The following is a 144,179-nucleotide window of genomic DNA, read 5'->3' as shown; positions in this document are numbered from 1 at the left end:
TATTGGTAATAATTATAGGCTTTGTCATCTTATTCCATGAAGCAGCACCAAGGTTGTTTGCATACTTTCACGTCTACTCATCCGTCAACAAGCGCTCAAAGATTGTCATCAACATACCAGCGAAGCAGGCTCGCTCACATGCAACGTCGCAAGAGTGCTCGAGGTGATGTTATCAAGTTCAAATACAAGTGGATTAGAGGAAGTCTAGAACAAACGTTTCATCTTAAACAACGTCTACTCACTTGTTTATCATGTGCTAATAGGAGAAGGGAACCATCATTTATTTATAACTTCTCCCAAAAAAAATAAATAATGCATTTCTGGTACAGTGAAATAAAGGAAAACTGTCATTCAGAATTTATTATTAAAAATTGTATTAAAAGTGTTAATGTTTTAATATTAAATTTCTGTATTATTGCTTAACCTTTGTGTTATCTCTGGATCAAGGTGACCTGGAGGCCGGAAAACAAGTGTTCGTGGTACCCCTTCTGTTGTCTCTGGGTCAAGGTGAACGACCTCCCTGGCTTCCAGAAATACATACGCATTGATGGAGGTCGTTCACCTTGACCCAGAGACAACACAAGGGTCAACACTTAGCCTGAGAGCAGCTGAAACTTTCACTGTTGCTAAAAACAAAGTAATGTAATGGACTTCACTTTGCCACAAATAGATAGATGGATACAACTTTATTGATCCCTCTGGAGGTCACATTTGGGAAATTGTTTAAATAATTGTTTTCTTACATTTCTGGCATTTAAGCAGTTTCTAATTCTGATGAATTTAGAGATTGTATTTCATGTTAAAGAACTAATGTACTCCCCTTTTTTATTATGATCAGATATCTCCCCAAAATCAATTAAAAATGACCATTAATAGTTAGAAAAAGCTCATTTTAAGCTATGTTGAAGAAGAAAGGAAACACCTACCCATGTGATGAAAGTGTCAGACATGCATCACTGATCTGTTGTTCCGCAAGAACTCCAGGCCCCTAATTCAAAGAGATAAACAGAATTATGAGTCAGACTTATGAAAAAACTATGAACATTTATAAATATACAGTTGATCTAAGATTTTTTTTTTTTCACAAATCCAACTATATCCAGACTGTTTACATGCCAAAGCAGAAATCTCTTATCACCGAAAACTAGATAACAAAAACATGGTGGGTCAGACATTATTTCGCAATTTCAGTTGTTCTTAGAAAGAAGTTACAAAAAAAACAAACAAACCTTTAGACATGGCCATATCTTATTCAAGGACACAAATCAAGAACTATGGGCTTATTACCCAACAATAAACGGAAGATGACACACCGGACTCATTATTTTAGTGAACCATAAGTTTCTATTTTGTCAAAATGTGTTGTCAAGAAAAGTGACTTGACATTAATAAATGCCTCTAGAGTAAACCAATATTGGAGTAGAGTTCATGAATGACATAAGCACATTGAGATTATGTTGTGTTTTTTTGCCAATGGCAGAAATATTTGACGACAACATTGCTGAAAAGGTAGTACACAAAGTATTACACTGTACGTTTGGTAGTAGATATCTGCCCATCCCCCAACGCCGGTGAATGAGAGGGACTACAGTTTGTAGCCCACATGTTGTTTTAACAGTAAGTCACCGCCTAGCACTTAATGTTTTTAAAAAAAGTGTTTTTAAACACGAACTACAAATACAATGGACTCGTTATTGGTTTCCAGGTAGTTGGTTAAAAAAATAGAAAAAAGTAACGTGTTACTACTGGGCTTAATTTGTGTATTAAGTAGTTTAACACGCATCATTGATCGCCTCAAAACTAATAAACATATATTGCGATCATTTTTGGTCATAAAGGTCACGATCACTGAACTATTTCGTGCACTCGGAGTTGCGTTGTTGCCACACATGTCAGTCATGCAAGGCGGTCTCAAGTTAAATCAATTGCGGGTCGCAGTTAGCAACACAACTCAATATTTCACAATTCACAATGCAACGCTTTTTAAGTAGTAAAATCACACGAGCGTCTGTTTTCCGCTACTTTGAATTAAAATGTATTTATAACGACATTCTAGCCCAGCTTTGAACATGTTAGCTAGCGTGCTAACGTTAGCATGCTAGGCTAATGACAGTGTTGTCATAATCTCATACATACTTGAAGTGAACCCTTTCCGAGGGGGTTTCTGTTTCAAGGCTCGTCTGGTTAAATCAGACCATGATGCCTCTTCGATCGGCGGGGACGCTGGCTCGATTAAAAGCCCAATATTAGCTCTCGTTAGGTTACAATATTAAAGTATAGCCAGGCGGTAAGAAGCCAGCAACGGCTTCAGACATTCGGCACAGTGGGGGCGACGTGACATGCAAAAATGAGCTGCCTGGAACTACAAAAAAAACGCATCCGAATTCCAGTTTAACACGGTTTCTTACTTCAAAAGTTACATTAATGCGTAGCTTTTGTACACGATGTGTGTATTTTCAAGCGATATATCTCATGTACAACCAGTCAACGTGTCGATCAATCCTTTGAAAATAATAATCCAGCGATTTACCTCTTCTTCGGTTAAAATATATATATAAGGAATGATTTAAACCCCCTGATCGCACAGATCAATACTAGGAGTAAAGGGGAACAGTGAGGCTTCACAGAGTTTGTCCCAGTCCCCGTCATAACAAAACCTCTGCCCATCCCCCAATATTGCTCATTTTCGCCTGCCCGGTCACCACTCGCCGTGGATTAATGACGCCCCGCCCCCATTCTTCACTCGACCATTCAGACTGGGAGAGTCAACAACACGCTTACGTCATCAACGCGTTTATAAAAATACACCGATCGTGCGGTTGATAAACGTGTTTGTCGTAATCTCCAGGTCGAAATACAAATTCGTAAAATACACATTCGCACGCAATGCTGAGAAGACTTCAATATTATCATACATCGAAAGATTAATTTCTTATTTTCCCTTCAGTTTTGTGACGTATTTAAACGGTCACCAGTTTGAGGTCTGGACCAATAGAACACGATCCTGGATATAAGCAGCGAAAATACCTTTTTCTCTGTAGATGTGTAACCAGATTTGTCGATAATTTGACCCAAAAAAAAACTACATAAATTAAAGTCAAATTAAATTACCTTACGTTTTAAATGCTATTTTTTTTTATTGATATGCCATTTTATGGAAATTAATTTTAATTTCATTTTAATTAATTAATATGTTATTAATCTCTGTTTATCTCAATAGTATTATTTCATTTTTATATTCTGTAAAGCCACTACAACAAATTCCAGAGTTGTGTTTATTACACTGGCAATACAAGTTTTCTGATTCAGATTCTAAAAAACATGTCTTTACAGACAGATAGTAAGTAAGTAAGTAAGTAAGTAATAGCGCTTTTCCAGACCAGGGTCACAAGGCTTAAACAATCAAAACAATACTCAGTAAAGTATATACTGTACTTTAAAGGGTTTGGGCGTTTATGAATTAGAGTTGGTTGGTAGCACCATCTTAGCACATTCCTCACAATGTGTGGTCCAGCATTCACCTGTTAGACTGTTGACTTCCTGCACAATTCTATACATGAAAACAGGGTCGTAGTAAATCAGGCCTTTTATGACATAAGCAGTGGGTTGTGTGAAATCTGATCAAGATCTCAGACTCACACTTAAAGATACAGTGAGAAACTCTGGGTACTAAATACATAGATAGATAAGATAAGATACACATCACTTGGAGACACAACTCTCATTTTCATTTATTTATGTGCTCTGTTTAACGAGGCCATTTATTTAAAAATACCTAAATGTATGAGGATGTATAAAAACTGCTGTTGAAAAATTTCACCAGTTTATTGTACTATGTACATGCTGGGAACTCCATAAGCACAAAACATTTACATTATCTTGTCCTTTTAGACAGATAGTCTTAGCTTGGGCGTCTATCAGACGTCTTTTAGACGTGACGGATAAGCTTAGATGTCTTTTAGACGTCTATTTAAAGGTTAAGCTTGGACTTTTTTTTAGACGTCTATTAGACGGCTAAGCTTGGACATCTTTTAGACGTCTATTTGAAGGTTAATTAAGCTTAGACGCATTTAAACGTCTATTTGACGACTAAGCGTAGACATCTTTTAGAAGTTTATTTGAAGGCTAAGCTTAGACGTCTTCTAGATGTATATTTGACAGCTAAGCTTAAACATCTTCTAGAATATATTTGATGGCTTAACTTAGACGTCTTCTAGATGTATATTTGACGGTTAGTCGTCTCAAAAGACGTCTAAGCTTAACCGTCAATTAGACGTTTAAAAGACGTCTAAGCCTAACCGTAGATGTCTATCAGATGGCCAGTAGATGCTTAATGTACGTAGATTTGTTGTAATGTCTAAATTTGGAGGTCTATAAATAAACATTCTTTAGCGGTTACGATTGATCTTTTAGAATTATTTTACACGGCTAGTCTAAGCCTAGGCATCTATTTTAGACGTCTATTTTAAGAGTAAATGCATACTGTTATTATACCACTGAATAAATACTATCTACCTGATACGCCCATCTTCAGTCAACAATATAAGCTAAAATACTGGGTCACCAATAATTACAGAATGATTTATGTTTAAATATACATGGTAAACAAATAAAAAATGGAAACCTAGTCTGTTTGTTTATGTTAATGCACTCTTCATTGTATTTATATTTTTACACAAGCTAGTATTATCCTCACTTCTTATAGTGAGGGTTTTAAGTTGTAACTTATGCCAAAGAAAAGGAAGCTAAGCTTGAGTCTTGGCACACGGTCTGTTCGGCAGCAGCAGCTATTTTTAGATTCACAGAAACAAAGGAAGCAGAATCGCCTTTCATCGCTGCTGTAACCGTGTCAAATAAATTGTCGACACTCTTGTGTTCCTTTGTGGCTATGTTTAGGCTTCACCTAACCTTGGTTCAAAATGAACGGTATTCCATCTGTCCTGTACTTTTTCTCACTCTATCGCAACTGTCCACACTTGTGTGTGTGCTGTTTTCTCGTAGCTATATATAGGCCGAAGGTATATAAAAAAAAAAGAAGGGAAAACTGAGAGGTTTGATGTCTGAAGTCTCACTTACTGCTGTAGATTGGAGTGAGTTTTATTCATCAGTGCTGACACAGATCCCATGACTCTTATTGCTGCTGCTGCTTTAAGTGAATCGAATAATAGACAAGCAAGAAGCATTATTAGTCAGGGTCTGCCTGGGAAACCCCCCTGGCCTCCACTTTCACTGAAAACTAAAAAAAACAAAAAAACACGTGATCATCTTTTAACCATTGAAGAATTAAAAACACTTGATAGAAACCATTGAATAAAAAGTAAATTACTTTGTTGATGTTCATAGAGTTTGGTTACAGCTGAGGACATTCTCCACTAAAACCAAGCAAATGACCTCCAAAAAAAAGGGAACCCCGCCTTAGTCACGTCCGTGTCTGGTGTTACAGAGACCTCTTGTGGTGAACCAGCAGCTCCTACATACTGCACCCTTGAAGCAATGTGTCCTGCTGGATTCTACTGTGGGTCACGCAGCATGTCACAAACATAGCACCCCAGAGGCATTTATTTTGAAGGCACAATAGAGTTTCCTGGTGCCTGAACCAATTCGACATTGTACAGGGAACTCATATTACTCACACAGGTATGGCAGGAATCCTGTACACTTGGAGTAAGCGTTTAAATAAGAGGGGCCCAGCTGTTGTCCCAAGAAGCCCAGAACATGCTGGACAGTCACTGGTAACAGTTGTAGTGAAAAGCCGGGATTATCGCAAGGAAGGTAGGAACCTAATATTGGATATTTACGATATTCCCACACATTTCCAGACTGATAAACTGCAATAGAATGCATGTAAAAGTATATACGTTTGAAACACTCTGCTTTTAAAATTTAATTTCTTGGTAATTTAAATTTGCTTGATAAAAAAAAAGATCATGTATTTGTGTTAAGATTGGAATAACGTGGAGCAAATGATGTGTTTTTAAGTATTGATTTTAAGATAGTTTTGCAAAGACAGCGTGTGACTAATGTGAACACATGACGTGGAAGCAATAATCACTTAAAGGACACGTCAAAAATATATACTGACACTTCTTCTAAAGAGCGTGTTGATAGCTCCCTGAGTCACGGATGCCAGAGCAGTAGTAAACACCTCATAAAATTGTGTTTGTTGTAACTGAGGCTATTTTTTTTTTTTTTTTTCAAAATTAACCAATGATACATCCATTAAAAAATATCCAGCGAGGATGTCTGTATGAGCCTCGGGCTGAGTATATATATCACTTCATTAAACTGATAATAGGAAACGGGAATAATAGGAAAGTCTGAAGGATGCGTTCCTGCTGGTCTAAGCAGTTTCACACAGAGGGCCTTTTAGTTAGACAGTCACTCTCCATCGCTTCATATGATGGCACTGCAGAGTCAGTAGGTTTTTAATAAGCAGTGAAAAGAACATATATGTAGTTAAATATGCATTTATAAATGTATTATGTTTACCTCCTGTATTCATTTTAACATGATCAGACTCTTAACTTAACACAAGAAGACACAAAACTTGTCAGAAATGTGTTAATGAATATTGGTATTTCAAGGTCAAAGAGGAAGATTTGTGTTGGTCAAGTAAATGACACGAGTTTCTCTGTGTGCGTAGGTGATACAGAACTATTTGCCATATGTTATCAGCGTTTACGAAACATGACCCTTTATAGCAACTCAGCCGACTTTACATTTATGAACAGTGTGTGACTCAGGCATGCAACGATGTTGGAGAATAAGAAGTGAAAGAGGCTCTGTTCGTGGAAGAGCTTGTGTCTCGCTCATATGGTGCAGCAGCCCCCCTTGTGACTGTGCAGCTGGGAAAGTGATACAACGAGGAAATTACTCATCTTAAAAGAACTTGTTTTCCTCCCGGCAATGTTTTTTTTATCAACCGCGGTATTAAGACAGACTGTTTATTTTGCTCACATGTCTTTTCATTCATTCGTCTTCCATGAAATAAACAAAAGGACAGAGTCATGAGGCACACTTGGCTGGTAGCACAGGATCAAATAATGATTAAGAATAAGAAGAAATCACAAGAAAATAATTTATGATTAATTTGGACTTGAAGCTTAAATATATTGAACGTTGTCTGGAGATTATTTAAGTGCAATATAAACTTATGAACCTGGGGTCAAATACACCCCATAAAGGTCAACTAATGTGAAAACCTAACTCTCCTGACTCACTCACATATTTCAAATGTTGAAGTCTTCCTCTCCAAGATGCAGTAAGTCTCTCAACATGACCATGTTTTCAACTTATTACTTTATAGTATAGTATAGTAAGTATGAAATCTCAGCGAAGGAGAGGTTACGAGAGCGGAGTCCATTACAACGTGATAATGGTCTTCGATCCTCACGCCAGCTGAAATCAAACCTTGCTTTGTTTATACAATGAGTCCCTCGGAGATGGAGACTTTCGGGGTGGATGAGGCACAGTTACAAACCTCGTTGTTTGACCAATCACAGCAGAGTGGGCGTGGCTGTAATCAACAAGATTTAATCTCCAGAAAAAAATGGTGTTTTCAGTTAAATGAGTACAAACAGAAACATACTGATGAGTACAATAGAGAACAAGATCTATTTAAGAGACACTTAAACCAACACATTATATTCCCCTTTAAGGAGTTTTAGCTACTTATGCAAGCTAGCGACCACTGTTATGCTACATTTGGTGGACTATAAAAAATATATTGAATCCGCTGAAAGAATTTTTTAGTGCTAAATAGATGAGTATACACAGTAACTGCCCATAGGAGTAATTTTCATTATTCACCAGATTGTTTCCGTCCTGATTGGTCCGTCAGTCTACTTTAGCAGCAATGACTTTGTGTTGACAGCTAAAGTGTCCATGAGCCAGCAGAGTGGTTGTTCACAGGCTCCTAATACGTATAAACACCCTTTATTTGGAGCTATCTGTCATCTTGTTTACCTTTTGCTGCCCTTTCTTTGTGTTTAAAATGTTTACCTGGCAGGCTGTGACCTGGAAAGTCCACTATATCTAGGTTGTTACCCGCCCCAGCGCATCATACCACGCCGAGAATTTTGTTGCTTGGTTGTTATCTAGAGACGCTGTTTGTTCATTTCAAAAGCATGCATCAAAGGTAATGTGTTTTTTAACTTCTTCTAACAGTCGTGAAACTTCTCGTGTATCTTTGCAGGTCTTTCCAGCCATCTTTCCGTTCATCCTCGGCGAGCGGTGGAGGAAGGAGATCATCAGGGAAGATGTTCTTTGTCGCAGGAACCAAAAATACATCAGTGAGAGGCAGCGGAAATGAAAGAAGGTAAAATGAACCTCATCCCCTGTTGTATGTGTGAGCATGTGCCATCCTGATATCCTCTCGTCTTATCTGCTCTCCCGCCGCACAGATCTATTTATCAGAAATTCCGTGAGGTAGATTTATTGAACAAGAAGAAGACAGTAACAGCCTTGAAGCCCGGGGAAGATCGGGCAATTCTCCTTGGACTTGGAATGATCTTCTCCTCGGTAATGATGTACTTCGTCCTGGGGATCACAATACTACGCTCCTATGCAGAAAGGTGAGGCCCCCGATAACATCTCAGCACTTGTGTGTTGCTCACTGAGACATGTTTTATTCATTGAAGGAAATTAGAATTCCACACGTGAAGGAGAAAAATACTGGACATGTAGACAAATGGCTTTTAGTAGTGTGTTTCACACAACATGTTTTTTATGCATGCATGAGTCTTAATGAGAAGGCGAGGTTGGGGGTAAACAATAAAAGACATTCTTAACAGCATTAACCGATCATTTTCTCCAACAACATTCATTATTGTCTTGTTTTACCCTTGAATTACACAATTGACCCCAATCTTAACGTTTTAAAACCATTTATTGATATTGAATACATTGTTGTAATATTGTAATTTCATATATTGTGGTTGTAACTCATTATTATTATTATTATATAGTTAATTAATTAATTCTATTTTGTATTTAGTTGTTGTTCAATTCACAAATGTATTGTATTGTGTATTGAAGCACTGCATAGATGCAATACTGAATGTCATTGTCTAATGTTGTACCTTAAAGTAAAACTAATTAATTATATTGTACATTTCTTTGTATTTAAAGATGAAATAATCTAAATTTGTAAAAATAGATAATTTGTTTTGTGTGAGTACAATAGAGTCCAACATCTATTTGAGACACTTTAGTTGCTCTTTAAGCGACCTATAGCCTTTTAAAAGTTGCAAGTCCTCCAACGTTTTTGGCCATCTTGTAGCAGCTTCGTCCAATCCGAAATATGACTCTACCTATTTTGTAGCATATAAAAATCTTGTAAATACATACATACATACAATAAAAGTGGTAGTTTATGTAAAAAATATTAATATTGATAAGGAAACTGTCTATGTACAAAGGAATATTTTTATTGTTTTTTGTTTTTGTGATGAGCTGATGAAGCTTCATGAAACAGTGTCATGTTGTTTAGAGGTCAGTAGGTGGCGCCATCAGTTTAAAAATGATCTGATTCTTCGTTACAACAGTTGTTCAAAACAAAGGAAAGTAGTGCAGAGACTGCCATCTAGTGGACTCTGAAAATAATGACACTGCTTCATGAAGCTTCGTCAGACCATCACTACTACTTTTTGTGCAAAGCGAAATTGTAGTTATTAGTTCCTTCTTATCTCCTAAAAAAATAAAACTGAAAAACAAAATGTGCTATTTCTATATTTTATATGTAAAACTAAAACTAATTAATTCTATTGTACATTTCTTTGTATTTAAAGATGAAATAATCTAAATTTGTAAAAAAAAAAAAGGAGATAATTTGTTTTGTACCAGCAAAGACGAACAAGACATTAAAAAAAAAAAAGAGATGTCTGTTAAATAAACAAAACTCTCTTGTCATTGTTGCTCTCAGTGTGTGGACAGAGGAAGGCGTTTGCGTCATCCTCAACTCCACGGTGACCGCAGACATGAATTGTTCCTATAACTGCGGGACAGAATGTTGGAGGGTCTCCAGATATCCCTGTCTGCAGGTTTACGTGAGCGTCAACAACACGGGGCGAGTCGGGCGGTTGTCTCAGAACGAAGAGACCCACGAGGCGAGCACAGAAGTGAGTACACATCCAGGGACAACATACTGGACATGACTGGACCGTTTAGAATGTTAGCACGTACGACAGGTGGTTGAATGGAGTCTTGTAAAAGGGGATTTATTTTTCTGTACGCCAGGATTTGAATAGTCTTGGAAAATTAAACTGGTTGCCAGGTAACCTCAGTTTTAATCCTATCATTGCAGTGTTTCTATGTACCCAGGTGCCAGAAAGACAGCGCCGCGATGTCCACCATGATCACGGTCATCGCCGAGCGCCTGAAGGTGAACCAGCAGGTGCCATGTTTCTATGACCCCAGCGAAGTGCAGGAGACCGTCCTGCTGACCAGGATGTACGACCACAGCGTGGTCTTCCACTCTCTGATGTGGCCGTCCTGCATGCTGGTGGGCGGGACCCTCATCGTCATGATGGTGAAGGTCAACCAGTACCTCTCTCGGGTTTGTGAAGAGGTCGGCAAGATCAAGAGGTGAAAGACGACATCGGCATTTAGTGGTGCCACTGAAAAGATACTTTTTCAAAAGGGATGACCTCGAGGTGACCTTTTGCGAGTGTTCCAAGATAAACAGGTCAAATGAATCAACTGTGAAATGCAACCACCGGTAACACATTGTAAAAAGACAATGGATTGAATAAAAAAAAGTGTTCAATTTAAGTCCGTTCGTAGACCTTAATTCAGTAAGTCTTGCATACATACTTGTTGCTTCATATTCTCCACGACTGAAACTTGTAATCTGGATTGAGACATCGTAGCCGGGATAAGACTTGACATCTATTCTTACGTAATCATAAGCCGTCGTTGGTCAGAGTGTGATATTAGAGAAAAGATATGTTGACAACGTTGGATTCTTGCTGCTTTGTGCAAGCGTGGTTGTAACATCCTGTTGCACGTGGTCCTGTGAGGACTGAAGATTAAAAAGAGCTACTGAATTACCTATGAGAGGAGTGTTTTCTATTCCATGTAAAGTAGTGACGATTTAATGATAAACTTCTTTGATGCAACAATAAAATAATTAAAAATATCTTACATGGCCTTTGCATTTTTCAATTAAAAATATTCTATTTTGTAGCTTATGAAAGTCTTGTAAATACATACAGACATAAAATAAAAGTGGTAATAAATGTAAAAAATATTAATATTAATTAAGGAAACTGTCTATGTAGAAAGGAATATTTTTATTGTTTGTTTTTTTCTTTCAGGCCAATATTACTTTCAAGTAATGATTTGATGAAGTTTCATGAAACAGTGTCATGTTGTTTAGAGGTCAGTAGGTGGCGCCATCAGTTTAAAAATGATCGTTACAACAGTTGATCAAAACAAAGGAAAATAGTGCAGAGACCGCCATCTAGTGGACTGAAAATAATGACACTGCTTCATGAAGCTTCATCAGACCATCACTACTACTTTTTGTGCGAAGCGAAATTGTAGTTATTAGTTCCTTCTTATCTCCTGAAAAAATTAAACTAATAAACAAAATGTGCTATTTCTATATTTCAAAAGAAAATATACGTATATTAAACCCTTTTTCCACATTTCCTACTGTTCACTTTTTCCATTGTGTGAGTAAAGTATATTTTTCGCACATAAAGAGATGCCCCACCAGAGTAGAAAGGCCCTAAAAGAAGGTGAATGGATACGCCCCCTTTTTTCAACTTTAATAAGTAATCATTGTATTTGAAGTTTTGAAATGAACAGACTCACAAAAGTTACATGTTCTTAACCACATCTGTCAAACTCAAGGCCGGGTTATGGTTGTGTCAAGATCTCAAAATCAAAGTAGATTAATGTTCATGTGGATATTGTTACATTCAGAGGTTAAAAATGTCCAAAACATACAGAGACTTCCATTAAAAGAATAATTGATGATGAATATTTTGTGAAGGAGGACAAACATACAGATAAGATATTTTGAGCCTTCAAAAAATAAATCACGTTTAGACTCTTCTTGTTACAGACAGTTTGTTAAATGTACATTTTGTTCGGCCTGTAGACTATTAAAAGATTGTAGACCCTGGTGTGGTTGAGTGACGCTCAAGATTGTTCTGATCTTATCCAAGTGTCCGACACAAAACAGTGACCATAATCCCAGGTTCTGAAAGATAAAAAAGTCAGATAATTAACCCACTTCTGGCAATGTCACTTCGTATCACTTATTCTGGAACATAAGCAAATGACTAGAAGAAAGTCTGGCGATGACATATGTATCAGAATACCAGGGCAACAAAAAAAATATATTGCGGTACTGTAGTAACAAGAATATATTTGTAGTATTGTCATTTGTCAAGTACTTGACTCTGGTGAAAATTGACAGACGACAGGACTATTGACAAAGTTGTAACTGCTTTCATTTGTTTTGAAACCAAAATATGTCCAAACATCAGCTTTAAAATCTGCTGGAGTCAACTGTATCCTCTCGTCCTCAGTCAACGCCGGGATCTCGTGGGATTGAATCGTTCCTTAAACTGCATGTGATGTAATGACTGCGGAAGTTTAATTGCAACACAAAACTGAACAAACAGTCAATATTTGCGTGTTAATTTAAAATAAATAAACAGAACTATTTTTATTTTACACAGACATTTATATACAATAAAACGTATAATGCGTAAGTTAATGTATATTAAATAACAGTATGACGATACTATGACTCTTCTCATGACAAGCGGTTTATCCAGCTGTTCGTGCGTGCGTGCGTGCGCGCGTCGAGGGCGGGCCGTCATGACGAGCATGCTAGCAGCGTTAGCCGCTCTCTGCTAGCATGCTAGCTACACCACTGTGCGGTTCATTTTCGGGGCGGCACAATGGAGAACGTCCAGACAAACGCCCGCTTTCTTCCACTATCAAACACTAACAACAGCGTCTGAAGACAGACGCGGGTTTTTCCTTCGTGGACTATAGGCTGTCTCGACCCCCGGTGTGAGCGTTTGGATGGACTAATATGGGACCTCCAGGATGGGATTTGCCCAGCTAGCCGCGGCTAATGGTTGTTGCTGCTCACTAGCTTTGCGGCGATAGCGCTTTTAAAACAGGTACTTGGTGCTGTTTGTTTATCTCCATTATAATGTGTTTTTTTTACTAGGTATTTCTCATCATCACGCAAGAACTCGTTGTTTTCCTATTATTGTCAATGACTTGTAGTCGAAACCGTCGATGGTTTCATATTGTGGATGACATTGATCAACTTGTATGACAACATTAAAACATAAAAATACAAGTAAAACAAACTGTATGTCGATTAAATTATAAATATTAGCAACGTTAGCGACGAGCTAATGTGTTGAAGTTGGTGCCTGCGAGCTGTTTGCGGCGCTTGTTTACATGACTAGTTCATTCGTCATCCCTTCACGTTGTTTTTCTTCTTCACTTCCAGCTACTATTGTAGTACGTGTTCACTAAATTAGGAACTTGCTGTATTTGTTTAGTGTGTTTATATTAGTAAAGTACTATTGAGTAGTTAACCCATTTGAATATATTTTACTATATATGAGCTGAAAGTGTCAGTGTCATCTCAATATGGAATGTTTGAATTGTAACTTGTGATCTCATTATGAAATATTGGTTTTAAAGCTAATATGAATTAGAAAATATGAAGATTTAATGAATGATTTCTACAGATATATTTTGGTATTCTAATTCCAATCATTAAATGACTTTTTAAGTTCAATGGAAACAGTGAAAAGTGCTCTTACTAGTATTGTTTATGCCTTTTCAGCGCCCCGAGTTCTTTACACTAAGTTATACATTCTCACACTGATGGGAGTAGGCTGCGAAGCGGGGCGACAGCTGGAGCAATAGGGATAAAGTGTCTTGCCACTGTCTCACCCATGATTAGGATTTGAACCCACAACTTCTCAGCCCACAAGCCATCAACTCTACCACCTGAGCTACGATCAATCTTCAGCCCTTAATGGAGCGCAGATGATCACGTGATGATGTACAAGTCATGTAGCTGTGTACTTTTTATGGTATTCTCTTGTGGCACTATTATAGCAACATTTTTATATTGAATTTAAAAGGCTACAAATGAAAAAATATTGAAATTAGAAAATGTATAATTCCATTATTGGAATAAGAATATCAAACTGTGTAAAATTAAATAAACTATTGAATTTCAAAATAAAATAGAATCTTTCAATAGAGAAATCATTGTATTAATTTATCCAGTAACATGCACTCAGATTATTCTTTCATAAAATAAACACTGTACCTAATTTAAAGGGCAATGTTAACTAGGGTAAAGTTTCGTTATTTAAAACAGGATGACCACCTCATCATAATCATCATCTATCGATAACAGATTATTGTCCTGACCTTTCATGTGTTTAAACAAGACCAACAAAGGGTCCATTTTCACAAATGCAATGGCTACAATGGGTTACTGTGTATCTATATTCGTTCAGCAATCTCTTCCGCTCTAACCACCCTTGAATCAATTATGTATAGCCACCATTTGGCACCTTTCTTTGTCTGAGGTCAGTGATTCTCGTTTAATGTCTGTTTTCTTCTCCCTCAGTTGCTTGTTGATCTAATTAGAAACCGTCTCTGAGAAGAGAGTTCCTGGCACAACCATGCCTCCCAGGCCATCCTCAGGAGAACTATGGGGGATGCACTTGATGCCCCCCAGCATCCTCGTGGACTGCCTTTTGCCCAACGGCATGATCCTAACTTTGGAGTGCCTTCGGGAGGCCACGCTCATCACGGTCAAGCATGAGCTCTTCAAAGAGGCGAGGAAGTATCCTCTTTATCATCTGCTCCAGGAAGAGAGCTCCTATATCTTCGTCAGCGTAACGCAGGAGGCCGAGCGGGAGGAGTTTTACGACGAGACGAGGAGGCTGTGTGACCTGAGACTTTTTCAGGCTTTCCTCAAGGTCATTGAGCCAGTAGGCAACAGAGAGGAGAAAATCCTAAACAGAGAAATAGGTCAGCATTTTTAAAAAATGTGACTCTACGGATACTCCTTATTGAAAAATGTAACTGGAACTGATTTGTTGTAGGTTTTGCGATTGGAATGCCAATTTGTGAATTCGAGTTGGTGAAAGATCCGGAGGTGCAGGACTTCAGAAGGAATATTTTGAATGTCTGCAAAGAGGCTGTCGACCTCAGGGATAGCAACGGACCCCACAGTCGAGCTTTGTACGTCTACCCCCCCAACGTTGAGTCGCAGTCTGAGCTTCCCAGGCACATCTACAACAAGCTAGATAAAGGTAAGATAATGCTAATATTCTGAGGAACATCAAGTCATACCAAGTCCATTTCTTTTATCTTCGCAGGTCAAATAATCGTGGTCATCTGGGTGATCGTATCCCCAAGTAACGACAAACAGAAGTACACTCTTAAGATAAACCATGACTATGTGCCTGAACAAGTGATTGCAGAAGCGATTAGAAAAAAGACACGCAGCATGTTGCTCTCTCAAGAGCAGCTGAAGATGTGTGTGCAGGAGTATCAAGGAAAGTACATACTCAAAGTGTGCGGGTGTGATGAGTACCTCCTGGAAAAGTACCCGCTGAGTCAGTACAAGGTAATCTTAATCTCATGGATTAGCTTTCTCTTGTCATGGTGTTTACATCTGTGCGTGAATATATAGGTCATACATTTATGTGAAATCATGTTTCAAAAACCTGTTTAATAAAATGATTGCAATGTGACTTTTCCCAACGTCAGTACGTGCGCAGCTGCATCATGCTAGGACGCATGCCCAACTTGATGCTAATGGCAAAAGACAGCCTGTATTCTCAGCTGCCCATCGACAACTTCACGATGCCGTCATACGCGAGGAGAATATCTACAGCTACGCCTTACATGAACGGAGAAACGGCCGTTAAATCACTGTGGAGCATCAGTGGAACTCTGAGGATCAGGGTTCTCTGTGCCACCTACGTCAACGTCAACATAAGAGACATTGACAAGGTAATGATTATAAAATATATATATAGTGTCTTATTGTTATTTATTCTTTTAAAAAATAATTATTGTCCTGTCAACTAGATCTACGTCAGGACGGGGATATATCACGGCGGTGAGCAGTTGTGTGACAACGTTAACACCCAACGTGTTCCCTGTTCCAACCCCAGGTATGATCCCACGGTTTGTTAATCGTTATGCATCACATGAACGTTTATCTCAATGTTTGTCTTTCAGGTGGAACGAGTGGCTGAACTATGACATGTTCATTCCAGAAATCCCCCGGGCTGCCCGACTATGCCTCTCCATTTGTTCTGTTAAGGGACGTAAAGGAGCCAAAGAGGTTGGAATTATGTTTTAGAGATTAGAGAGTTTTTTTAGAAGTATATTTGTGCCATGTAAATAATAAAGGTTGAATTAACATTTTTTAATTATGAAATTGTATTGATATTTTATTGACATACATTTTGCATTTTTTTTTACGATATTTAGATCTACATTGAAATTTTGAATTGTCTTCATTTTATTAATTTAATTGAAATTCTTACTTCAATAATTAAAAAATCATCGTTCTAAAAGCAGACGATCATGTGACGATGTAGAATCACTGTATCAAGTGGCTTCACATTCTTTTTGTATGTTTTTATATTGAATATAAAGGCTACAAATGAAGAAATATTGAATTTAGAACATGTTTTTTTTAATTATTCGAATTGGAAAATCAAACTCGATGAATAAATGAAATGCATAAATTAACAAAAGAAGATAAATTAATTATAAAACTGATTATTTAAAATATCTAATTCCAATAATTTAAAGAAAAACTAATTCAAGCTTCACTATAAATATTCAATAAAAACGAATTCATCATTTCTATATAGAAACTATCCAGTTCAATTGTTCAAAAATAATGGGAAAATAAACAAAATTAAATGGAAAAAATGTTAAATTCAACCATTCACTATTCTGTTGGCACTGATATACTTGAATAGAGTTGCATGTCATGTTTTCTAACATGATATTCTGTTCTATTTCGGTAAAGGAACATTGTCCGCTGGCCTGGGGCAACATCAACTTGTTTGACTACACACACACGCTAGTATCGGGGAAGATGGCTCTGAACTTGTGGCCTGTTCCACATGGTCTAGAAGACCTGCTCAATCCTATTGGTGTTACAGGATCGAACCCCAACAAGGTTAGTTCTCAGAAAAGTTGTTCCGGAATTTCAAAGCACACCCCGCCTTTGCGTCAGCGCTATTGTATTAGTCCTTTTGAATCAAACTATTTTTATCTGCAGGACAATATCGAGGATTATGATCATTACAATAACTAAGCCTCTTATCCCTTTATTATTAATAGAATTTGCAAAGGCACCTTGTTATTAGTCGCCACCATTATGACCCCGATCCATGGTCTCCATTTCAGGAAACTCCATGTCTGGAACTGGAGTTCGACCACTTTAGTTGCCCCGTCAAGTTCCCGGACATGACGAACATAGAGGACCACGCCAACTGGAACATCTCCAGGGAGCTTGGCTTTAATTACTGTCACACCAGTTTGGTAAGTTTTTATAATCTCAACGTACACCCTCGCCATCCGTTCTCCTCAGTATTGACTTCTCGAATTAATAGATCTGGTTCCTTTTGGCAACACTTTTTAAAAGTATATTGGCTTAAAACAAATATTAACTACATCTTCAATTGGAGGTTTTTATGTGGCCTCCTGAACATTACATCATAGAAACAATTTGTAGTTGTAAATACGTCTGCTCGCTACATCATTCTTGTAAAAAAAGAAATCCGCTAGTAAATGACAACATCCTTTTTAAAATGCATTTAATATCTTATGTGTAGTTGTGTTTTGACTTACAAATTCCCCTGTTACCAGAAATTAGTTGACAATGACTCCAGTGTTTTTTTTTTGTGTTTTTTTCACGGTGTTTCTTTTCCCCGGCAACAGAGCAACAGGGTGGCACGAGACAACCCCTTCACGGAAAGTGACAATGAGCAGCTACGTCAGGTGTGTAACAGAGACCCGCTGTCTGAAATCACTGAGCAGGAGAAAGACTTTCTATGGAGGCACAGGTAATGTCACATGCGATGCGAGGTCTTCTGTCAAACCAGAAGAGCGTAAAATATAACACGACTGTTTTTCTTCTTGTAGACATTATTGTGCCAGCATGCCGGAGATCCTCCCGAAGATCCTCCTGGCAGTGAAATGGAACTCCAAGGATGAGGTTGCACAGGTGAGCTCAGGTTACCACTGTTGACTTAGGTTTATATTCACCAGACTTTGTGCTAAGAAACGGACACCAGCCGGTCGTGCATCTGCCGTCGACCTCATCCCATGCATGAATCTTGTCTTTCCTTTCAACCGTAGATGTATTGCCTTCTGAAGGACTGGCCCGCTATCAGGCCGGAACAAGCCATGGAATTGCTCGACTGCAACTTCCCCGATCCTATGATAAGAAACTTTGCCGTGAAGTGCCTTGAGAAATTTCTCACTGACGACAAACTCTCCCAGTACCTCATTCAGCTGGTTCAGGTACATAGTGTTCATCAGTGCTTCTGTATTTCACGGATATAATGATTATTTGTAATCTATTTTTTTTATTTTTATTCTTTAATGCGCAGGTTCTGAAGTATGAGCAATATCTTGATAACCCACTTGCACGTTTCCTGCTGAAGAAGGCACTGACCAATCAGAGGATAGGACATTTCTTCTTTTGGCATTTAAAGTGAGTAAATTGTAGAGTGTAACTGGCGTTTTCACATATACAACTTCTTATCAATTTACCTACTAGAGCACATGCGTCAATCTGGAGGCTGTGGAGACAAATCAAGGCACTTTATGTGGCGTGTAGCAAGGTTTTGGTTAATATAAATACATTTTTACATTGATATAGTGACTTGTGAATATGCTATTGTTGATGTCAGAAATCATTAGAAAACTACCAAAAAAAATAATAATTTGAACATACAGGTGGATGTAATACAAGGTAACAAGTTGGCTAACATGGAAGCTACACAGATAGTTATGTGACATTTTGCATTTTATAATTGGATAATAATTATAAATTATAATTATAAGTTTATAATTATAAACTTGGACCTTGATTAATATTTTGGACCTTGTGTGATCGAGCTTGGCATCAGTTTGGCACCACTGTGCTACAGAATTGTTATATATATTATTAATAATAATAATTATAATTATACAGTTAAAACGTTTTGTTTTGTAGAATGTTGTAATAAATAATTACAATCTCTGCTCCAAAGGTTACTGTTTGATCATGGCATAAAGAAAAAATATGGGAAATGCACATATATTATATTTATTGCATCATCACTAGTTTTCAGTTAATATCTAGTTTTATTTATATATATATATATATATATATATATACTGTATTTATAGAAAAAAAATGAAATGGTCTTGCATGTTTTTTTAATTGTGCACCAAAGTAGCTGCACCGACTTTTTATTTACTCTTAAAATTTGCAAACTGTAAATACATACTAAGCAAGTTTTACGTCTTAGTTTACATCGTACTTGAAGATGACGTGCACAGAACCAAAATATTTGCTTTAGTAAAATGTGTGTCCTCGCTTGGTAGCTTAAGAAAGAATGTTGAACTGATGGAATTTTAAGTTTAGAAAATACAAGAATAGGCAAATGACCAAATAAACATGGAGATGAAAACTTCCATGCGGAGGAAAGGTTGCCTATAAAAATGTGTCGGGGGTTGATTTCATGATTAACAAAAAGATCTAGATGACAATGGACTGAAATAAACACTGATGTCTTCATCTTATTATCTCCACTCAACCGTAATTTTAAATGTCAACATGAAATGTCAACATCCCGTTGTTGATTTGTTGACCTTTTATTGCTGGATAAACACTTGATGAACTGTGCACTTTTATCTGTTGTAGGTCAGAGATGCACAACAAGACGGTCAGCCAGAGGTTCGGCCTTCTCCTGGAGTCGTACTGCCGCGCTTGTGGAATGTACCTGAAGCACTTGAGCAGACAGGTGGAGGCCATGGAGAAACTCATCAATCTCACAGAACTCCTCAAGCAGGAGAAGAAGGATGAGGCGCAGAAGGTGGGCCGACTGCTGGCAGCTGTTTATCCTCAACACTCGCTTTCTCATGGTGGTTTTTTTGGGGCGACATCGCAGCAGATTAATATCGTGTTAAATACACTGACGTCAAATTAAAACAACACTAAAAACGTTGTTGTAAACAAAAGAAAAAAGACATTGTTCAAAGAGGCGAAAATAAATGTTTGATTGCTGAACAGCAAACAAGCCAGTCTGTAGGGAGTTCCGCCTCATTAAAATCCTGTTAACAGATTTGCTTCTGATTTTATGTTCCATCCGAGATGTTTCTTTTAAATCCTAATTTTCACCCTGAAGGTTCAAATGAAGTTTTTGGTGGAGCAGATGAAAAGACCTGATTACATGGACGCGCTGCAGAGCTTCACCTCCCCGCTCAACCCTGCACATCAGCTGGGAAACCTTCGGTACGGACACACTGTTCACACTCCTATTCTTTAGTCACGTCTCTTATATGAGTCTAATGATGATGTTGCTCCTCGACTGTGTTAATGTGGCTCTCATGAGATGGTAGAATATTGGACTTATAATGTAGAAATGGGAGCTTATTTTTTAATTACTATTTTAATCCTTAACAATATTTATGTTCATTAGATTAATTACCTATTTTTACTGCTTTTCTTTTGTGATTCTTTGTATTTCTTCTCCCTCGCACATATTTAAAGCGGATTAAAAGAAGAAATAATGCAACTAAATATAATTAACAGTATAGTAGTTGGTCTGATAGCTGGTCAGGTCTGATAATACTGCATCAGTTTTAGATGCAGTATCATGATGCAGTGTCTTCATTTTAACGGCCACCAGATGGCACTCTCTGCTTTAGTCGTTGACTCTGATCTAACATTTTGATTTAACCTCATTTTCAAACTAAGAGTGCCATCTAGTGGCCTTTTTAAGTTAAGACTGTGTTATAAAGCCTCAAAAAACCCCAAGTATGGTAGTGGTTTTGGATTGTATTACATTTTTCTTTATACTTAATTTATAATGTCATTGTTTAATTAAAAAAATAATAATAATAAAACGATAAATAATAAAAAAAAAATTGTATTTTATAGCTTAATTCACAATTCCCTAACCTCCAATGTCTGTTGATTACTTCAGTTGATATTTTGTTGTTGTTCTATTTGTAAACGCAGAACTGCACATGATATCTGATCTCATGTGACTCAACTTCTGCTTCACTCTCTTCTCCTCACACGTCTTCTGCTTCAGCCTGGAGGAATGCCGGATGATGTCGTCAGCCAAGCGACCGCTCTGGCTTAATTGGGAAAACCCAGATATGATGTCAGAGCTGTTGTTCCAGAACAACGAAATCATCTTCAAAAACGGAGACGGTGAGTTTTCTCTCCTTTTTTTTCTAGACCATCTTCCTGCACTGCTGCAGGTTTGCGTACACAGACGAGATGGAAGACGTTGAGCCTTGAGGGGTGACATGAACAAGACCGTCTGTGCTCCGAAGAGACGACTTTGAAAGAAAAAGTCACATTGCTCTAATCACGCGTCACAAATGCGAACGCGCCGCCGTCACAAAAACGGCTTTGACGCCTTGAAATCCTATTGCGTGATGAGTTTGATCAAAGGGCAGCCGATATTCACCCCAGTGTTAACCCCCTCCTTGTCTCTTCGCTGCTCCGCAGATCTGAGGCAGGACATGCTGACACTGCAGATCATTAGGATAATGGAGAACATCTGGCAGAACCAAGGCCTTGATCTCAGGTACGCGCCTCACCTCGCCATGACGGCGATGATGCAGCCGCACGCAACAAGGGCTGCATGTCGTTCATGCCTGCATGCAGATGAGCTGCGACCCCAACTCACCCTCCCGGGTCATTAACTGGTTCAACACCGTTCTCCAAGGATCGCCATCGACGCCTGAAAGTAACTCTACGTCCATGTGTTTTCCCAGAATGCTTCCCTACGGCTGCCTGTCGATCGGCGACTGCGTCGGGTTGATCGAGGTCGTCAGGAACTCTCACACCATCATGCAGATTCAATGTAAAGGCGGCCTGAAGGGGGCGCTGCAGTTCAACAGCCACACACTGCATCAGTGGCTCAAGGACAAGAACAAAGGGGAGATGTGAGTGGTGGACTCGAGTCAATCGGTTCGAGCCCTCGACTCAAACGCTCTCATGTCCAGGTACGACCAGGCCATCGACCTGTTCACCCGCTCCTGTGCAGGCTACTGTGTAGCCACCTTCATCCTGGGCATCGGCGATCGACACAACAGCAACATCATGGTCAAAGATGACGGACAGGTAGAGTCGACCACAGAACCAGTGCCTTTTTTTATCTATTTTACAACTTGATCAATGGTTTCTGTCTTCACAGCTGTTCCACATCGACTTCGGACACTTCCTGGATCACAAGAAGAAGAAGTTCGGCTACAAGAGGGAGCGAGTTCCGTTCGTCCTCACGCAAGACTTCTTGATAGTGATTAGCAAAGGAACGCAGGAGTGCACCAAAACACGAGAGTTTGAAAGGTAACGCTGCCGCTTGATCATTTGTTTGAATCTTCGTAACACTATATTATTAATTCAATTCAATTTTATTTAAAGTGTCTTATCATAACAAAGTTATCTCAATACACTATAAAGTTGAAGTAAGACTATAGTTGAAAAACAGATCCCAGCAATTCAATTATTTTATTCAATACAATACAAAATGTATCAAGATAATGAATTTAAAAAAAAGGAATTGCAACTTTTTTGCAATCATCTTTTTGCATTGTCATCTTCTATAAAAACGTCAAATTAAAAAAAGAAATAAAATGGACCAGGATGCTTTGCTCATGGGTGACACACTGAGGAAGAATTACTGTGGTTGTCATTAAAATGCGATCTCCTTAACCTGCTGTTACTGCAGAAGGGTTAGCCAAAGGTTAGCATCAGCAGCATTGGTCAATCACGTGTATATGTATATGTACAATTATTGGAACTTTAAAGTATAGAAATGGAAAGTTAAGCAAGACATATTTCAGCCCTATTTTCAACCTTTTCACATTTAATTATCTATAATACAAAAGCGACATTTTTCTCTCTGCATGATTTCTGCTCATAATCATAAGCTCCACTGGCTCCGACGACAGTTTTCGATCTTGTATTTGCTCTAAAAAAATCCATAATTTGCTCTTTATTTCATCCGTTTTCCTTTCCTTCTCCACCCGCAGGTTCCAAGAGATGTGCTACAAAGCTTACCTGGCCATCCGGCAGCACGCCAACCTCTTCATCAACCTCTTCTCCATGATGCTGGGCTCGGGGATGCCGGAGCTGCAGTCCTTCGACGACATCGCCTACATCCGGAAGACCCTGGCGCTGGACAAGACGGAGCAGGAGGCCCTGGACTACTTCATGAAGCAGATGAACGACGCCCATCATGGCGGCTGGACGACCAAAATGGACTGGATCTTCCACACCATCCGCCAGCATGCCATGAATTAAAAAGGATCTCCGTCAGGATCTGCCAGCGCGGGATGAAAACAAGGGTGCTACAAAGAGACTCGACGAGTGTCTGACCCCCAACCCTCCCCCCCACCCCTTACTATTTGGACTAAATCCAAGTTGACTTGTAATCTTTATAAGAACTAAACCATTGAAAAGGACCTCGAGAATGATGCCCTTTTCCACCCCAAAACCCAGACACTTTATCCACATGGACTTCAGCCATCAGCATTTATTTTTGTGGTGAATCATCCTCACGTCCGGCTTTTAAAAAAGAAAAAAAAGAAATCACTTTTACTACCTATAAAGAATGTAGACTCAAGTGAGATAGATGAAGACTTGAGAAGTCTGGCAGAAGAAATCTCTTATTTAGCATTTACTACTTTTTTATATTTTGCTTGTTTTCCTAAGACTCTATTGTAGCGAAGTGGCATCCCTTTTTTTCTACATCGGTATCTCCATGGTTTCGTACGCACGGTGCACATATTCCTACCTTTTTTTTTTTTTTTTTTCTTTTGAGTATCTCTACTGAGCCAAAGTACTGGATGTGTAAGCCTTCCACTCACCAGTCTTATTGAAAAGAGAGAAAGGAAAAAAAAGAAAAAGAGACGCTGTTATTCCACATCCCATCGATCCGCAGCACTGATCTCTGCAGTATTTCCTTTTTTAAAAATGTTGTTCATCAGTATTATGTCGGATGCAGAGGCACAAGAACTCCTGGTGACTTGGGACGTCCTGCTTTAGACCCCGACATGAATCCGTCTCGCTTGAATGGGAAGAATCACATGATCTCTATGCAAGTTGTGATCTCATCTACACGGCAAGACGACGTCAGGAAAAAAAACGTCTCTGAGGACGAACTCTGGGCAGGGAGGCATGAAAGAGAAACCACAATGCTGCTCTAACTCTCTCCATACAAAAGGGACACGAGGGTCGAGGGGCTTCTGCGGATCACGGATTGGGCCAAGGAGGACTTTTCATACTTGTGTAATCCCGACTTGTGACATTTATTTTTTTTCCCTCCGATTGTTGCCCCCTCTTGTGCGAGAGAGAAGTCTATGCAGATCTGCTCGCTGCACACGTAGGAGGTCAGTTCTAGCATTAACCAAATGACACACGGGGAGGTTTCCTGGACACTCTTAAGTGCCGTATCTGTGTCTTCTGTTGTGTTTGTGTGTGTGTGTGTGGGGGGGGGTTGAAGGAGACGCTCATGTCGAAGTGCTTCTGTGCAGGATGCAGAGCAGTGGGCCGGACCCATTCAAACCGTTAAAACTCAACCCATATACACTAACTGCTACTTTTTCCCTGTTCTTGTCTCGGTTTTTTGTTTTTTTCTCACACTGCATTATGCATGAGGTCCTGGAATATTTTACTTTGTACTTTGACCTGATGTTGTTTACTTGAATTTCATGTATAGAAATCATCGTGTGTGTGTGTGTGCGTGCGCGAGTGTGTGAGTTACAACAAAGTAACAATGAAGGTAACAAATACCGCTACTACGTGTGCAGATTCTATCCTTGAATAACTACAGAGGTAATATATTTTTGTATTTTTAAATATGAGCAAACTGCTAACCAAAAGAGAAAAAAAAAAAAAAAGGAGGAACCATGGCTAACCATCCTCATGCAAACCTAGTAGACAGCTTCCAGTTGTTGAAACGATATGAATGACAGAAGCAGTGGTGGGATGAAGGACTTGGGAGTCTAAGCACAAGGAGGAAGACGCTACCCTGCATGTTTTGAAACAATCCATGTTAGTTACCTACCCATCTGTAAATAGATATATAAATATATATCATAAATACGTCTTCAAATACTTGTTTTAATCATTCTCATGTCTGATATTGAACTGTAAGCCTTCATTTAATGTACCGGTAATAAAACATTTCCCCAACTAATGTGTACTTAAGATGTGGAGACTTTTATTTTTGGAAGAACTAATGCAACGGCACTTATGTCACGTTATATGCTTCTTTTTTTTCAAGCCTTTGCTAGGAGTATATGTGTTGACAAGAATCTGGCTTTACAATATGTATCTCTATCGTGATACTGTAGTAACGAGCATATATTTGTAGTATTGTCGAGTACTTGAGTCTGGTTTTGCAGAATTTACAGACCAATTGACTTTTAGGTATGTAACTGCTTTCATTTGTTTTGCTGCCAAATTATGTCTAAACATCAGCTTTAAAAGCTGCTTGAGTTGACTGTATCCTCTTGTCCTCAGCCATTGCCGGGATTTCAATGTTCTTCCATAATTGAGTTCGTAATGACTGCTGCCATCTTGCGCCCGGAAGTTTACGTGTTAATTGTAAATAATAAATGAATTATTTGGATTTTAAACGCTTTATTGAAATATACAAACTCAAATAACTATGTTAAAAATAAATACAATTCATACAGTCCTGTTGAATATCAATACAATATTGTGAATATAAAGTAATATATCTGTCCATCAAAATCCATCTTTTTTTCCACACCCCTACTGTCAAGAGTAGAATAATCGTAAAAAAAGTTGTTTCGATAAATATTTTCTTATTTTTTGTGTATAAGGTAAATTTTAGTGTACTACTTTCTAGTCCACATATTAGTGACTCCCCCTACTGTTGGGATACTTGCAACTGAAAAAACTGTCTCCAATCCTAACTCCTGGTCCACATTTTTTATGTATTTATTGTTTACAAAACAGTAAAAAAGGCACTTGTTGGGTTGTTTTCCCCCATTTTCTTTTCCTGGGAGGACCTGTGTAAACAGTCTTGATAGAAATGAATGCAACCGCCGTCTCTAACTCCTTGTGTACGCCAATGAACGAATATATTTCTACTTCAGTAGCATTCTCCTAGTGTGTACTTTGACGCCGGCTCGCTGCACATCCTGGCGGACAGGTGAGCGAGACGCTGAGTCAGCTTGACCAGGCCCACCAGCAGCGCCCCCCCGCCCAGCATCAGGCCGGGCCACAGCAGCGCCCGCAGGCTCCTCCTCAAGGGGAAGGTCCTGTTCAAGATGGCGTGTCCAGGGGGTCTGCTGAGGTCCAGGTAGCAGGAAGAGGAAGTCCCCCGATGAGCGTCCAGGCTGCTCTTCACTTCCAGCACTTCCTGTTGAAGCTCCTCCGCACTCATCCGACATTTGGGAACGTAGAAACACTGGAAGAGAGAAATGTTCCCTTCTTTAATTCTTTCCTTCCTTCCTTTATTTATATGCTTCCTTTCTTCTCCGTTCTTTTTTCTATGCACCCTTTCAACCATTCTTCCTCCCCTCTTCCCTTCTTTCTCTACTCAACTAATCTATTACTTTTATTTTCTCCCTCTTTTCTGTTCTTCCATCCTACCCTTGTCCATTTCTTATATCCCTCCTTATACCATCCCTTCATTCCTTCCTACCATCCTAGCTTGCTTCTTATATTAACTCCTTCCGTCCTTTTTCCCATCCCTTCATTTCTTCCTTGTTTTCTTCCTTCCATTCCTCTGTCAATTCATCCTTTACTTTGTTTCTGCATATAATTGACTCTGCCTTCTGTTCCTTCCTTGCTTCCTCTTACATTCTTTCCTATCCTACTTCCTTTCCCCCTCCCCTCTTCCCTTCTTACCCTCCTATAATTCTTCCCTTTTCCCTTAATCTAGCCCTTCCTCTCTGTGACCGCATCTATTCTCTCCTTTGCTCCTTCTTTTCTGTCCTTCCTTCCTCTCTCCTTGTTCTTCCATCCCTTCTTTATTAATTGTCATTCTTCTTACCATCCTTCCTCTTTCTGGTTATTTCTTTCTTTTTTTTCTGCACCCAATCTGTTTGAGATACTGCTCATTCCTTTCTTCACAACTACCCTCATTCCTTCTATTCATCTTTTTTCTTGCCTGGCTTTTTTTCCCTTCATTAATCCTCCCTTCCTCTCATTTTCTCATCAGCATGTACACCCCTTTTCCTAGTTTACCGTCTTCTTTTAATCATGTATTCTTTATATATATATATATTCCCTGGTTTTCCTTCTTATCATTTTCTTCCTCTAAGCCATTTCATTTTACTTTCTTTACATCCTTCCTTCCATTGGGTCGTCTGTCTCTCTTATTTCTTTCCATTTTTTCATCCTTATTGCAATCAACCGTCCTTCCGTCCCTCCTTTCCTTCTTCCCCTCCTATATTCCTCCCTCTTATTGTCCGTCCTTATTTGCAATATGTCTTTCCTGTTTCCCCCTTATCATTCCTTCTTTACCTTTTCCTATTCTCCCTTTCATTTCAATCCTTACATCCTTTTTACCCTTCTTTCATCTGGTTTTCATCTCCATCTTGATATTGTTTTCTTCCTTTCTTCACTTCATCCCTTCCATTCGTCACTTGTTTCTTCTATATGTATTCATTCCATTCATCATCTGCTCCTTCCTTGCCTCCTTTTTCCTTCTTTTCTATCCTCCTCTATTCTGTCTCATACTTGTCATTTTCCTTCCATCCATTTCTCTCTTTCGTGAAAACATTTAAATGTAACTCCAGCAACATCTTGTATCAATAAGAAGCTGAGGAGAGATAGAGAAGTCAAGTGTCGACGGTGGATCATCTGTGATCACATCAGAGGTTGATGGAGTTTCTTCTGCTGCTCTTCCTTCTCTCCTCACAGTTATTTACACCCACAGCAGCTCCTCTCTGTCCCGTCTGCTGTCAGACCCCACACTTGAACCCTGACCCGCCACTGACCCCCCCAGCACTCGCTCACCTCGGCGCTCAGAGCCAGCGCCTCTTCGTCAAAATGCAGCAGAGCCCTGCGACCGGAGGCCGTGAGGTTGACCGTCGCCCTGAGGCAGGGGGCTCGGCTCACCCCCCGGCAGTCCAGACCCTCGTCCTGGAGGCCGGTGGACAGAAGCACACAGCCGCTGACCTTCTCCCACCTGCTGGAGACGGAGAAGGAAACACCTGGATCCTGTGGAGGGATGTTGCTTTGACATGACAGGTTGGATGTGATGGAAGATGCTGAGAATCTTTCTTTTTTTTTTTACCTTCACCTTTCTAGTCATATGATCGGTGTCTTGTTCTCCTCCAGTGAAGGACGGTCAGACAATTCAAACGAATCAGAGACGTTAGTGGAGAAGTTAATATTTTATTGCTGTAAAGTTCAAACAACACTTCTTTAAGTGTCTCGTGGTGAGTTCAGGCTCCAGTTCATGGAGTGATGATGTAAGATGATGGAACAGTTATACTTTTCTATTATTTGTTTTATTTCATCCTTTATATATCCTTCTTCTATCTTGATCTGGCTTATTTTTGCTCTTTCTTTCTTTATTGTTACAACCTTTTTTCTTGCCTTTTCTTCTCACTTCATTTATCCTTTCTTACACCCATTTAACCCATGTCCGCCTTTTCCTTTTTCCATTCTTTCTTGTCTTCCTTTTATCATGTCTTCTTTAAATGTAATAGTTTTTCTCTCTTTCTTCTGGTCTTCCTTTCTTCCTTCTCTTCTACCGTCATTTGCTTCCTCTAAAAAAATCCCATTTTACTTCTTTCATTATGGTCTTCAGTATTTCTTTCTTTCTTATGTCTCTTTTTGTACAGAAAATGTCTTTCTTTCGTTCTTATTTCCATCTCCCTTCTTCACTCCCTCCCTCCTTCCCTGCAACAGTTCCTTCCTTTCCTTCTTCCTCCCTCCCGATCTCCCCTCTGCCTGTCTTTTCTCTGCTTTTTTCTCCTCCTTTCGCCTGAGGTTCATTTTTTCTTTCTATCATCCTTTATCCATTTACATATCCCTCCTTTCTCTTACTTCCTTTATCACCTCCGTTCTTCCTGGTCATTTTCTCTACTTTTTTTATCATGCTTTTTCCTCCATGTTTTTTCAAATATTATCCTTATTTCAATTGTCCTTTACTGTCTTTCTTGCTTAATTCATTCTGCATTCCTTCCTTTCTACTTTTCTCCATCCTATTCTTTCCTGTGCCTGTCCATCCTTTTTTCAAGATCATTTTCTGTCTTCCGTCTCCTTTCTTCCTTTTCTTCTTAACATTTTCTTTTCTCCCTCCTTTTCATTTTTCCTTCCTTCATTATTTGTTATATATAAACATCCTTCCTCTCTCTTTCTCTTTCATTCCTTTACCTCAGTCCTTTATTATGGTCATTTATCTCTTTTTTTATTTCCCCTTCTCTCTATTTCTTTCTTTCTTTAACCTTTATTTCCTCCTTCCTTTCTTCTTTTCTCCTTTCCTTCCTCCCATTCTTCCATTTTCAAATACCTCCTCCCCCTCCATCTTTTTGTCTTCCTTAATCTTTATTACATACTTATTCTTCTCATCTTTTCTTATTTAAGTACTTTCTTTCTTTACCAAATACCCTCATTCTGTACTTTTCTTCACCATCGGCAAATGAAAGATCTATATTTCTCATGCTTTCTACTATAATTCCTATTTGTTATATTTTAGTCAAAGCAATATTTACATGTTATATAGCTGGATATATTTTCTTCAAAATAACCACCCGTTATGCCAGTAGTTCCACTCTGAAATACATACATTTAAATTTTAAATCCACCTCCTTCACCTTTCAACTCTGGGTGATTGAATCCTGCGCATGAGCGACCAAATGTATCATAAATATTCACATTTATATTCATCACTTTCTTATTTACCTGTTGACGTGCGGCTTGACCATGGTGATGGCCACCACGGAGAACATGAGCACGGAGAAGGCCATCATGCCGAAGCCCAGGAGGATGGCTCGATCCTCGCCGGAGCTGGGCGCCTGCGTCCGTGCCCTTTGCCCCGGCTGGCCTTGTTCTCCTCCTCTGCTCCGCTGCGACTCCAGAACCGCGGCGGCGTGAAGAAGCTCCTGACGCCTCTCATCAGCACCGGGACAGAGATCAACACATGTGGGTGTCTCATGCAAAAAATACTGTTTGCAATTGTCAAAATAATGATTAAATAAGATGTTTGATGATGATGATAAGGTGTTCGTAACGTGACGACATTTAATCGAACTATTAGTCAAACCCTTACCTTGTCTGTCTCCTCCGCGCCCCCTGCAGGTTGATGTTAACAGGGATGCTGAAGGACCTCCTCGGAGAAGTTTTATTCAAGAACATGACGACACAAATCAAAGCTTAAATCTGAACCTTGTTTGTCACAAGATGAAGGTCCGGACTCAGCAGCAGGGCTGGTGCAAGGATTGGATTGGAGTTCAATCTCAAGGGGAAACTGTGTTGTTCAACAAGGGCTCAAAGGTGAGAACCAAAACAACCTCCACCCTGGTGATGGTTTCCATGGCAACGGCAGGTGAGACAGGTAGGATGTGCCGCATTAGCCGTCAGGAAGAACAAAAGCATGTCTGCGTGGATCCTCCATGAATTATTGACTTGCATCACAGACTAAACAATAATTCAAGCTCCGGCGAAGAGCAGCTAATGAATCCTGCAGGTTCTGCTCACACAACACAGAGAAAAACAAACACACAGACAGATTTTATTTGGTGAAAGATCGATCGCCCAGACAAACACTGACTAGAGCATGATGTCAGCAACATCTACACAATGTACAATTTATTCTCATGTTTGTTTGTAACATCTGATTTAAGGAGCATTACATTTCCCATATTTACTATTAAGATAAAGAATAAATCAAAAGCCTAAAATGCATGTATTCATGGAAAATGAGGTTCAGGTAAATCATCCTCCTTTCATTTATCATTCCTTAAATTGGTTTAATGTTAAGATAATAACATAAAAAGAGTTGCAATGCAGGCCATTCATTCGTTACAGCAGGAATAGCAACATCGTGCTACAAGCTACATGCTAATAATAGGTAAAGGAAACAAGCTTGTTGAGTTGTCATTTTAGTTTCTTCGCCAGAAAATAGAATGTATTCTACATGATTGTGACGCGTAGTTGACTTTTGACTGAACTTTGGGTCAAGTTGAGTGTTTAAGACGAAGAAATATAATGTTTTATCGACCTAGCTAGCAATGCTAATGGTTGGCCGCCGCTGTTGTCACAATGGAAAGTTTTTGGATATAATTTTCTGATAATGGAGATGAAGGACTTTTGTAAAATACTAATGGAAGTATAATTTAATAGCTTTTTATACACACTTAACTCTCTGTACTAGCCATGTTTATTCATACTGACAATCTTTCTTTATTAGCTACTTACAGTGTTGTGTTATTTTAGTATACCAAACAAAGCAAAACTATACATACGTGTGAGTTTACTTGTAACTAGTAGTAACGAACAGTAATTCCTTCGACTTACCAGGAGAATATTACTTCTAAAGCAACTCAAGAAGCACTTTACTAGAGGGATGCATGCATCATCATCTACAGGCTGCCTCCACTTTAATAGTTCATTTTATTTGTTCCAAAAAAACACAACTTATCACCTCCAGGAAAGTCGATTCTCTATTTGGCTGTTTTCAAATGAAACTATTACTCGTGCTCCGGGCAGCTGAACCCATTAAAACTTGATTTAGGCACAAATAGGAGCCAGTATTGAAATGCACAGGAATTAAACAGCCTTGCAAAAGACTCTGAATGATCTCAGCTGCTGAGAGCCAGGGTTGGTGTTGGACTTTAACTTTGGGAAATTATACTTAACATCACTTATATTTGAGCCCAGAGGTTCGACACATGACGTTATCTTATTACATTTGGTTTGATTTGATCAAGTGTTGCCTCCAGGCATGTTTTTTCTCTTTAAAGATCTGCTTTTTGTCTGTTTTTTTTTTTTTCAGGCCTGGGACGTCTCTAACTTTTACCGTCCTCGCTGGGAAATCATGAGTTTTTCAGCCCACGAAAAAAGAAAAAAAACACGATTAAAAATGGATGAGGCGAAGTGTACTTTACTTCACCTAGTAACCGGAGACTTGAGGCTCCACCGTGAGGCTCTCAGCAGGGTGCCGACCGTGGGACGCGACTCAAAGAGAATTCGGTCTTCACCATGAATGTCTAATGCGGACGGACGATTGCAATCACGTTCGGAGGAGACTTTCTTCATTCCCAAGTCTGATTTGAAGAATCCTTCCTTTTTTTTTCTTCTCCTCCCCTGCTGAGGCTTCTCCAGCAAGAACCAGCCTCATATGATCTCCAGTGAAATGACCTTGTTCATGGATGAGACAAATTCCTGCCGTAATTGGACCAGACTCGTCTCTAGTTAGCCGATAATGCTGGACGCCGGCGAACAAACATGTGCAGGAAGCAGAAGTTAAAAAGGCAGCGAGACGTCAGGCGTGATGGATAATCAACAGAAGAGGAATCTAACTTTTCTCACCATCGGACTGATATTTATGCTGAGCGGCGTGGAGTACGGTGAGTTCATGATGACGCTTTTATAGACATGAAGACGGGGATAATGACCTCATTAGAGCAGAGACTGGAATAAGAATCAGTCGACGCTCGTTTGCTCTTCGCTCACATCCCTGTGACTACAAATCTAATTAATACCCACATTATCTGCTGCGAGTAAACCCGTCTCATTTTCCTCTCTCTGCCTTTGTCTTCTCAGCTGTCATTCTACCCACAATATGGCGGTATCTTCAGATCCTGGAGGCCCCCCCCTACTTCCTTGGACTTGGCCTGTCTGCCTTCAGTCTGAGCGCGTTGATCACAGGCCCAATATTCGGCTGCTGGTCCGACCGGGGAAAAACTACCAAGCACATTATTCTTTTCTCAAACATTTTTGAGATTGCTGGTGAGTCTCTGTTATGTTTATTTATGATCCATTCCAGGGCAGGGTTCTTAAAATATATAAGGTAGACTATCTTTATGTTTAATTCTGGGATTAGTGTCGGATGATACAAAAAATAGTGTTGACGAATGTGTCCACTAGATGGCGCTTAATCAAACGTATTAATTATTTTTACAAACGATAAAGACCAATTAAATTGATTTTTTGGCCTTTCCATTTTTTAACGTTTAACGCTTACATACATTAAATAAAATATTCATGTAAATTGAGGATGTATGATAATTTAATGGCTCATGAATTAAACTAAAAAATGGATTTATTTGGTGGTGCTTCACACCAAAATGTGAGCAACCACCAGTTTGGGTGTAACTAGCAAATTAATTAGCATTCTTTTATGACAGTTTATAAGAATATAAAATCAGAATATTAAACAAAATATTTAAGAACAATATGTGAATTTCACTGGAATGTAATACACCAATCATAATTAATAGATAACTCTATAATACACTTCAAAAATAAAGTTTTTAACTGTAAAATTAAGGAATAGTAACAAACATTGGCTTTTTTTTGCTTTGGTCATTAAGATAAATAAAATAATGTATTTTTAAATGTAACGTTTTATTCTGACCCCACACTCATGATAGACACATAGTTGTTTTAAACAAAACAAACATTTATTTTATTTAAAAATGACTAGAACAAAATTTGGTTTCAACTTGTTGGAGTTTGTCCCAGCTACCTCGGGCAATAGGGTAGACATGTTGCTAGTCCATCACATATTGACAAACCCAAAGACTAATATTGCAAATCTGGTTCAGGGGTTGGAGCCCCAGAATTTTATCATTCGCAGAATAAATAAGTAATAAGATAAAAAAGAGATTACTAAAATTAAATAAGATACATTAAATCATTACCATACATTGCACATAAATAAAAAATGAATAAAGTATACAAATGAAATACATTACATGTAATTAAACAATATTTGATAATATATATATATACTGTATATATACATGAAATGGAATTGATTAAAATGACAACAAACTCACAAATCTATCTAGAATAAACTGCCGGTGGATTCCTGTTGCGTTCCAAAGATAGAAGTGTTGGCAACCGTGTTCAAAAGAGCTTCAGACGACACAGCAAACACACAGCAAACACACACCGGCTCGTGTCATGAGAGATTAAAGATTCAAGAGAAGAGGAGGAAACGGTGCCTCAACATTCAATACAAATACATTTACTGTCTTCAATCTGCCAACGGTTTCTGATTAAATATGTATGTTGTTCATTAACTGAAGCACATTTTCACCCCTGGAGTCAAACAGCTTTTAGATAAACAACGTTAAACTACCGTTTATTTTGCAGGCAATCTCATGTACTTTGTTGGTTACTCAAAGTGGCTGTTGCTGTTGAGTCGTCTTGTGGCAGGTGAGCAGCAGTAGTGACACACACCTGGTCACGAGGTGAAGAGTTTTTGTCGTCCTCCTCCTACCCCCCCACCAGGTATCGGTGCTGGGGCGGGATCCTCCATCTTTGGCTTCCTGACCAGAAGCACCCGTCCAGAGGAGCGAGCCAGCATCTTCGCCGCCATCATGGCGGGACGACAAGTGGGCCTGCTCATCGGTTGGTTTCCAAAAATCATTCCCCTCGTCACTCATGTGCCGGGAGATGTTCTCCATCTAAGAGGAGGAGACGTTCAGTAGAATCTATACGGCAGCTTCTATTTCTTCACCTAATCACTTCCCCTCGTCTCCCTCCGCAGGCCCGGCGTTCAACCTCTTCCTGCGGCTGTGTGATTTCAAAGTGGGGCCGTTTGTTGTGAACAAGTACACGTCTCCTGGGGTAAAATCATTCCTTTAATTACTGAAATAAAACTTTGATATAAACCGACGTTTAACACCTGCAGCCGCTCTGATGGGGAGACTAGACTCTATAGCAACACAGCTCCTACAACGTAACCACATCTTCTTCCCTTGATATTCTCTCAATTGTATGTTTGGTGGTCGACACCTGGAGAATATAAATGATGGATGGATGGATGGATGGTTGAATGGATGGATGGGTGGATGGATGGATGGATGGATGGATGGATGGATGGTTGGATGGATGGATTGATGGAAGGATAGATGGATGGATGGATGGATGGATGGATGGATGGATGGATGGAAATGATCTCTTTACTAATTAAAAGGTTATATTTGGTTGTATTGATTAATTGAGTTTAGTTATTTGTATATCAATCTTCTTTGAATCTTAATTATTATTATTATTTTTTTTACAAAAACACACCCTGCAAAAAGATGGATTAGAAACTAAAAAACTCAACTCAACTAAAATGTATTTAATTGCGATTAAATATATGTATATATCAAAATAAATCAGACCATGTTACCTATAATAATAACCTATAACTAATCTTCTCCCTCCCAGCTCTTCATGTGTCTACTCTGGGTACTCCTCCAGTTCGTGGTCATGTCCATGTACTGGGACGTCGACGACTTCATCTCCTCGGACCAGAGCACGGCGTTGGTGGAGCTGAAGCCGAGCTGCGAGGACGAGGAGGCTCTTCTGATCCAGGCCGACGAGACCCACAGAGAACCCTACTGCTCCATCAACCACCCGGAGCCCTCGCCCCAGGAGCCCGAACCCCCCGAACCCTCCGTCCTCCAGAACCCCTTCAAGAACTTCAGCGCCAGCAGAGGTGAGTCTGCAGGTTTGATGAGTGACGACATGATTGACAGCTTCCATGTGTGGCTTTTTTTCTGAGGGATCAGATTTCCTGTGCATCGATCCGACGTGTGCGATGGTTAACCTCGTGTTGTGTGTGTGTGTGTGCACGTGAGAGTGTGCACGTGAGCGTGTGCACGACGTTAAATGTCCTGTTGCATTAGTGGCCTTCTAAATTCATACCGTTCTTTTTCTTCTATTCTGTCTTTGATTGTTGTGCTATTGATTCAGTTTTCCTCCGCCTCACTCATCCCTCCATCCCTGTGTCTCTCTGCTCGTGTGTGTCCGTGTGTGTGTGTGTGTGTGTGTCTGTGTGTGTGTGTGTGTGTGTGTGTGTCACTGTCAAACCTCACTATCGATTCTCTCGCTCTTTGAAGATGTGGCGGAGGGATGGATGCAGACTTCCTTTTTTGTTATTGACTGACTCGCTGTGGTTGACTTGAGGATGAAATGGAGACTGAATTGTTAATGTCGTCACATTCGTCCCATCGATCGGTGTTTGTTCTGTAAAGAAGGAGCAGCACATTTTGCTTCATCACAACAGGAGGCGCTCGGCTCCGTCTCACCGTCCGAGCCGGTTACAGTCAGCCTGCTGTTTTCATCGTCTACACTTTTTTTTTTTAAACTCTCTTTTATTCCGGTGGATGCGATCGTGTCCCACATCTCTGTGTAACACGCTCTGAGTTAAGAGGTGACGTCACTCGTTATGAATCCTGGACCAGATCAAATCTCTGCCAAAATACTGTAAACTTGTGACAAAAGCAAAACGACATTTATTCCTTTATATCCTTTACCTCCCCACTTAGGTCTCCAATCAAACATCGAACAAAAAGTCGCCCTGATGTAGCGCCCCCTACTTTAGTAACAGGGACAGCGAGACACAGAGAAGAAACCCTAAAATACCCCCTGAAAAGTGAGTGTATCTCAAATAATTCAGATGGTTTCTTAAAGTTATAAAAAAATACAGAAGTTGTTGAAAGTAAAAATGGCTAAAAACGTGCAGCTGCTGTGATGAGTTCACTCAGAGGGAGTGAGATAAGGAAAGCATGATGATCGAGAACAAATATTTCATTGGTTCTGGAAAGACCACCAGGCTGCTCTGTTTCTCACAAGCTTTGACTTTGACTTTTGAAAAACTATATATAGGAAGAAAAACTAAATATAATAGACCAGATGTGAAAGGATGTTGTTGAAAATGTTAATCATCTTAGTTTCTTTATCCATGACCTTTTAAAGGAGGGTCACAAATTCAACTGGTTGGGGGGCCACCAGAGGTCAAATCTCGTGGAGACATATTTAACAAATTTGATTTATATGTATAATATTTTATGGGTGTTTGTGGCTACAGGCTATTTTTGTCTCTATTTACGTGGTCTTTTATCTGATCTTAATGTCATGTCATGGGCCACAAATGGCACACAGGTTTATTTTAGAGTAATAACAATGTTATAAAGTTTAAAAAATCTAGTTGCTTTTACTTAAACTAAAACAGACAGATTTTAAAAAAGGTAATATATCTTGAAAAGGTACAACACAAGTAGCTTCATGTTCATCTGTTTTGGTTCACATGCTGTCATGAGAAGGAAAAGATGTATTTTATCTAATAATAATGAACATTTTGCCAGGAAATAAACTGTATAGGTGTTAAAAAAATACTTTTATTGCGTTAAAATTATTCAGCAGAAAAAGTCAGTGAGTCCTCGTGGAGTCTGGAACATCTGTTTTGATTTAACGATGGAGCCAAATTAGCTTCTGCTTTTTCAACTGATGAAAGGTGCTGAAGAACAATGTTTTCATGGAGTATAATGAGTTTAAAAACTGACTTACTTACTAAGTGAGTGTTTGTTTTAAGAGGGTCGTCCTTCAAGTCATTATTCAAGCTTAAGATAAAGGGTAAGAATGAATAAAAGTCAAAAGAAAAACAGACCATGGAATGCTTCATTTTCTTCATTGTTATTTTTCACCAGATATAATATGGATCATAAAAAACAATGACCGAAGATGGTCGGCTCAAAATCTAAGAAGATTATGTTCATGTTGATATGGTGAGCTATAAAGAAGCGTGTGTTTAAGATAAGATAATATTGGGAACATATTATAAGGACAAGAATTAGATGGCAGCGAAAATAAACACAGATATGATTTAGAAAGACTATAAATACCACGATCAGACTTTCTGTTTAATCCTTTTGGACACTTGACACTGTATAAAAATCAACTAAAATTGATGGTTAATGGTTACTTATGTAACACACAAATAAATGTATTTCGTTGAACAAATAGCCAGAGTATGTTTTGGGGGGAAAGAGACGAGAATAACTGAAAGAAATATGAAGGCAGCTCACATAGTCAGATATAATGGAACTGGCATAATATCAAATCGGTCATGCTGTCTCTGAACAGATTAAAGATTCACACTTTCTTACGTTTGACTGCCCGGAGAGGAAAATTGTGCAAAGATATACCTGATAAATGATGAAGAGATTGATTCTGCTCAGAGCTGATATCATCTTCTGAACCTGTACTGACTGGTGTGCGGGTGGAGGGATGTTTAGAAGTAGAATCAGGTGGAGACGACAAGTAAGATCATTAGAAAACATCCTTAGACTTGAACACAACCGATAATAAGCTCTAAATAGAAAAAAAAAGTGAGCCATGGAAGGTAAAAAAAATCAAGGATCAAACCATTTCTGCTGCCATCTGGCATGTAAGTCCAAATTTAGCTGCGAGCCCATTTCATATTTCTTCCCTCCAAGTCCACGAGGGATATTCTGTTCCAGGGAAAAGCTGGTATCAAAATTTGGAATCCGTTTTTTTTTCTGCGTGTAATTCAATTTTGGACATGACTGTGGAGCGGACTCTTTAATTCTACCGAACAAGCAGATCACCGGCCAAGATCTCGGCGTGCCAATCTTTAGATTAATATCACATGATTCTCTTTAGAGTCAGTGTTTGAAGTTTCTTGTTCCAGAAAGATTCTCTTTGATCGTCGCCTGTCGGTGTTTTATCCTGCAGAGTTCCTCCGAGAAGAGATGGTGGTTCTCCTCACCGCGCAGTTCATCACTCTCTTCAATCAGACGGCACTGGAGGTGAGACCGGTTGCTGGTGCAATTCCATACTTAAAAAAAAAGAAAAAGTTTGAACTTCATAAACTCTATCAAGTTTAATCCGGTTTTAGGTGGCTTCCCCCTATGGCAGGAGTGTGTGATTACATTTCAGTGATGAACAGACATGGCCTGACGTTAATTAAAACGCTTTAAACATGTATAAGCTCATATTATACTATTTTTCACACTTTATTTATTTATTTTAATAAGAAGGATACAAAATGAAGTCCTAAATTAAACAAGCCAGTCAGCATCATGTCATCTTGTTATTTTAAATTGCTTTTCAGCATAAATCAACACTATGTCCGGGGAAAAAACAAGCAAATCCTTTCAGTGTGAAGTTGTCGAACATTTTTTGTCAAAAACGGTCGTACCCACCAGATATCGAGGGGTGTGGATAGATCTTAAAATGAAAGAAAATAATATAAGTAAATTAATTGTTTTTTTTCGCCAGTTTGCTATTATATATAGAGATATAATTGTATCATTGATCACATCTAATTAAATCAGCTTTTAGAATCAATGTGTTCCATCTTTCAACGTTGCAATATGATTCAATTTAGTAATCAAATGCAAAATATAAATATAAACTGAATATTACATATTTAAACTTTTAGGAGACCAAACAAAGTGGTCCATAAGTCACCCTTTTTAGAATAGAAGAATAGTATAAAAGGCATCATTTTGAATTGAAATTGATTAGAGTTATAAAAAAAAAATAGTTGCTAATTATGTGGGTAAAAATGTGTCGAATAATATATTTACAATGACATTGAAATGTGCATTCATCAAACTTCAATCCCCAGTTTTGACCTCTGTAATACATTTTGACACATTTTTGAGAGCTAATAAAATGGATCATATCAATGTTTCATAGAATGACCCATTATGTGTTGACATGACGTATGGTTCGGTGAATAGGGAACGCTGACGGGGAATATGAATCCGTCCATTCATCTTCATAACAATGCCCCTCAACCTCCGCAGACGATGGTGACTCCTCTGACGCAGCGCTATTTCAACTTCGCAGAGCTGGGCAACAGCCTGATGTACAGCTTGTGCGGCGTGGAGGTCGTCCTGGGCTTCGTCTTCGTGCGCTGGCTGAGCAGGAAGGTGTCGGACCGCGCCATGCTGGCCGTGGGCCTGGTCATCTGCTGCACCGCCTGTGTGTGGTGTCTCATCTTCCTGAGTGACCTCAGAGGTGCTGGACACACACATGCAACACACACCTCAATCTTAAGATATTTATTTGAACTTTACTATTGTTTTCTTTTCCCCCTGCTAATAGCATCCCAAGCTAGCATGATACGACTTTTAATATCCTCTTTTCTTCTACTATCTTCTTATTTCACTCCTCTTTCCTCAGTGAACATTTCCTTATTGAGGTTAACAAGTCCTAACATTTGAGATCATTCTCAAAATTCAATGCCGAACAATATGTATGGAAGTATATCAGTGTCATCATTATATTGAATGGTTGAATTTAACATTTCAAACGTTGAAACGTGGAATTTTCTTATTGAAATGTTTAGTTTTTAATTAGTTTTGTCTAATTGTTGAATTAAATGACTTGTATATTGGTGTACATTTTTAAATAATAATATGTTTTATATATATATATATATATATAATTCGATTTTTCTTATAGATCGTAACTGTTTTTACTTGTTTTTAAACTCAAATATGTCCAAACATCAGCTTTAAATGCTGCTGAAGTCTACTGTATCCTCTTGTCCTCAGTCTTAGCCAGGATCATAGAGGATTTCATTGTTCCTTTAGCTTTGAAAGAAGTAATGAATACTGCCATCTAGTGATTGTGAGTGTCATTACAACACAGAAATGAAGAAACATTGTGAATATTTGCATGTTAATTGTACATTTAAAAAAATTGAATATTTTATTTTCCTTTTATACACACTTTATTGAAACATAACCCATGTAAACTATTATACAAAATTAATTATATATATATTTATATATATATATATAATTAAAGCTTTACAAATAACTATTGCTTGCTTACTTACTTATCTATATTTTTATTGATACAGTGCTAGGTATAGTTTGATCATTTAATTTCAATAATTTAAAACAAAACATTCTAAAATTCTATATTTTCGAATTCATAGCCTTTTAAATTCAATGTAAAAATGTTTGTATAGTATTGCTAAAAGAGTACTGATCAAAGAGTACCGATCGAACTTTAGGCCAATCATGTGAAGCACCGACAATCACATGACAACTAAGAAACACATGATCAAATAGCTTGGTACTTTTATTGTCTGATGGAACTATTTTATATATATATATGTACAGTATATACTGTACATATAACATTTATATTGGATTTAAAATCTATGAATTAAAATATATTTAAAAATATACATATTTTTTTATAATTTAATTGTATTGATATGTTAAATTCTTGAATAAAGTATTGAATATTCTGTGCCACTGATATACTTCTCTATAGATATGACCTTTAGATAATGATTCTATGTTGTGATTAAAGCTGTTCAACTTCAGCTTCCACTAGCAGGACAAGTTGGCACTTATTCGAACGATAAAAGGTTGCTGAATAAATTGATGTACAGCCAATCCGAGTTGGACCTGACGGGCCGGGCTCGGTACACGACAAGATTTCCAGCCAGCTGGAAGTCTCCCCCATTTCCAGCCTGTTGATGCTGTTTAATGGTGCGGTAGAAAAATGATAAAAATTGTCCATTTTGTGCTCACTCAAGCTCCTAACTTATCGAGACGCCGACAATATTTGTTAGTTATTTACCAACACGGTCTGATTTTAAAACCCTCGCGATGGTCGGACTAATTAGAAAAAAGTTCCGTCTGATCAAAGCACTGATAAAAAACAAATCTTGGATCACTCGAGCATGTTTGACTGGCGAAATTGAATTTTTGATTAAATGATTACAGGCTTTTATTCCGAGGCAGGAGCAGCCAACGTTGTGAGTGGGCAGACACTCACACTGCAGCCCAGAACAAAAATGGAATCGGTGCCAGCTTGGCAGCGGTTTTCATTTTAGGAACTATCCCCGGTGCTGCCAGAACATTTGTCAAAGGAAGGAGTGAGAGAAAGAAAAAAAAGGAATTCATTATCCTTTGTGATCGTAAATACAAATATTTTGCCAGTCGTTATATCCTGGAGAAGAGCTGAATAAAGAGCAGGAAAAGGGTAATTGTGATCCAAAGTTCACAAGGAGAAAAAATCGTGGAGGAAAAACAAAAGATTTATTTGGATGAAAGTGGCATGACTGAACAATTGGTGTTTGGAGTGAAACAATCCCAAGATTGATTATGTACACCAGTTCCCTGAGCCGGCCGTTTGTTGTTTATGTTAGCTCGTGTTTTTCCTTTTTTTTTTTATAAGTCTGCGTTCGCGGCCAGGTCAGGACAGGTATTCTTTATTCTCTGTGACAAATGGGAAGTGAGATGTGAGGCCAATGGAAGCTTCTCTAGGCTGGCCGGACGAGAGCAACATTTCAATGATCCTCCTCCCTGTGGGAGACGGAAGAAGGATTTCTGTGCGTTCACACCCATTGATATGCGACTCATTTACACGTAAAGTCAACGTCGAGGTGCTTCTAGGAATACTGAACTCTTGTACCGACGGGTTTGGATCAGGCGGGGTTGAAGCTAGAACACGCCACAGGCGATGTCTGTCATATAAAACAAATCTGGAACTTCTATGAGAGGTCGAGGAACATTAACCAATAAGCAACAAGGTAAACATCAAGGTAATACTCTTATCAAAAAGATCTTCTGAAAAATTAACTCAAGAGCTATAATTCTGCTATTTTTAACTTTCCACTGACTTTAGACCCCCATTTACTTTTATAGATTGCACGTTGTCATGGTAACCAACGTCGTGCTAGAAGAGCATCAAATGTTGCCCAAATAACGTTAAACATAAATCTATATTTTTCCCCCGATCTCTTAAGAAAAGAAGAATAGATTTGTTGTCAAAGTCTGGTAAAAGTGTTTTGAAGCCAGGATGCAGGGGCTTTATGGAAACAATGTGACAAATGGTTTAGAGGGTAGGATTGAGAGTTGAGGACAACCAAGCCCAGTTTATTGGTTTCATATGAAGGTATAACACGACTAGGGGTGTGTATTAACAATAATCTGTTGATATGATATGATTCATGATACAGGTACAACAATTTATCACGATACTGTAGTAACAAGGATATATTTGTAGTATTGTTCGAGTACTTGACTCTGGTGTTGCAGTATTTACAGACCACATGACTCTTGGCGAAGTCGTAACTTCTTACGTTTGTTTTGAAACTAAAATATGTCCAAACATCAACTTAAAAAGCTGGTGAAGTCGACTGTATCCTCTCATCCCCAGTCATCACCGGGATCTTATAGTTCAGCTTCGAAACAACTACTGACTGCTGCCATCTAGCAACCGGAAGTTTAATTGTTACACAAAAATAAACAAAGATTGGAAATATTTGCATTTCAATTGTACATTTAAAGAAAATAATAATTTGTATTTAATACACAGTTTATTAAAATTAAATAACTGTAATAGAAAATTAGATATCTTTTGAAAACATTTAATTATAATTAAAAGTATTTATGTTTCAATGCTGTGTTGTTGAAGTATTGTGAAAGAACAGATATTAAAGTGTATTGATATTTGCTTACTCACCTAAACTTGTAAACCTCCCAAAAAGTTTAATATAGAAATCTGTAATGATGAGCATAAGAATTCATGTTATTTTTCTTAGTTTGCTCCAGTAGTAGCGTCTGCTCACTTAAGGGACGATATCTCGCGGCTCTCTAGGCGCTATAAGGTAAATTGCCACGAATAACACATTTCTAAATAAGATTAGAGATTTTAATGGCCCACGGTGAACCCTGTTAGGACTGCTGAGGCCCCACTGCAGCTGTTGAAGCTGTAATAACACCTCAGGTTATTAATAAAGTAATAAAATGTCCCTCCACCAGGTGGGTACGCGTGGGAACTCGCAGCCTTCATCATCGGAGTCTTCTTGCAGCTGCTCGGTCTTCCCTTCGTGGCCGTGTCTCAGGTGTCGCTCTTCTCCAAAGTCACGTCGGAGAAAACACAAGGTTGGCACCACTCCCCCCATGCACCCCCCGACTCACCACCCATTGAAACACCAGGCAGTCGCTCTGAGTCCATGTTTGAAAGACAAACCAGCCTCTGGCACACGATGGAAAAAACGTTCTCATTGTTGTGATGTGTCGTCAAAAGGTTTCAGCCAAGGCGTCCGGCGCTCGGTGGGGGGTCTGGCCACCATCATGGGCCCCCTGTGGGCAGGCGGGCTGACCGATAATTTATACATTATGCTGGGGTTGATGCTGGCGCTGCTCCTCATGATCACAGTGAGTGAATCTTTACGTTGCTTATCTTATCATAAGGAGATTAATTTGATGCTTTAAAAATGAGGTAAATCTGCCTCTTCATTATCTTGGCGAGCTGCGGATCTATACAGCGTTCATGTTTGTACAGTAGCCAGACTAATCAATTAGCTGCGCATGAATTAAATAACTGCTACGCAGTGATTTAGTGCAGGCGCGACTGCTCCTTATCGGAAGGTCTTGGGTTCAAATCTCACCGAGGTCTTTTCAGTGCATTGACTTTATCATCAGTGCCATAATGGGATGCTCAACTACCAACTATTATACCGAAATGAGGAACGATTTTGGGTGAATTCTCAGGGTAAATATTCAACACTTACTCTACTCTAAGTGTTCTCTGGTTCTTAAAGGGACAGTTCACTTCAAACTCCCCTTCTTTTCTACAGGTCGATTTAGGGTTTGGTTTATTTTCAGAGTAATCTGATTTTATATCTTTCTCTAAGTTATAGACAAAAATGTATGTTCATTTTAAAGTAGGATTGATGCTCAATTTTAAAGGTAAATATCGCCGGCGCTCACGATATTTCCCTGGAGTACTTTCCTTGCGTTGTCTCCGGGTCAAGGTGAAAGTACTCTCTAGCTTCCAGAAATACATATGCAGTGGTGAAGGTCGCCACAAGTTTGTTTTGGGGAATCAGGGTCACCTTGACCCAGATATAACACAAGCGTTAAGGCATGTGATTTAATCATAGATGGTTTAGAATATGGACGTAGTATCTGTGATGTCACTCAAAATTATTTTATTGTGTTTGTGGCCATCTTGGAAATGTACTTTTTTTCCGATTTGACTAGACTATCAGAAGGCGAAATTCGGGCAATAGAGTGGACGATTAAGCCAAGTACATTTAGGTAAAGATAGGGCGGCCTATACATCCTCACTCAACTATAATGCATATTCACTAAAACAGATAAACTAAATGAATAGTTTTAAAAAGTGTTCTTAAAGGCGATAAGTTCTGCCAGCCTCAAGTGGACACTCAATGAACTGCGACTTTTTGAAAGTCTGCATTGGCTTCACATTTTAAAAACGGGCGTTGATTTAAGGGGAAAATGGGAAAGAAAATTGAAGTAAGTAAGTAATAGTTATTTGTAAAGTGTCTTTCTTAGACCAGGGTCACAAAGGTACATTTTCACATTGACCTCCAGATTAATAAAACATTGCTCCAGGTTTATTTTGAAAATGTTTCTCAAGTGAGAGAATAAATTTATAATTTAAATCACCGCAAAGTGTGGAACTGTGGTCACGTGGTGGTTCTAGTCTGACTGGATGCCGGGTGTGAGTGTCGGCTCGAAGCTTCCGGCGAAACCAACAAAAATCACGTCACACACTCACAGCTTCATCTGTTAGTTTATCTCCAACAGCATCTTTTTTCCCAAATGAAAAAAAACTAGAGGCCTCAGGGCGCAGCACCTCCTTGTAAAGTCCTTAACTCTGCACGCCTCCGATAGAGCAGACTCTCCTCCCGGCTGCTCTTCTAAAGCGATGTCCTGCTGTCTCCTCTCAGGTTATGACTGCACTGTCTTACGAGCGACTGACTGAGCCCAGAGTCGTGCAGAGTCCAGAGAGCTGTGACAGTGGAGGCTAGACCTGCAGTGAGTCTGCAGAGCTGGAGAGGTGAGAGACGAGCCTTCGCCTCGGAGAGGATCAATAAACCTCTCCTGCTGCAGAGGAGGGCGTAGATACAGTAGAGCTGGGGAAAAAAACAAACAAACAACCGTCTTTTTCTGCACTTTTTTTTTTTTTTCCATACAGCAATCCGTCAACTATCAATACCAAGTCGACGCAAGGGGGCAGTATTGTTCTCGCGGAGATTAACCCAGCAATCCAATCGAAGATGAAAGTCGATATATTTTTTAAAACTATTTTTAAAGCCTAATGTTGATGACAGGACTCGAGAATAAGAACCCGCTTCTGACCCAAAAAAAAGAAAATAAAATCATTTCATGTTCCTCTCTTTCAAAAGAGATGACAGCAGTGAAGTTGTCAAACAGTTGATGGGAGAAGAAGGTCAAAGAGAATGAAGACGATTTCTAAATATTTATTTTGCTTCGGCTTGACAGAGAGACGGAGAGAAAGAAAAACTTTAAATGGCGACGTTGTGTGCGAAATAAAAACATGGAAACATTTGTGGTTTCATTTTTTTTGTCACACCTCAAGTATCGCAAAGAGTCCGTATTGTTCGGCTGCGGTTCTGTATTGACAGTGAAGCCACATCAAGGCCCGCCACAGTCTCTTTGCAGCACTTATCCTGCGTTTGGACAATCTCTGTGTTTTTGCATAATTGCAGATAAGGCTCAGTAACCTTTCCAGTTCTCTACTCTCAGCATGTGATATTTGGCTTTCCAGAGGCTTTTCGCCTGAAATGGAAATTCTAATCTGTGCGACTCAAGGACACAATATTTATGAGTACTTTCATGCTCTGATCAACGTATTCAGGTACTTGACATTTTAAGGCAGATAACAGAGTGTATGGAATCAGGTCAGTTCGGAATTCACTCTCTTCCGCACACTTATTTTAGGGCTGCTCTGTTTATAACCAGAACACTTTACATTATATTATAATATTGTTGTTATCGTGCAAAAGACTAAACATGTGTAAGAGACCAGCCATTAGCAAATAAATGCTAACAAAGAGGGTTTTTTTATTAATAAAAACCCCTCAAAAAAAAAAAAGAGTATTGAGAAAGTTCAAGTGACAGCTCTCAACCACATCCGTACTTCTATAATAATACAAGTACCTAACTAACGATGTAGAAATAGCTCAGACAGCTAACTTAGAACCCACTTCATTTTAAACCTGGTTTAAATATGTTCTATTACATTTATATCATCTTCACTTCCCCTTATCTACAGAACACCATCGTCTGCATACAATCAAACATACATAGATGCAAATGCCTAAACATTTTGTCATAATTAGTCCAGAGCTGTGTCTCAAATCGTATACTAGAAGTTAGTATGCATCAGGATAGTGTACATACAAACTAGTTCGCAAATTCTCGACAGATAGTATGTCTCAAATCAAACACTGTTGTACGCACTAATCGGAAATGACGCAACAGCTTCTTCTTCTACTACTATTTAACGATGGTTTCAACTAGCTGTTTGAACGCTATCGACACCTGCTGGCAGCACGTTTTGCAAGTTTGTAAGAAGAAATAAAGAAAAAATATGAGAATCGAGCGAGATATTTAAGCTGGTATCAGCAGCGAAGACGTGTCATCCTTCTACTGCTGCTGAAAATGCACCTGTAAGTATATGAATATATATATACTGTATATATGCATATATATATATGAAGTAACTTCCGTTTACAACATCACTAAGATGGCAGCCATTTAGGGTAGATAGTGTCCATCGAACCATACTCAGTTTTGTGGGTGTTTTAGTACAACAATTTAGTGAGCATGGTGCACTAAATAAGAATTGACTAACTAACGCACCAAAATACTAACTTTGAGTACGCAAGTATGTGATTTGAGACACAGCACAGAGCTCTTGCTGATTCAGCATCATGGTGAGATGTTTTTTTAATGCACTTAATTTTTAAAATTTTGTAGCTCATGCTATTGTATTTTTACTTTTTTCTATTTGAACGTCGGTGCGCGACGGTAATACTGACATTCAACCGGTCCTTGGGGGATCCTGATCCGGGTAACAACAGTTTTTCTTATCTTATAAGCATAAATCCACTTTTAGATATTATATTCTAACCACTTCCAGTATTTTTTAAAGTTTCCCATCGTATGGAAGTTTAATTTTCTATGTATTTTGTCTTGATGGTCCCCTAAGGAGATGTAATAACTGTACACCATGGCCAAAAACTATCGCCAAAAATAGTTCCAGCACAACGTAACATCCTCTTGCCTCTGTCTCAAGTGAAAATAATTTAGTTTTTGTATTTTTGTTACTTTAATCTAGAGACATGTCATCTGACATCATTTTCTTCCTGAAGCTTATGATTTATGTTTATTTACCTGACTAAGTTTGATCGATCCCCGATCTGCTCAATGGTTGTTTGGTTTACTCCTAGTTATTGACTTATTAAGAGTGTTCAAAAGTAAAAATGTCCTGATCTATTATGCTTTAAGTGCTTCCTCTCTCCTTCCTGTTTCTCTCACATCGGAGTTGTCGTTGCCAATCAAGATGCATCCTGAGGCTCTTCTCAGCGAGACGAGAAACGCAAGTGACCTCAATCCCACCCCTCGCTTCTACACCAGACTTAAATGTGTCGCCTTAGCATTCACGCGCATGCTTAGACGTTGTCACTCCGGTATCTGGTGGCAAAGAGTGTTTTTGACGTGTAAAGCAGGAAAAACAGACAGCAGACTTCACCCCCCGGTCAGCCTTCATCTTGTCTCGCTCACTGATCTGTCGCCAAGAACTTGAGTCCGTCCTTCGTTTTCCTGGATGTTGATCCCACACTGACCTAGCTAACAATTCCCGCGCGATCTGACACAATATTTAATTTGGTAAAAACACGTTATTTTCCCTCTTTATTTTTCACAGCGTTAGCCTGTAGCTAACAATCTGTTTCACTTTGGCGAAGAGGTCTCGAGGAAATGACCATGAACTTAAGGTAAACACAATACGGCAGATTCTGTAGAAAGGACAGCAGACAAGGTCGGTTGCCAGGTTTTACTCAAGTTAACCACTTTGCACATATTATAGGTGTGTGTGTCTTCAAATATTGTGGCATGCTATTGGCTGACAGACAATGGTGAGTACAACAATTTTATTCATACATAAGTTGTACTTATAGAGGGTTTAAAATGTTCTTAATATATAAAATATTATAGTGTGGCTACTGTTTGGATTTTGATTTATTGCAGATGGTCCTTGGATCTAACACAAGCCTTGAACGAGGGAACACAGCCGTACAGTAATTCCAAGTTTGAGGCACGTGGGCTGAAACAAATCAGGTTGTGTTTCCAAGAATCGGTGCTGGAATGGCTGGTGTTTATAACCAGGACAAATTGGGGGTTTATATCACCTTGTTTACGAGTCATTAAGCCTGAAAGCTTCCTCTGTGACAGGAGTTGATCCCCAAAGACGGGGTTCGATGACGTATATTAATGCCAGACCTGTAGACAAGGCCTTATATGTCAAGACCAAGACAACACCAAGACGTGTCAAACCAAGATCAATAAACCAAGACTAGTTAACATTTTTCGGGGGTAAAAAAAGACCAAAACCATGATAGATACTGAAAAAAAATCTGCAGAAACACAACCAAAGGAAGTACATGAAAATGTTTTTTGATATGTTGTAAATACTGCTTTCATTAGAAGCACTTTGTTGATCTAAAACTACCGTATTTTTCAGACTATAAGTGCACTTTCAATGAGCAGGTCTATTTTCATCCATAAGGCATACTGGATTATAAGACACATTTGTTCTACTGCGTGACTGATAGCCTTGAGTTTAAAATCCGCTTTTATAAACATGCTTCTTAACAAGTGTCATTATATAATAATATTATGTTGAAGCACAGTAACGAAACTCTGTGAGGCTACCCAGTCGGTCAATAGAACAGAGACTCGCAATGAGACTTTGTAGCTCGCCAAAGTTGTACTTAAACATTCTGACAGATTTTTGAGCGCAGGTGTAAATACCATTTTGGTTCGCCCTATTATTTTAGTTATTCCCTTCCTACGTGATGATGTCACACAAGGCAAATATAAAAGCTTTTAAATGAGTGAACAAAACTTCAACCGAACAATTTGAGGTCACTTTTTGAAACATTTAATGGTTCATATTAACAAAATCACATCTTTGTCAATCGGATCATCTTTCAAGTGTCCGTCCATCTGTCACTTCCTGGTCTGAAAATACATGTGAATTAATTTATACATCGAAAAATGTTTAAATGAATGACTGCTCGTAAGATTAAAAAGTAGCATGGGAGCCCAGAAACACATTCCGTTGGGGTGAAAGTCACATGTGTCTTTTTGCTAATAAAACTGTTTCATGTGTGTTTGACAAAGTTTCTTCTAATCGCTCAGTTGAAGTTTTGTTCACTCATAAAAAAAAGCTTTTTATTAGACATTAGCGTTCGCGACGTGTGACTTCATCACTTAGGAAGTGCCTGGACCGAAACAATAACTGGTACTTACACCTCGTACCACGTAAAACTGGTTCGAGGTCAGTAAGTACAAGCAGAATTAATACATGAGGCTGATTTTTGAGATAAAGGCGCCTAATAGTCGAAAATACGGTAAGAGAAAATGAACCATAGACAGTCAAAAACACCTTTACTTTTCATTCAGTACTTATCTATGAGGGTATCTTGAAGGTCTTCCATCAAGTCCACTGTAAAGACTCTTGCTAGCAAGGTGAAGAATCGTGGCAACGACTAACCTCCTGAATCCTGCATGAATAAAAGATGAGTCCCATGAATATCAACAACATTTACCAGCTTGTTCAGGAGGCATCATGGGCTTTTTCATAAAAGTCAACGGCCTTGAGTGTTTCGTATGAAACACACCAGAGCTACAGCGTTTTTTTCAAAAGAAAAGCGTTTGATGCTGCCAAAAGATTCCGTTGAACCCTTCGCTGAAGTTTGGAGCCGGGATGTTGCAAGGCAAGTAAAAGCTAAACTAACATTATATAATTGGCGAGCGGGAACTCTTCGCATATTGTGACACAAATTCTCTCACTGTGTTTTCTGTACGCTTTGGGGGAAGAAACTCCGGCAGTTGCAGCTTCAGCAGAGTGAAATAATAACCACTATTCTAGTCTTTTCTGGAACAATGTGGCAGAAATAAGAGCAGCTCTCCCACACCTTGTGATGTACTTTCGAGTGTGATCTCATCCTCCTCAAACATGTTTTCACAGTCCAGGCAAATTGACGTATTTTAACAAAGATAATTGAGGTAATTGGTCTCGAAGAGGGAAAGGAAGTCACTTGGCTGGAGAAGATGTGTAACAATTATGTTAGCAGAAGCAGAGGAGCAGGGAGTCGCTCCCCTCACTGATGGTATTAGCCGGACTGAAGATGGCCGTTAATGGCTCGGAGATGATAGATGAGTTACGCCGGGGAAGGATACAAAAGGCCAGCTACAGGTCTTTTCATTCCATAATTCACTTTTTCCACAGCTATCCGGGCCCATTCTTACAAATCATTTAGTGTGCGGTTTAATTTCGTAGAAGCCTATTTGTCAAGGGAGTCATCTCGCTTCAACAGTTAAAGGGAGGAAAATAACATAATAAAAGTGACATGGAGACATCAGGGGTTTTACTCTCCATCCACGTCTGGGATGTGGCGGGGAGGATAAATCTGCAGGGTGTGGCAGGGATATGAGGAGTAGATTTTTTTTTTCACAACAATGGATGTGTCTCGTGGTGATTTTCTAATCTCTCCGATCCATTAGCCATCTATTACACCTGGTTGTCATTAGGTTTTATGACAAGTTACTGTCGCTCAGGCTGACACCTATGAGCTCACATCCTCTCCACGCTCTGAAGCGCTTGGATAATGTTAATTATGTGAATTTAGTTTCACACTATTCCCCCATCCATTCCAGGGGTAATACATTAAATGTAAACACATGCACAGCAAGATATGAGAACAAAGAATAGAAAGGCATATTATGAAGATGAAAATGCTTGAAAAAAGGGTGTCAACAGATTTAACTATGTAAATACATTTAATAAAATAGCTGTTTTATATCCACTTTACTTAAATATTCTCTCTAAAGGTCTGAATATTGTGATTATGTTGGCAAAAATTATGGTCTAATAGTTGAAATATGAATTGTGGGACAAAAACAATGGTAAAATTGATTTGCTTGCTTTTTTATCTTAAAATTTGTTCTTTTAATTTCTCACTTAAATGTGCAAATGCAACTCTGTTACCATTTGAGTGTATTTTAATAGCCATGGGGAGGACAGACACAAAATAGAAAACGTTTAATTTAAATATTCATAAAAATAAAAAAAAAGCCTTAAAATAAACACGTACTTAATTAAAGTCAGTGGATTTGTTTTGTCGTAAATATTCGACATTATTTATTTTATAATAGTGATATTCCACTTTATTTATTTAATGATCTCCTTATACTCGCTCCAGTCGCTCTGGTTTCCTCTCACGTCACTTCCTTCATCATACTTTTGCACATTTAACGTTTAAATGTGTTGTTTAACATTAGTCACGTTTCTACCTTTATTTTGAAAGACGAGACAGGAAGTCGTACTTTTCGATTACAGGTATATCGTTCTCAAAGTGAATGTCACGATAACGAGTCAGTTTTATAACATTTTTGCGACTTTTTATACATTAAATAACTTTTTAATTGGCTGAAAAACTCTCATGGATTCGTAGAAGAACCACGACGAAGGGAAAGGAAAGACATGGAAGTCCTTAACTCACCTGTTTGCTAACTTTAGCCAACAATAAACAAAATGGCTGCTCATTGAATATTGTTTACATCTTTAGCTGAATGTTGATAAAATGACATGTTGCTGCTAATTATGACGTCATCTCCATCGATATTGATCTTTATAGCAAACAAATGTAGACTTAATACGATTTGACAAGTTTAAAAATACAAATAAGTTATAAATACTGATAATACATGTATAATGTAATTGGCTACATATCTACAAATATAGTTTATTTAAAACTTTTTTTTTCGAGTATTTTGAGTGAATAAAAAAAATAGAAACCTAATGAAATACAAAGCAAAATGGAAGACGTCCTGTTTTTTCTTAAAATATTTTCAAGCATTACATACATTTATTAAATAAGAAATATCAAATGAATACTATACAACCACAGTTTATGTGTAAACATTGGATTTAACTTTGATAGCTTTTGAGTAACTTAATGAAATAGCAAAGTGACTTATTTTCTATATTCACTTATTTATGTGTGAGATCTGGTACAAATAAAAACAAATGAGTTCTGAATGTATTCGCCTGCTAAACATACTGAACTTATAGCGATTCTATGCGATTTTTAGTGAATCAGATGTGGATAATGAAATATGATATGCGTTATGATGGCTTTGTAAATAACATAAACTTTAACTTGTACCTGTTAACTGTTTTTGTACCGTAATTTGCCCCCCCACCCCCACCATAACCAGCCTGATATGTAACATGTTCACACCATCCCCAAGAACTTTGACAGTGAAAATAAAAATCACACAAAACACCTCAAGTCATGGTATATGATTCATTCAACTAGTTTCCAACTACCCAGAGCTGATTTAAGTTTTTTATATGTGGTATATTCGTGTTTTGCTGTCTTCTGCCTTTCCTTTTTTTTTCTGAATCGCCCATTGTTTCCGACGTAAATACTTGATATAAAATAATGACCAGAAGTGCGAGCGCTATCGTCTGAGCGAGCGAAGCATAATTTAAGAGTTTAAATCCTCAACTTGGAGCAAAAATAAAGATTGCTGCTAATGAGCTGATGGGAGAGAAGATGACTTGAAGGGACTCGTGACTGCATCCATGAATACAAATCACTATTTTCTTGCCTCTTTCTCATAAGATTTTCTGAGAAAACGGGGAGGGGGGGCTCGCTGGCGGGGTGCAAATGATTTGATTCATCACTTGTGACGCCGATGCTGGAGGTTATGCGTATGTGTGCGTCGCTCAGGTAACCTAACTGTGCATTTCTTCTGGTCGTGTTGCCAGATCCAGAGGGTTATGATACGATGACGCCTCCACCCTCTACAGCGCCCCCACACTATAGGAGCACTTAATGCCTCGGGGACATGCACAAGCAGCTTCGCCCATTGATTACAACTCATTGTTACAGTGATGGGAATATTTTCAGATAATAATGAAACTCATTTAAGGCTCGCTGGTGAGTGTTGCAGACACACAAGAGACACACACACACACACACGCACGCATGCAGACTAAATTTGCTCATCCACCAGTTTAGTTCCAGTGTGGCGGTAAAAATTACACCATATTTCACGGTCTGTCCCTCCGGAAGGTGGCTGTACTTCGGGGAGGGTCAACGTGCTGTAATGACAGAACGTAATGGCGTTCAAACACTTAGCTTCACGGGTGAATACACATCTTTCTGAATTTTGGGATGCGTGAATAATCAAAAAAACCTCCCTGTGTTGGTGTCGACAAACAACAGACGACGGCCTTGTTTGACTTTGGAAAAGATCGGTCAGGCTTGTCGGGCGTTAAGGTCAAAGTTGATGGAGCTGTTTGATCCCATTAACTGTATGTGTGAAGAGGAATATCTTGGCAGAGATGAAAACTTCATAGGAGGTCAGCGGAGGATCAATATTAAATCCTATCTGGCTCATAATCCCGCCGAGCAAAGAGGCCGCGCAGGGCTTAGCCGCTTTAAGGAGACGGCGTCCGACTATTTACTTTAATGCTCATCTGAATAAATGTAATGGAAGTGCTTCCAGATGAATATTTCATTGTCTGTTGTGAGGGCACTTAAGACGCTTGTCAACAAAATGCGCTATAAATACCTGTGCGGATGATGGAGAGCCTCTGCGCACGAGTATGATCAAGGACAGCATTGACATGACAGCGATAAGAAATTAAAATCAATTTCTCAAAATGCCTTCTGCTGGCTGATGTCAGCTATTTTTAAAGAGATTTGGTTGCTCTTATCTGTTATTTCCATCCTCTTAGACACAGCATCTCCAGATCAAAGATTAAGCTTCTCATTATTAATGCTTTCACGCACCCCCCCCCCCCTCTAACTTATGAGTCTGACCGGCTATGTTTGAGCAACTGATTTTGATGAAGCTCCAGCAGCCACAAGAGGATATAAAAAAAACCTCTTTTCGCCATTCTCCCAAATCTAGGAATGTAACCTCTGATTGTGCGAGCCAATTAAGCCGTGCAATTTGTTTGAAGTAGTAGATTGAAAGGGGAGCTTGTAGGCCGCGGTGAAGGAAGACCACGGGGGTCCAGGTTCCCAGAGCTTGCATGTGTAATCCACTTTAACATGCATGCAAATCTCAGCCGCGACCTGCACACAATGCTGGGGTCTGTGTGCAGGGGAGGGAGGGAGGAGAGAGTCTGGAAGCAAAAAAGCGTGTGTCCTGGTTGTTCGACGGAGAACAGACAGTCGAGAGTCTCGCGGCATCTTTTAGTTGGGCTTGATATTTAAACACCTGCATAATTAATCGAGTATCTTTGGAGAGGAAAACACGGCATCAATCCTGAAGATACGCGGCTGCTCTCCGGCTGCTTCCTCGTTTCAGCCGTTGCAAAAAAACAAAGGTTGGCGAACCGACTCCCACGGGAAATTAAAGTTATTTCCTTTACCAGCCAATTAAATTAATATTTTTGTTGGTTTTTTTATTCCGCTGGCATGAGAAGTCGGTGCCAATTTGGTTACCAAGTCCAGAAATTCAACAATTAAAATCAATCACGCTGATGCTGTTTCTTCTTCAACGTACAAATACTGGTTGAAGAATGTAGGTTCTTGTTAGGATTCTGCTGATCGTAAAAGTAGGACATACTCTCTTGGGACCTGAGCTTTTGCCTGTTTTTTTCCTCTGGGATTTTGCGAATGTTTGGAAAGAATGTTTCGACATCATTTGTTACCGGTATTTTTTCCACATCATTTCAAGACAAAAAAGAAAAAACTGTAAGATACAAAAAAAAATCTAACCTGTAAGAATACTTCTTCAAAAGAAATATAAATTATTATTATAGTAAAACATTAGTATACACATACAGATACACATTTCTGTTTATATATGCATACATTTATAGTAAAATAAAGACGTACATATAGTAGAATGATGTCATTAATTGAAATAAAAACTGAATCTATTCCTTAGATAATGCAGGATGAATAAATACATAAAAAATAAAATAAAAATAATAATAATAGTCCCTAAACATTGTAGTATTTCCTTGGCATTTCCATCATTCTTGTTTCCACTAAATTGGAGTTAATGTTGTTAGATATCTCTAACAATTGAAAAACGTATTTATACAGTAAAATAGTTCAAAATGTACAGTAATGTCTTTATATATTTATAAGTCGTGAGCCGTACAAAATGTTTATTTACCTGTCTTTACTAGGAAGTATGAATCTTATTGCAATATTGTGTATATTTTTTATTTGAGGTTCAATCTACTTTATTATCTCTGTGTTTGTCCTCCTTCACCAAACCAACATTTTCTTCCTTCGTCATCAGTTTTACTTGAGTTAAAAAAAACTATAATCCTTATCAAATCTCAATCACTGGGATCTTTATGAGTCAATAATGTGAACATCAGTCTTCCTTTATTTTGTGTTTGATTTAAACCACATTTAAAAAAAAAATATTAACATCACTGACAAAATATTCCTAAATGTAGGTTCTATAAAGCTGTTAAAAGCTTCCCTTTGTTTGACTCAAACAATCGTCAAATCATTTTAGTGGCTTTTTGTGACAAAATATGTACAAATACACCAAAGATGTGGAACTGCAAGTGTACACCGTGGGACAAAACTGTGTATATTTTTTATCAAACAAAATAGGAAAAAAACACGCCAAAAAGAAAAGAAAGTCGTTTTAGAACAGTTTCTTTTACTTAATTTTTGTGTATCTTTATTATAGTCTTCAAATAAATATATCCTGTCTGCACAAATGACCAATTATTAAAATGTTACTTTGAACAAAAGAAAAAAAGGCGTGTATTGTTAATACAAAGGTGTTTAAGAAAACATAGATTAAACAATGTATCGTGATGTTTTTATTCCCGATACTGTAGCGATATTCAGATGTATCGATGTTTAAAAAGAAAAAAAATGTTCTGGTTATATTTCAATAGTGTTATAGTTATTTTACAATTAACGCTCAAATATTCGCAGCGTTTATTCATTTGTGTGATGCAATGACACCTCTGGCCACTAGATGGCAACATTCGTCATTTAATCCATGCCAAAGTATCAACAAAACCAGCATAATGGCAGCAATGAGTGAGAAAGAAAGGATACACCAGACCTCAGATTTTAAAGCGGATCTTTGAACTTTTTTTGGCTTTAAAACAGAGTTTAAAGTATAAATAACTAAACGTTCACATTTGGTTATAGAATTTTATTTTTTATAAAAGCCAGACAAAGGGTTTCTTTAAAACTATATGTTGTTGTTACTACAGTATTGCAATGTATCGCAATATACGTATCGCACTAGTTAAAACAGTGTATAGTTGTGAATAAAGCTGTTTTTGATTTTGAAATAAGTCAAACAAATAAATAAATTTACGTTAAATCTCATTAAAGTTTTGTTTTTTTAAGCTGATTCAGTTCATATGGTAAAACAGCTAAACGGCAACACTTACTCTCATTATAAGACGTGTTATTTGTTGGTGTTCTTTAAATAAATGTGTCTCTTTAAGGCCACATAGAATGTTTTTGCTTTGAATAAAATGTTTAATTCCACATGGAAAGATTTAAGAACCACATTAGTCCAGTTCAAGGCGAATAAATAACTTGAATTTGAATGTTTGGGCAGCTGAACTCGACAGGTGCAACATGCTAGAATCTGGTCTTGGGGGTCGAAGGTGATGGGATTTTTTTTTTTCCTCCATAAAATTCAGACTTTCCATCTGTCTCAATCAGACCTATAGGATTAAGACGAATGCAGAGTGAGCGGTCAGCAGCACAGGCTCAACTCTTTCATGTGAAACATTGGATTAGATTTCCAGGCAGTCTTTTGTCAGCATGTGTGTGTCATGTCTCTGTAGTGCCGCTGCTTCTGTATGCACACCCCGCCTCCAACTATATCACAATTCAATAACTTCATACATGTCTCTGTCTTTACCCACAACCCCTTTCTCTTTGGGGACCAGGGTGTTGGGACCACAGCTCAGCAGGGGGCCTTCACTCCAATTTGCCATCGTTTGTCACCATTTGTTCGTCCCGACAAACAAATTGTTGCCCCTCATTCCGCCCCCCTCGGCTGCAGACCCGCTCGGGATCAGCTGCTCTCATTCAAGCGGATCTTTTGCCAAATATATTTCCACAGGACAGCACGCCCGGAAAGACTTATATATATCCACCCCTTCTAATTATTACCTCATTTCTCCTGTCGTCAATATTGTAGCAACTATTGCGACATGTTTGTCCTGGTGTGAGATTTTAATTAAAAGATAAACTCTATGATCTTCATCTGGAGTCAGCATCCTTTTCTTTTCTTCCCTTCCGCCCTTTGAGAATATCTTTATTACTCAGATCTTAGATTTCAAGGTAATTGCGCGATTTTCTTCAGAGCTCTATTCCACAACAAAAGCTTGACAGACGTCCACGCGGGCGAGACGAGAAGATAATGGTCTGGGCTCAGCAGACGCAGCAGACCTTCCCCACTGTTTGATATCTCGCACTGATTTTCAGCATCGTATCACTTTCGCCTTCCGCGGGCTGGTGTGACTGAGAAAGCAAAACATGTCAAACCAGCTCGCGAGCTCATGAAACAGTAGGACAGTTTTACAAACATTTAGGATTAAAAATTAAAGCCCTTTGAGGAGGCAGCGGCTCAGATGTTCAGGACAAAAAGATAGTCGGGACTGGCTAGAGATTTATTTTGGTTCTTCTGTGTGAGGATAATGACTGCATGAGTGTTTGGAAACTTGTTTAAATCAGTATGATTCTATGACAGAGTAAAACATGTTTATTTAGATTTCCCCTCAATTTTGATTAAATATTAAAAATGGAATGAATATTTATATGAATGTATATATATGATTATTGAATTTTCATATATTTAGTTGTTGTTTCTTTTCTCTAAATTGAATATGGATGAAAATGGAAGCATAAATATTCATGAGGATCAATATTCAACAGCACTGTATCAATATTAAAAGAATGTTTGGCTTCAAAATCCGTAAAGTAACCGGCTTTTTTACAATTATTATACATGTTTTAAGTCCGTAAAACCCCTAACCACACACTTTTATACACTTTTCTTAGACAGGCATTAACATTTTCTCACAGTTCTCTCTTATTTAAACACTCTCAAAAGGAGTAAGGGAATTTAACAGATTTAAAAAAATAGTAGTAAGAAAAGTAGTAAATTAGTAAATTAAACCAAAGATCAAAACCTGTTTTCAAGCCCAACAAATTTAATTTTAAATATCAATCTACAAGGTTTGACACATAAGAAATGAATACCAGTAACTCAAGCGTATTTCACAGTTCCTCTGACGGGAGCCTCTGCTGTATCGTTTTTTTTCCGACTGCAGAACATAGTTATTGGTAGTTGTTTATGGTAATCTGGCTACGCATTCTGTACTCCCTTAGCTTCAGGACGTGGAACACATATGCGGTTCTCCCTCTTAGCCAATCGCGACAACACAATGCACGTTCATACTGTACGCTGTAAAAAAGAAAAGCATGCAAAATTACACACAAAAAACCCTGCAAAACAGTGAAGCCGCGATAGGTGAACCGTGTTATAGCGACGGACCTCTGTATTTACAAATAATACAAAAACAGCGTTTTTTTTCTTTTCATTTTTGTGTTGCAATTCAGCTTCCGGGCCACCAGATGGCAGTAATTACGTTCTCTGCAGCTAAAGGAAATCCTGTGAGATCCCGGCGATGACTGAGTACGAGAGGATACATTTAACTGGAAGGGTCTGTAAATCGGCAATACTAGAGTAAGTAGGAGGAGAAATACATTCTTTTGCATATAACATCCACTTTGGAAGAATGTCAATGCTTTGCAATAAAGGCCTGTCAGTATTATCAGCTTGAAAGTACCTTTTTCTTTTATCAGTCAAATCTACCACATTAAATAATCAGGGCCACAAAAAGGGAATGTCGTACCCAAACCCCGTTTGGATTAAAACAGCCAAAACATCCATCCATTGTCTCCTTCGAGGTCGTGGGGGCAGCGACCTTTGCACAAAGTCTTCCATCTCCCCAGAAACCTGCTCCAGCCCGGCTGATCAAATATATGAGCGAGACAAGCTCTCTTAGATCGAAGACCAAAACTTCACTTTCAAACGTTCTCGATTATAGAATTAGTGATGAAATCTCTTTCTGCAGATTCAACATCTAGTACAGCTTCAGATTCAACCCTCTAGGACTGCGTGAACTCAGATATGAACTCAATATACTTCAATTATTACTCATGTTTTCCTACTGGCTGATGAAACATTTGATTGCAATTCTTTTTATTGGAATCATTATAAATAAGTACTACTTTCTAGATGCTATTTAGACTTTTTTGTGTCTCATGTCCTTCACTGATTATTGTCCTAAAATGAGTGAAATCAAAACTGTGACACATTTGTCCACAGTTCTTTAATGAAATATTGATGCATTGCAGAAAACTGTGGCGTCTACTTGTTCCAGAAAAATAACTGAGGGCTGTCGATGGAACATTGTGACACAACTTAATAACTAGCACGGAAAATGTAATATTTCAGCACTTTTTACATTTTCCTTAGGACTTTTCTAGTCAAATCAAAATGAATTTGTCTTGATTTGTAAACAAATGTGGATGTCATATGAGGCGACTGAGTTTTGACGACATCGCAGCAACACTTCTCTAGCAAGAGAGGGAGCCAGAAACAGTAGTTTCAATGTCACTTATTGCCGCTTTAAGAATTGCTTTAGCTCAAAAAACTGTGTCCAGGATTCAAACTAGCACCTCAAGAGGAAAAGCACATAGACCACATTGGTTGAGTGTTGAGTTCTTAAAGATATAGCGAAGTTCTAGCGATATTATTTAGCGAAACCAAACCATTATTAAATGGACGATATCAAAACATTTTGTCACCACTGTCACGTGATTTTGTTTTACTAACTTTAGCAACCGATGCCTGCGTTTAGGTCAAGTTTCCATTTAATTTATTCTTAATACAGTCAGATATACTTCTAAGATACGGACCGACGGATAAACAAATTGATCACATAACCTATTGGGTGTCGATGAATGTCCTTTACAAATGTCACAGTAAACACTTAATCAATACAGTTGTTTATACAGTACATGTAAATAACGGTTAAAACCTCCACAAAAGGTTAAAACTTTGCCCCGGAGGGTTCAATGGAATATCACCGTGTCGTTATTGTACTTTGAGCTAAACCTGCGTTTGTATCGACATTGTCTGGAGACTTGAGTCAAAAAGGTTTTTTAACACTCTCATTTGGATTTTCAACTCGACTGTGACATTTCACATTGGCCCTCGACTCGTATTTGTTGAGGTGTAAAGCAGTTTAATCAGGCATTATAATGGTGATTTGTGAGATCAGCGCCAGCATCCTTCTGTTAATCCTCCTCTGCAACCCAAATGCCGCTTTTTTTTCTTCCTTTTTTGTGTTGAAAATCGTCATGTGGTCAGTGGTTGAAAATGTTTTGTGGACGCTTTGCATAAAATGAGTCTGATGTGGAGTTTGGCAAAGTGTTTTTGTTGTGGATCGGTGCAGGGCGACGCCAAAAACGCCCAAACAACCGCCTGCAAGTGAATGGTCTTGTGAGTGTTTATGTGACAGAGGCCCATGTGCCAGGGTCACTGACAATAAACAGACAGAGGGAAGGACATTTTCCCACACTGAGGACCACTGGAGCAGATCGTTGTCTGCCTGCAGATGGGCACATATGGAAGTTTAGGTGGCTTTTGCAGTGGAGCGAATCCAGACAAGGATTTGTCGGGTCGACCGCCGATGTTCTGTGTCACAAGGATTTAGCCGTGCTTTTGAGAGATGAACCCGCAGATACCATTAGGATGAGTGTCTGGCTCTTTCACGGCCAATGAGGCCACGGTGGCAAACAAGTTGGCAAACAGAAAGGGAAGCGCCTCCTTGGCACAGGGACCGGAACTACTTCCCTTTGGCCCGAACCAAGTACCGGGAACAGATGTCTGGTTTGAAGCTCATCAGGCCGTTTTTGAATTGCGCCGGGAGCCATTTCATCTTTGGACGTCTTGTTCCAAATCATATGCATACCTTTATTCACATTTGAAGACTCTCATTATGTGAAATGAAGAGTGTCAGATATGAAGGAAACCATTAAAAAAGAGCAGCGAGCCCAGTGGTGTCGTAATTGGACACACGGAGCCGAGATGAGCTTTTATCATCAACTCCGGAGTAAATACTGACCTTGCTCTTTCTATGTTTGCTGCCCTCGGGGCGATTTGGTCTCTGCTTTTGAGTCCTTGAGTGGAAACAGTGATACATAAATTCAGCCTTATAAAAAAATAAAAAGTGTTTTCCAAAGAGTATATCGACGCTGGCTCTGAGGGAGCCAGTGATAAATGATGGAAGGTACAATCAAGAACCGAGGCGTACAGCTCGATCATCTGCCGCTAGTATACCTTCTAGCAAACTCTTTTCTTCCTCTCTTTAGAAAAATAAACTTGAATTCATGGGCTTAAAATATGGCTACGAACCAATATTGTGACTATGATGCATAGAATTTTTCCTGAATATTATTTGTTTATATTGGCCAGATTAACAAAGTAGCTCTTAAGTGCCATGATCTTCTTTGAAGAACGCTGAAGGATCGGTTTCACAGAGTCGCTTTTAGCTTAAGAAGATCTTTGACTAAGAAGGATTGATTCAGTTCCAGCACTACCATACTGGACAGCTCCCACCTAAAGCTTATTACGAAGCTTCTTTGGGTAAGTCTCAATGTTCTCTTAAGAAGGCAGTTAAGAACACTCCTGGGAAACACCTGTATCTTAGAGCTTAAAAGGGTTTTAATAAATTTAATACATTTTGATAAGGCAATAGAGATCATTGTATTTGTCCAAGATGCTATTTCCATTAAAAAAAAAATATATATATATATATATATATATGTATATATATATATTTCTTATAAGTTTCTCTTATATCGGTGTGTTTTGTCAAGAAGCTGGCGATATGATAAGTATCACGATACAGGGACGATATTGTGATACTGTAGGAACAAGTATATATTTGTAGTATTGTCGAGTACTTGACTCTGGTGTTGCAGAATTGACAAACCACGTGACTCTTGACGAAGTCGTAACTGCTTTCATTTGTTTAGAAACCAAAATATGTCCAAACATCAGCTTTAAAAGCTGCTGGAGTCGACTGTATCCTCTCATTCTCAGTCATTGATGGGATCTGGCAGTATTTCGTTTTTTTAATTGGGTGCGGAGGAAATCATGAACAAACGCTGTGAATATTTGCATGTTAATAGTATTGTCTTTACCTAACTTTCAGGTATTCACCAAGATTTGTTAGTCTTCAATAAAATGAACAATTTACTTGGAAGTATAAACGTTATAACAACCTTGACTCCGCTGAGTCCTGGACTTTTCTTTCAGTTTCATATTTGGAAACAAAACAGCCAAGATAAAAAAAAAAGGACTTCAGTACTTCAAGATTATTGTCTGAGGTGTTTTTAAGATCCGAACTGAAATAAAATCAGTCCAATGAGCCGGATAAGTGAGCTCACAAAACAAGATTCCCGTACTTAAAGAGATCAAAAGAGGCTAAAGGAACATCTGTGTATATGCTTGCATGCAAACTTCGGCAATTATATCTTACATCATGTATCCACAGGGCTCTCAGACCGAGACACAGCTGGAGAATTTGTTTAATGGCAACATGTCCAAGCTGTCTCGTTTTTTGTAATCTATCTACAATCACAGAGCTGTAAATACACAAGTTATTATTTACTACGATGCAAAAAAATGTTCATTAACTAAATGATTATCCACAATTTATTACGTATCCACTTATACATACTTTTTTTTTACATTTTCCTTTTGTACATTGAAATATAATCGATAAAGGAATTCCCATTTAATTAGAATGCAAATCAATATCAACCTCATCCACCGTTTCTTCTCAATTCTAATATATTTGAATCATCAGACCTGCGGGACAGGAAGTTGAAGTTCGGCGGAGGAAGGAAAGAGGATGATTTTCAACCAAAAAAATCCCCCTCTTATTAAATCAAGTGTGCCCTCCACGTCACTTATCTTCCATATCTCGCTTTGATTGTGCGCCGGCTGCTGATATCCTGTGTGGTACATTAGGAGAAAAACAGTCCCCAATTTAGGCTCTTCGGAATGAGATTAAACTCCGCTTCATGCTGTATTCATCAACATCCTTGAGTCGCTGGAGAAGAGAGCGTCTCACAGAGGGAAGGTTGCAGTGTCTGCGATCTTCTGCTGACAAGCGCAGGAATAAGACGTCGACTTCAAACACATACTTAATCACCGCATTTCAAAAAGACTTGAAAAAGAAGTTGATTAATCTTTTTTTTTACTGTTTTGTTTTTATGTCAAATCTCAGTGAAAGGCGGCTGACGAGAGGATAATGCATCATTACGGCGCCTGCAAGGAAGAATCCTGAGTTAAAGCGCTAGAAAAAGTACCTGAGATAAGTGTGGACCGGGGGCCATTTGCAGCCTTTTGACTCTATATATGTGGTCCTTACGAGTTCATGATCTGTTATGCTTTTCATGCAAATAACAGTTTTATTTAGTTAATTTTTATTATTCATTGTGTGTAAATGTTTTGATACATCAATACTATTACCGGTTAGCCTATTTATCTTTATTTAATAATGTCATTACGTAATTACAATTATTTATTTGAATTTTTGTGGTACAGGTTGCATGTGGAGCAGCGACCAATACTTAAATGCATTTATTTTGTATATCTTATTCTATCAGTCAATTATTTAAATATTTATTTATCAAAAGTTGCACTTATGTAACGGACGGATCAGACATAGTAAAGATTCTATTTTTTCTAAAGAAGGGCCATCAGAATATTGAATCGTTAAATTTAACAATTCAAATGTTGAACCTTTGAATTTTATTATTCAGATCTATTTTTGAGCAAAAATATTTGAATTCAATAATTTGCTATATTGAAAGATTGATTCTGTTATTATTGAATAATTAAATTATTACCACCAAACCAACATTTTATATTCAATTGACAAGGCTACCAATTCAAAATAAGTCATTTTGGAATTATTTTTTAACTTATGTTGAAAATGTAATATGTGTTGAAAAAAAAGTATAATTATTATTAATATGTAATTAAATTATATTTAAGTATATTTCAACTTTCAATATACAATGGTTAATTATATTATCCACTACAAACTATTTAAAACTTTCAACATAGAAATGATAGAATCCACTTATTCAAAATAGAAATAAATTGCTTAAAAAAACAACAGAATAATTCTACATTTCAACATGAAATGTTAAATTCCACCATGTAATATTCTGATGACACTGATATCCTTCCATATGTTGTGTCATCATGTCACATCACTGAAAACATATAAGAGCTCATTAGGTTTTTTATTCATGATCATATAAATACACTCTTAACCAGTAACCTCATGTGTACAGTCCGATCCAGCTGGTAGAACAAAAGTGTAGCAGCGGCCATTGTCTTGTTAGGTCGGACCATCAGCGAGACCTCAAAAGACCAATCAAAACACTCTGTGCTGCACTTATGGCCAGTTAACTCTGGGCCCAGCGTCCTCTCTAGAAAGTCTTTCCATGCGTCAAATTGCTCCTCGGCGAACTCCTCGTAAAAGGACGCTTTACTTCACTGTTCAGTGATGTGAGCGCCACCTGGCTACAATATCTGCCTTATAACATGAGCAGAAGACGGTAAAGTGGCAGTTGGATCCAGATCAACTCTCACATATAGCGACTGGCAAGTGTTGGTTCTGCTCCTCGTGTCCGAGGCTACGATGGTTCAGTGCGAGGAGAAGCCAGTCGTGAGTCGTTGTTTTGGATCAGTGCCCGGTTGAAGGTTCTACGTCTTCGATCCACCTCAGTGTTTGAAGACAGGATAGAGATTTGCAGAAGATGTTAACAAGCAATTAATGAAATAATCATAATTTAAACAACTCAAACTCAAGGACTGTGATTGGTTGGCTGGGCGGCAAAGCATTACGGGAGATGTCCAGGGTCACCGTTACTGCCCGTGGGCCAGAACCAGCCCTTCGGCTCTTTAAATATGTGGCCCCCTTCGAGGGATCATTATAAATCTGATCAATACGTTTATTTAGAGACTGCAAACCCAAGGCTGATGTGCAAAATCTAAACTAAACACGTCATTTTTAATTACCAGTAAAAGTTTGTAGGTATTTTAAAGGGATCCCTCGTCGTATCGGGGCGTAACAAAATGGTGAACTCCCATGATGCCTTGCTGATTAGTCGCTACAATGCTGTATTTAAATTCTAAATGTATATTGCTATGTTAAAATAGTTCCAACGCTATAATTGGTCGACTGGGCGGCAAAGCATTATAGGAGCTGTTCAGGTCAACGTTACTGAGATGGTTGCTGAGTTTGATGGCATTCTCGTAGGCAATGTTGAGGTTGAAAGTTCAAATAAATGTTATCAAAATGAAATGAAAAAGTGAAATCTTTTTATAAGCTATGGCATTACTTCAGGACCCATGAGTGTCACGGCTCTTACTTCCTGCTAAAGCATGTCAGTTATTGTTTGGCCCTTGACTAGCACTTGGCTGAATATTTTGGCCCCTGTTTTTTCAAGCGTGACATCTCCTCATTGTAAACAACGCTACCTTTACCGGTAAACTCCTCTCGGACTCTCACTGCAGCCTCTTGACAGGTCACCCTCGTGACAGAGGAGGACACTTTCCAAGTCCCTTTTAACCTGTTTTGCTCTACACCGAGTGCAGAAGTGCTCCAGAGAAATCTCTGCCAGCAGCAGCAAAAAAGAAGAAAAAAGAAAAACCTCCATCGTTACAACTTTGATGTTGAGCGAGGGCGCGAGCAACCGCACCACTTTAAATCAGGATCAATTATTAATGAGGAAACAGCAACAACATATGCTCAGACAGCGAGTCATGTTAGGTGAGTGTTTCCCTGACATCGGGGGCCACATCTTGTTTACCGTCGTCTGTTTATGGCGCCGGCGGGAGGAGAGGGGACACTTATGGCGGTCAGGAAAGGACGCGTTTTAGTCCTCGTACTTGTTGCATATTACATCGAAGGCACTTGAGGCGGTTGATGACTCAGGTGGTTTGAAAACCTTCTGTGTGAGCACTCTCCAGCCTGTGAGCCAGTCGTGGTGGGCCATCATCTCCCTGGATCGTCCCCTTTTAGTTTCCCTCCTTCTTTTACTCTGTGAGTTTAGCTTCTGTCAGCAGGTTCTAAACAGATTTTTAGAGAAGAAAACTTGACAGCACGCTTCTTCTGGATCCTCTTATCATGTCTCCCCGGTGTCTCGAGACAGCGAAGGGAATGTTTTTTCTTCCATGAAACAGATTACATTGTATCTGTTCTCAAAGGATTTTGGACTTGAAATTCAGGTCTTCACTTGGGTCACTTTGCCCAAAAAAAAAAAGAGTAAAAAAACAAAATGATGCAGCACAATCCATTTGTACACATGATCTAAGACAGTCGAAAAATGACAGAAAAATAAATAAACAAAGATCGATTTTATCCTTTTAATTGTCAATCAAGAGTCATTTGTCTCTACCATCCTGTAACAGACAAGCAGAACTATATAAGGGACATTTAAAAAAAAAAAAATGTTCTGTTATTAAAAAGTCAAACAAATAACTTAAGACTTTGTTTATTTTGAAGATTACAGTCTTATTTGTATCGCAAATAATTTTTTCTTATTTTATTTTTATGAATAATTGCTGTATTGCTGTGGCAAATTGGGAAAAAAAACAATTTCCCGATGGAGACCTCCTGAGGATCAATAAAGTTCTACCTAACCTAACCTAAAGTAGATTTCATCCCCTGAATGGCTGCAGCTAACTATGTTAGCAAGCTAAGCTAAGCTAAGCTAACTAGTCATTTAATTTCCTTTACAATTACATGTTATGGGGTGGTATAAAGGCTATCTAACTACCCCCAAAAGAGCAAATAAATCTAACTTAATAGTGAGGCAACTTGGCTGCTTAAGACCTTGGCTCTGGTAATGATTTTTGAGTAATGTCATCTGACGCCTGTCACTAAAAGAAACTTGGTAAAAGTGGTACTGTGTGGTTTTAAAATTGCTATACAAGCGTAGTCTATGAATCATAAGGAAATTGAAGAAATTTGTGTTAAATAAATTGAATTTGAAACATTTTAGGTGTAGAACTTTTCCGACAGGGAGAAAATGTAACGTTGTTGTGATTTTATTTTGATGTGGTCACAATCCTCCCTTCATATATGTGTTAAATTAATACAAATAATTGCTTCACTCAAACACAAATGGGTTGATATCCACTGGGAAAGTCAAGAGGTTTTTGATTCTGAAAAACCATCTGAAGACACGAGGTCCATCTTCAGTGCAATCTGTGTGACAACTCCGTTGCTCTGGGAGGGTTGCAGCGTTCCGATGATAGATCGCTCTATTCCTCTCTCATAAAATCCCAAATTGACTGAGGAGAGCCAGATGTCTCTGGTCAGAAGACCACATTTGCTCCTTTTTAAACGTGATTCCTTCTCCTTTGGCGATACGTCGAGCCCTGGCTGTCCAGATGGTACAAATGATTTTTGATTGATATCCTGCGTCTCAACAGATCACTGTTTTTAAACAATAATAGTCTTTGAAAAGTTACAATCTCCTCCACATACCTCCTCACCAGCAGATTCTTTTTGGGTCCCGACCCACTTCGATAGGATCCCAATTATGTCTCCGTCCACTGAATTCATTGCAATTAAAGTGATTGCTTTTTTAAATTGCAATAATCAAACTTTCTTTCTTTATCATGTGTGTGGTCAAGTCACATTTTCGTATAACTAAAAAATCTCATTTCAGAAGAAAGCTTTTAAAGAAATACTTTTTATCGATGTTTGCTGTCGCTCTCGGATTAATTGCGGGTGTTTGAGAAAACGAGTTTGGTTGTGATTGTCAGTAATAGCCTGTTTTCTGCTGTAATTAAGCTCCACGTAAAATAATGAAAGCGAGAGAGAAAACTAGGATTCAATTTGTTGAATTTGGCTCTGGCTGGTGAATGACTTCCACCGGAATAAAAATATGTGTCTCTCAAGACTTTGCTCCACTTGAGAAAGTTTCTGACTCCTGCAAACACCTCAAACATAACATCCAGGGACACTGTGTTCGGCTGGCTCATGTCAGACTCTCTTATTTTCTAGACGGATGTTCTTCAGGTGATGGCCAAGGACGAAGAAAAGATCAAGGTAGGATCGTTTTTCTATTCTTCACTGTACGATTTAACGGTAAATAAGGTTTCTACAAGTTCGGTGAGCAGAACATTCAATATTTAAGTAATTCAGTACGTTTTTTATTCGTTATTTCAGCGTTAACTTGGATTAAATTTGACATCTTGACAATCAGAGCGACTTATATATGATACACAATAGAATTAGCAAAATAAGTGGAAAAAATTGATTAATTTTCTATAAATCACTATCATGATAATTGAATTGGACCTATCTTGTGCCCTGTCAAACTTTCCAGGGTGTCCACACCTCTCGCTCCAACAAGCTAGATATTTTATGACAAGACATTAAGCACTACATGACATTTAAAATTGATTTTAAACCAGTTTACCCATTGATTTATGTCAAAAGATTTGTAGAGTAGGTAAAGTGTTCTAGTACTTTTGATTTCCTAGAATTACATTTTTGGACATAAAACAAAAAGCTATGGTTTTGTAAACAAATTTACATGCGGTGTGTGGCAACGGCGCTACAGGCGAGCTGAGACGTCATTTCTTGTTTTTCTGTCATTTATTTTTTCTATATAATTAGGTTTTTTAAGCATCTAAAATAATTAGGGAACAGGTGGGAATAGTTTTCAGGAACTTGCTTGCACAAAACACAATCACTTGACTGTGAAGATCAAATAAATAATCCAACAATACTTTTTTTAAAAGTCTGTTTTCCGTTTTGATGGCTGTCGCAAAAATAGGTTTGCCTCAGACATTAGCTTGCTTTTTCCACTTGACCAAAAAAATAAAAGTTTGTTTGGTTTCACACTACTGACAATACACATGATTCTGAAAAACAATTGTCGCTTTATTTCAAATAGAGTTTTTTACAAGTGTTTCCACAGTGCTTCCTGTGAGGACATTTTGAATTTTTAAGGAGGATAAAACAAGAAACTCTTGTTTTTTAAACAAATGTAAATGCAGTGTGTGGCAACCGCGCAACGGAAGAGAAATGTTATAATTAAAGCTACTTTAGAAGCAGACATTTCTTCCTGTTTCTGGAGTTGTCTGAATAAGGGAACTTCACATATTCTCTGTTAAACATAAATCAATTCAATAGTGTAGGTGAAGACGTAATGTGGACATCAATTCAGACAAGTTTGTCGGTTTACTTTTTCCTCTTTAAGAGATTGGTGATGGCGGTTCTTCTCTAGATGCTCGTGTGGAAAAATACACATACATTCTTTTCTACTCTGCTTCCACTTTACCTCCTGGCTTTGTAGTTCAACATTCTAAGAGTCGCATTAGCATACCAAAAAAGCTCATTACTTGTTTTAGTAACGTCAGCTTTCATGTTTGTAGTTCGTTCATTCCACTGATCTGCTGCCGAGTCAGCTGTTAACGCCCTCAAATCATATTTACCGAAGCTCTTCTAAGGAAACGTTGAATTGCATATGCTCCGGCTGAGCGTGTGATCTGGAACTCTTGTGGGGATTGGTAGTTGGCTTCTGCCCGTTATAATAGGAAGCAGATTTGATGAGCAAAGACCCGAACTTCATTGTTTACCGACAATTATCGGATCAGGATCCTCTCATCCATGTCTGAGGTGAGGTTGTTCTTAGGGTTCCTGCACAGAGGGAAACATTAATTAATATAATTTCAGTTTTATTTTGAAAAAAAGCACATTTTCAAGGCAATTGTTTCAGTCAAGTTTACACAAAAACAACAACGTGTTACCTAATAAATATTTGTGATGAACAACATCTATATGGGATCAGCTTGTTGCTAAGTCAGCGTGATGTTGACATGTATTTTTGATGGTCATGCTATTTTTGATCTGAAGGTTGGTTAAAAACAATACTAACAGTAACTGGTCTGTCTTGCAATAAAAGGTTGGATACTCCTAGGTTTAAATGATCTACAACTTCTGGTCCTGCTCCTCATTTCTTGCTGAAATACAAAGAGGCCAAAAAGTGTATTTTTTTTACTTCATAGTGGTGTCAGAAGTAGGATGGGCATTTAAAATAAAGATCTGACTGTGAAATAAAAGAAACCATCATAAAGAAAAAATGACTTTAAATTAGATTAAATTATATTTTATTGAAAGAGTCAAATCATAACAAAGTTATCTCAAGACACTTTACAGTTTAAGACTATATGGGAGAAAAGAAAACCACGTCTCAGCGAATAAACAATAAGTGAATCACAGAAAATGACTGTCCATGCATCTATTACCAAAAAATATATATTTTTAATTATTCATATCGAGTTTTAAAGATTGGAAGCAACATGTTTTTTTCTTAAAACAAACATATATATATCAATAGTGTTGCTTTTTAATTTTATCTAAATACAATTCTATACAATATTCATCTTTTATATTTATAATTATGCTCCAAAAATAGAATTGATAGAAATAATATGAATTGGGGGGCAGGACAAATAATGCTACTATTTGTATGTTAATTTTTTTGTTTTTTACAGTCTGTTTTGCTGTTTTATGTATTCCCTTCATTCGAAGGTATTTAAATGACCAACCAAAGTCCTTGAAAATCTGAATACTGTCAAGCAAGACTAAGGAGAAACATCTGCACACTGTGACAGTGTAGTTCACTATAAGTGGACCCGGACATTATAAGACCAGCGACAGGATCCAGCGTTGATGAAGAAGTTTTAAAGTCACCCATTTCCCCCAAAACTTTTTTATTATCCTGACAAATCTCCCAGTGTGCTAACAAGCCGCCACGCTCAGCCAGCGAACAGACGGAGCTCAGGGGGGGAAGAGGAGGATCAGAGCGATGTGAAGCTCTTGGGTTCCTGTGTGCTTAGAGATTCTCATCTTTTTCTTTTTTTTCCGCAACAGATACAGCTGGGGCTCAATTAGTGGCCATTTTTTCTAATTAAACACACTCCGTCTGAATCAGTGGTGCAAAAACCAACGTTTGTCAAATCCGACGCTGCATCCGGCGAGCATCTCCTCAGGCGTGCTGCAGGCCTTCCCACTGAACCTCGCTCCTCCTCCTTCTCACTCTTCCTGCCCGACTTCTGAGGGGAACTGAATTATTCCCAATGGCTTTTTCAGAGCGTTCTCTCCCGCCATGTTTACAGAAAATCCTTCTAAGCAGTTTTTAACAAATAAGGGAAAATCGTATGTCAATATTTAATTTGCGATGCAGCGATGAACCGGCACCTCGGTGCAGCTCGCAGGTTTCTCCAGTCGCGAGCGATTAAGAAAAGCCTTCGCGAAAAGGCTCTGGCGTCGGATTTATTTGCTTAATTCGCTAACAATGTGAACAGGAGACACTCGGCGCGGCAGATGAATCCTAAAGGAGTCGAAGAAGAGACGCGCAGTCACAGACATTTAAGGCGTGAAACTACTCTCGCCAGTGTTTGAAGTTAACACTTTGTAGTACCGTACGTGTTAAACTGCTCCCACAGAGACGACCGGGGGTCCGAGGGACTGTCAATCTCCGCACGCCATCTGCGTAGGGTATTCGTTTCCCAGACAAGACGACGGTCCTTCTGCAGAAGGGTCAGACTTCTCCAAAATGATCTGTCAACCCCTTAGTCCCTCTTCGCACTCTTATCAATGCTGCACACTTCCTCTCTCCTCTGTTGCCATGGCGACGCTTTGGCAGGGACGAGCACTATCCAAAGCGCCGCGGAGTTGAGCGAACACTCGTCTCCACACTTACCTCTGTTATGTTGCTCTAATCCCTTTCTTTTGATCTTCGTTTGATGGAGACATTAAACCTGGAGGAATCCAGGATGTAACTTACCAAAAAAAAAAAAAAAACCTCACGCCTGTTCGACTGGATCAGACGCCGCCTCCGTGGGCTTCGACGCTCCGGTCCGGCAGGACCCGCTCTCCTCCAGCTAGCGCCTCATTATCTGCAGTCCACAGATAGTCGACCCCAGTGTCGTCCCAGCTTTCTTCTTCTCCGCTCTTTGAAGCCGCTGCAAAGACAATGAACTTCAAAAACCAAGCTCTTAAAAATGCAGCTACTGCCAATTTAGGATTAGGAATGTTTGTTGCGAGATGAATACGCAGTCATCGTTTTTTATTGTGATCTTAAATATGCATGGACGCTCAAAGTAAGCAGCATATTCTACACTCGCAGTATGATCTACAGTATAAATCACAAAGAATCTGAAACATCCCTCCGAGTCCGAAAGACATTTCTGAACTTCTGCTGCTTTTTTTTCATTGAAGCATCGCAATTGATTCACTGGGGATCCTCCAAAGGTCTCGGTGTAACTGAGGGCGAACATCCTGTGAAGCAGCAACGCATGTTGACTTCTAAAGGTTGCATCATTCACGCTTCTACTTAGATATGGAACTAGCTAGTCTGGCAGCTCTAAGGCATGTTCGCAACAGTAAAGTCAACTATTACGTAAAGTTTTTCAATTCTCAGAACGACCATTGCAGATACTACCAAGACTCTTAGTGAAAAGATGGAATATCCCAAAAAACAGTGATGTTAACCGGAGATGTATTACTTTGGAAGTACCTTTTTCTTCAATTTGATTTGTTTAAATTCATTGGATTGGATGACAGGTGTTGTAAAGCAGAGTTCAATTTATAGTGTTCTATTTTGAAAGTATGTGTTTTAAGTTATATTTTGTCACCTGGCTATTTTTCAAATTATTTTTGGGGGCTTTAAAATTGATGCTACTTTTCATCCCCTGCTGAGATGCTGCTTGGCTGCCTCCTCACTCCGACACCTTTCTCCGCGCAAAAAAAGGATGAATCCAAAAACAATATATAATATAAATTACCTTCTTTAATCATCTTGTAAATGTGTGAACATCGAGTTGCTGGAAACACTGAATATAAATACTCATGTAATGATTAGCATTTCGCCCGTAAACTAACATGAGGTAAGGAGACTACACAGGTGCTGTTTTTGTTTCTGCAACGTAAATTTAATGGCGCCAATACTGTGTTAAAGAAGATAAAACAGATGCGTAGTTGACAGACAAGCAGCTCAGTAGTAGAGAAGAAAAGAAGTAGGCATTACATTTCCTAGGGGAACGAATACTGAGATAGACATGTCATCAAAAGAAGTCAGAAATGAATAACTAGTTAGGTGTATTGGGAGAATATATAGACAAAATATATAGAAAAGCATAAAATAGATCGATATTTACTTCATTGATCTACAAAAATAAATTAACCTTTTTAGCACCAATTACAGTCAAGAAAAATAAGAAAAAAAATGTTAATTTATAGTCCTATTAATCATTTTTAATTTAAACATATAAAATGGCAAGACTATAATAAAATAAACAATCTAAGAGTTTAAATATTAACAGTAAAAAAGAAAACTAAAAAAAATACTCCCAATATTATATATTTTTCAATTTGTTTTTTGAGGGATTACCAGTTAACCTCAAATGTAATTTGATTAATTTCAATGGTAAAGAAAATACAACTAAATTCCAAATGAAATAGGAACTTATAAGCAGTTGGTATTTTAGTAATATGCGAGAAAAAGGTCGTAAATCCGTTTTTTTACCTCATGAAAGCTGAGTAAATACAGGTTAAAAGACACTTTTATGTTTGACTTATTGATGCAGTTTTTCTTTGAGAATATCCGTAAAGGAACACTTGATCCTAAACCATACCGAACAAAAATACTATTGTACTTTCTGATTGAAAGATAAAACATGACAGATCAGCTTCAATCCAATCTCTTGTTCACATGCAGTCCCTGATCATTGCTGAGATGTTGTCTCCTCATCCGTCCTGACCTCTGTTGTCCCCTGTCCATGTGACAGACAATCTTGTTGGGTTAATGTACGAGTTGATTTATTCATGACGAGGAGGAGGTCAAGGTGAAGGACGTGGCACAAGTTCAGGACACACACCTAACACGAGAACAGACCAACAACAAAACCTTCTCTTGTCGTCGACAGGCTTTTCGCCGCTAACTTCTGCCCGGAAATAACAAGAATAACTTTACATTTTGATTGAGATTATCTGTTCTTGACATGCCAAACGAAACGCTGAATATTCATCCAGAAGTTTCCGCGAGTGGCGGATTTGATCTGCGTCTTAATGAATTCCCTTTCAACTGTCACATAAACGCTAACAAGTGACAATAATTGTGGGAGAATCTGCATGACACAAGATAAACACGCGCAAACACGCGCACACACCGGCGCGACACACTCCCATGATTTTTAAAATGCATCATCATGGGCGCCGACTTGCACTGTGTGGCAATTTGTCAGCGGCGGGAATAAAAAGTTGACTGTGTGACTTGTTGTGAATATGCCGGCGTTTATATGGGCTGCATGATGAATAGCTGGTGTCAGGTGTTACCATGGGGATGATTACTTGGGAGCAGCCGAGGCGCTATAAGCTTTCGGGGGATTTCTAGCCGACCCATCAATCGCTTGGCAGCCCATTTATTCCAAATATACAGGTAGTTTGCCGTGATAAGCATCTGCTTGTGTGCGTCTGTGGGGGCGAAGAAGGGATCAGACGGCATCATGGCTTCGCACTTTGATTGGGAGGATGTCAACATGGCCGCCGTTGACCCTGGTTTGCTGAGCTTGTCGGCCCCCGAGATGGAAAAAGCAAGTGTCTCGAGGTTCTTGTCTCCTCATCTGAGCGGCGAAACTGTAAATCCGTGCACATGTAGAGAGGGGGTTCCCAGAAGCCCGGCGTGTTTGTTGCCGACGCTCCCCGCGGGCCACAACAAAAGAGCCCGTGAAAGCGACCGCTCAGAGTCGTGACTGGCAGCCCGGGCCGCGCAGATACTTTGCAGATTTAGAGTGATCGGGAGTTAAGCTCAGGATCCGCCAATCCCTGTGGTCCTCTTTCCTTTTCATCGTCGAATTGGGACATCTGTTCTGGGAGCACAGCATCCTACCCCCCCGCCCCGCCCTCTTCTCCGTTTGCTCAAAAGCCTAAAGTCTGTCTCTTCCTGCTCCTCTGTATCCGTGGCCTTTCCCCTCCCTGCTAGGGATTTGTGATTCAAACGGAGACCCAGAGCCCTCCATCTCATCAGCAAACATACACATGCATAATCTTTTCTTTCTCTTCAGCCCATTCATATGCATGCTAATGATGCCGCCCCCCCCCTCCATCCCCCTTTTTTTCTCCTCTTCAACAGGGTGCTTTGAAAACAAACCCAGGCGGTCACATGTGCGCTTTCAGACGCTGCAACAGGCTCCATTTTGTTTTGTTCTTCCCATGACGGCGCCACCGTGTTTTCCACGTTTCCTCGTTAGCCGGCTGCCAATTAGAGTAAAGAGAAGAACCGACACGGTGGCTTTTCTTTTTTTTATTTGGAAGGATACCACGTTTTTTTTCTGATGTGTGGAGATGAGAAGCCGCTCTGGTCACTTTCCTCTTCAGGTCCCACGTCCAGATCGGAAGCTAAATACAAAAATAAAAGTCATTCATGGACGGGTCTCACTTGACTGATAGTGGTGACAAACTGCTATTATTGAAATGGTGCCCATGTTTTAAAAGGTGCCTGGAAAGGTGCCCAGAATGAAGCTCAAATATAGATAAAAGATTGCAGCCAAAATATATATTTTTTTATTATATACAACCTGTAATGTGTTTCCGTCGAAACAAACTGCTTTTTCTGAAAGTTCAATATCCAAACATACTCGTTAATTATTTATTTTTTATGTGTTATGTTACTTCTGCCAAGAGAGAGGTTATGTTTTTCCTCTGTTTTGTTGTTTGTTTGTCAACATAAACATTAATTGAATTGAATTGAATTGAATTAATTTCAATGCATGTTCAGGACTGGAAATGAAGTTAGAAGTCATTCAATTTAAGTGGTTTGCTGTCGTTCCATCCAATGTCACGAAGGTATCGCAGGCGTCGTTGTTTACTTGTATGGCTTCGAGGCGCTGCTGCTCGTGGAGTCGGTTCTGGTCAGAAAAAGCAAAAACTGGGAGAAGCATTTTTTTAATGTTGAGCTTACAATTATCACAAAATGTTACTGTGTTCTTAAGTTTATTGACAGGTTTCAGAAATGGAAGTTGCACTTGTAAGACAGTATAAAATGGTCGACCTTTCTACTTGATGGACACGATTAAGATGCTTTCAATTTGTTTGTTTATTTTATCATTCGTTTTCCTTCCAAATTCTCCAGACTCTCCCAATCAGCCTTTCGTACCTGCTCTCTCCATTCCCTCGTCTTGGTGAATCAGCGTTCCCGTGTTAATCCCGGGTGTCGGCCGGGATTTGCATCGTTTTAATTTAATCGGCTCAGATTTTCCAATTCTAATCTGGGGTTTCACAAACATCCATTATGATTCCATGACTAATTAGGAGGAACACACAACAAACACATCTCGGATTTGACGGCAAACTTCATCTTGTGTGAATCCATTCATAGTTTTTCGAAATCGTGTGTGTTATTTGTCGTGATTTTAAACTCGTGGTCTACAACAAGGAACCATACTTGGAGCGTTTCCATTTACGTCAGACACTCTGACTCCATACATGTGGCCAGCATGAGGTTAAAATAATAATATAAAACAAACCATTTAGAAATGTTTCCGATGTTTACCAAACCATTTTATTACTAGTTTAACCCACATATACCTTGTTAAAGATCTTTGTGTTAAGATTATTTCTCCTCTTTTCTTCTTCTTTATGAGTGTTGGTTTTATATTTTCCGATGTGCTTTTATAGCATTTTTTTTTTAAATTAAATGTATATACAAATATATATACAACACACTTTATTTTATGATATGATAACACTTTTTTCCATTTAATAAATTATATTTTAAATTGTAAAATACATGTATATAAAATATGTAATCAGAAACTTTTACTGCCAGTGTAACAAACATAGGAGTTTCGCTCTCCCTTTCAAATTTGATAACGGAACACATTTATAATTTAACCCACTACTGATTTCACATGAAAAATGAAAAAAATAAAATGCAAAGACAGCTTATAATTATAATTTAATGGCCATTAAAAATCACTTATAATTTCACGTATTAACATTACCTTACATCAGACGCATCTGTTAAGATTTTGTTAAGATAACTAACTAATAGGATATAGTCATGTATTCTTCATTCTTGAATAGAACATTCGATGAAAAGATTATAGTTGATCCTCTATGTAAGGAACTTATGAAAGGGTGGATCATAAATGAAGTTTGTCCCTGTTACTGAGAAAAATATTCGATACCTGATACAATTTTCAATACCACATAGATAAAAAATAATAGAGACAAACTCTATTGTACAGATTCGCCAAATTTAAAAGACAAAATTGAAGAGAAAAATTCTACCTCTGTTTCAACATTTAACAATACAAATAAATATACAGTAAATATTTATAGTATTAAACATGGGTACGAAATATAAAATAAACACTAACAACTATATGGTATCGATACCCACCATCTCATCAGAATACAAGTTTTAGTGTCAATACTTTTTTGAGTTGTGATACTTTTGACAACTCTACCATGAATATGAAGTCCCTCTTGCCCTAGGTTGCTGGGACACCCTGAGGAGCTCTGAGTGAAAATGTATAATACCTGTGGTGTCCCAAATCTCGCACTGCTGCACTAACACTTAATATTTTGAGTGCACAAGTACGTCCTGATGAGCAGTGTGCGAAAATGTAGTGCGCAATGAGCACTCAATTGAAGCACTCAAATTAGCAGAAAATTGAGTGCTGATCGGTGAAAACGTTCCACTGTTGACGGCCGCCATCTTAGTGATGAAGATGACGCTGAACTGAAGATGCATCTTCGGCGCAGATAACTGCGTAAATGTCTCGAGAAAACAATAATTTTACCACAAAACAACACAACAACAATCGTAACACAATGAAACACAACTTAATCACTTATTTCAATTGCTGAAAATCACTTTCAAGTGTCGATAATAGGGTTCCAACGGCTGGTTGCAATCAGAGTTAAAAGGTAGTAGAATTTTCGCACTGCGCAAGTAAGTACACTATCTTACAGTGTACTGTAAAGCAGTGCACTTAGAGAAGTGCACGATTTGAGACACAGCCCTGCTGAATCCTTTTATATCGCTAGATATGTGTGTGTCAGACGCTAGAACGTAGGTGAATAGTGCTAATGCTACACTTCTTTTCCTGCTCATTTATGCTACTTAATATTTGCTGTCTTGTCTTTGCCTTCTCTTCTTCCTTCCATAACGCGTTACTGCTCCACCTGGACCCTCCACCTCCTCCACACCTCCTCCACACCTACCCTGCATTGTTTAATGTCATCTTCCTGCCTCGCGCCGTTTTCTGCAACTTCAGTTTTCTCTTAATAAGTCTAAACCTCCACCGGGACTTCACCGGTTACAGCTCCCGATTGAACGCTGCATCATCTTCCTCCACTATTAGCATCAGAAATGAGACGCGGCTACATCCTCGCTGTGAGGGATAACAGACCTTCTGATGCATGTTTACTCATGGGATGGGAATAATTGCTTACACGCCGCTCGTTCATGTCCCAGTTTTATCTCCCTTGTACGACACAAAAAGCCCACGTAGTTGAAAACAAAATGCACTTGTGTGGTGGCAGCACACGAGCCAGAGCAGCCCACGGCTCGGCAGGAACCCCGCAGAACGAGTGCCCACTTTTTCGACGCTCACTCCTCCACCGACACCCCCCTCGGTTAATCAATGATCTTATAAACCCGGTTGATCAGACGCTGCAGCTGGAGGCGACGTTGAGATTTTTCAGCAACTGTGAGGAGCGTTCTTTCGGCACAGCGGCGACTGTTTATGTCCTTCTGCTCGCGTGTCGCCATTTTTAATTAAATATAAACAAACCATTTGAGGGGGAAATTGAAATCGTAATGAGATGATTTATTCTTCCCATCGTCTCCGACGCATCGATTCGCGAGAACGCCTGGAAATTCTTACGGAAAACACTTTGAGGTCCCGGGTTAAAGAGAGCGACGGATTATCTTTAACAAGATTACCATAATCTGATTAGGAGAAAGAGTCAATGTAATCCACTAATTTGGATTTTAAAAAAAGGGAGGAAATATCCATTTTTATTTGGCACTGGAGAGTCAATTATAAAATCATTGGAACTTAGCAAATTAAACGAAGATCTTCAATGTGAAAAGTCATTATTGCGTATAAATTATAGCGTCAGTGGTAATAATGGATTAGAAAACATTAATCCTCGCTGGTTAATTGGACTTGTGTGCCGTGTGGAAAGTGACTCTGAAGATGCTTCCCCTCCATTAAGCGTGCATATTTTTGCATACTAGGAACTAAATTCAGCGTAAAAGCAGGCCTCTTTAAAATACTTATTCAACCATCAGCACCCCCTCCTGATGCTCCCGTGATTCCATTCTCAATTCGAGGTTCACAATTTTAATCTTGTAAATACTGTCGCAAACAGAAGCCCTTCATCGTTCTTGAAGGACGGTTTATCATTCATCATGGTTAGCAGGAATCTAAGGCGATTTTATTTGAGACACTTGAGAAAGTTACAGACACTACTTGTATCAACTGCAGGCGAGACAGATCCTTCTTGCTTAGACATAAAAATAAACTGTTACAATAGTCTAAACGAAAAGACGCAAACGCATGGATTACAAGCTCCAGATCATGTTGCGACAACATTTTCCTAAGTTTCGAGATTTTTCTCAGTTGAAGGAAACAGTTTTGGTCAGTTTTCTGCAGTGTTGAACTAGAACCATCTCTTTGTCAAATACAACACCCAGGTTTCTCAGGCTCAGTTTGACAGACTGACCTAAGTCACCCAAGTACTGACTCAACCCTGGAACCTTATCATCATGAGCAATTACCAGAGTTTCAGTTTTGTCCAATTTTAGCTACAAAGTGTTTTCACTCAGACTTTTTTATTTGTTCAGGCTTTTCCCTGATTTTCTGGAACTCCTGTGTTGTTCTCAGTGTTATCTTAATCTATAAGTATATATTTTATTGAGTATTGTTTTGATTGTTTAAGCGCTTTATGACTCTGGTCTGGAAAAGCGCTCTATACATATTACTTACTTACTTACTTACTTAATTACCTAATTACTTACTTCCACGCCACTGGTATTTGAATCTGTTTTTTAAAGTGTCAGAAGTAGGATGGTCACTTGAGGCACCGGTTTAACCCATTTCTGTCTTGACCCAAGAGTTGGTGAACCATGAACATAAAGGGTTTGCTATTAGACTGTCAACCTTTTCACAGTTACTCACCTCTTGCCTGATTGTGCTTGGACAGCATATCATGATATCAACTGCTTAAGATACCTGGTTACACCTGTCACTCATGGTTGTGTCAAACGCCAGAACTTATTTCTGTAACACTCTTTGTTTCCTGCTCATTTAAAAAAAAAAAATCTCTTGCTGCTTTCCCTTTTCATTAATAGTTCTTAGTCCTTCATGTTTATTTGTATATTCACGCCTGAGTATTTTTAAAGTTATAGTTCACACAAAAATCAAACTTTACTCGTGTTTACTCACCCTCATGTTGACTAAATGTTGGAATTATTTTCAGAGTAATCTGTAACTTTTTTAGAATTACAGACACAAATCTATGTCCATTTTAACGTAGCGACTTAACATCCAAATACCTTCATACTGCTCGTCTGTAACATCTTCTTGTACTGAAGCCCGAAAATAAGGAATTGTTTTTGCAAAAATTAATAAAAAATATATACATATTTTAACCTGATTTTAGCCTACGCTGCTAGGCTAGCTGCAAGGCAGCTTCATCGTCCAAAAAGAGACACTTAAAAACATCCAAATACCTCAGTGGTGCTTATCTGTAATTTACATCTTGTGGATCCAATGGATGTGAAAGAACTAGACAAGTATATATTTTAAACTCAGTAGAGGCTTCTAGCAGCCCAAACACTTGCAGTATATTTCAATATTGCTAGCCTAGCAGTATCTGCTAAAACCAAACTGAAAATATACAGAATTATTTCAGTATTTTCGGAACAATTTCTCTTGTCGAGGCTTCAATACAAGATGGACGTTATAGACGAGAACCACTGAGGTATTTGGATGTTTTTAAGTTTGCCTTTTTGGATGAAGACTGAGCTCCAGTCGCTGATTAAAATGAACCAACATTTTTGCCTACAACTTTAAAAAGAAGAGATTACTCTGAAAACCGTTAGTCAAGATAACAGAACGACTTCTTCATTAAAAGTCTGATTTTATGTTATCATCTTTAAATGTGTAATTATCTTCTTTTTTTTTAGTTAATTGCTCTTTATTTCCCTGGGTCTCTTGACGTCACCCGCCCAGTGAATAAATGAAAGCACTGGCACGCTCACAAAGAAGCAGCGAGTGATGTTTCTTCTCGGGTAAATACACAAACGTACGTCTTCAAGTTGAATCCGAGGTCTGTGGAAAACACAAGTTCTATTTGAATACGAGTCTCACGGCTTAAATCGAGCGTCGAGTTCCTTCGGCTTTTTTCTCACGCGTGTGCAACGTTTCCTTCGTTTAGCTCGTCTCCAGCACGACGCTCCACTGTGCAGCTTTTTCAATTAAAACAGACGGTTTCACATGGAAATTATTGCTGAAGAGACTTTGATTTCCGTTTGTGCTTGCGGTGCAGAGATGCAGAAATTCTTTTAAGAAAAAAAAAAAAGGGGGCTGGCACAGAGTCATTAAAAAGTCTGGTATTTCTGTGTTTCTCTACAGTTTGGGCTTCTTGCTTTCAGGCTAAAGAGGGTATTTTTCCATTGATGAGCCGGCGCAGGCGGCCTCAGCACCTCCAGCAGCAAATCACTACTCTGTTAAAAGGCCCTGATGCGTTGCAAACTCGCCTGCCAAGCCTGCAAATCTGCCCGCTTGCAGACCCCCTGTAATTGGAGGCATTAAACTAGCCTTGGACAGGATGGCGAATGAGTGTTTTGAGCTCCGACGAGGGCTCACGAGTAGATGCTGCTAAATCTGACAGATCGCCACAGAGCCACGAGCCGGGGTTTCTTACACGAAAAAACCCCCCGTGTATCTGGAGTGACAGCCCGAGATGTTGGTAATCTCGCTCTAATCGTCGGGATGCAGGGATCTGACGTGGAACTGCGACGTGTCTGGTCGCTGACCGTCTACCAGCAGCCTCGGCATGAAAGGCTCGGTCACGTCGCCGTCTCGCCCCCTCGTCCCTCTCCAGCGAGATCGCTCATTAAAACCTCGGCCGGGAACCGTCTCCACTCGTTCCTCATCACTTAATGGCCTGTAATACGTTAATGAGGCAGCTGCAGGGGCGGGGCCAAGGTCAGGGGCCGGGGGGTTCTCTGGATGCTGAGGGCGATCAAAAATATGTACCTTCAAAAAGCAGACCTTCGATTGGAAAATTTTGCAACTGTGACTCATCAGCAGCGTCAAACCAAAGACAAATTAGTTTAATTGTATCTTTTAAATACCAAACAAAATGTTTAACACAAGGTCGAAAACAGATTTTGGACAAACAAAAACATATTGAGTATTTAACAGCACTATTGATTCATTTTTTAAATACTGAATTAAAAAAAACAACGTTTTTTTTGTCTTCCAAATATTTTTTTATTTTCATCAAATTTCTTTCATGGTTTATATTTCAATAAAAAAATCTATAAAATAAAATGTTTTATTTTTTGCATGTACAATTTACATACATGCGATTATTCTTTTAAAGCTGTAATTTCTTTCTCCGCTGGTAAAGGAACAATTCAATCCTACGAAATCCTGATGATGACTGAGGACGAGAGGATACAGTCGATTTAAAATAGGATATAGTTTGGTTTCAAAGCTACACAATTACATGGTAATATCGCCAGATTCTTGCCAGTACACACTACTACTAATGCAAGGTTAAACTGCTATGATGCTAATTGTTAAATGTTTATCCTAACAAATGCTTTGTATCCCTCAAATAATAATTAATTTTCAATAAAATGTTCATTAATTTGACAGAAATAATAGTTTTCTTATCTTATCTAGAGGTTTACACAGTATTAAAGCGTTATTAACTAGCTGAGCTGGCAAGTTGAGCATTCCCTAACAGTTCTATGTAAGGATCTATTTTGTGTTACAGGCTGGTACCTTTAGGCTTTTCAGACCATTTTCACTACCCCAAAAAGAAAATAAATCACATTAAAATCTTCCTACATTAGACCTTTGCTCCTGGCTTTCTGGGATGTCCCTGAAAGAGGCAGTGTGTTTGTAATAGCAAGAACATGTAAATAAAGTAAAGTAAATTGAAAGTTATTTGTAAAGCCCCTTTCTAGACCAGGATCACAAAGCGCTTTTACAAACAAAAACTATAGACAGTTAAAATATATACTTTAAAAGATCAAGACACATAAGACAAACACAGAAGTCCCAGAAAATCAGGGAAAAGCCTACAGAGATAAGAATGTCTTAAGATGTTTCTTGAAGGAGTCAGTAGATCCAAAACTGAGAGAGGAAGATCGTTCCAAAGCTTAGGAGCAACAGACCTCAGAGCCCAAGCTGGGGTCTAAGGCTGGATCAGATCAGTGATGTAAGGATTAGCAATGACCATGAATAGATCTGAAAGTAAGAACCAGAATTTTTAAGTTGATCCTGAAAGAAACTGGCAGCCTGTGAATAGTTTTAAGGATCGGGGAAATGTGAGTTCTTCTACTAGAACTCCTCAGAATTCTCGTTGCAGAGTTTTGTATTAACAAATTGTCCTTGTTGTTTAGACACGTAAATAAACTGTTACAATAGTCTAAACGAGAAAAAACAAACGCATGGATTATAATCTCTAGATCATGTTGTGACAACTTTTTCATAAATTTAGAAATTTTTTCAGTTTTCTGTTGAACTAGAGACAAGTTTTCGTCAAATACAACATCCATGTGAATGAATGAACCAAAAACATGTGAATGTTTCATGCTGGTTTGTAAACTGCACAATTTCTTGGTAAATAAGACGCATCAACAGTAACAAACCTCAGAATGTAACCAAAAGTGTCGCACATTTCTTTTTGGCTGCTTCTTTTGTGCTGCTCTTGACTCGAGAAGACGAGTCATTGTTGCCAGCAGGTGTGACCTCGGCCTGTTAGCAACACTTGACTGGTTGTTTTTTAGGCTGATGAAGAGGCAGTAGAGCTGTGACTGTATGTTCTGGGTGTGTGTAGACGACTATTTCAAAGTAAAAGGAAAACATATCTTGAATAAGAAAACATGTGATTATTTCCTTATTTATAATTATTAAACAGCAAAATATGTTATATATTAGGAATATAAAACAGGTGTTAAGCCGAGACACAACTGTTCACTGGACCCGATTTTAAACCATATTGTGTTCAAAATACCGTCAAACAAAAACTTCCAAGTCCAGTCTGAGCTAAAGCACTTTTTTAATTCAATTTTGATGAAGTATTTTGACAATTTCTTCAAATTTTTAGGAACATTTTAGTTTTTAGTTGCTTTTTAAAGAAGTCTACTGTATCACTGTAATTATGGGTTTGTAGTTTTTTCCCTTTTAAATTCGTTTTTTTAATGTATTTATTTATTGTATCTCTAGAAACATTTAAATTCGGCTTTTTAATCTTTTTTGTAAGGTGTCCTTGAGTGCTGCGAGACATGCCTTAAAATAATATATGTTAACCCTCGTGTTATCATAGGGTCAAGGTGACCCGAAGGCCAGAAAACAAATATATTTCAGAAACCCCTTTCGAGGTGTCAAGGGTCAAGATGAACGACCTCCATCACTGTATATGTATTCATGGTCCAGAGACAACACAAGGGATACTTCAAAGACATTTCCTCTCAGGCCTTTCGGGTCACCTTGACCCTTAGATAACAAGAGTTTAATATTATTTTGTAGATTTTAACCAATATTTCTCAAGTTTTCCCTCCCATTTTCTCTCTTCAGTCTCGGTCAGCATCGTCTCCCTCACTCTCTCTCGCCCACACATCAAACCTCTCTCTGCACACACTCGTCTAAAAAGTTCATTTGTCAAAACTGCACCTTTTTTCTTTTTTACACCCCTAATTGGTTTGAGGTCGTACAGACCCGTCGATCAAAGATGACCGACCGCCATCGAAGAGAGAGGAGCCCATTTTGAAAAAATAAAAAATAAAAGTTTAAAGAAATCCTTCTCTGGACTAAAACGCTCCGTGAACAGTCCAGTGGTCTCATTAAATGGCGTCCGGAGCGGCGCCGCCTTTGATTAATCTTAAGACTTAATGAGTCCGTCTTGAGCCGCTGTGATGTTCCCGACGAAGGAGGTGAAAAACTCGCTCGCTATTCCTTCTTTTCATCCGTCGGCCATGTGAGAGGAGACCTGTTCAGCCCACAGAAGACTGGGAGGAATCAAAGAGAATAGCGGAGACCTGTTTAATAATTTATTTGCATATGATTATCGTAAAAATACTGAAAGAGAAAATGCTTGTTTTTGTTCCGGAATTTTTGCCTTTTTTTCTTTTTTCCTTTGTACAATCTATCACACCTTTTTTTTTTATATATATATAATTGAACGGCTAAGCCCTCGCCGACCACTCCATTCGTTGTGACATTTAGTTTGACCTTTGACCCCCTCGCCCGTCAAAAACCAACGCGGGTGTAAACAAGGCTCGTGGACGCTGGCTAACGCTGATGACACATACACTGGTATATACAGTTCAAACAGCCGGCGTGCCGAGGAATATACATGTCGGGAAGAGATGAGGTTTCACATCAGTGTTTCTAGGTCGGGTCGCTAATAAGGTCGTAGCGCCGTCATCACACGGACGGTGACCTTTTTTTAATTCTCGCTGAGCCGTCACGGCCAGAGTGAGATACACGACACGGATCATGATGAACGGGTCAGTTCCACACATTCACGCTCAGAGGTTCCGAGCTTTCTACCCGTCACTCGCTCATGTCGGATCAGTCTGTCGTCTTTAAAACAAGTTAGCACCTGATGTCGCTAAAACGTCAAAACGTTCGCACGCATTAGCGCGACACGTGATGAAGTACAGTTGCCTAGTGATGCCGTTTTTATGGTTTGTACACGAGATTTATTAACTTTACAAACTTGAATCCTAAACTAATAGAAGTTTTGTTAGGAGGTGGAAAGAGTAGTCAAATAATTTGACTTAATCGGAGTACATTCTATTTCAATAAAGTGAGTAAAACTAACAAATGGTTAAAAAAAAAGTACTTTAAAATGATGTCATTTTAAATAAGCTTAATTATTTCACCAACACGTGTTAAAAGGCTCTTTATTTAGAAAAGATTCAATGCTAACCACTAATGCTAGCAAAATAAAACACGTCAACAGGATTCATTATTATCTCCATCGTCTTCTTCCCACGGTTCCCATTTTTTCAAGCTAATTTTGTACAATACTTTCCATCAAAAATTTCGGTAAAATGAAGTAACTTTTCCTCTTCGTAATGCTGCGGTGAGAAATGTAGTAAAACCAAAAACGGTATTACTTCCAATAGAAGTTTTGAACATCACAATGGTTACCATAGGTTTTTTGTTTTGAGAAAAACACTTCAGGTTTTGCACTATTGTGAATCTTTTAAACGTATAAAGTTTTTTTTGAATGTCTCTTTAAATCAACCATCGGCAACAAAGCTCGCAAAAATTCAAAATGGCCGACACAGTCATGGTGCTAACTTGTTTTCCGAAACATCAGATTGTCCTTTTTTTTATAAGTTGTAAAAACACAATATGGTAAAAAAAAACAAAACCAAAAAAAACACAGAGCCCCCTGTTAAAAAACCACAAACACCTTTTTACGCAGTAACAGGTCATAATCATTCAAAAAAGATGAAGCGTTTTAAAAAAGCCTGGACGTTAAAGTCCACTCAGCCGCTGAAGCAACAGTTGAGAAAATGGCCGACATGGTCGTCGCTGTCGTGAAGAAGCTTCCACTTTGGCATGCACACGTCCTAGCCCCCCTGTACCCCACCCGTACCCCCCACAGTGTCGGTCCCACCTCGAGATGACACGAAGACTTGGATGCTTTGTACAGAAGAAAATCGAAACACCTACATCTCCCCGACGACACCAGGAAGACTTCATTTCCGAGGAAGCAGATTTGTCATTGTCTTTTAGGAGGAGAAAAAAAAAAAGAAAAAAGAAAAAGAAAGTGGCCTGAAGGTTCTCCAGATGTTTGAAGGTCGTTGAAACTTGGCACTGTCGTAATCGTCCCGCACTTTATGGTCGTCTTTTTGGAGAGGAAGATTCCAAACGGGTTCGGGAAACACATGCAGACATGCAAACACAACCTGAGAGGGGCAAGAAGAAGTTTGGCTTCACCACGATGAACACACACACACACACACACACACACACACACACACTGCAATGAACTGTTCTCTTATTTTTACTGCCAGTCAATCTCCAGATATTTCTGGATGGATCCCCCGAAGTAGTCTTTTGTTTATTTTACATCTCTGGAGCAGAGTTTCTTAGGTAGTCGTATCTCCTTCACACTCTGATGGGGAGGGTTTGGCTCATCTGTTGCCGGACGATCTCCTGACTGCTGCTGTCCGGACTCTTCCTGTTGTGTCCCGGCAGCGTGCCCCCCAGCCGCAGCAGGTCCCTGCCAAACACAGCAGCACACGGGTCAGGTCCACAGCCTCCTTGAATGAAAACACAGCGCTCGTCATTACTCGGCACGGGTCTCTGCGGGATGTTATTGGTTTATAATCGATCTATTATTTATCGGTTATTTCTGGAGTGTTCCTCGAAGATAGTGGTTTTTCATATCCTCCCTCTCTCTCTCTCTCTCTCTCTCTCTCTCTCTCTCTCTCTTTCTCTGTGTTATCGGAGACGACATGTCGGGATCCGTGCTCCGACAAGTCGCCGACTCCTCCCTGAATCCATCCCATACACGCGGTGAATTAATGTGACACGCGTGTGCTGCAACAAACAACACGTTCACCTTCTTCTCCCCCCCGCCACCGCCGTCTCATCAACGACCTAATTAAACGCTTCTCTTCCGTCTCTCATCACTTCATCTCATCCCCTGCTTCTTTTTTTTTTCCCCGCATCAGCGGCTCTGTCCCGTCACCTACATTCCCCGCATCCGCAGCCGGGCATTGTGGGAATTTAAACCGAGGTCAGCCATTACATTTCCACACACAATTAGCTCCGATGAACCCACAATCCTGGCACCGGCGTCGCACCCCACGAAGGAGGGGGGGGGAGCGTCGGTGTGAAGCCGCCAGCCAAGGAGTTGGCAGCGGACCTGGATTGCCGTATGTTTGAGTTCCCGTCTTTTTTTGTGCCCGCCGGAAGAAGGACGGCGTGGTATCGTCAGATCTCTGGAGTGGAGGATGTTCGCTTGATTTATTATACATCAGCGCGGCGCCGAGAAACGACGGCATCTGAAGGAAGACGCTTCGTCTACAAACCTCGTGCCAAGCAAACAAAAAAGTTGAGACAAACACGTCGGCGACAGAAGCGTTCGGGAGCTGCAGGATGAATAAACATGAGGATGCACCTCTAAATAAGTCAACAAAGGCAGATGCCCCCGCGAGGGCAGGCCCGGGTCCAGGTTAAACATCAGGACACCACACGGTTCAGTGGGTCCGGATGAATGGAACGACCTCCTTCTTTTTCACCCTCTTATTCAACGGCTGTGAGGAAGACCAGCGACTCCAGACATCTGCTCGCTTCCTTAGCAGAAGCTCCTGATGTTGCATCTCTCAGATATGAATGTAGATCAGTGCCAGCAGAATGTTCACTGCTTCAATTAACATTTATTTGAATTATTTTTTCAATAGTTTTTTTTAAGCATCATGTTTTTTAGTAGTTCAATATAAAAAGGGTTGAATTTTTCTTTGTTTTCAAAATAATTTAATTTAAAATTTCAGGAATTTTCTAAACGAATATAGTTTGAATTAAAATAATTTAAAGTCACTAAATTCAATATTTTTCAATACATAGCCTTTTTATATAAATAAATATTACATTTAAAACATTTATATTGGAATTATAATCTTAATTTGTTTTAATAATAACAAATAAAATAAAATAATATTATATACAATATATATTGTATTGTATTATATTTCAATATATATTGTAAAATATATAATTCATGGTGGCCCTTTCATACTTACATTTATACAGTGGATTTAAAAACCTACAGATGAATATATATATATATATATATATATATATATATACTGTATATATATATACAGTATATAAACATTAGTTTATTTTTTACATATACAAATAATTAAATGTGATTATTCAATGGAAACAAGACAAAGGTATAATGTGTCTCCATCATCTTCAATTTGAGTTATAAAAGTATTTGTATTGTATAAATGATTGTATAATTTTTTTAAAAACAACAATAATAAGAGCTTAAAAAAGATTATTCATCAGAAAAAGTAAAGGTTTAACATTTAACAAGTTAAATGAATCAATAAAGTTCTACCTTACCTTACCATAAATCTAACCATCTAATATTATAATAGTACTGATAAACTTCTATATGCTTGTAGTATTAAAGAGTATGTATGGTTTTCTTTGTTATCGTGGTAAACAATTATAACTACATCCCAGAATGCATTGCGAGACATAACAGTTACAACGCATTCTATTCTTATTTTGGTAACTCATTGTAAAACTACTACTGTAATACTTGGTGACATCGTGTCTTCAGGTAAAGTCCCAGATGAAAATCACCTCCCAGAGAGGAAGGAACCAACATTGTTGTAATTATTGAGCAAACTATGCATATTTTAAAGCTGCACAAAGTTGTCCCGGGGCCTTTAAAGCCTTTAGTTTCATAATTAATTGTGTAGAAATGTGACAAAAGGTATTTTAAACTCTTCTATGAAACTGTAATTAAAAACTTTTAGTCATTTTCACCAACAACTATTTCTCCAGAAATGACTCCTTTGAATTAGCATCTATCATGGTTACGATATTTAATATTGTCATCATCAAAATAAAGCGAATTATACTTTACTGTATTGGTTTTATTCTACTCGCTAGTAACAGAATGAATTCAGTCAACAGGACGTGTCCAACAACAACATGATGGACATTGAATACAATCATAATAATAGATGCTACGAGGCCTCTTTTCATAAATAAGAGAGTTAAAAATAGTATTAAGAATCATTTATTATAACCTGTTTAATAAAATAAAATATTTATAAAACTGTCATCGTAGCTCCTAGCTACTCGGTTAGCTTCCGCTAGTTTACTTTATTTTGAAAAAAACACTTGAAACACAACAGCACTTAGTCTTTTGGTTTGTGTCAGAGACGACTGAATATGGGGAAGATTCTAATGATTCTACTGAACAGACTATCGGTTGAAAATGTTACTTGTTTAACTTATTCCAGGTTATTCAATAACTGCACATCATCTCAGAGGTTTGTGGCCGGAGTTAGCATCGTGTGCACGTTCTTTATGCTCGAGGGGGATTCATAAATCCGGCGCCCCCTGGCAGCGACATAAATCGGCACCTATGTGTCCAGGCTCGCACGGGGAAGTGTCAGCAGAAAAGAGTCAGATGTCTGTCTGGCCAGGCTCTCCGTGGGTTCACTGGAGTTCAGCCCAAAGCATAAAACACAACAGCAGAAAAGGCTTTGCTCAGAGCCGCCATATTTCCTCGCCGTGACATCTTATTCCAGCGAGCCCGGGGGCGGCCCACGTATACAAAAGACACTTTCACACTAGTTTGAGGAAAACAAATTGTATGTAAGATGTGACTAGTTTGCTCAAACTTTAACGGCTCTTGTCTTCGTCCAAATGACTTTAGGAAGAGTTGGCGGACTGAGAGCTTCTGAGCGAGGATGAGTGTAAATGAAGCTTTTCAAGGCGTTTCAAAGGAACCCGAGCGAGTAAACACAACAAATTTTGAATCTCAATCCTTCTTTTTACTTCAACATCACATCATCTGAACTTAAATGATTCCTGCCGAGCCTCATCTGAAGTTTAAAAACTGAGTATAACCAGCAAAACCCTTCTCAGATTACATCATCAGAACATGAACTTGAACTCGTCAGGTAGAATCTGAACTTGAGGAAGTGGCGACAAAATACTTTTCTTTTGGTTTATCTAGACATGTTAATAACTTTCTTCCGCTGCAGTGAGTTTCAAATGTGTGACACACTTTATGTTAATTCCATGTGAGCGCCCAAGGCTTGTGGACGATTCTTTGTAAAGTCAAAGAAGTCAACGGCTAAATATCAGAGTTGATTCCACCCTCTGTGAATGTTAATCTTACTTATTATGAATTCAGCATAAGATTTTATACAAACGGCTGCTTTTTCTGTCTCTTCTGCTGTCAGATATCTGGACGTGATTGTTTAAATGTCACTATTTAACACAGAGATGTCAAACTAAAGCTCACAAGGGGCCAAATATCTTTTCACAGTCTCGGTCAAGAGCCGATTTATCTTATTTATCTTATTATCATCCTTCACCAAACAAATCAAATCTAGTTACTTCCAACATTAGTTTTACTTTATAACAACTCTATGAATAATTGTTGAAAATGATCATCTGTTCCTTAAACACTGATATCTTAAAAGATACAATATCAACATATCGGCAATTAAATAACTTGGTGGATTTGGCCCCGGGGGCCAAACATTAGGTTTCTTTTATTCTTTAAAGTGCAACTAAATTCCCACTTTACTGCTGATCCTTTGTGCTGATCTTGTAGAAAACACTTCATGTATAAAATAGAGTCTCTTGAGGAAACAGTATCTTTGTAATAGCCAGATGAAGCTGAGGACGGGCAAGAAATTGTACTTTATTTTAAGGAAACATAATGATTAGTTTTAAAGAGTTTATTTAAATGTTGCAATCAAGAAGATTTGGTTAAATACTGTATATAATTATTTAGGGGAAGATTCTATGCTGGACTTGAAAAACGTGTTGGTGTCCTTTTCTTAAAAGTGTAGATTTGTGACACAAAAACCTACGATAAACCAAATCACAACACTTCAAAGAAGAGTTATGAACCATTTTTAAATATTTTCGGGCTCGTAAAATTTCCCAAACACAGGTTCTTGTTGTATGATTTGGCAAACACAAGTGAACTAACAACAACAACACAACAAAGCTCCAGTTTCACTCGGCACTCTGTTATCTTTGAGTTTTTACAGCATCAAAAACAGTCTTTGAATTTTAAAAACAAACTTCAAGCATTGTTGTTTTTCCCTCATCATTCATGTAAATCAATTACATTTTAAAAAACAATTTAAAAGAATTCAGTGAAAAGGTAAATGCCTGTGAAAATGATCTCGGACTCACCCTGAGTAGCTGCTGGTCACCATCTTGAGGCTGCCGGCGTTGCGCAGCAGCTTGTCCAGTGTGCTGACGATCCTTGAGAACTTGGGCCTCAGGTTCCTCTCCTTCATCCAGCACTCCAGCATCAGCTGGTGCAGCACCATGGGACAGTCCATGGGCGGGGGCAGCCGGTAGTCCTGTTCCACGGCCGTCATCACCTGAGACCGGACACAATCGGTCTTCAGCGTCCCGTTTGATGTTTTGTCACATATTCAAAGCTATCTTTCTGTTCCGCGAAACGTTCAAAAACCTTCCCTCGCTTGTCAGTTCGGAGCGGCTCTGATTGATGGGAGCGACAACAAGCGGAGGCTGGAAAACATTCACTCGTTCACTTGATTTCACATGAGCTCAGAGAGGATCCCAGCTCCCCACAATAATAAAGAATAAACGCCACTCGGGAGCAATAAAGCGCTTTTGTGTGCTGCTCCTGCTGAGCGTCCTTGTGATTCTGCTGTTTTTGTCCGAGACGCGCAGAAGCCGTGTTCCTATATTTGTTGACTTTGTTGCTTATTGAGCAGCGACGTTGCTACCAAAGCTGGCGGGAATAAACACTTTAATATTTTCATTATTGCATCTGGCTTTTGTTCTCCAGCTTAAACATACATTGCTTCATTTTCCTCTCTTTTCTTTCCTGCTATCTCCAGTTCTTCTGAAGATACGGATTCCTCAGAGAGCGACGCACGGCTTCGCTATTTTGCTCAGGAAAAGAGGAAGTGAGAGACTTTTCTTTTCTCTTTCAGTGGAGCTGCTGCTGTGTAGTGCAGATAGCCTACAGGTAACAAGCGCCGTGGAAAAAAAACACAAGTCTTTGAGTGTGTGTCTGCGACTGTGTCAGGAGGGAGTTGAGCGGTGAGGATGTGAACAGGGTGAGCCGGCAACTGTTGTAAATAAGGAGGTTATAAGTAGACGACAGGCTCTCGCTGGCGCCGGGAGAAGATTTCTCAACTCTTAACCTACGACAAACCGGATTGTCTCTGATGCATAAATCTACTTTGAGCGATCATTTTGTTGCACAAAAGGTGTACGTTTTATACCCAAAAACACTATAGACATTAAATAGACAAAATAGTATTATTTTAGACCAGGAGCTAAGTTATGAATACGAAAATATCCACATGTTGATACATCGTGATATTCTTTTGCGTGATAGTGAATTGATATTCAACACAACTGTATCGATTATTAAAAATTAAAATGGCAGCAGTTATTACGTCCTCCGCAGTTAAATGAACATTGAAATCCCTGCGATGACTGAGGACGAGAGGATACGGTCGACTTCAGCATCTTTTTAAGTTGATATTTGTACATATTTTGGTTTTAAAACAAATGATTGCAGTTACGACTTCATCAAGAGTCATGTGGTCTCTAAATTCTGCAACACCAGAGTTAAGTACTCGGACAATACTACGAATATTCTGTATATTTGTTCCTACAGTATCACAATATATCGTACTGTTGCCCCTGTATGTTCGTCAGATCGCCATATTCTTGTCAATACACAGCTCTCCCTCGGACCAGTTAAATGTAGCCATTATTTTCACACAACAGCCTTTAGATAAAAACAGCAAAAGTAAAACTGCATCACTGGCAGAAAAAACATAAAAAAAATAAACAGTAACGCAAATCAGCAGAATTAGCCTCATAAAGATTTCACACATTTTCACTAGCGTAAGTTTATGAGGAAACTTGATGAGACATCTTTACATGTCAAGACTTATGTTGTTTCCCTCTTATTTTTTCATAATATAATGTGTTATTTTCACTGTCCTCACATGTTGCACTGGCTGTTCTACACCGACTGTTTTTGCACAGTTTTGTATAGTATTACATTTTTATTGTTCATTTTGTCTCCTGTGTGAACGAAATGCAAATTCATTTAGGGTCAGTAACATAAATATTCTGTGTTTATATCAGTATATACTGGGGATTATAGCTGTTTCTGATACAGATTCTGTCAGACAGTAATAATCAATAGAAAAATATATATAACTATATAATATATAAATGTCATACGGTCATGTTTCTCAAACCTCTATTGACGTCTATGGTTCACTGGACAGTCTTTGACTCGCTGAGCTAACACTAAAACTGGTAAAGAATCAGTGGCTGGACTCACGTCCTGGTTGCTCATGTCCCAGTACGGCCTCTCTCCGTACGACACCACCTCCCACATGACGATGCCGTAGCTCCACACGTCGCTGGCGGACGTGAACTTGCGGAAGGCGATGGCCTCCGGGGCCGTCCATCGGATCGGGATCTTCCCGCCCTGAACACACAAGAGTGGTCTTCACTGAACATCACATTTGAAAATGAACCACTGATAAGATGAAGAAGAATTCTCAGTTGATATCATGGGTGATGGTGAGACGGTACATGGATGCAGAGATATATTAATCCAGCGTGTGCTTGACTTCTAGTGGCCAAAACAAGCGGTTACCAAGACAACCAGCAAACCTACCTTTTAACTTACGTAATAGTGGAATATAAAAAGTAACAAACACTTCAGTGAATACAGGGAACCAATGAGTTGGTGATTCTGATATGTGCTGGTAAAATAAATATAAGATGTTCATTTGTGTGTGGTGACCAGCAGCAGAGATTAAAATACATTATTTGATTTAATCTATTTTAATCTCACATAAAACAGCTTTTTGATCTGAATTCATGTTTGTGGCAGATCAAAGTATTGATATATAAGATACGAGTTTATTCTAAAGTAATTTATTGTTTTAAACATATGAGGTTCTTATCATTTACGTTCTAATATTGCAGTATCATTTTGTCCTAATTGACAATAAAATATAAGAAAATAAAATAAAACATCAGGTAATGATAAAGTGCTATAAATTAACACATTGGAAAAACAAGTTAAAAATTCACCAGATTAATTAATGTCTACTTATCAGTGTGACTGACCATCGTTCTTACACCAATAAATCAAACACAACAAGACCAAAACAAAAAATAATGTGATTAAAAAAGAACCTCTAATTATTCCATAATATTTAAAATACTTCCTCATTAATTAATGACATAATTTCACACCTAAATCAAAATAAAAAATGACATGTTTCTGTTTGTTAGTAGAAAGCGAGGCATGATGGGAAAACCACACATGAGCAGCCACACACACACACACGCGTGTGAAACAAGTCTAAGACAGATTAACAAGCTCAATTAAACAAGTGGAGCCTGTAAACACACGGCTGAGTGAACACACACACACACACACACACACACACACACACACACACACACACACTCACCAGTGAGCTGGTGTAAGTGGGGTCAGCAGACGTGTCGTCCAGGAAGCGGGACAGACCGAAGTCGGAGACCTTGCAGACCAGGTTGCTGTTGACCAGGATGTTCCGCGCGGCGAGGTCTCGGTGGACGTAGTTCATGTCCGACAGGTACTTCATCCCCGCGGCGATGCCGCGCAGCATCCCCACCAGCTGGGTCATGGTGAAGCGCCCGTCGTTCAGCTGTTTTGGAAAGAAGGGAGACTTTGTTAGCGACTGAGAAACGTGAAGGATGAACAGATGCCGGGAGAGGAGGGCGAGGAGACACCTGAGACTGCTGATCAATCACCGCGACCACGTGTACATGACACCTGTCAGAGGGCGTCATGTCGGGCAGTGACAGTCGCTGACACTTGACCTTTTGATCAAATATTAATGGCAAACTCATTGACAGTCTTGGGGAAAAAATAGAAGAACCTTCTTTGCTTTATTTTGTACAGCTTGTTAGTTGAATTTATCACTTAAATGTATTTTTTATTAGCATTTAAATATATAGATGTTTATATAAAAAGGTTGATTTAAAAAATAACAATAGTTATCGACATTTTAGAAACTCATTTTTTTACTAATAAATGTTTTAAATTCAATATTTATTAATTTGCGGCCTTTTAACACAAGTGTGAAAATGTTGGTAAAATGGTAAAAAGAGGAAAAGTATTAGTCATGTGATTGTCTGTGAGTCGCATGATTGGCTGAAAGTTCAGTCAGGTAGCTTGGTAATGTCTGGTGGCACTGATATGCCAACGTTTTATATTGAATTTTAAAGGCTACATTTTTAAAATTAACTTTAATATTTGAATATTTAAGATTTTTTTTCTTTAAATTAATTTAATGTACAGATTATATAACTAAAAAAATGTAATTAAAAAAGAAAATCTAAATCTATATAGTCATGATTAATTAAATAAACCTGCATAAATATGTTTTTTTTTAACTTCACATTTCCAACATCCAACTTCTTTTGTCTCCTCCTCAGACGAGAACTTTGAGTTCCTCTGAGTGAAGGAGTGTGAGAGTGACGAGGAGACAACAGGCTGACAGGCAGGAGTGAGGGATGAGGAGGAGGAGAGACGTTCAAGCTGGACACTCTTGTTTGTTTGCTTAAATCACCATGAAGCGATGAGTCCGGCGGAGACCGTCTACATGGCGTTCATCTGGACACTCTAATCATCTCTCACTCATCCGTCCGACATATTCATATCATCCATCCATTCCAATCATCTGTTATCAATCTATCTGTCCAAATGAATCCATCCATCTCTGGTTCCTCCATTCATCAGCCACTATTTATTAGTTTGTTCACACAATCGGTCTTTAACTACTCCTTTTTTCACCCGTTAAACCGCCATCTTTTCTTTTCTGCATCCATCTTTCCGTCCTTCCATCTGTCCATTCTTTATCTCCGTGCAACACTCGTCCATTAGTTTCAATTTGAATAGCTGGCAGACAAAACATGGAAATAAGTGGAAATAGGCTGCATGAATGTTTAACTAAGGACTTTCTGGGATGAATGAATTTTTAAATATTCTGATTTAAGTCGTTTTAATCTCCACGACTGTTGGGGGAAGGTGTAGCCACAGCATGATCCCGCTTCACTTTTCATTTCTTTCCAATTGACTCACTAAGCTCAGGGTGTTTCGGGGGTTAATGAGCGGCGGCGAGGAAAAAACAACCTTGTCGGACGACCTTGAGACGGAGCTGGGATTTCCTCGACATGTGAGGCCACTTGTTTCAAATCACCGAGCAGAACTGAATTTCCGAAAGGGCCGGTTTGGACATGAGATGGTAGTTTGATGATTCTTGTGTCCGGTGCTGGTCGACCATCTGCCTCATAAGCACATTATTACTGTGCACAAGATCGGATTTCTACTAATGAAATCAAGTCTGGAGGAATGTGGGCAGATAATGTGGGAATATACTGGAGATCCTCTGCAAACATTGACAATCTTTGGCTCTTTAATTCATATTTTGAATCTTGCCAATACTGGAGTCCATTCCAACCATAAAAAGACCGTCAAAACTGAGTTTTTAAAGAAATGATCCATCATTTTTCACTCCAAATTTGCCAAAGATATTTAAATGAGCCAAAAGTCGTCTCCATAATTTGACTTTTTAGGTTCATTGGTTTCGAATTTCAGTCACTAAATATTTGTATTTGTTTTTATATATTTTCAATTCTTCTCTTCTTTTAATTTCTACTAGTTAGTTAATAGATCATAACAAGTTTTTTGCTCAAGTCTGCAGGTTATTATCACCTCTGCCAAGGAGGTCATTGTTTTAGCTTTTTTCAATTTGTTTGATTGCAAACAGCAATCTGGAAAATTTTAGTTCCAAATATGTGATCGACTTGGTTAATGCTCTCCTCCCTTGTCTTCCTTTACCCCCCCTCGAAAAGAAACAAACACAAAGCGGAATGTTTATAAGATATTACAGTACAACTTGAAAGCTGCAAAATGTAGGAATAAACTTGAAAAATATAGGAAAGAACGATGGATATAAATCTGTGTTAATAACCATTATATATAAATCAAACGTGAACCTGCTAGCACATGAATATGATGTGAACAGGAACTCTACATCTTAAAATAATGTAAACAGTGGAAGAATAAAAGGTCAATGCAATTAAAAACACAAATAGCTTGTTATTTAAACCAAAGTTATAGATCAGTAACAATTAACCTGGTCCTCGCTTCTACAGATATGATACAAAGTTAGAAGTTACCACAGAAAACTACATTGATATGTGGGGTTCTGCAAGGTTCTATTTTAGGACCCATCTTGTTTTTCTTTCAACAACCAGGAGCATCACATGCGCTGGTGTGTCGAGATATCAAGATATAAAGAGTGTTCATGACACCTGGAATTAAGGATATGGATTACGAAACATATCTACGTGTATAATTCTTAATTCTCAAGTTTGAGTTGTATCTACAATCCAGTGGGTTTGTCCTGTGCCTGATATTCAAGACTGTAGGTAAACTCACACATATGTTTTCAATATGTCAGTACATGATCCGGGGAACTCTGCATGATCCTCATGTGGAGTCACATCTCATGTGCCACGTTTTTACTAATGATCGCTTTAATCGCCCTCAAAATCTCCTTCAGGAAATTTTGTCATGTTTCAACTGATTATACATTTGTAGAAAACATCCTGATTTTTTAGAGAAAAGAAAGTATATCATTGAGTCTCAAAACATCGAATTTATGAAAGATAAAAAGGAACATTTCTCAGATCGTATACCGACAGGGTATCGCTCTCTGGCCATAATGACGATGAGGCTAAAAAGTCTGAATCCCTGAGTGTGTTACATTTTTAAAACTCAACATAAACAAGCATTTAAACTCATCCACCATTATTCATGTTGTGTAGTTCTCCCTTGAAAATAGCTTTACTTTTACAATCACTGTAGTCTGTTTCACTGTTGTTTTTACCATCTGTAATGTGTGGTTTGAAAGGCACCTTATAATTAAAATGTTTATTATTACTACGAGAGGTTCTTTACAATAAAGTTTTGATTTGGCCGCTACATTCAATCCTATCACTGCTGAGTTTCTAACTTGTGAGAACAGCCGTCGCGGCTGCAAGGATGAGAAGAGTTTCATTGTACTGTGAGGAGCTGCTCGTGGTAAACAGGTCAGAGCTTAACCTGAAAACCCAGTTCGGTAATGAATTCTCTTGTCACGTCAGGACTCAAATATGACGACTCATCTGCGGCTTGTGACAGTTTCTCGACAGCGTTTTGCCGCGAACCTGTCAGGAGCATTTATTTATGTCAAGCGGCATCAGAACGCGAGTCTCTCGCTCTGGGCGTTACACCCGCACATTTAATCTCCACCACTCAAGAAAGCTTCCACCTCGGGGTGTTTTCGCGTGGAGTACAACGTTCTCGATAACCTGAGGTGTCATGGATGATTGTCAGGGTGTGTGTGTTCCCTTCATCCTTAACACGGAAAAAAGTCATCGCCGCCGACTCACCCGCAGGAAGGAATCCAGGGCTCCGTTCTCCATGAACTCCGTGATGATCAGCACCGGGCAGCTCCGGGTCAACACGCCCTCTAGCCGGATCACGTTGGGGTGGTCGAACTGGCCCATGATGGAGGCCTCGGCCAGGAAGTCCCGCCTCTGACGCTCCGTGTATCCGGCCTTCAGCGTCTTGATGGCCACCACCATCTCCCGGCGGCCGGGCTGCTTGAGCCGACCCCGGCATACCTCTCCGAACTCACCTGTGGGGGGGACACGGGGGGAGGGGGGCGGGGGGCAGGGGAAGGGGGTGAGGGTGACGGGAAAAGGAACGAGTGAGCATAGGAAAGTAGAGGAAGGGGTGACGAGGCGGTCGGCGAGAAGTGCGGGGGACGGGAATCTTGAATTGGTGGATCATCGGGGGGAAAGGAAGAAAAGTGGGGTTGAGGTCAAGGGTGACAGATTCTGGGGTGAGAGGGAGTGACTGGTATCGATCTGGCGTGAAACCTGGGAACAGAGTGCGGGGACAGAGGATGGGCGAAGTACTTGGGAGTTTTGCAAAGGGTGCCTGAGTAAAGTTTTGAGGTAAGAGGGGGGGGGAGGGGGTCGAACGAGCTCTGTCATTTGAGGTCAGGTCAGGACACAACATGCTAGTGGAGAGAGAGAGAGAGAGAGAGAGAATAGGCTGCCAGAAATGGGGGGCTTTAGACAAGAGATTTGTTTCAATCTGCACCTCCCGCTTCTCTCCATCACTCCCTGAATGCTAACCCCTCTCTCCTCAGAGGACCCCCAGGTGACGTCACTTCCACTGGATGGACAGGTGAAGATGGTTTACCTGCACCGATGACTTCCTCGATCTTCACGCAGGAGATGTCGATTTCTTTGGCGAACTCGTGGATGGCGTCGTTGGGGTCTTCGTAGGTGAAGGGGTCGATGTAAACTTTCACTCCCGGAGAAACTGAGACAAAGGCATTTTTTGTTTGTTAGCAACGTTGACGTAGCTGCGATGCTAGCTGTCTCTAAACTTTATGAGGTCAGAGTTGAAACTGAGAAAAAAAACGTTTATTTTCCGCCAGTTTATTTGGACGAATAATAAGCATCCGTGGGGTATATCATGTACTGGTCGGTACTTGATTGTTGTATTTAATCATCATTAAATATCATTAAAAATCATAATTTAGCATTGATAACAATATCGCTTATTATTCCTGTACTATTATGTTTTTTCTATTCATCATCCTGAGTTTTTTTTTAACTAACATTAATTTGTATTTTAGTTATTTATTTGATTCCTTCATATACACTGACATTTATTTTAGGTCAGTTGAGTGTAAAAATAATACTTAAAATTACATTAATTTATAAATAATGATCAATGTTCAACAATTGAAGATGTAAATATGACAGATTATAGCAACAATGTTAATTTCTGTCTGTAGTTCTTAGGAAAGTGAATAATAGAAATTTAACAGAAAAAAAACACTATGTGGACAGAAGCAAAGGCAACATAAACATTTAATAAAATAATATTTTTATTTATTGATGTATTACTTTATAATAATAACAGATAGTTAAAAAAAGACAATTCTATACAAATATATCCAGCTGCATAATAGAAATGACTTCCATTCTGCTGCGTATGTTTTTGTATCTTTTGTGTTTTGTTTGCCTCAGTATCTACTGACAGTTCATTTAACAAACGCTCCAAACGACTAATGTAATTTATCGGCCATATAAAGAAGAGCTTTGGTGAGCATCCTGCCAACATCAGGGCTCGGACTCTCCTCCGCACAAACACTCTAATGGCTTCCTGCCTCGCTCATGTGAACGACTAATTGATTAAATCAGCAGGTTAACTCCACTGGCATGACCAATAAAACCAGGGAGAGAAAAACACACAAACTTACTGTACTGCTGCAGCTTCTCTGTGTACTCCAGCTCTGACCCGCTGCGCTGCTTCCTGGAAACACAGCAGACATGAATCAAACCTCCAACTCGATCCGTCCCGAGTCCTCCCAGGTAAGAAAGTTACATCCGACCTAATGATGGCACACAGGGCCGGAGCACACACACACACACACACACACACACATCCGCTCGGTTTTTGTTTTTTATTTTTTATTCCCTAGGGCTCTTCTTTGAAGCGTCTGAGTAAGTGTACGCTCTCGGAAAACATGGGAGGGAATTTAACGAGCCTGTGTTCAGACTCTAATTAACAAAATGCTGCATGCGGTTCTGGCAGTCGGTAGAAAAAATCAAACACTCACTTAACGCAGACAACAGCGATTACGACCAAAGCAACGATGACCACCAGGCCCGCCGACGCCGAGCCCACGATGAGAGGGAGCTGGTCCTGCACCGACTTTTGAGGGTCACCTGGTAGAAAGAAAACACACGTTTTAGCGGCCAAGTAGCAGTTTGATGGATCCGAGCCGGTTCTGTTCGCCACGGTAATGACCGCCGATTAATGTAACTATAAGAGCAATTAAACCTCGGCCCTCATTAGAGGCGAGTGCGGCGGCGGATCATCAAGAACCGAAGGCGGCACACGTACTGTGGAGGCTGGTGCTGAAGTCCATGGGGTTGCTGTAGCGTCCGTATCCCGCCACGGTGCGGGCTCGGACCTGCACCACGTACGGGCTCGCCGCCTTCAGACCCTCCACCTTGGCTGAGCTGTGCTGGGAGGTCACGGTGTGAGACATGGCCTGACCCTGGGGGTGAAAGAAATCAATATTTTACTACAACGAAAAAATATTGAATATTTAAACATTTAGCTACACCAGTGTTTATTTATTTTTCATGAACACTTTTTTGCCTTTTTTATTAACTATCATAATGAATACTGTATGTACTGTATCTTGATTGTTATTCATTATTTTAAACTTTAAATCATTTAATAAATAGAAAGGGAATTTTAAACGTATCCACTATGATTGTTATTGTTGTGGTTATTTTTTACTAAGGACTATATGTGTGTAACAGATTACGTACATATTTTCAACTGACCATGCAATTAGACATACATATATTCATATATTTATATAACATTGTGTTCTTCTACGAAGTCTCATGATCTTCTGCACATTGCATGATTGGCTGAAAGTTTGATCAAGTAGCCCGGTAGTCTTATAGCATTTGTCTGATGGAACATTTATACCAACATTTTTATACTGAATTTAAAAGAAAACCGATACAAAAAATTGATTTTAATAAAATGTATTATTAAATTATTGGAATTAGGAATATCAAACTCTATGTTTAAAAATGCATTCATTTTTGAAAACATGAATATCTTTTCATCCAATTATTGAAAACAATTTACACATTTTAGAATCAAACTATTCAATTAAAACCAATTAAACATTTCAAGAAATAATTGAATTCATTAGTCAAGTAAAGTCACATTTATAATGTTATATTCAACCACTCAATAATCAGACTGATATACATATTCCATACATATAAAGGGTAGGGTTAGGTAGAACTTTATGGATTTTTGAAAAAAAAAAGTCCAATTGCCACAGCAAATACAGCAATTTTTCATTAAAAATAAATGAAAATAAAATAAGAACAAGAACAAAGAGAAATAAAGAGAAATAAATGTGCAGAAGTGTCTTTTTATGTAACTATTAAACTGTGTGAGCATGAAAGCTACACACTGTCAAACCCATAATTTTGTTTTCCAGACACTGAGCTGTTAAGATTCTAAATATGTACATTTTCTGATAGAAAGGATCATCATTAAGAGAATTTATTTCAGCGAAACCCATTTACACGTCGGAAGCTAATGAGGCGCTTAATTAATGCTAACTAGTAAACAACATGACGACGGTGACATTTTGGCTTCTCCGCTTCCTGCATTAAGTGTTAAACTGAAAGTGTCGTGCTCTCCCTGTTTCTTTGAAAGGTTATAAAATAAACATTATCTGACTGCAGGACATTGGATCGTCTGCTTGATTCAGCGCACCATCTGCTCTTCCTCAATTTCACCCGAATTTCATTTCAGTAGATGAAGCATCTCTGAGGCGCATGACTCGAGAATCTTATTTTCTCTCTCAGAAACAGCAGGTTTTTTTTTACAAACTTACCCTCTCATGGTATTTAATCTCGTAGTCCAGGATGACCCCGTTGGGTTTTTCGGGGGGCAGCCAGGAGAGGCTGAGCGTGTCCGAGGTGGAGCGCATCAGATGGACGGTCGGCACTGCGGACGGCGCTGCGGATAAAAAAATCGGATCACGTTTTACAAAAAGAGCAGATTTACAGAAACTCACCAGCCTCCACTAAAATCATTATTATTCAGAATCTCCCTGACTTAATGGTTTTTTTGAAGGAAAAAAAAAAGAAAAAGTTGAACGCTTCACCTTCACTGTTCTACACTTTATTGATTTGTGAGGCCTGGAAGTGATGGAATTGACAGCCATTGTGCCGGCTCCATAAACTGCAGCAAGGTTGGATGAAGTGCCGGTTAGCGGCGAGAGTAATTACCGTCTGTGAAAGGCGCCGAAGCAGTTTGGTGATGATGACGCAGCGAATATTAGGAGGAGATGTTGAAAGGTGACATTGTCAGTGATGTAATGTAAGAATCCGGCTTGACAGCCTGCTGACCGGAGAAATTTAAAGCACATTTTTTACTTTGTATTCTCCCACTTAGAGGAGGAGAGTGACGCTTTTGATGTTCGGAACTGGACCGGACAGAAAATAGACGGTGGTATTTGAAGAAAATGTACATTTAAAAATGGAAAATCAGTGAATGTTGTGTCATTCTACTCACTTAAGAGTAGATTTAATGTTTCCTGATGAAAACAACATACCTTTTTTTTTAATTATATTGATAACTTAAGCGCTATATAAATAAATATTACTTACTTACATTTTTAGAGTTAAATGGAATAAAGTAAACAATAAAACTGGATAGTAGTTTAATAAGGAAATGAAAGACAAAAATCAAATGGACAAATATCATAAGATAATAATAATAAGATACATGAGGTTGCACATATATACAGTATCGTCATTGATTTATGAATATTATCATTAACCAGTTTTACAAAATAATAAAGTTTTTCTATATTTTGGTTTGAAAGTTGAGCTATCACAGTCTTAGATTAGAATATTTTTATTTTTAGGGGCAGCTCTTTCCTCTCCTCAGAAACCTCTACTTTCTTGGAGTCTCTCCAAAGCATCCTAGCCCAGGGCCACCTCCTCGTTGGACATGTCCAAAACATCTCATCAGGAAAGTGTCCTGAAGGCTTCTCTCTATGTGGCGGAGCAGCTATTTACTAGTCTTTCCTGGATGCTTAAAGTGATAGTTCACCCTTAATTCACTCATTTTCTACTCATCCTCACGTCGACTAAGGGTTGGAATTATTTTAAGAGTGATCTGTTACTTTTTAGAGTTATAGACGAAAATGTTTGTTCATTTTAATGTAGCGACTGATCAGTTTTTTTTTACCACTTAGGATGTTGGCCTAGCAGCTAAGCTAGCAGCTAGCGTGGCAGCATCCACTAAAAACAATCTTAAAATATAGACTTAAACTTAAAACTCTTGGCTTCCAGTTTCTTTCAGGATCAACTTTAAAATTCTGGTTCTTACTTTCAGATCTATTCATGGTCAGGCTCCTCCTTACATCACTGGTCTGATCCAGCCTTACACCCCAGCTCGGGCTCTGAGGTCTGTGGATCAGAATCTACTGATGGTTCCTCGCACACGGTTCAGGATCAGAGGAGAGAAATCTTTTCAGACTGTTGCTCCTAAGCTTTGGAACGATCTTCCTCTCGTGTTTGATGATCTACTGACTCCTTCAAGAAACATCTTAAGACGTTTTTATTTGTTCAGGCTTTTCCTTGATTTTCTGGAACTCCTGTGTTGTTCTCAGTATTATCTTGATCTTTAAAGTATATACTTTTTTGAGTATTGTTTTGATTGTTTAAGCGCTTTGTGACTCTGGTCTCGAACAGCGCTATATAAATAAATATTACTTACTTACTTACTTGTTTAACTTTTTCTGGAACAGTTCCTCTTTGTTCAGGCTTTGATACAAGATGGACGTTACAGACGAGCATTACCGAATTATTTGAATGTTTTCAACTGTGTCAATTTTCGAAGACAACTAGTCACTACATTAAAATGGACGTACATTTCTGCCTATAACTAAAAAGAATTAGTCGACTTGAATTTGAACAAACCTTTTAAGCTTTAAGCTTCACACTAAGCAATGTTGCAACCAAGTGGTTAGTATTTCCAACGACAAAAACTACCGAAACGAGGTCTAAAAAGGGAACTGCTCGGGGGTCTAAAGTTAGTGGAAAATCAAAATGGCGAACCAAAGGGTCAGAATTGTAGTATGATAACAGAAAAACGTTGCTAGGAAAGCTAGCTAGCTCCAACCCTGTCTTATAAACTCATGCTGTTGTATTTCCACTGTTGCATTTTCCTCCTTTACGTCGACTTAAGAAGTAGATTGAAGGTGAAGTCTACAGCGACGACCGATCCTTCCGTCGACCTCTCGCTCCGCATTTCCTTCTCACCTGAACGATTCCTTGAAGTTTTCAATCTGTAGCTGTGTTTATTTGTATCTGGCTCAGTTTCAACATCAAAGTCTCCTCAGATAAAAAGTTCTATTTTTTCTCTTCTTGTCTATTTTGGTACGTCGTCAGGTTTGTTTACAAGTGTCTTTGTTTATTACAACCTCGCTCAATCACACCGTAGCTCATTTGAACCTCAATCGCTAATGTTGCGGCGCCGCCTGATGCTAACAGCTATTGATCCAAACCACAACATGAATTAACTAGTGGGCTGACGGATGACTAACCTGCTTGGTTGGTGGTGATGTTGACCGTGGAGTATCTGGGCGTGGCCGGGTTCTTTCCGGAGACCCCGTTGACGGCCTGCACCTCGAAGCTGTAGCGGGTGTGAGCCTGCAGGTTCCTCACCACCACCTTCTTCTGCCGGAGCCCCAGTTTGCGAGGCGCGATGTCCACGTTGTCGTCGCAGCGCGTGCACGGACTCCGGTCCCTCAGGCATTTCTTGCAGACCACGTTGTAGACCAGGTCGCTCCTCCCGCCCGTGTCCTCGGGTTCGTCCCACTCCAAGGACAGCGACGTCTCGTTGACGCTGGATATCACGTTGCGAGGACCGGAAGGAATCGCTGCCAAAACAAACAAGGGAAGGTTTTTTCAACCTGACGGAGAGCTGGAGTGAAGAATTCCACAAGGACCTGGACCGTGGACAGATCCCTCAGTCTGACAGCACAGAGGGTGAAATAAGACTTTACTGCTGATCTCATCATATGTTGTACATAAATAAACACATTTAAATACATTTACTTTATACATTTAACCCTCACTATATCGTGGTCTAAAAGTCTATGTTTCTATTTTGAAAGTGATCGACAGCTGGGATTGGTTGGCTGGGCGGCAAAGCACTGAAAAGGTTTTTGAGAGCAATAGCAGCTGTAATGTTGGTTTTGCAAGTCAAATGTAATTAAATAAATATTTTAAAGATTAAGATGAAAATCTAACTACTTTGCAGATTGTGTTTGATTCAGGGAGGGAGGGGTTTGTTCAGCATGTAAACCCTGCAATAAAGAGGTACTAATGTAATCTTATATTTCAATAAATATGTTTATTTGTCAATATAAGTTGATCTTTTTCACCGTTACTTTCCTCCTTTTTTATCTGAAATTTACTAAATTAGTAAGTAAGTAAGTCATTTTTTTATTTGTATAGCGCTTTTCCAGACCAGGGTCACAAAGCTCTTAAACAATCAAAACAATATTCAATAAAGTATATACTTTAAAGGGCAAGAAAATGTAGATTATCTTTAATATTTTTGTGCCATTTAATATGCAATGTTGCATTTGTAATTTCAAATTAATGTTGTTAAATACACTATTAAAATAAATTAATTTATATTCTATAATAAATTGTATAATTATATTACAAAATACTACAATTTAGATTACACAATAAGATAATACAGTTTAGATTTTTCACCATATATTTTCTCTGTTATTATCCGTAAATGTTAGTTTAACTTGTAGGAAACATGGAAATAACAACACAAATGAAAATAATCTTTTTTCATAATAATTCGTAAGAATTTTCAATACATTCAATATATAAAAAAATATATTATATTAATTGTAAATGTTTTTTGATGATGATGGATTGGTTTTTTGATGCCTAGTTTTTTAAAACTAGTGTTATTATAAAATGAATTTCGATCCGTAAAAAATACTTTCCTTTTCCATTGTTATGCAAATAAATGTTTCAAGTATTAGTATAGTTGACTTTAGGCCAACTGTACATAGTTTAAGATCTTGTTGGCCAGATGAATTAGTGAAGCCTGGTTTAACAAAACCACAAGCTTTTATTTGAACATACATTTGTATTGTATTCTAATATTTGTATATTTTTTAAAGTAAAAAATGTATCATGGATGGATCATCAACACATTTCGTGACTATTTATAGTATAAGGTCACAAACGTTGTTGTTCAAAAACATTTTAAAAAAAAAGCTTGTATGGATCATCCCCCACTCCAGTCCGATCTCCTCACCATTACTATGCATGACCCTGCCAGTGCAGACAATCCTCTGCGGCACAAATTCTTGTTCTGTATCAGTTGAACCCGGGGGCCACGCTTCTCAATAGGCATCTCTGTGTCGTGAGTGACGGCGCATGATAATCGTGGGAGAAGGTTGCCCAGGTGATTTTCTTCCAGGAACAGATGAATTCAAGCGTGTGTCCTCGCCGCTCTCGAGTCCACTCGCTCTGAGCGCTGTCCTTTCTAATTAGGCAGACGGTTCAGAGCCCCGGCTCTTCTAATTGGACGCTCGTCCGAATCGCACGCTGAGCCCAAGCTGCCCGCCGTCCACTGGCTGACCGGCGCTTCTGCACCAGAGCTTTGCTGGCACCGGCGCCGACAGACCGCGGGGACGGAACTGTCGGAGTGTTTAGTCGGAGGTGGCGTGTGAGTCCCCGCCTGCCCGTTAGCATGTGTGTCTGTGTGTGTGTGTGTGTGTGTGTGTGTGTGTGTGTGTGTGTGTGTGTGTGTGTGTGTGTGTGTGTGTGTGTGTGTGTGTGTGTGTGTGTGTGTGTGTGTGTGTGTGCTGGTCAATGTCAGAGTCCACAATGTTCTTGTGATGAGAGTGAGGGGGAGACAGTGGCGGGCCTGGTGTGTCACATTAACGTGGCGAAAGGCCCCCCTGGGGTGATTTTGCACGGTCAAGTCATCACACTTGGCTCTCCACCGGCAAGAGCGCTTGCTGTGGTCTGTCCTTGTAAGAGCAGCTGTGTATGGAAGCACATCCTGACATCTGCTGAGGAGGAACTTCATTACCGACCGACGCTTCCTCTGCTGGAGAACATTTTTCTTCACTTTATATTCCTTAAAGAGCAACTAATGTGTTCATTAAGTGTGTCTTAAATATGTGTTGGACTCTACTGTACTCATCAGTCTGTGTCTGTATGTACAAAACTCTATTTTAATTGAAATATTTATACTAGAAAATGTGATTAAGCACCATCTTGTTTACCATAACACCAACCACTCTGCTGTAAAACATCAGGGTTTATCCCTACATGTCATCAATCACAAAAGTCTCCACCTCTAAGGGACTCGTTGTACAAACAAAGCGGGCATGATCACAGCTGGCTTGAGGAGGAGTGAAGCCATTATTACATTATATGGGACTCCGCTCTCGTAACCTCTCGTTCGCCGAGATTTTAGACGTGGGGAGAATTTTTAAACATGGTCATGATGAGAGACTCACTGCATCTTGGAGAGAAAGACTTTTCAAACCATGTGAGTGAGTCAGGAGAGTTAGTTTTCACATTAGATGCCCTTTAAAACATCTGAAAAAAAACATTTTGACCAGATTACAGGAGCTAAAGCTTTATATTTGAAGAATCAAATGCTCTACTCTGAGTCTCTGCTGCTTTAATGAGATCTAAGGAAGACTTGATAGATGTTTTTATCATGATCTGCAACAGCTTTTCACAAACTATACTTCAAATTTCCAGAACACCATCTTAAAGCAACTGGATGTTTTTTTTGCTCATATAACCATCATTACGGTAGCTTTAAGCAAATTGAGTCATTAGAAAATATCAATCCAATACATAGCTATATTTTTTTGTTAACAGTATGTTTATACTGAAACACAAATAAAGATTCCTCTGTATGACTAAGATGATTTTAAGAATGTAATAACACTGTGTGTGTACAATACTATGACAGTTTTACTGCAATCAAATCATTTAAAAGAAACCCAATATATCCTTGTTCCTACAGTATCGCAATATATCGTATAGTGTTGGTGGTAAAGGATCGCACAGCTGCAGCGATGAGTTCACTTAGAGGGGGTGAGCCAAAGATGATGGTGTGTTAGTTGTTTAATGTTGAATGTAAAAAGAAAACAGAGTTGTGAAGTGACTATTTTAGTTATAAAATATAATATTTTCTAGCCTATGCCTCCCTAACCAGACGTAATGAACTGGATTAAGTCCTGGACACGCATGTATAAATGCATAAAAGAGTTTTTAATTTATTATTAAATTGAAATAATCTAGATGAATCATTTTCATTCGATGACGTAGAGTAACTTCCAGATACTGAAAAAAGCTCACCCAGTTTTAACACTTGTACAGTCAGAAATGAAAAAGCCAAATTGAGCCAGATCACCAGTATATCATGTTAAGATAAGATAGACCCTAATTCATTGGTAGATGTGTTCAGTATAAACAGCAAATTAGGTATAAAATGAAATACATGTTAATACTGAGCGGTCCATGAATATAAATGTAATAATAATCAGGTTTTTTTTATCAAAATACATGAAGAAAATTCATTTTTGACGAGATGAATCCGAGCCGACATTGCAAAAAAGACATTTAGCCCGTGCAGTGGAGGATGACTTACTGGTGCAGGGCGAGTCAGGTGGGTCACTATCTGCCCGGAAGAAACCAATCTGGCAGGGACAAATGCTGACTCCTCGAGCGCTGGTGCGGCTGTGTGGAGGGCAGGGGCCACAGGATCCCTCCCCGAATTTGGATTTGAAAGTCCCGGGGATGCAAGCTGAGGGAGAAAACCAAAATCAGGAGAGACGTCTTGAACACTCGTGAATCTCTTTATTCTCTCTGCGTTTTTTTTTTTTTTTTTAGAAGACGACATTAATCTCCTGCAACTCCTGACAATAGAGGTTCTCTGCGAGGAGGAAGATGGAGATAAGACGACGGAGAGGAGATTGCTATTGTCAGACATGCAGGTATGTGAGGAGAGGGATCTACCCTAAAACCATCAATCAGTGTCGGCTCTCTCCAACAACCACCAATACAAACAAGTGGTCCAGATGCAGGCGTCTCCATAATAAGCCCATAAATCAATTTGGATGAATGAACATCAGCAAAGACATAAATTAGTCCTACAGCAGATCCACCGGCGAGGGGTCATCCCGGATGAGTCCGAGTGATTCATTTGAATTCAACGACGTCGTGCTGATGCTCGTCTGATACGGAGTCTTAGGGATAAACCGGCATAAGCCCGAACTAAAGAAGAACTCAGATAAAGGGGATTAGCAGTGAAAGGTCTGGCTTGATCGGCCCCCCCAGAGTCCCGCGTTTTTACTGTTCGCTACATTCCTGAGTGGTGGAGTAAAAGTGGGGTCTCTGGCAAACATCTGTCCTGTCAGCGTGAGGGCTCGTAAAAGGCAGCCACTGAGCGAGAGCGTGATTAACTAGTTGGGGCTAAGTGGTCTTTCATTTCCAACTCAAGTTACACCCCAATTCTCCACAATTGCACTTAAAGGAAAGTCAGCTCTGCTAATGGCCCCACTTTGTAGCCCCTTAAACGCAATAAAACCTAGATAAGATGAAAATGTTCTTTTTTCCCTTTGTGAGGCACCTTTAGGCGTTCTGATCTGTTTTGTATTATTGAAGACCAGACGTGGGAAAAGTGGGGGCCAGGGGCCACATTTAGCCCTATAAATGTCTTCATGTGGCCCTCGAGAGAAAATAGAAAAATGATCCTGTACGACCGATTTTCTAAATATGACTTGTTTTTGTGGCTTTTTTGTAGCTAATTCCTTTGCAACTAAATAATTACAAAGATAATATGAAAATTAGACAATATTTTTGTCTGAATATCGTTTATTTTTCATGTTTAATTGTATTTAATTGTATGTATTGAAATTTGACAACCAGTAATTGTTTTAAATGTCACAGGGACACTTATTTTCAAATATTGAATTATCCCTGCTGATTATTTTGTATGTTTTTCTGTCCATATTTATTACCATTTTAATTCAATATGTCCTTTTTAGGACCTTTTCTATTTGTTATAACTGTTTTCCATTTGATAAAAGCATTTTTATGTTTTGCCAAGATTTTACCAGAATATTCACCATTTCAAAATAAAATAAACAACCATGTTCATGATTTTATAATGAGAATATTTCATTAAAATTTACATTTACAAACATATATTGGTTTTTTTTTTCTAGCGAACAGAACAGAACATAACATGGGCCCTTGAATTACCCATCCCAACCCATGGTTTAGGGACCAGTACCGGTCCGTGAAGCATTTGTTACCTGGCCGCACAGAAAGAAACACAAACATTCTATACAATTTCTGTTCTATTGATAGTTGCTGTTTTGCTTTTGAAGCCTGTGACTCATAACAGTCACATTTAGTCTAAAAACAAATCGGTAAACTAGTGGGAAAATGTTTCTATATTAAGGTCGGTCCATGAATATAATGCCCACATTAAACCAGACTACAGTAGAAAAAAAGGCTAGTAACCCCTGATCTTGACAATAAATCACATTTTTACTTTTCATCTTTTTGTATTATGTGAGGATATTATATTCATTTATTTTTTAGAACCGTAATACCTGACCTTTTAGCATTTGGTAGCACTACCTTCACCATCTTGTTTGCCATCATGACACCTGTTCTATTCCCAAACAAAATGGCAGGAATCTCAGCAAAAGACTTCTACAGCAGCTCAAAATGAAAAACTTGTCGCTAGTTTCTTATGGCATCCAAAATTTGATGCATCTCATCCAGAGAGATATAAAATACACTCTAGAGAAACTGGAGAGGTTAAGGGGGTCACCTGTCTTAGCCCCCGCTGACCTGATTCTATTGGACTAATTTAGGAAGTATTTTTTTTCATGGCGTCGTTCTCGCTCCTTTCGCCTTGAGTGTTTGGCAGGGAAGTGGACTGAGGAAGCATCTGTATGATTAATGTCGGCGTGGCCGCGCTGCCGTTGGTCGGCCTGAACGGTGTTAATGAGCGTGGCCGCGTGTAGATTAACTAACAGGAGGCCGCCGAGGAAATTACGCTTCCTCATCGCAAACCACAAGCTGAAGCCCGGGAGAGTATTTTATCACGCGATGGCGGCTCAAGCTTTTAACCTTGAGCCGCCAAATGGCAACGAATGAGCTTCTCCGCCACGTGTAAGACACGATTTCTCACACCCGGGTGAGGAGAGGCGTCGCTTGTCTGTCTTTAACTTCCTTCACCTCCCCTTCTTCTCTTTCATTCTTCATCCAGTGGCATCGCCGGCCATTTATTTTGTGTTAATATCTCTCCTCGGTGCGCTTCAAACACCTTTTCCCTTCCTGTTATCTTAAATTTTCTGCTGCAAAATCCGTTTTTCATGCCTCGCCACTATCTTTCTCTCCACGCCGTCCTGCTCTCACAATATTTGTATGCGGCTCCTCTCTCCGACACCTCATTAATTCATACTCTCCTCCACCCTCCTTCACCTTCTTTCAGAAGCCACACAATAAATTCAGAGGCGAGGGCACAAGCCGAGGTGACTTGCGGTGAGAATACAAAGAAGGGTTGGTTAAATTAAACTCTAAATTTCATGTTAAATACACTCACCCTGGCACTGCGTGGCGTCCGCAGAAGGTTCAAAGCCGGCGACGCAGGTGCAGGAGCCGACGGGCACCATCCACTCGCCGTCTCCGTTGCAGTACAGCTTGAGGGGAACCGACACCTCCATGGCATTCGTCACACAGTTCCCCGGGGCGATCACTAAGGAAGTCGCTTCCGCACCCGTGGCGGTCTCGGGGAAGACGGCGAAATTGGCGATAGTCGTGGAGCACTTCTTGAAGAAGACCCGCACGGAAATGAGCGACATGCAGGCGCCGAGGTCCTGGAACGCCAGGTAGAAGCCGGCCTTGGAGAGCGGGCCGAAGCTGCGCACTTTGGTGTTGATCCTCCCGGCCTCCAGCAGGGAGAAGCTCTCGTCGGGAGCGATCGTGTCCACTTTCACGTACGGGTTCTCCCTCCACAACGGGCTGGTGTCCGAGGCCATGTCCCCGTCCGACTCGTAGTAGAAGAGGTTAAAAGTCTCTTTGCAGGAGCCGGGGATGTTGGGGATGCTGGCGCAGTCGCGGACGGAGAACTTGAGCTCCACGTAGACGCGCAGCACGCCCTTGCGAGGGATGAAGTCAGTCCTGAGCCAGTTGTTCTGGTTGGGCTGTCGAACATTGCACACTTGGTAGGTCCGGATGGGACTCATGGAGTCGTCGTAGCCGCTGACTTCCTCCCACTGCCGGGAAACGAAAGATAACGTCAGGAAAAAAAACAAAAAACAATTAGCGAGATCACTTTTGTGTTCTTAAATCATTTAAAAAGGTCAATTCGTACGTGGGATCTCTGAAGCGCAGCGGAGACGCTCTTATCTTACGTGCGTCTCTTTTATTTAGACTAACATGAACTCACAGAGGAATAGCATCAAAACTACTCGAGCAGAAAGGACATTGAAAACACTTACTTACTTCTTAGCGCAGACAGAGAAACAATGAGTCCAATTAACTCACATCAAGAATAGAAGGTTACTGTGCTGGTGCGTCTACCATGGATTGTTGCGTTGAAAACGCAGAGTCTCTGTTGTGATTCTGAATATAGTTTTATTGAAAGTTAAAAACATGATCTGTATAATCCAAACATGTCAAAAAACCTGGTTTAGGGACAGCCCTCAAAGAAAATTGTATAAACTTTTTTTCATATCAAATTTTTAACATTAGTAAACTTGCTCTTTTCTAAGCCAACAGTAAACAAATTAAACTTAGAACAGAGTCAAATACGAAGAAAGAAAGCAATATTAAAAGATTAAGTGTCAAGTTGCATCCAAATACATGAAGGTCTAAACTGGTTTCAGCTAGCTCTGTGTTTGTTTGTTAGCTGATGCTAGCTAGTGCTAGCTAGCTATAACATTAAAAATATCACTTGAAAACTATAATTTTTTTCTAAAGCTAAATTGTAGTTGGAACAAAGTGCTAAAGGTCAACAAACAAAAGCCTAAAAGTTAAAATTTGAAGTAACATTACCAGACCATGTAATGTGAATCCGAACAACCAGTTAGCATTAGTATTAGGTAGCTGCAGCAAACAAGCTAGCTAGCTAGCATAAGCTGAGTTAGCTCAAGTTTCAAACCTAATTTGTCCTTCAATCATTTATCAGGTTTACAATAAGAAAATTCAATTCAATATTAAAATTCAATTAAAAAAAGTTTTTATTTAGCCTTTTTATTGCTTTATTTTCTCAGAAAACCTTTTGTGATCATGAGACATTTCTGCTAAAAAATAATGTAGTTGTTACAATTGAAGACGTGTTCTAAAATAAAAAGGTTATTATTTAAAATATTTTCTTGTAATTTATGTCTACCAGAGAGCTTGAGTTGCATTAGCAACCTGTCGGGCATTAAAGGAAATATTTTATTATTATAAGTCCAGACAGAAGGTAAATATTTTCCATACATTTTTTAATTTGCCAATATAATAACAAACCTCTTTTATTTTTGTGTTCATCTGTAAAGCTAAATCTTAATTCAATAAGCATTATATTGTACTGTAAATTGTTTCCTATGACATAAAAATGTAACATGTTCGATGATAACAAATACCCAGCTTGATATCTCAAGTACTCTCCAGTTTGTTGTTTTTAACAGATCCACAGTATCTAATTATAAGATAAAACTTTCAAAATGCGGCGAGCACAACTGCACTTGCTGGTCGGCGCTGAACCCGGGGTCAGGTGGGATTTATGATTGTCCCGAGCCCACACATGTAGCCTCCGAGCAGATATTAGCATTTGCTTTGCTCGTCGGGTTCGAGGCGTTCTGCCGGTAATCGTGTTTTCACGAGCGAGCCGGTCGTGGACGGTCAAACCTACGACGGGTGTGTGTGTGTTATTGTACGGTAAGTATCATCAGGACCATGATAAATGAACTAATTGGTCAATATATTAAGTCCATTAGGGAATAACCCTGGCAAGGAGTCAATCTCTGTGACTTTATTTCCATCTAATTCCCACTTGGACTGAATGTTTAGTTTCCATAAGAAATGAGTTTCCCAGGAATTGATTATTTTCCACTGGAGGAAAATAATGCATAACTCATCTCACGTCTCTGGGCTGCCGCGCAATTTATTTCCAAACGATGAGTCCAGGAGTCGTTGTTTGGTGCCGTAAATCACCGGCAACACGTTGATGCACTACCTGACAAATATGATAATTGCTGGTCCCGAACGTATGGGCTTGTCAGCGTGTTGAGGAGAGGGGCCGCCTCACCCGCCGTGACATATGACTTCATGGATGCTAGGACAGCCAGACTCGGCCCCGGTGGCGAGGGGAAGGAAGGCTGCCTGAAACTGGTTGCCATGGAAACCCACCATTTCCATTGACTGACTTTTTGCGTTCACGTAGCGGAGACAAATTACACCGGCCCGGGAGTGGGGGGAGGTGTGTGTCGGGGTTGTTAGCCCTCGGGTCAAACTCATGTTGTTTTATTTTCTCAGCGCTCCTATAGGGGGTACCACCCGAAAAAAAACTTAATTTCTGTCCATAATGCGCTCTTGGGCCGGCGTTATAAAGGACACATGCTTTCAATTATCATGCTCTCTATCCTGCGGAGACGTGCAAAGTACTGAGAGGGTAATAGCTCTGACACACCGTGGGGATTTGTTTTGTTTAGAAAAGAACACGCACATTTTCTATAGCCTAAGACGTCGCCATAAAGTCAAGAGTTCTCCGGTCGCCTCTGAGGAAGGCACAGACATACTGTAAAAACAAAGATGTAAAACAGTGGGAGGTGTGCCGACTGGGCGCTATTAGTTAGCAAATGGAACAAATGTTAGAGAAGGGGGGGTGGTGGTGGACGCAAAGCACAACAAACACACATCTGTGACTCACCCCACTCTCTGGGAAAGTGGTCCAGGCCAGCTCCGTGGTCGCCCATCGACTGTCCATTAGGGTTTCTGCAAATGAAAAGAGTAGGAGTAAGATGGACGAATCGTAATTAAACGGGGCGAGGAGAGCGATAGAAGAAAAAAAAAAAAAAAAATAGAAGAAGCAACGGCTCCATCAACTTGACAGGGGCGGCAGGTAAAAACTCCCAACGCCGCCTTCTTTTTTTTTTTATTAACCTCCACCCACACGTGTTCAGTTATTGAAAACACGCTGACAATCATGAATATTTGCGATGGCACCTAATTAGAGCTTTCTCACCGAGACGCGTGTGTGACACATGCAAATGGATTTTTTTTTTTCTTCCTTACGATATGCAAAGCAGGATCAAAAGCAGCTTCAGGAAAACATCCATTAAGTCGCTCTTTGGACTTTACTTTTTTTCACCTTTGATGATATAAAAAAGTGAAGCATCACCTCTGTTCTTGGGTGATACCTCCTGCGTTCAGGACTCACGGAGGAGGTAAAGAAATCAAAAGGTGACACCAGAACACACTGTCAAGACACTTGGTGTCGTTTTTGCAGGATTATAACTCTATTTGTTTTGAACAATTACCAACAACCTCACAGTTGATGCTGAATTTATCTTTTTACTTCCATTAAAATGTTTATTTTTCTTGAAGAGCAAGTAAATATTTTCTTTCATAATCAATCCCAGAAACATATCTAGTTTTAGGTCAATGCCCACTCGATTTAAGTAGTCTTGCTGTACCCTGTTCAGACTCCCCACACCCCAATACCCTTTCCCCATATGTCTCTCTATGTACTGCAGTATTCACTTCGACCACTAGGGGCGTCCGAATAGTTAAATAAAACCATTCAGGGACTTGTTCATGTGCTTGAAAAATCCATTCTGTGCTGGTTTGTTTTTGTCGCAACGCCGAGTCGTGCTGGTTATGTCACTGGTTATTTATGTCTCTGCGCTGAGTTGCCTCAGGCAACGTATCATACCCCTGCTGTGATTCTGACACTGATTGCCAGAAATGTCTGGGACATGGACCACGGCATGAAGGAGTCGCAGTCGTGGACTGACAGAAGCCTTGACAAGATAGTGGCGTCAGGCAACTTGCGCCAACAAAAAAAAAAAGTGCTTACCGCCAAAGTACATCGATTGTTTGGTGCCACCTTAAAGCAAAGATTGCGTCTTATAGTATAAACTGTACTATATGTTTGGATTTTAAAAAAAACAACTCAGATATTCGCTCCGGATATGGATAGCTATAGATTGTAAACCTATTTTGTTGGTGAAAGATGAGTGTAAGTATTTGCTATAGATCAGTGGCTTTCAAAGTTGGTGCCGCAAGGGGGCGCTAGAGCCTGAAAATAAGAGGTATGATAAAGTATTGAAGGCAATAATGTTAACCATTTGCTCTGAACATCGAAAACGACCTTGATTCCCGCATTTTCCAATTGTAACCACACGTAAACATGGTAGTTTGTGCCTGTTACCAAGTAGGTTGTAGCTAGCTAGTAAGCACGAAATCAACAGGAACAAATTCTGACAGGAAAAAGACCAAATTAAGAAATGAATTATAGTATAAAAAATACACTCTAAAAGTATATTTAAAAATATATATATATATATATATTTTGACATTTTCAACAAGTTAGCATTAGCATGGTCAAGTTGGCCGAACCCACGATAAAGATAACAAGTCGCTGTGCAGTTATGGTTAATATAAAGATTTCTGTTTTGTTTTTTAAAAAAAGTGTCTGTTTCTGTCACTAAAACATTAAAGTAATATACAGTATTTTAAAGCAAATAACTATTCAAGTTATTTTTATTTTAAAATATTTTTAAATCCTATTATTGCTCCTTTTAAAATTAATTTTCATGACCAATTCACCGTCCTTTGACCTATAAAGCGTGAGTCACAGCCAGCAGTTTATTTCTCCGCCTCCATGTACTGTTTACACCTTGTTTACTTCACTCGCTGTTAGCAACTTCCAGACAATCAGAGGAGATGCGGAGCAAACGCTCGGATCAATAGACACTCTTGTCTTGTTGTCAGTCGCTCGTCATCTGGTCTGGAGAATTTATTGCCCCCAACAGTAGAACCGGGCCCTCCGGGTTCCGAGTGTACAGCTGTGGCCGCGCCGACTCCCATTGTGATGTTGCTGTTCGCACATAATTACTGAAACAATTACACTTTCTTCACGGAGACTCAGTGACACCACGCCTGCTGTGCACCATTTGCTCACAAGTCATTGATAGCGGTGTGGAGGGAGGGTGTGAAAAGGGGGGGGAAAGAAGAAGAAGAAGAAAAAAAAACACTGTAAGATAAAGCCTTTTTGGAGCGACGTTTCTTTTGTTCTGGCTGCGGTTTCGCTTCAGAGAGGAAAAACAATGCAGATAAAGTACAGTGCCTCTTTGGCTCGCCTGTGTCAATAATAGAATTTGTTTGATTGAGTGAGCAGATCATTGGTCCATCTGCAGCCGCCGAGCCAAAGCTCTCTCAGTGTTTACAATCGGCGCCGCGTGTTCATTAGAGAGCCCACAATGGCTTTTCTGCTGCGGAGACGCCGGAGATAATGAATAGATTATATCTGAGGGATTCTTCTGAGCCCACAGTGTGTTTTCACTTTAGAGCCGTAGACGGCGCACAGACGTTGGACTGTGTGCCAGGACTAAACGCGGTTGTCTCTACGCATTCTGCGTCTCCCCGTCGGTCGGAGTCATTGTGCCGACAGTGGAAGAAAAGACTTCTTAGTTACGATGCAAATGAGCTTGGCAGAGTGTGCCACAGGAAATGCGACCTGACAACTGGTATTTAATGTGCGGAGGTAAACTACTCACTCCGCCGCGCTCTCGCGTCATGTATAAGTAAAGCTCGTTTCATGATAATTTAACGCCGTGCGCAAGGCGGTGTCATGAATCCTTGTCGTGGATCTGCAGGGGAAAGAACCCGGGTTTAATGATCACCTATAGACGTAAACTGCACCTCATGAAATAGCAGCACTTTTTTTGTTCGGAAATCAACGGAAGCCTCTTGAAAACAAGTGCTATAACTACTGTTGGCGCAGAGAAAACAAACAAACAGACTGGAAACTAGAATGTTTAAAACATGAAGACTTTATTCAACTCCTCCGCCTCAGTTTACCCTCAAGCTGGAAACCCCTCCCCCCTTCCTCCCCCTGTCTCCCCGACATTTCACCGACTCACTCAGAGCCATTAAAAGCTTAAAACCAGGTAGTTCCATCGGAGATTAAAATTAAGAATGAAAAACATTTATCAGGATCTTCTTACGTTTTCCTTCCTTCTTCTTACGAGCCGCGAGGTCAGACCCGTCACTGATATCCAGAAAATGAGTTCGGTTCAACGTCCATCATCCGTTTATTCGATTGCGTTGAAATGAAACCATTTTGAATTATAGTTACTTACAGAACTGATGTTGTACATAAGGGCCCCTGACCTTTTTTGCATGTCGGCATTTTATACATGGGGCCAACATTTAGATAAAACGGTAAAATAAATCGTATAAAGTTGTTGTCAAATGATCGTCTTATTGAAAAAGGAACTGATTAATCGGACAATAATCCCAACCCTTAGTCGACATGAGCGTCCCTTAAAAAGTCCAGTTTTATGCCCCCTTTTCCACGACTTGTCTTAGCCCTACTCTAGTGGACTGGACTGGACTGGACTCTACACTGTCCCTTTTCAAGACTCATTTTAGTAACGTTCGATTTCAACCGACTGGCTGCCACTGGTCAGAGAGTGACGTCACTGAAAAGTCAGCAGCCATTTTGAAAAAATAAAGGAGTAGAGTATGTCATTAGTAAAAGTTGTTCCGCGGCGAGTAGGTGTGGTTAGAACTGTACAGAAGAAATACGTAATTAATCAGAATAAATATTCGTAAATGTTACTTCTTAGGGACGTTCATCTGGGAGACTACCTAGAAATCAAGCTCTTTCACTAACTCAGGACCACCAAATATATATCGATAACATCGAAAATTCTAATAATGTCCCCAACTTAGTATGACAATAGTAATAACAATACAATGTTATTCAACTAATAATGTAAAGTCACTGATTTCATTTGAACGGCTCAGATCTCTCAAGGGCTTCTACTGTTGCAGTGTGTTATGCAGTAATAGACATGATGAAAATAGTCATGTTTAATTATAATCTGGGTCAAACAGGGCCCACAGGGCCCTTGGTTTGACGTATAGGGAGAGTCGTTTAATTTTAACCTCAAGATACAACCTGTAATAAATCAACTTTTTTTTTCAATTGTTCTGCAAATCTTTGCTCTGTTGCTCCATGTTTGAACCCCTGAATTAGTGGTTGTATTTAAAAAGGGCCTTTGTATTTAAAAATAAAAAAAGGTGGATTTGGGAGGGATGTTAAGATGGATGTGTTTTGTGTCGAGTGATGTCAGCGTGATCTCACCACGGCCACTGGAGACGTCTCCACACCTGGTGCAAACCGATGTGGTCATGTGTCTGCGGATCTCACTCATATCGTCCGGAATTAGCATTTAAAGCGAGTTCATTTACGGCTAAATTACCGAACCCCGCTTCCCTACTTGAGGATTTGACGGACAGATGTTATTAATTTCCGCGGTCCATGCCCAAAAAAACACGGATGTGAACAAGATGGTGAAGCAGATTTACAGGACGTGAGCCAGGACCAGGGAACTAATCAGGGAAATCAGCCGCCGTTGTGTTTGCTCGGCTACACACGGGTCTCGGCGCTCACCGCTGCGAGACAACATGCTGCTGATCCGTGTACTACGCTCGTCCCCGGTGTACTACCAGCCCACCGCTACTTCCCCGAGCCCACAGGCACAGACAGAACCACTCAGCCTCAGCTGACCACTGAACTCCTGTGAGGGACACAACACACTGAAGATCCAGAGCTCTCTTCAAGGAAACACTGTCTTTGACCTCTGACCTGAAGATCACAAGTGAGTCACTCTTGAGCAAGTATTTGCAAGTGTACTATGACTATGAGTACACTTATTTGATACTAGTATTGAAGTAGTTTACTTGAAGTTTACTTCCGGCACCACTTTGCAAAAATAAGTATATTTCAGTGTACTATAAGAATACTTATTTTATACTAGAATTGGAGTTGTTTACTTCAAGTTTACTTCCGGCACCACTTTGCAAAAAGAAGTATATTCAAGTGTACTATAAGAATCTGTATTTTATCCTGGAATTGAAGTAGTCTACTTGAAGTTTACTTTTTTCTATCACTTTGCAAAAAGAAGTATATTCATGTGTTCTATAAGAAAACTTATTTGATACTAGTATTGAAATAGTTTACTTGAAGTTTACTTGCGGCATCACTTTGCAAAAAGAAGTATATTTAAGTATACTATAAGAATAATTATTTTATACTAGAATTGAAATAGTTTACTTGAAGTTTAATTCAGGCACCACTTCGCAAAAAGAAGTATATTCAAGGGTACTATAAGAATACTTGTTTTATACTAGAATTGAAGTAGTATACTTGAATTTTCCTTCAGGCACCCCTTAGAAAAAAGAAGTATATTCAAGTGTACTATAAGTATCTGTATTTTATCCTAGAATTGAAGTAGTTTACTTGAAGTTTACTTCAGGCACCACTTTGCAAAAAGAAGTATATTCAAATTTACTATAAGAATCTGTATTTTATCCTAGAATTGAAGTAGTTTACTTGAAGTTTACTTCAGGCACCACTTCGCAAAAACAAGTATATTTAAGTGTACTAAAAGAATAGTTATTTGATACTAGAATTTAAGTAGTTTACTTGAAGTTTAATTCCGGCACCACTTTGCAAAAAGAAGTATATTAAAGTATATTATAAGAATACTTATTTTATACTAGAATTTAAGTAGTTTACTTGAAGTTTACTTCAGGCACCACTTCGCAAAAACAAGTATATTTAAGTGTACTAAAAGAATAGTTATTTGATACTAGAATTTAAGTAGTTTACTTGAAGTTTAATTCCGGCACCACTTTGCAAAAAGAAGTATATTAAAGTATATTATAAGAATACTTATTTTATACTAGAATTTAAGTAGTTTACGTGAAGTTTACTTCCGGCACCACTTTGCAAAAATAAATATATTTAAGTGTACTATAAGAATCTGTATTTTATCCTAGAATTTAAGTAGTTTACTTTAAGTTTACTTCAGACACCACTTTGCAAAAAGAAGTATATTCAAGCGTACTATAAGAATACTTATTTTATACTAGAATTGAAGTAGTATACTTGAAGTTTACTTCCGGCACCACTTAGAAAAAAGAAGTATATTCAAGTGTACTATAAGAATACTTATTTTATACTAGAATTGAAGTAGTATACTTGAAGTTTACTTCCGGCAACACTTCGCAAAAAGAAGTATATTCAAGCGTACTATAAGAATACTTATTTTATACTAGAATTGAAGTAGTATACTTGAAGTTTCGTTCATGCACCCCTTAGAAAAAATAAGTATATTCAAGTGTAGTATGAGTCCACTCATTTAAAAACCTAGATTGAAGTAGTATACTTTGCTTTTGACATAGTCAACTTCAAAATACTACACTGACACATGCTTATACTTAAGTGTACTTTATGAAACTTCATTATTGTGGTGATCGAGCAACAACTGTGCAAAGGATTGTGGGAGATGGTTGTCAGAAAACAGACTTTTGCTGTTATTGTCTGATCAACACATCTGCTTCGAGGTATTTCTGTCTTTATAAACCTACTGTATATGTGAATGATCATGTATGGATGCAATTCAGATTCATAGCAAATAGTATGTGTTCATTTGCATTACCTTTAGGTACCTTAAAAACATACACACAAAAGAAAAACTTTTTTCTAGTTCTAGTCACTTTAATAAACGTTTGGTAAACATGACGAGTACTGGTTTGTCTTTCCTTTGATATTTGGTGCAACTATTGTGAAAAAAAAGTGTGTACGTCCGAACGCCAGAATCTACAGGCGAGGTATGGTGACATAGTAGTAAAAGCATTTCCCAAATACATACTAGACGTATATATCTAGTACATTAGTAGTACGGAGAATAGTGTAGTTTGAGTACACTAAACTATACAGTCAAAGTATATTCCTATTACAATGTTAGTATAGAGATACTTAAATATGTACTATAAAATTAGCACAATTTTAGTACACTACAAGTCTAATTATACTCATAATTAAGAATACTTGATGAAATAAACTTCAAGTACACTTTTAAGGGGCAACTGGGAGTCAGTTCCCTTCACGGCTCTTTAAAAGTTCAACATTTTGTTTATTTCAGCAAAACTGTGTCATCAGGGCCCGGCTCAGAAGGAAGCAGATCCAATTTGTTCCACAGAACCTCCTTTTAAGAAAAAAAAAAAAAGATGAATAAAAACGGCTTTGAGACGGTATACTTTCCATAACTCCGATCCAGCTCCCCGCCCTCCCCCCTTCTCCCTGAACCCCCATCTCTCCCATAAACCTACAGCAGCTCTGGAGTCAGTCGGGCCCGGAGGGAAGAGAGGGAACTTCAGAGCATCAACCACGCGTGGCATTTGCTGTTGCTTTTATTATCACCATCAGCCAAAAAGGCCACACATCTCTTAGCTTCTCGCGGCGGCGGCGCACATGCTAATGTTTTATTCACTTTGTAAGAGCATCATGAAAGAGAAAAGTCCTCGCCGAGTACAACGCTGTCACCGGCTGCCAACATGCAAACGTATGAAATATTAAGCGAGAGAATGTCATCCGTGATCAGACGCTGATCAAACACACGCGTGCATGGAGGTGAAAAGATAAAGCACGAGCTGATTGAGACTTTAAATTTATGCTTAACATACAAAGAGACTCACAAATCAAAGCAAGCTTCTCCCCGGATGAACAAAACACGACCCTTGAACACAGTCACGAAAGCAAGCGTGGAAAAACCTGCTGCCACGGAGGTCCAGAGAGAAAACCTTGACATGTAATACCTGCATCTGGCCAGTAGGTCATCCTGTTCATCTTGAGTTTTAAGATTGCTAACTCGGCGATCTAACAGTTGAGCGCTAATAGCTACATAAAAATACTATAGTGTATAGTCAACAGTTGGAATAAGAACGACCAAAATAATACCCGTTCTCCAACAGTAAAGCTGATTTACGATTCCTAAATTATTTTCTGGAACTCCTGTTGTGTTATCAGTTTTATCTTGATCTTTAAAATATATACTTTATTGAATATTGTTTTGATTGTTTAAGCGCTTTGTGATCCTGGTCTGGAAAAGCGCTATACAAATAAAAATTACTTACTTACTTACTTATAGGTTGCATCTAATAATTATCCCCCAAATTAATACTGACAGGATGTAAGAGTTTGTTACAATTGTCAAATATATATTAAAAGAAAATCTGACTGAATGTTAGTCACGTAATACTGTAACAATAAACAACATTTTAAAAGTAATTGTGCCATAAAAATATATCAGTATTGAGAAAGACTTTGCACCAAATTAATGCTGACAGAAGGGGACTCACTTCTGCTTTATTTGATACATTTAGCCCCTGAAGTAATGCTGACGAAACATAACACAAGAAGAGTCTGTTGCGCCAAAAGGACATTGACAGAAGTAGCAGGAAAAACAACTCTGACAAAATATGGTTCCAAAATAGAACTTAAAACCAACCCAATTTGTTACAACTTACAAAAATGAAGCCCCTAAATAATCCTGACAGAACATATGAATGATTTAGTCTGTCAGAATAGACCAAATTTAGCCCCATAAATAATTACCACAGAAGTTAATACAGAAGTCTGTTGCAATGGAAATACATTTAAGTGTATTGACTTTGTTAAAGATTAAGAAATGCTTTTACTCGATTTTATTTTTCAAGTACTGTTAAGTATCAGCATCACTTCAAACCCGCCACACTAGTTTAATGGTGTTATCTCTTGAGGTATTGCCTTATCAGAGAAGAGTGATGCTTAAAATTGGCCAAAATGCCATTTTTACTATCAAAGACTCTTTGGCAAAACAAAAAAACGCCACTTGTGGCGAACAGTAATTGCTAAAATATTGCAAAAATGTTCTAGGAATTACATTATTGAAACGATATTTTCATATGTAATATCACTGACTTTATGGTAGTTAGTATCTTCCAATGCTGTGTCTTGTCAGGGTAGAGCAGGAAACGAATACACAATTGTACACAAAAATCCCCTCATCATCATCATTTATAGGCAAGATTCTGGCGATAAGATACAACTATACAATATATATTCCAATGTATTGTGATACTGTCGAAACAAGGATATATTTGTATTATTGTCCGAGTATTTGACAGAATTTTACAGACAGGCATGACTTTTGAAGAAGTCTTATCTGTATGCTGAAGTCGACTGTATCCTCTGGTCCTCAGTCATCATCAAAAGTAATGATTTCTGCTATCTGGCAGCTAGAAGTTGAATTGCAACGCAAAAATTAACAAATGCCTTAAACATGTTAATTGTAGATTCAAATTTCAAATCATATTTTAATTGAGAAACACCTTATTTGAGTATAAAACATTAAAGAACTATGATAAAGTCATAGATCATAGTCATAAATCCATTAGAAAAAGGTACTTTTGTTTTTTACATTTCAATACATTTCAAGGAATATCATTACAGTGCTGCTGAATATCAATATATAATCAATATGTATTATCATAAATATGTGATATCAAAATGAATTGCAATTAATTCAAATTTTCAAATATCTACTAATTAACAAACAGGAGATTTTCAATGTTAAAAAATAACAACAGCAGACAAGGTCAAATGTATTTAAACAGATGACACTTACAGTCTCCAGTTTCCTCCCACCACATAAATTCTGATGGATTTAAGTGTCTATCCAAGAGTCTGTGTCCTACTCACGGTGCTCTGTGAGGACACGTCTGACGCGTCTCGCACTTTCTGCACTTTGAAGGTTGACTTCATCTAAAAAAAAATCTAAAAAAATCTGTGCATCTCCTTCCACGACGCCTCATTTGGTGCTTGACGTGCAGCTGTTGAACAAGTCAGGCTGACCTAATTCAAATATCTCTCCCGGGCGACTCGTATCATTGCATTTACAGGTCAGCAGATAATTCAACCGCGTTGATATTTACGGGCGAGATGATGTCAAAACATCAGCGCCCCAAACATCTTGATTATTTTATATAATGGTTTCTGGGTAGTCATCGCTCCGTTTTACGAACTTTTAAAAGAAGCGCACGATAAATGCCGACTGTAAATGAGAGTAATACCACATTAAAGTGTCACGCTCGCCCGCTTTTATTTTTTTATTTATTTTATTTTACGAGTTACCGGAGCTCGTGGATGTCGAGCAGCGAGATGTTTGCTTGTCCTTTGAGGACAAACATTAGTTAACCTGTGAGCCCCTGAGTGAGAGTTAGTTACTGTGGAAAACCCGGCTGATCATCTCGGTGCCGGGGGCCCCGCTGGGACTCGCAGGGGCCGCTGCCGCCGCCGCATTGATTTGCTCGGTGACACCGGAATTGATGAGGGATCAGAGCTGGCCTCGGTCCAGGAGGAGGCAGATTGGACGAGCGAGAGGGAGGGAGGAGGGAGATGCAGCTCTGGCGAGGATGGGGGAGGATGGAGGGAGGAGCCGGTGGAAGAAGGAGTGGGTGGGTTGAGCGGGGGGGCTTCCTTTTCCACCCGGAGCGACGCTCCCCCCGGCTGATGAAGAGAGCTTTGGGAGCCGCGGCATACTTGTTAAACCATTGACCTTTAATTCGCACTTGTCATATAATATGTTCCACATGCGGGGACGGACATTGATCCGCTATGGTCCGCGTGGTGGGAGAAAACCGCGACACCGGGGGGTCGCCCCCAAAGACCACAGCAGGGTCCGCTGAGTTTTGGCAATGACCTTTGACCTCCCATGAATCTTTAGTCGCGACAATTGAAACTGAGCTGAGTTTTTGTCAATCATGTTAGAAATGGGCCCCCACAGGTCCTTTTGTGTGGCCCTACAGATGGTTGGCTCCAATTAAACTAGATTAATGCTCTTGTTGATGTCGTGACCTATAAAGAGTTTAAGGTAAGCCAAAGAAGAGAGATTATCGAGGTAAACTATTATACATATCTTCCTAAAGGATTCAATTAAAGTTGGAGGAAAATCATTTGACACTTGATACGTACTTTTAGTGTTTAGTTCGGGCTTTGATTTAGGATTTTGGCCATAATACATAATAAAAACTTTTATACGGAAGTGTTTTCAGACCTTACGATATCGACATGTACTGGATATTAAGTTTTTACGTAATTTCACCTCATAAAAAGTGCTCTAGCTAGTCACATTTCGTAACATGATCATCGTACTTGAGAAAAATATTACTTACGTATTACACAGTAAAAAAAACTTTTTTCTATTTTTTAAGCGTTTTAAGACTCCTGCCCAGAACTACCTTTTAATTGAAAGTTGAAATTGAAAATTTAGACTTATTTTTTAGAATGTTTTTTATTTCCATAAAAGATAGCATAGTCCCAAGGGCACGTGGCTCACACCTTCAGTTTTTTGTAACATATTAAAATAATATTACTAATTTCAATTAAGTTGATTTTAATATTAATTAATATCAGTTAATTTTGTAACTATAGTATCGTTGGTTCCACTGACACAAAAAAAACACATTTTTTGAATGTGTTTTTTTTTTTTAGCACAGACAACTTTTAGATCCTGTTTTTTTAAGTTAAAAAATTCATTAAATAAAATTTTGTAATTGGCATAAGGTGTTGTTTTTTTCTGGGAAGTGTCCGACCAAAATTTGAACAAGTATAAATATTGTTTGTGATATGAAATGATGCAGAAGTACAGCAGAGTCTAATAATTGATCTAATAAATAATAATCAATAGTGCGAAATAACATGTAATGTATTGAGAAAATATAAGTGTTAGATACATTTTCAATCTTTCAAAGGGTGTCACTCACAGTATTGAATTGAATTGACCTTGTTTTTTGTTGTCACCCAGTATCACTCGACTTCATTTACCAGAGTTACATTTTTTAAGGAGCATTTTTTATTTTAATTTAGTCAAGTGGTTCTCGGGATGAAAAGGTTTCGGGTAACGCCGCCATAAATCACATTCAGGGTTTTTTATCACCCCTGTCCGTCCCCCCCGGGAGGTCAACGTGACACTTGGTCACATAAAACACCTTTAAGTTGAACCCCCCAAGATTTGACAAGTCACTCCCCGAAAATCTTGACAAGGAAGTCGTCATTACATCATGGATTCACTGCATATGTATGTGTGATATTATTATATTCCAGTTTAAGATGATAAAATACAGTTTTATTTGTTTAAAAAAGAGCAATAAATAACTATTTCTTTTCATCCCAGAATCCCCTTCTTCACGTAGCATTAAATATTTTCATGACATCAGCTATTCTTAGCTTGAGGAAGTTTTTCAGATTTTTTTTACAAGATTATTCAAGACAATAATGTTTATGTCAATCGGAAAAAAACTTTTTCTTGGCAAAACAATCAGAATTTTCCGAAAAAAACAACAACAAGGATCTGTGATCGTTTAGCCAGTCTGTCTGGTAGAAAAATACCTTAAAATCCGATACATTAAACGTTAAAGTAAATAATGATGGGACAGGAAACATGATAGAGTTGGAGTTCCATCTGGATCTGGGAAGGTTTTGAAGGATTTATCGTTCACTAGTATGGCTTCCGCTGATGCGGCTTAAAACTAGCACCGAAAAAGAAACACAACTGACAAAATGTGTAGTTTACGATGAGACTGTTTTAGAGTCGCCTGAGTCTAATGTCAAGAGTGCGTTTCTAGTCTCTCCAATATGTCGCCCATTTTTCGTTATCAGGGGTGAACAAAAGAATGATTTTCCAGAAGTATCGGAATCAACAAGGCATGATGGGTAATACAGGTTTATCTAGACAAGCAGTTCCAAGTTCTTTAAATACATGTTTACCTGAGTATCTTAAGATATAAGTATCGTGGATTTTGACTGTTTCTACCTTCCTTTCCAGTGGCTCTTTTTTAACCGACTGAAGGGGTCTCAGCAAGTGAACCCTGAACCCGGTTCATCACTGGCGATGTTCTCAGTCATAAAGGTTCTTGTCAGCCCCCCCCCCAAAAAAAAAAAAATCTCCCGGACAATAGATGCTGCAGCATCTCCAGTCATGATGGAGAACAATGTACATTAAGAAGGAGGAGAAAAAAAGGGGGCGCCCTCGACCAGCACCTCAACTGAGACTAGGTGGGCAGTGAGCTCGTGGGTGTGACAACAACAGGGACAATAGCAACAGGGCAGCCGCATCAGAACCACTGGCATCACAACAAAAACCCGACTCAGCAAATAAAATAAAATAAAATAAAGACTTAGATCCGGTATGACGTGACCCACCTTCCACAGCCAGAACCACGGGCACGACCAGGCTGCACACCCACAGCAGGTAATCCATTGTCATGAACCAGGAATCTGCCACATGAAGAACTGCGCGCACACTGGACCCCAACGGACGGATGCGAGATCACGAGCTTTGTGTGGCTCTCATGCCTTCAGATGGTCTCTGATGGGGTTCTAGTGGGGGTCTCGGCGCCCCATCCTGAGTCTCGCTCCTCTTCTCATTCACTCCGTCCCAGGTCTGTCCTCCTCCTCTGCGCCTTTTCTCATTCTCTGCGTGCGTCTGGTTCTTCTTTCTGTTCTGGTTCCGTCCAGCAGCGCATCCCTCAGGTGTAAGTCCAGTCCAGTCCGCCTGGACGGGGGGAAATCCGGTTCCGAAGCGGGTCCAAGGGGCCCCGTGGAGCACTTTGAGGAACTCCGTGTAGCTGTTGCTCCTCAGCCCGAGATGTGCGTCGGAATGGCAACTGTGGGTCTTCAGACGCTGAGGGGGCAGGAGGGGGGTCCATTTGAGTCAAGGTGGACACCAGCAGGAGCGCACTTCCGGCGACGTGTTCAGAAATAAAAGCCTTTTGGTTTTTCAGAAAACGATCACGTCTTAACACCATGAATTTAAAAAATGACTTTTTTATTTTTACAAAACATATAATCACTGCTTAACTAAACCACATTCATTTAATCAATAATATAAAATAATCAAGGCACATTTAATTTAAATATATTCCTTAAATTAAGATTAAAAAAAAAAAGAAATCATCCAGGACAATTCATGTTATATTTTATTGTGACCCAAATGTCATTTTTTAACATCCAGTAAATTGTATCGCAGAATCACTGCAGCGTTTTACTGGATTTGTTAGGATTTGGTGTGTGACAACATATATTTATATATGTATGTATATATATATATAGATATATGTTTATCCTGTGCACTTTTGTTGGGGGTACAAAGGAAGAATTTCATGGTAAGTAGTACCTATGACAATAAACGCTGTGAATCTTTGAATCTTATATGGTGAGTTTATATATATATATATATAACTACCAAAAGGAATAAATAAATTATATGAAATTGTATGCAAAGTTGTCTGCCTGAGATCTTGGCTCCTGCGAGGAGTGAAGTCCTATGATGTTTTTGATTTAACTTAGTCTTTTTTGTCAAACTACAGGAAAAACATTACAGAAGTATAATACAATAACAATACAAAGTATTACAGCCATCTCACTATTTTAAGAAATAAATTAATGAGCTACAGTTATGATATTTTTTGTTTAAACAATATTTATATATGTATATACTGCATATATATATATATATTGTTATAGTTACATAGAATGAAATAGGATTTCTAATCATACCATACACTAATATCATTGTATTTAATTTATAAATAAAATAGATAGATTTTGTACAGAAAGAATCCATTTTCCACTTTTATACCTTCATCCAAAACCAGAACTGACACATGAAATACAAAATAACAACAGGAAAAATGTGGCATATGAAGAATATCTAGATTTAAAGAATACAATATTACGCTGCATATTTAGCTTAATCCAAAGTACTGCTATACGAAAATACATTTACACTTATATGTTTAAAGCATTTGGTATAAAAAGCAAATAATAAAAAAAGACAGTGTCAAATTAGAATGAATGTTTTTCTTAATCATTAGATGCTCTACAATGATATCAACTAACTTGAATTGAACTTAAAATGTATATATTCATTTCCGGTAACCATTTGATGTTGACTGACAGGTGAGTCACCCTGAAGCAACCTTGCGTGGATGGATGACCTCATCTCGTGACGTCATGCCTGTGTTCCTCCACACAAGTGACTCGATCGCTCGATACGAGGAACCCAAGTCGACCTCTTTAATTCCTGTAATAATAATAAAAAACAACCAATAAATCACATTTAACTCTTATCCTGAAACAGCAGGATCATCAACTTCCGGTTTGGTCTCGCTGCCTCCACACGCCTTGACGTTTCTGGCTCCGGGTTTGAGGAGGAGGAGGTGCCGGAGAAGTGAACATGCGCGCACACGACGATGGGGGTTTGTGTCCGCGGTGGGAGCAGGTTGTCCTGTGGACACACGTCCATCACTGGCGGCGTGAAACGGAGCGTGGATGCGGACGTGAGCGTGATAAGAGCGGACGCGCCGCGAACACCCTGCGGCTTATAGAGCGAACTGAGTCCGACACACTCTGACCACAGCGACTCAGATGAGTCAGACACTCTGACCACAGTGACTCAGACTCGCTTGAAGTTTCTGGAGCGATGAACATTTAGTTGAGGAGAAACATCAAGTGTTGCGTCAACGGTGTCGGTTTTGGGTGACGTCACAGGCGCGACAAGGGTGTTGGGAAAATAATGACACTTTGCTCGGATGTTGGTTTACATGACAAGAAGAGTTTTCTTTATAAGAATCACTAGTATGAGTACATCTGGGGTCCAAATGTGGCCCCTTTTCCAGTATTTATGCGACCCTCATAATCCAAGTAAAACTATAAACAATTATTGACTTAACAAATTTACAATTTCATATTTTTTGTGTATATAATATATATTCAAACACATTTTTCACGACTCATATGTATTATATTACTTTTATTTTTTATTTTATTTCCCATTTTGAACGTGTTTATTCATCACACCAGTCAAACAAAAAGATTCTATTAACTAGTAATGCCCTTTTTCTTGACCCTTTTTTAGACAAACTTTATTCTTATCCATGCGATACAGTGCAATATAATACATTTATATTAACAACCTTAAAATTTAATTTCTGAAAATGTAATAATGTAAGTAAGAAATTTATATTTATAGAGCGCTTTTCCAGACCAGGTATAATAAATCTTATACTTATCTTTTAATGTCTTAGTTAGACATATGTATATCCTTACCTGCTATTTAGTTTATCATGAGTTAATGTTTTTCTTACGTTTTACTTTTTTATTTTCCTTCATTCCATGTGTTATCTGGTCTTGATGGTCCCTAAAATACTCACAGAAATATATAAAAGAGAAAATAAACACCAGATTGTGATCAAATGTATTGAATATTTAGGTGCTATGCTATTTGGAATTAAATTCAAAGCATCATGTTGAATCAGGATATTTTTGAGCAGCCTTTTTTTTTTTTAGACGTCTTTCCCTTTGTCCATCTGAGAGGCAGAGGGCCAGAACATGAAGCCTCGAGCGTTCTGTGAGAGGAGATACAGTTTACTGCCCATCACAGTGAAGTCTTCAGAGCACAGGCTGGTCTGGACGGGCTGCCTGCCCTCATTAGTTCATGTCGTACTTTGACCTTTTCGCCGTCTCTATCTCACAGTTTCTCCTTTTAGGTCTGTTTCCAGCAGATCCACCACCTCCATTGTGTTCCCCCAAGACTCCAGCGGAGTGTGTGCTGCTGACTGATGGTGGCTTTAAGCTCGGGGACAAGGCTCCCCTTCATACTGTCAGTTCCTCTGTCTGCCCCCGAGACCCCCGCCCAGTTACCCCCACACAGGAACACACACATGCAAAGCCGGCCTTCCCCAAAAACTCGACAGCCCCCTCCTTTCTTACATCTTTTTCATCCTTTTTTTTTGAAGAACTCTGGCTCGCTCCTTCTTCCCCTTCACCCCCAAACTTTCTTTTGTCCCCCCGGCTTTGTGCGCTAATTAACTACAGTTCAGTTCCCAGCAGGCCCGGGTCGACCCGCGGTAGTGAGACCAGTGATGGACAGCTCTCTTTAACCAACTTTATTCAGGCTGAAACAAAAGAGGGACGTCCGTGGCCTTCATGGAGGTGTCAAGGAAGGAAATCGGCTCATGGTGCCTTCAAGGCTGCAGGAAAATTTCCTCTCCAAGATGCAGTAAGTCCTTCATTATGATGACGTTTTAAATTCATTACTTTATAAAGTTCTCCCCCATCTGAAATCTCGTCAAATGAGAGGTTACGAGAGCCGAGTCCATTACGACGTAATAATGGCTTCACTCCTCCTCCAGCCAGGTGTAATCACTCCACACTTTGTTTATACAACGAATCTCTCTGAGGTGGAGACTTCCAGGATGATGAAGTATGATGACAAACTTTGCTGTTCGACCAATGACAACAAAGTGGGTGTGGCTATGGTAATAAAATGTAATCTCCAGTGGGCGGGGCTTAAACACATTTTCTAATGTCAATATTTAATAAAAAAGAGTTTTGTACAAACAGACACATACTGAGTACAATAGAGGTCCAAGATCTATTTAACAGACACATTAATTGACATTAGTTGTATAAGTACAGTAAGTGTATTAAGTTATATGTACATGTATTCTACTAAAAGTATACTAATTTGGACTAAATTGGAAATTTTTAGATGCACAGAATTATACTCATCTTCACACTACCAGTGTACTATGTATACACTTTGAGTCTATAGTGTAGTTTACAGAGGAATACTCAAAGTACATTATTCTTACTACCAATGTACTGGGTACTATATACTACTTTATACACCCTATCGATTCGTGGTTTGAATCAGAGTCACCTCCATTTCAACATAGCCCTAGTTAAACATATTTTCTTTATATGTGACACGTGGCGTCAGTAGTTGTATGGTCACTGAAGGACGTATAAAACAGACCAATGGTATATATGAAGAAGCTACAGGTGTCAACTCTTTTATGGGGTCCACGAGACCCTTACACCTATATATATGTTTCGCAAGCTGGTTTGAGGGAATTCACTTCCTGATGAGTCCTCTTCCCTAATGCACTAGGTGGCTCTTGACTTCAATTGGTGATTAATAAGGGTGTTTATTGGCAAGGATATGTTGATACCATTCGTATCGCGATACAGTCGCAACAATACGATATATTACGATAATAATGGTGCAATAATAACTTTTGGTTTATGGACCACATTGCTATTTATTAAGTTGTGACTGCTTTCATTTCCTTTGAACTAAAATATGGACGGACATCATCTTTAGTGGAGTGTATCCCCTTGTCCTCAGTCATCGCCAGGCTCTCAGGGATTCCATTAGTCTGTAAACTGAGGAGGAAGTAATGAGTAGCAGCTGGTAGTTTTTGTTACAACAGAGAAATTAACAAGAACAGTGGATGTGTGAGTTAATTAGAACAATTGAATTATTTATACACACTTCATTGAAATAGGAATATTGCAATATTTAAGTGTGTTTATATTTTCCTACACCCTTTGCGATGAATCCAGAAGAAATCTCACTGTCAAAAAAATGTGTTTGTATTATGAGTGTGATGCAGATACAGTATGAAATCCAGCTGTAACAGACTCAATACTCTCTAGACCTGTCATATTTTGGGATGGCTCAGTGTCTTAAAATATTCTTCATTGACACCAGAGTGACTCGCTGTCTGCCTGTGCTGTGGAAACTGGTGAATTCATCTTCAAGTCGCCAGAACCTTCCGGCACAACAGAGAAAAAAATAATCAACTGCTGGAATTAAAATGGAGAAGAATATTAAACAGTTAAAAAAAAAAATCCATCATCACTGCGGCATTATTTCTTAGCCCCCGGCCAAATAACTGTCTGTGTTTGTCTCCGCAGACCATACAGCGCCGCAGCAGTCAAATTATCGAGTCAGAAAACAGGTTAAATATTAAATAAAAGGCATGATATAATGAAACATTTTGGAGAGCACTTCAATTTAGCAAAAGAGGCTGATATAATGAGAAAAAAAGGGGAGGGAAGATTATTTACTGGCTTCAGTAATGGCACATTTACAAGCCCTATTACCAGAACATTTGAAGAGAGACACAGAGGGAGGAAAAAAAACAATATCAAGAGAGAAGAAATAAATGGTGAGAAACATTCTCAGGCGGTCTGTAGATATGATAAAAAAAAGCTGCATGTATTAAATCCAACAATGTATCTGGCTAAATAAATATTCAACGAATAAACGACGAATGTGAGATGCTTTGGATTTTTAATATAGCGAGCACATGTGTAGCATAGAATTATTTAATATAGTACAGTAACCCCCTAAAGTTGGGTGACTTATGTCAGTCTGTCAAACTGAGCCTGAGAAACCTGGGTGTTGTATTTGATAAAGACATGTCTCTTGTTCAACACTGCAGAAAACTGACCAGAATTTGTTTCCTTCAACTGAGAAAAATCTCTAAACTTAGGAAAATGTTGTCGGAACATGATCTGGAGCTTGTAATCCATGCGTTTGTTTCTTCTTGTCTGGACTATTGTTACAGTTTGTTTTCATGTCTTAACAAGAAGGATCTGTCTCGCCTGCAGTTGATACAGAACTCTGCAGCGAGAATTCTGACCCGCTCAAGTAGAAGAACTCGCATTTCTCCGATCCTTAAAACTCTTCACTGGCTTCCAGTTTCTTTCAGGATCAACTTTAAAATTCTGGTTCTTACTTTCAGAGCTATTCTTGGTCAGGCTCAACCTTACATCACTGATCTGATCCAGCCTTAAACCCCAGCTCGGGCTCTGAGGTCTGTGGATCAGAATCTACTGATGGTTCCTCGCACACGGTTCAGGACCAGAGGAGAGAAATCTTTTCAGGCTGTTGCTCCTAAGCTTTGGAACGATCTTCCTCTCTGTGTTTGATGATCTACTGACTCCTTCAAGAAACAACTTAAGACATTTCTATTTGTTCAGGCTTTTCCTTGATTTTCTGGAACTCCTGTTGTGTTATCAGTTTTATCTTGATCTTTAAATTATATACTTTATTGAATATTGTTGTTGTTTAAGCGCTTTGTGACCCTGGTCTGGAAAAGCGCTATACAAATAAAAATTACTTACTTACTTACTAAAGTTACACACTCAATAGGGGAAAATCTCTGAAGTACCGACAAAATATTAATTTTAATGTATATTTCAAGGCTTTAAAGACATCCCAGGTTCCCACGGTAGTGAGCATTAGGCTCTGGTGCGAAGCTTCATAAGGGTGAAAGAAGAATTTGACACAAACAAATCTCTTAAAACACATCATATTGAGCAACATAAGGATCCCAAACTGAACCAATCTGGATGCTAAATGCTAAAATAAAAAGCTTGTTAATGCTGGTTGAGCCAATCAGCATACAGGATACTGAACAGAATGCTCATCCATCGTACTCTTGCTTTTTATAATATTGTGATATTATATAATAACTTTAGGTGCTCAATCCTACTTTATGAAAACATATCCGGAATATACTTTTACATGCTAGCAACATTCACTAGTTATTACTTGTTGTGCTACAGTACAATGTAGCATATTATCTTGAAAATAATGAGTCACGTATTTGATACGCTATAAATCAATGACTGCGATAGATCTTTCCTAGAAGATGTGGATTATTATCCATTAATATCATAACAATTCAATGTAGCCCTTTGGAGATATATAATAAGATGGCAGATTCGGCGCCATGTGGTGCAGCCTACTCCCATCAGTATGTGTGAATGGCTGTCAAAGCGATTTGTGACCCTGGTCTAGAAAGGCGCTATATAAATAGAGATTATTATTATTATTATTATTTATAACCATCAAATTACCACCTCAGTCTTATAAAATTGGATAAATCGACCAAAATAAATGAATAAATGGACCCAAATATGATCCCCCGTCGCATCTTGAGACTGATATCTCACTCTCGTCATTTTATGAAACTTGGCAGCCCTGGTTTAGTGATGTACGTATATTGCTCTCTATTTTAAGCTCTTATATAGCTTCTCTCCTGTAGTAAAATGTAAATTGAAGCTGACGTTTTTTTGGAATTTGCTTCAGTGAGTCTTAAACTGATGACAGTTGACGATTTAGTCTATTTGACTCGCTCAGATTCGACCTGTTTCTCTCCACATTGTTCCAGTTCCAGCTCGTCCAGCATAATGAACCGACAGTCAAATCCTGCTGACTTGACAGTATGTTTAAGTTGTTTCCCTGACAACTTGCTGCTCTGGAGATTCTTCCCGTCATGCTAGGGATGAAAAATACATTCTTGGACTCACAGGGGAAATGTATATATATATATATATATTACACAGAGCATGGAGAGAAGACGTGGAATGGAGGACGAGTGGCTCTGTAGGACAGAAGAGTAATCTGACAAGAAGGGATGACAGAACATCGACACAGCGATTCAGAGTCTGTCCTACAACCTCTGGAGCTGTGAGAGAACCTCATTCCACTCGGAGAGCAGCGTCTCATTCGCCGCTAATCTCCAGAGTAAGAACAGCAGGCGCCGAAAGTTTAGATCCGGTCCCTGGAAATAATGTCAGATTCCATCCGGGAGGAAAGCGACATGAGATTTTCTCTTTAATAAATCCCTTGAGCAAGACACACAGGCAGAACCCTGCATTTATTATTTCAAATGTAATGTTTTCTGACCCATCCTTTCTTTCACTGAATTAAAAAAAAGCAACTGAACGCCAAAGAGCCAGAGTTGCGAGTGCAACCACCACCAGTAAGTCCCACCGAAACACTGGATATAAATGGCCTGTCGTTAAAAGGGTTGCAACACAAACTTGATCATTCTTCTTTATTGATGTTGCCATGGCAACGTACACGCAGCTGATTAGGCGCGGAGGCGGCTCTCTACAGTAAAACGGGTTTTTAATCATTGGATCAATAGGTTCTAATGGTGAAGCAATAAATACCAGAAATGATCTGCAGACCAAATAACCACAACTATAAATGTGTTTAGAAGTTGGAAGGCGTGACATATTTTGGTTCTTAAGAATGCATTTGTTGTTGACTGTGTTTTAAAATTGTTATTTAATTTTTTAGGGAGTCTATAAGTGGTAAATCAGAGCCTGATGCAGGATTCTTGAACTTCACCTCTGAATCAAACAGTTTCTTCTACTGAAAGATCTTGCACCTGGATCAATGTCTCCTTTTTTTCTGAAGATTCTAGATTAATTGTAGTAATTTTACGATCTCAAACTGACATTGATGTGATGTCAGTTTTGGCGGGCATTTTAAAATATTGTTATAATTAATTTGGAGCCAACTGTGCATTTTAAAAGCTGTTGTGCTATTTTATTAAGTTACAAAAACATTATGTCTTCTATCATATTGTTGTTATTATTGTGCTGTTGCTATTTTAGTATTTGAATAAATAATTGTGTTTTTAATTATTCTATTGTGTAAACTACTACATGTCTGGAACTATTATTATAGAAGAAATAAGGTTTAAGTAGCATCAAAAATCAAAAACAGCATCAGTTGAATTGAGTTGGTAACACAATACACAATAGTAGTAGTTGAAAGGCTTTAGATCATAAAGTATAAGCGGCGCTAGTTTCTGTAGTAGTTAAAGCAGCAACACGTGAGATTGAAAAGATCGTTTTTGGCTCCCCCCAGTGTCAAAAAAGGGTAAATGCAATGTCATAGAACCTCTGTTTCCACCAATGGATGTTTATTTTCTTTTAATAAAATGACATAAAGGCTTTTCTTATGTCAGTTTCCCTTTTTTGTCTTCATGGTAGTGTCGAAAAGTCTCTAACGCACTGCTGTCCCACAGTTTGGTTCATGGACACTAGTAGACCCTCCGGGAGGGTCGCCCAGAAAAACTCACTTAAATAAAAATGTATAAACTATTCTGTTTTATGATGGCAGAATATGTGAACAAATCATACAAATAAACATACAAGGTATTGTTATTATAGTGTTTTTCTGAAAAAGTTGTATTAATGATAAGAATAAGTTGTCAGTTAAATGTTTTTGTCCTCCAGTTTTCATCTGCCGATAATGGAAAACTGGATTCCAGTTATTGCTCTGTTTGTCTTTTTCCACGAGGTGCACACAATAACTGCACATCGAGGCACAGGCGATGCAGAATGTTGCTCGTAAATAGTTTCTGTAAATAAACAGAGCAGCAGACTTTTTAATAAAATGACAAAACTGACCTGAAAGAGCCCTCGGGTGTGTGAAGATGCTTGTGTTAGCAACGTATTATTGGGTGGATAAAGTACTTTGTTAAGATGATGAATAGTGCAGAATAAAAGAGCGTATTTGCTTTAGCGTCGGAGTATCTGAGTTTACCAGAAGAATTGTGGAGGTTTTTTCTTTCAATTTAATTAGCGAAATGGTTGAACAAAGTCAACTCGGAGCACAAACACCAGGTGATTTCATTCTCCCTCCCTTTTCCTCTCCTCTCTCTTCTAGACGGCTGACGTGAGAGAAGCAGAAAATGATCTGTCAACAAGCGCCGGGAGTCTGAGGTAATGGGGGACAACACCGGCAGATAATGAGGGAGAAACAGTCAGGAAGTGTTTCCTCACACGACTCCGCATATATTTGAATACTTCTGATTGTTTGTCTGGTTTAGGCGATGAGATGAAGACTTCAAAACAAGTGCTGAAAGTTGTCTTTTTTTTTTTTTTCCGCCACGTTGATTGGTCAAAGTAATGATCCGTGATTGTGTCCAGACTGCCTGATGCTGCCGGGACGCCGCTGGGCGGCTCGGCGGCGGCGTGTTGCTGTGTGCGTTCGCTGATTGATTGAATATGAATCAGTGTTTGTGGAGAACGCTCTCGACACCTGCGGGCCGCCATGTGTCAGCTCCCGGTGTTTTTTAGGATTTTTTCGTTGCACTTTCCCTGACTCCCCAAACTTCACAGCTAATCAGCGAAAAAGCTGTCAGTTATTTCCGCCGCCTCTTGCATAATGTGGGATTTCAGCCGGAGATATCGGGATTGCAGGTAATCTTTAAATGAGCGACGTCTGGTCATAAAATAATGACTCCTCCGAGTGAAGCAACCGGCGGCCAGAAGAAAAAAAAAAAAAGACTAATTAGGAACAATTGTGTTTTCTCTTGGCTCGGACCGTTTTCCAGCAGTTTTTCTTTGGGTATTACTCGCAGGAGGTGTTATTGATGATTCGCCACATTCGGCAAATTTCCCACCATTCTTCCTTCTCCATTATTCATCCTCCTCTTCTTTTTAATCTCCTGCGAGCTGACTCAGAGCTCCACTTCCATTTGCAGACTGTTCCCTCTCTATGCTCGTGTCTGCAGCATTGATTAAATGGACCCTGGTGGGCCGGGGGGGTTTACATCGGGATATATTTGAAATGGCACTTCGACAGTATTTGTCCATTGCTGAGCTGAATTTAGATAAACTGAGTTTTTTTTTTTTTCTTGGAAAACTCGCTGGTTCACGTGAAGTTCATTCAAGGGAATTTCGCAGTTTCGGTTTTGGACGATGCCGGTCAACACCCCCCCCCCCCCCCAGCAGGACCACCGAGGACGGACGATTTGTGGAAGGCAATTAGAGACAGAGTCGTATCCGACAACAGAGGGTGAAGCTTTTGACAGACGACTGTTCCGCCGCCGGCTCGGGCTTGTAAACACCTTTGTGGTTGTTGTTGAGTCGGACGGTGGTTGTCGACGGACGGTCGCCAACGCAGGTGTGTCGGTGGAAAAATGGCTTCACGGTTGCAACCTGAGCGAAATGTCATTAGTGCCGACATGACAGGGAACAACCGCAGACATCTGTTCACCAAGAAGACTTCACAGATAGAAGTGCCTGAACAGATGTGAGGCAGAATCTCACCTCAGTAGTATTCTTACTACACAATCTATATATATTTTTTTTTTATAAAACACAGAGGCAGCACATTCATTAAATTCACATGATATATATAATATATACAATATATATTTAAACGAAGCATTAACTTTCCAAAATTCTGTAAACTCAGGAAGCTAGCCTGGTAGTGTTCCCTAAAAAGAAACTTAAAATATACAATTGTTAAATCTTTTCAGGAACAATTCCTCGAGGCTTCAATACAAGATGGACGTTACAGACGAAAAATATGGAGTTATTTGGATGTATTTACGTGTGTCTTTTTTTCTGGTGGAAATAAAGCCAGCCTAGCAGTTAGCGTAGCAATGTCCGCTAAAAACAAACTTAAAATATAAACTTGTTTTCTTCATAAGTATAAAAAGGAACAGATTACTCTGGAAAATAACCCCAACCCTTATTTGATATGAGAGTGAGTAGAAAATGGGTGAAGTTTGAATTTTGGGTGAAATAACCTTTTAACGATAATGCCAAAACTCTTAATTTTGTTTCTGTAAGTAAGTTAGTAATATTTGTAGAGCGCTTTTCCAGACCATGGTCACAAAGTGCTTAAACAATCAAAACAATTCCCAATAAAATATATGCTTAAAAGATCAAGATAACACAGAGACAAACACAGGAGTCTTAGAAAATCAAGTAAAAGCCTGAACGTTGTTTCTTGAAGGAGTCAGTAGATCCATCAAACACAGAGAGAGAGGAAGATCATTCCAAAGCTTAGGAGCAAAAGCCTGGAAGGATTTCTCTCCTCTGGTCCTGAGCCGTGTGCGTAGAACCATCAGTAGATTCTGATCCACAGACCTCAGAGCCCGAGCTGGGGTGTAAGGCTGGATCAGATCACTGATGTAAGGAGGAGTCTGACCATGAATAGCTCTGAAAGTAAGAACCAGAATTTAAAGTTGATCCTGAAAGAAACTGGCAGCCAGTGAAGAGTTTTAAGGATCGGGGTAATGTGAGTTCTTCTACTAGAGCGGGTCAGAATTCTCACTGCAGAGTTTTGTATATACTGCAGGCCAGACAGATCCTTCTTGTTAAGACATGGAAACAAACTATA

At 39.0% G+C, this 144,179-nt stretch overlaps 6 protein-coding genes across 9 annotated transcripts in view; 3 read left to right on the top strand and 3 right to left on the bottom strand.

The window, feature by feature from the left end:
• LOC148063465 (F-box-like/WD repeat-containing protein TBL1XR1) overlaps positions 1-2,549 on the bottom strand; it is a 13,112-nt gene extending 10,563 nt beyond the window's left edge. Inside the window, exons 1-2 of one of the 3 annotated variants that reach the window (XM_087810867.1) lie at positions 2,531-2,549; positions 927-988 (exon numbers count right to left, since the gene is read on the bottom strand). The gene's annotated coding sequence lies outside the window, so the exon portion shown is untranslated. Of the gene's footprint in view, positions 1-926; positions 989-2,136; positions 2,347-2,530 lie in introns of those variants that run through there. The other 2 variants (XM_087810868.1, XM_087810866.1) reach the window with 2 other exon arrangements.
• LOC148063464 (calcium-activated potassium channel subunit beta-2-like) overlaps positions 1-11,031 on the top strand; it is a 31,777-nt gene extending 20,746 nt beyond the window's left edge. For both annotated transcript variants that reach the window (XM_087811231.1, XM_087811232.1), the window contains 4 exons: positions 8,195-8,317; positions 8,403-8,573; positions 9,923-10,118; positions 10,304-11,031. In XM_087811231.1, the coding sequence (XP_087667357.1) occupies positions 8,195-8,317; positions 8,403-8,573; positions 9,923-10,118; positions 10,304-10,588 (775 nt within the window). In that variant the 3' untranslated portion in view covers positions 10,589-11,031. The remainder of the gene's footprint in view (positions 1-8,194; positions 8,318-8,402; positions 8,574-9,922; positions 10,119-10,303) is intronic.
• A 1,860-nt stretch (positions 11,032-12,891) lies between these two features.
• Positions 12,892-25,176, top strand: pik3ca (phosphatidylinositol-4,5-bisphosphate 3-kinase, catalytic subunit alpha). The gene is made up of 21 exons (XM_087810394.1): positions 12,892-13,145; positions 14,630-15,036; positions 15,111-15,320; positions 15,387-15,637; positions 15,781-16,026; positions 16,105-16,190; positions 16,258-16,363; positions 17,063-17,215; positions 17,446-17,580; positions 17,980-18,104; positions 18,184-18,265; positions 18,400-18,564; positions 18,654-18,757; positions 19,955-20,126; positions 20,439-20,545; positions 21,351-21,472; positions 21,776-21,854; positions 22,045-22,215; positions 22,276-22,393; positions 22,467-22,618; positions 23,305-25,176. The coding sequence occupies exons 2-21, from the start codon at positions 14,685-14,687 to the stop codon at positions 23,573-23,575; spliced, it is 3,207 nt and encodes a 1,068-aa protein (XP_087666520.1). The 5' UTR covers positions 12,892-13,145; positions 14,630-14,684; the 3' UTR covers positions 23,576-25,176.
• Positions 25,177-26,396: 1,220 nt separating this feature from the next.
• kcnmb3 (potassium calcium-activated channel subfamily M regulatory beta subunit 3) lies at positions 26,397-30,619 on the bottom strand. Its single transcript, XM_087811765.1, has 4 exons — positions 30,534-30,619; positions 30,167-30,373; positions 28,271-28,445; positions 26,397-26,714 (listed from the first exon to the last, which is right to left on the bottom strand). The coding sequence occupies exons 1-4, from the start codon at positions 30,617-30,619 to the stop codon at positions 26,397-26,399; spliced, it is 786 nt and encodes a 261-aa protein (XP_087667891.1).
• A 2,117-nt stretch (positions 30,620-32,736) lies between these two features.
• On the top strand, positions 32,737-46,130 carry LOC148063461 (major facilitator superfamily domain-containing protein 8-like). Its single transcript, XM_087811275.1, has 11 exons — positions 32,737-32,832; positions 33,029-33,214; positions 34,586-34,648; positions 34,724-34,843; positions 34,983-35,062; positions 35,651-35,881; positions 38,893-39,036; positions 40,042-40,255; positions 44,029-44,151; positions 44,297-44,427; positions 45,969-46,130. The coding sequence occupies exons 1-11, from the start codon at positions 32,757-32,759 to the stop codon at positions 46,047-46,049; spliced, it is 1,449 nt and encodes a 482-aa protein (XP_087667401.1). The 5' UTR covers positions 32,737-32,756; the 3' UTR covers positions 46,050-46,130.
• A 40,655-nt stretch (positions 46,131-86,785) lies between these two features.
• On the bottom strand, positions 86,786-132,036 carry ephb3a (eph receptor B3a). Its single transcript, XM_087811993.1, has 15 exons — positions 131,585-132,036; positions 118,193-118,257; positions 114,878-115,550; positions 111,905-112,060; positions 107,793-108,128; positions 105,069-105,193; positions 103,535-103,691; positions 103,248-103,356; positions 102,888-102,940; positions 101,816-101,938; positions 100,996-101,243; positions 96,984-97,199; positions 95,834-95,983; positions 93,682-93,875; positions 86,786-88,990 (listed from the first exon to the last, which is right to left on the bottom strand). The coding sequence occupies exons 1-15, from the start codon at positions 131,646-131,648 to the stop codon at positions 88,876-88,878; spliced, it is 2,784 nt and encodes a 927-aa protein (XP_087668119.1). The 5' UTR covers positions 131,649-132,036; the 3' UTR covers positions 86,786-88,875.
• Between the last annotated feature and the right edge of the window lie 12,143 nt (positions 132,037-144,179).

This window comes from Callionymus lyra, chromosome 16, assembly GCF_982586985.1.
Source record: "Callionymus lyra chromosome 16, fCalLyr1.hap1.1, whole genome shotgun sequence".
Taxonomy (NCBI): Eukaryota; Metazoa; Chordata; class Actinopteri; order Syngnathiformes; family Callionymidae; genus Callionymus; species Callionymus lyra.
Note: the sequence above shows the minus strand (reverse complement) of the source record. Positions and strands in the feature narration are given on the sequence as shown.

What these genes read in the sequence shown, in the direction of transcription:
- pik3ca (XM_087810394.1), top strand. Translation starts at nt 14,685, where the DNA reads ATGCCTCCCAGGCCATCCTCAGGAGAACTATGGGGGATGCACTTGATG. An exon ending in CAGGATCGAACCCCAACAAG is followed by an intron (nt 17,216 to 17,445) that starts GTTAGTTCTCAG and finishes TCTCCATTTCAG; the next exon opens with GAAACTCCATGTCTGGAACT. An exon ending in ATTACTGTCACACCAGTTTG is followed by an intron (nt 17,581 to 17,979) that starts GTAAGTTTTTAT and finishes CCCCGGCAACAG; the next exon opens with AGCAACAGGGTGGCACGAGA.
- kcnmb3 (XM_087811765.1), bottom strand. Translation starts at nt 30,619, where the DNA reads ATGTTCTTGAATAAAACTTCTCCGAGGAGGTCCTTCAGCATCCCTGTT. An exon ending in GCGCGGAGGAGACAGACAAG is followed by an intron (nt 30,374 to 30,533) that starts GTAAGGGTTTGA and finishes TGCTGATGAGAG; the next exon opens with GCGTCAGGAGCTTCTTCACG. An exon ending in GTCAAGCCGCACGTCAACAG is followed by an intron (nt 28,446 to 30,166) that starts GTAAATAAGAAA and finishes CTCCGTCTCCAG; the next exon opens with CAGGTGGGAGAAGGTCAGCG.
- LOC148063461 (XM_087811275.1), top strand. Translation starts at nt 32,757, where the DNA reads ATGGATAATCAACAGAAGAGGAATCTAACTTTTCTCACCATCGGACTG. An exon ending in GCTGAGCGGCGTGGAGTACG is followed by an intron (nt 32,833 to 33,028) that starts GTGAGTTCATGA and finishes TTGTCTTCTCAG; the next exon opens with CTGTCATTCTACCCACAATA. An exon ending in CCGAACCCCCCGAACCCTCC is followed by an intron (nt 35,882 to 38,892) that starts GTCCTCCAGAAC and finishes TTCTCTTTAGAG; the next exon opens with TCAGTGTTTGAAGTTTCTTG.
- ephb3a (XM_087811993.1), bottom strand. Translation starts at nt 131,648, where the DNA reads ATGACAATGGATTACCTGCTGTGGGTGTGCAGCCTGGTCGTGCCCGTG. An exon ending in CTTCAGCACCAGCCTCCACA is followed by an intron (nt 103,357 to 103,534) that starts GTACGTGTGCCG and finishes TCTTTCTACCAG; the next exon opens with GTGACCCTCAAAAGTCGGTG. An exon ending in ATCGCTGTTGTCTGCGTTAA is followed by an intron (nt 102,941 to 103,247) that starts GTGAGTGTTTGA and finishes CTGTGTTTCCAG; the next exon opens with GAAGCAGCGCAGCGGGTCAG.